The sequence below is a fragment of the Setaria viridis genome, chromosome 7, assembly GCF_005286985.2.
Source record: "Setaria viridis chromosome 7, Setaria_viridis_v4.0, whole genome shotgun sequence".
NCBI lineage: Eukaryota > Viridiplantae > Streptophyta > Magnoliopsida > Poales > Poaceae > Setaria > Setaria viridis.
Genome location: NC_048269.2, coordinates 25923618 through 26059087, shown reverse-complemented (window position 1 = coordinate 26059087; position 135470 = coordinate 25923618). Strand labels below are relative to the sequence as shown.

The 135470-nt window shown below is 46.5% G+C and overlaps 19 protein-coding genes, 2 non-coding genes and 1 pseudogene across 31 annotated transcripts; 10 read left to right on the top strand and 12 right to left on the bottom strand.

The window, feature by feature from the left end:
* Window positions 1-4252: 4252 nt before the first annotated feature.
* LOC117864261 (serine racemase) lies at window positions 4253-8024 on the top strand. Of its 3 annotated transcripts, none has more exons than XM_034748295.2 (8): window positions 4253-4411; window positions 4604-4796; window positions 4933-5019; window positions 5109-5339; window positions 6375-6448; window positions 6534-6720; window positions 7288-7584; window positions 7889-8024. In XM_034748295.2, the coding sequence occupies exons 2-7, from the start codon at window positions 4609-4611 to the stop codon at window positions 7535-7537; spliced, it is 1017 nt and encodes a 338-aa protein (XP_034604186.1). In that variant the 5' UTR covers window positions 4253-4411; window positions 4604-4608; the 3' UTR covers window positions 7538-7584; window positions 7889-8024. The 3 variants fall into 3 exon arrangements, with proteins under 3 accessions (XP_034604186.1, XP_072151069.1, XP_034604185.1); XM_072294968.1 differs by lacking the exon at window positions 7889-8024 and adding an exon at window positions 7690-7730; XM_034748294.2 differs by lacking the exon at window positions 7889-8024 and having other exon boundaries at window positions 7288-7707.
* Window positions 7970-12510, top strand: LOC117864801 (actin-depolymerizing factor 6). Of its 2 annotated transcripts, XM_072294970.1 has the most exons (7): window positions 7970-8387; window positions 8917-9055; window positions 9162-9253; window positions 9929-10022; window positions 10508-10594; window positions 11662-11929; window positions 12029-12510. In XM_072294970.1, the coding sequence occupies exons 1-7, from the start codon at window positions 8115-8117 to the stop codon at window positions 12177-12179; spliced, it is 1104 nt and encodes a 367-aa protein (XP_072151071.1). In that variant the 5' UTR covers window positions 7970-8114; the 3' UTR covers window positions 12180-12510. The 2 variants fall into 2 exon arrangements, with proteins under 2 accessions (XP_072151071.1, XP_072151070.1); XM_072294969.1 differs by lacking the exons at window positions 7970-8387; window positions 8917-9055; window positions 9162-9253; window positions 9929-10022; window positions 10508-10594 and adding an exon at window positions 11086-11481 and having other exon boundaries at window positions 11664-11929.
* Window positions 12511-15248: 2738 nt separating this feature from the next.
* Window positions 15249-36802, top strand: LOC117862873 (BEACH domain-containing protein C2). Of its 2 annotated transcripts, none has more exons than XM_072295131.1 (31): window positions 15249-17252; window positions 17583-18367; window positions 19605-20309; window positions 20731-20865; window positions 21513-21617; window positions 21737-21850; window positions 21956-22032; window positions 22226-22307; window positions 23054-23386; window positions 24072-24694; window positions 25123-25207; window positions 26980-27174; window positions 28635-29186; window positions 29263-29406; window positions 29591-30091; window positions 30527-30675; window positions 30881-30950; window positions 31030-31113; window positions 31199-31255; window positions 31323-31391; window positions 31470-31556; window positions 31628-31744; window positions 32191-32340; window positions 32449-32533; window positions 32610-32730; window positions 33113-33209; window positions 33294-33407; window positions 34254-34620; window positions 35132-35928; window positions 36005-36127; window positions 36313-36802. In XM_072295131.1, the coding sequence occupies exons 1-31, from the start codon at window positions 15560-15562 to the stop codon at window positions 36376-36378; spliced, it is 8682 nt and encodes a 2893-aa protein (XP_072151232.1). In that variant the 5' UTR covers window positions 15249-15559; the 3' UTR covers window positions 36379-36802. The 2 variants fall into 2 exon arrangements, with proteins under 2 accessions (XP_072151232.1, XP_034602305.1); XM_034746414.2 differs by having other exon boundaries at window positions 24069-24694.
* Window positions 36803-37277: 475 nt separating this feature from the next.
* LOC117862875 (U4/U6 small nuclear ribonucleoprotein Prp31 homolog) lies at window positions 37278-42797 on the bottom strand. 6 transcript variants are annotated; one of them, XM_034746417.2, is made up of 10 exons: window positions 42330-42797; window positions 41880-42191; window positions 40729-40816; window positions 40549-40611; window positions 40301-40438; window positions 39061-39953; window positions 38897-38967; window positions 38683-38785; window positions 37950-38025; window positions 37278-37616 (listed from the first exon to the last, which is right to left on the bottom strand). In XM_034746417.2, exons 3-10 carry the CDS (start codon window positions 40729-40731, stop codon window positions 37506-37508), a joined length of 1458 nt encoding a protein of 485 aa, XP_034602308.1. In that variant the 5' UTR covers window positions 40732-40816; window positions 41880-42191; window positions 42330-42797; the 3' UTR covers window positions 37278-37505. The 6 variants fall into 6 exon arrangements, with proteins under 6 accessions (XP_034602308.1, XP_034602312.1, XP_034602309.1 ...); XM_034746421.2 differs by lacking the exon at window positions 41880-42191 and adding an exon at window positions 41481-41576 and having other exon boundaries at window positions 42607-42797; XM_034746418.2 differs by lacking the exon at window positions 41880-42191.
* A 2976-nt stretch (window positions 42798-45773) lies between these two features.
* LOC117864193 (putative glycerol-3-phosphate transporter 1) lies at window positions 45774-49903 on the top strand. Its single transcript, XM_034748215.2, has 3 exons — window positions 45774-45933; window positions 47000-48082; window positions 48932-49903. The coding sequence occupies exons 2-3, from the start codon at window positions 47095-47097 to the stop codon at window positions 49498-49500; spliced, it is 1557 nt and encodes a 518-aa protein (XP_034604106.1). The 5' UTR covers window positions 45774-45933; window positions 47000-47094; the 3' UTR covers window positions 49501-49903.
* A 573-nt stretch (window positions 49904-50476) lies between these two features.
* LOC117866043 (U2 spliceosomal RNA) lies at window positions 50477-50675 on the bottom strand. Its single transcript, XR_004642741.1, has one exon. It is a non-coding gene; the product is annotated as a U2 spliceosomal RNA (small nuclear RNA).
* An 8316-nt stretch (window positions 50676-58991) lies between these two features.
* On the bottom strand, window positions 58992-59125 carry LOC117866018 (small nucleolar RNA Z247). Its single transcript, XR_004642718.1, has one exon. It is a non-coding gene; the product is annotated as a small nucleolar RNA Z247 (small nucleolar RNA).
* Window positions 59126-63547: 4422 nt separating this feature from the next.
* Window positions 63548-64499, bottom strand: LOC117862745 (14 kDa proline-rich protein DC2.15). Its single transcript, XM_034746251.1, has one exon. The coding sequence runs from the start codon at window positions 64374-64376 to the stop codon at window positions 63981-63983; it is 396 nt and encodes a 131-aa protein (XP_034602142.1). The 5' UTR covers window positions 64377-64499; the 3' UTR covers window positions 63548-63980.
* Window positions 64500-69078: 4579 nt separating this feature from the next.
* On the bottom strand, window positions 69079-69840 carry LOC117865052 (14 kDa proline-rich protein DC2.15). The gene has a single exon (XM_034749129.2). The coding sequence runs from the start codon at window positions 69744-69746 to the stop codon at window positions 69357-69359; it is 390 nt and encodes a 129-aa protein (XP_034605020.1). The 5' UTR covers window positions 69747-69840; the 3' UTR covers window positions 69079-69356.
* Window positions 69841-77574: 7734 nt separating this feature from the next.
* On the bottom strand, window positions 77575-78133 carry LOC117862930 (14 kDa proline-rich protein DC2.15). The gene has a single exon (XM_034746480.2). The coding sequence runs from the start codon at window positions 78131-78133 to the stop codon at window positions 77768-77770; it is 366 nt and encodes a 121-aa protein (XP_034602371.1). The 3' UTR covers window positions 77575-77767.
* Window positions 78134-79536: 1403 nt separating this feature from the next.
* On the bottom strand, window positions 79537-80345 carry LOC117862927 (14 kDa proline-rich protein DC2.15-like; annotated as a pseudogene).
* A 1110-nt stretch (window positions 80346-81455) lies between these two features.
* Window positions 81456-82180, bottom strand: LOC117862929 (cortical cell-delineating protein-like). Its single transcript, XM_034746478.2, has one exon. The coding sequence runs from the start codon at window positions 82073-82075 to the stop codon at window positions 81692-81694; it is 384 nt and encodes a 127-aa protein (XP_034602369.1). The 5' UTR covers window positions 82076-82180; the 3' UTR covers window positions 81456-81691.
* An 8727-nt stretch (window positions 82181-90907) lies between these two features.
* LOC117862925 (uncharacterized) lies at window positions 90908-91951 on the bottom strand. The gene is made up of 2 exons (XM_072295074.1): window positions 91640-91951; window positions 90908-91558 (listed from the first exon to the last, which is right to left on the bottom strand). Exons 1-2 carry the CDS (start codon window positions 91670-91672, stop codon window positions 90962-90964), a joined length of 630 nt encoding a protein of 209 aa, XP_072151175.1. The 5' UTR covers window positions 91673-91951; the 3' UTR covers window positions 90908-90961.
* Window positions 91952-94588: 2637 nt separating this feature from the next.
* On the bottom strand, window positions 94589-95288 carry LOC117862928 (14 kDa proline-rich protein DC2.15). The gene has a single exon (XM_034746477.2). The coding sequence runs from the start codon at window positions 95173-95175 to the stop codon at window positions 94780-94782; it is 396 nt and encodes a 131-aa protein (XP_034602368.1). The 5' UTR covers window positions 95176-95288; the 3' UTR covers window positions 94589-94779.
* Window positions 95289-97014: 1726 nt separating this feature from the next.
* LOC117864525 (uncharacterized) lies at window positions 97015-97885 on the top strand. Its single transcript, XM_034748661.2, has one exon. The coding sequence runs from the start codon at window positions 97015-97017 to the stop codon at window positions 97789-97791; it is 777 nt and encodes a 258-aa protein (XP_034604552.1). The 3' UTR covers window positions 97792-97885.
* Window positions 97886-98145: 260 nt separating this feature from the next.
* LOC117864526 (vesicle-associated protein 1-3) lies at window positions 98146-101060 on the bottom strand. Its single transcript, XM_034748662.2, has 8 exons — window positions 99822-101060; window positions 99670-99740; window positions 99502-99583; window positions 99304-99419; window positions 99063-99224; window positions 98891-98938; window positions 98577-98651; window positions 98146-98426 (listed from the first exon to the last, which is right to left on the bottom strand). Exons 1-8 carry the CDS (start codon window positions 99868-99870, stop codon window positions 98313-98315), a joined length of 717 nt encoding a protein of 238 aa, XP_034604553.1. The 5' UTR covers window positions 99871-101060; the 3' UTR covers window positions 98146-98312.
* A 127-nt stretch (window positions 101061-101187) lies between these two features.
* LOC117864523 (putative glucuronosyltransferase PGSIP8) lies at window positions 101188-105913 on the top strand. The gene is made up of 5 exons (XM_034748660.2): window positions 101188-101833; window positions 103514-103769; window positions 104126-104327; window positions 104406-104553; window positions 105003-105913. Exons 1-5 carry the CDS (start codon window positions 101571-101573, stop codon window positions 105538-105540), a joined length of 1407 nt encoding a protein of 468 aa, XP_034604551.1. The 5' UTR covers window positions 101188-101570; the 3' UTR covers window positions 105541-105913.
* Window positions 105914-111539: 5626 nt separating this feature from the next.
* Window positions 111540-113793, top strand: LOC117865839 (probable pectinesterase 68). Its single transcript, XM_034750080.2, has 4 exons — window positions 111540-112091; window positions 112185-112374; window positions 112801-113246; window positions 113354-113793. Exons 1-4 carry the CDS (start codon window positions 111835-111837, stop codon window positions 113505-113507), a joined length of 1047 nt encoding a protein of 348 aa, XP_034605971.1. The 5' UTR covers window positions 111540-111834; the 3' UTR covers window positions 113508-113793.
* Window positions 113794-116573: 2780 nt separating this feature from the next.
* On the top strand, window positions 116574-119589 carry LOC117862832 (acyl-acyl carrier protein thioesterase TE3, chloroplastic). Of its 2 annotated transcripts, none has more exons than XM_034746356.2 (5): window positions 116574-117751; window positions 118144-118247; window positions 118501-118610; window positions 118751-118774; window positions 119052-119589. In XM_034746356.2, the coding sequence occupies exons 1-5, from the start codon at window positions 117552-117554 to the stop codon at window positions 119208-119210; spliced, it is 597 nt and encodes a 198-aa protein (XP_034602247.1). In that variant the 5' UTR covers window positions 116574-117551; the 3' UTR covers window positions 119211-119589. The 2 variants fall into 2 exon arrangements, with proteins under 2 accessions (XP_034602247.1, XP_034602246.1); XM_034746355.2 differs by having other exon boundaries at window positions 116959-117751; window positions 118751-118846.
* Window positions 119590-121312: 1723 nt separating this feature from the next.
* LOC117864800 (acyl-acyl carrier protein thioesterase TE3, chloroplastic) lies at window positions 121313-122562 on the top strand. The gene is made up of 4 exons (XM_034748892.2): window positions 121313-121608; window positions 121720-121820; window positions 121930-122039; window positions 122149-122562. The coding sequence occupies exons 1-4, from the start codon at window positions 121313-121315 to the stop codon at window positions 122359-122361; spliced, it is 720 nt and encodes a 239-aa protein (XP_034604783.1). The 3' UTR covers window positions 122362-122562.
* A 2606-nt stretch (window positions 122563-125168) lies between these two features.
* Window positions 125169-126810, top strand: LOC117862555 (acyl-acyl carrier protein thioesterase TE3, chloroplastic-like). Its single transcript, XM_072295332.1, has 4 exons — window positions 125169-125565; window positions 125707-125816; window positions 125942-126037; window positions 126398-126810. The coding sequence occupies exons 1-4, from the start codon at window positions 125169-125171 to the stop codon at window positions 126512-126514; spliced, it is 720 nt and encodes a 239-aa protein (XP_072151433.1). The 3' UTR covers window positions 126515-126810.
* Window positions 126811-126887: 77 nt separating this feature from the next.
* On the bottom strand, window positions 126888-129760 carry LOC117862554 (protein TRIGALACTOSYLDIACYLGLYCEROL 1, chloroplastic). The gene is made up of 2 exons (XM_034746047.2): window positions 128537-129760; window positions 126888-127271 (listed from the first exon to the last, which is right to left on the bottom strand). The coding sequence occupies exon 1, from the start codon at window positions 129678-129680 to the stop codon at window positions 128658-128660; it is 1023 nt and encodes a 340-aa protein (XP_034601938.1). The 5' UTR covers window positions 129681-129760; the 3' UTR covers window positions 126888-127271; window positions 128537-128657.
* Window positions 129761-135470: the final 5710 nt, after the last annotated feature.

The following is a 135470-nucleotide window of genomic DNA, read 5'->3' as shown; positions in this document are numbered from 1 at the left end:
TCGATTTTAAGTTAAATTAGCTGGAAACTAACGAATCAAATGGAACTGAGCAGAGGAGCGGCCAGAGTTGGCAAAAGAAAAACGGAGTCAAATCAAATTTGGTTAAACAAAACCAGGTGCCGGTTCTACCTGGACAGCTAGTAATCTATTGGGGGGAACGCAGAAACGTGCCCCGATGGGGAGACGAAATCGTTACCGTTGTTTGGAGAAAGAACCATCTCGAATTCTCACTTAAAACCCGTCCAAATTCAAATGCGGCCAGACTCAAAGAGGTCGGTGTCACAAAGTCAAATCCAGATGACTAATCTGACCAGGATTGCCTGGTAAACTTAGCATTGTTTTCACGTCGCGGTGTCATCAGTGCTCGGATAAATAACCTGGCAATCAATCGAGCTTACGCCTGCATCGCCAACAGCTGGGACTGCGTGGTTGCTTCAGGGGTAGGTTGCTTTCCGAGTTTTAACCGACGCCGAGCTCAATCTTCCAAATACGAGACAGCGTGTGCAGCAGAACATCGAGATCAGTTAGTTGATCTCGAGAAGGAATCGCGATCGGCAGGTGGTAGTTGAACGGTGAGGTGTGCCAGTGCAGAATGGGAGCATGCCATGCCAACATATATGCCATACGCCAAACGTTTCTGAAAGCTCTTTTCGGCAGGTAGACCTTGCTACCACGATCACGTCAGGTGGCACGAAGACGAAGTGATCGCGGGGGGAAAGGAATGAATTGGGAGAGAGAAACTAATCTTTTTTGCCAGGCATTCGAACACACTGTCTGGCTGCTGATTTCCACTGTCGCACTCCATTCGAGCATCAGCAAACAATAAAAATTGTCAATTTGAGTGATCCAGCACCTGTGGTTACGTCTGTACGTGGATGGAACCCCCTCAGTTGCTGGAACCTATCCTTCAAGGCTTCAACCACCTCATGCATTTAAATTTATTCTCCGCAGTTGGTGTTTAATTAATTACTCTGTCTGATCTCATTTTCATACTGCCGGCTGCCGTGTGGAACGCTGACCTACTGAAGGTAACCTGCAATCCATGGATGGCGTATCGCCTGACGCGAACATTTCCGGAAACACGGCGAGGATGCCGATCGAGCCGACCTGGTTCACTGGACCACGAGTTGACGACCCCATTAGAAAACATATCCCACTTCCCAAGACCCAAAAGCATTTCCTCCACTCCTTGTTTTGTTCTACGAGTATATCTGAACCGGCCGTAGGCCAATTGTATTTCGATGGATTACAATTGCAAGCAACCTCGGTGGGTGCTACCTGCTTGGGTCTCGGTGACGTTCCCTTGAAGAAGACTTGCATCTACGTGTGGGAAAACATATACGCAAGGTGCGTGGCATCTTGCTTGGGAGCACGCGTACATCAGTCAGACATCACGTACTCGTACAAATACATGGATCGTGTCTCGCAAAAAAACAACAACATGGATCGGGGAGGACACGGACTCAGGAACGTAAGATGGTAGGGATGGCTGATGCGTGGGTAGGGTAGTTTCGCCGTCGTTATCCGAACAAAGTGAGGGGCACAAATGGGAGATGGCTACTCGGCCAGTGCGGCACCGGTGGCAAGGGTGGAGATATCTAGACCTGGGATTGAATTGACATCCGTGATCCAATCACTAGGGGTTGTTTGGTTTCGAGGGGATTAAAATTTAACCCTGTCACGTTTAGATACTAATTAGGAATATTAAATATAGTCTAATTACAAAATTAATTATAGATGGAGTCTAATTTATGAGACGAATCTATTAAGCCTAATTAGTCCATAATTTGACAATGTGGTGCTACAGTAACCATTTGCTAATGATGGATTAATTAGGTTTAATAGGTTCGTCTCGTGAATTAGCGTAAATGTTCTGCAATTAGTTTTATAATTAGACCATGTTTAGTCCTCCAAGTATCCTAAATTTTAGTCCTGTTATCAAGCCCCGCCTGATTATCCACTGAAGTTCAATATATATACATATAACGCTCCTATCCTGTGTAACCCTATTACAAGCTGCTGCCATCCAATCCTGTCCAATACTCCAATCCAACACCGCTGAAGTCCATATGCATCCAATCAATCCAACGAATCGTACCGTGCTCCCGCCGCAGTCCACCTTCCTATACACGGTCGCCCGTCCTATGCAATCCGATGCGCCTGCCAAAGCATGCTGCTGGGCCGGCTAGCTTGGTTCTGCTGTATGCCCCGGCCCAAACAAGCAGCTGTTCATGTATTCGTGTATTTCTAAAACATTAAAAGATATTTCTGATATAAAAAGGTGTTCTTCATTGAAAAGCAAACCAGTTTAGCGATAGTTCACTACAAAATACCTGATGGTATATTTCTCCACAATACAAGTAAAACAAAAATTAATAACGGCCGGGCCCCTCTCGGCTCTCGGAGAGACGGAGGCCGACGGTGACCGGTGAGGCCGTGACCGCCGCTGCCAGTGCCGGTATGCCACTGCTGTGTCTTGCTGCCAACAACCTGATCGGTGCCCGTGCATGCTCCTATAGTCCTATACGTTCCCTTTTCCCTTTTTCCCTCCCTCTATCCGCCGATCTCAGCGAAGTAACATTTTTAGAGAACTGCTCCAGTACGTACTCCTTTTTTAAGAAAAGAGCACACATCTTAAAGCAAATTACCAATTAATTAGCCATATTTTCTTAAATTATTTGCCACATGGATCCCGAATGGGCACAGCCCTCCCAAGCCCAGTCCGTTCCCGGTCCATGTCGCTCCAGATCCGAACTATTCGGTGCCGTTTAATTCACGTGAGGTCTGCGTGAAGGCCACCGAGCGGACTGCGGACGGCGGTGGCGCTCGAAAACAGCGGCAGCGGCACTTCACACGGCCAGCGGTTCCTGCCACCCACTTCGCCGGTGGCTATGCCCACGTGAGGAGGTGCATGGCCTCTTTCTCTTCAGGGACGTCCACCACCGGCTGTTGCTTGTGTTGGTGGTCGGCGAGGACGGTGCCGAGCGTCCATGGCACTTTTTGACTGGAAAACGTGGTAAAGTCTTGGCCAGAAGGTTTTACCTGTGAACGCTTTTTACTATCGCCATTCACCAGCCTCTCCACTCCAGGGAGGAGTATTTGCTATTTTTGCTCGTATGTTTTCAGCTTTGATCACGATGCTCCAAGTGAATTGACTCAAGATGCGTGCTGCACTACTGCTTCAAGATTTCTACTAGATCATAATTTAATTTTGTCTAAAAAGAGGATAATTAGGGAGGTGCTATTTGTTTCCGGCAACCAATTCTAACGGCTCAATGTAATCTCATGATGGCAGATGCCTGTTTGCATGCATCTCGATTTTCTTACCATGCACGTCGATGAGGGTGAATGGGTGATGTGCTTACTGCCTTGGAAACGAGTGATCACTGTTGATCCTCCGTTGACACAAGAACCACTTTCTAGACAATGAAGTTACAACTTACAAGGAAGCCTAAACTTATTTATATTACGATTGGTAACCAGTGCGGATCAAGGGTTCAACAGCTTGATCAACTTATATCTCTAAAAAATGAAAAAAAGATGAATCAATGTTCTTCTCTTAACCATAATTCAGAACCCATGGCAAGCAACACTCGTTGTGGCATCAACGACGCGGTGGCCATCCTCACAGTCACCGCCTACCAACACGGGGAGCTGCCGGCGGCGGACATCGGCCATCAGGAAGAAGCGACTGACCTCCTTACATGAACTAAACGGTACCCGCGGACCTCCTCCCACGAGTGTTGCTGCCGGTGAAAGAGGATGCATGGCAGGAACGGCTTGTCTCCATGGAACGCTACCACCTCGATCGGTCCGCTCGGTGGTGCCGGCGTGCCGTCACTGTAATCTTCTAGCGCCGCTAGCTGCTGCCATCCGCACGGCGGTTCTCACGGGAATTGAACGACCCCGAACAAAGTGATCCGGAGAGGCGGAGAGTGATGGATATGGGAATGACTTGGGCTGGGCTCGCAAGGGCTGGGCCCATTCGGGACCCAGGTGAGAAATAATTAAGAAAATGACTAATACATTTGTAGATTTGCTTTAAGATGTGTGCTCTTTTCTAAAAGAGGAGTATCGGAGCAGGCTCAGCGGAGAGTCACAGACTACAGTCACTGAAAACATGCGACTCTGAGAAACACAGCAAGCTGGTTCTGATGGGCCGTGGGAGGTCGAGTGAGTTGAGAGCTTGAGCCTGTGATGGACCGTTTCTTTTGCGTGGGCTTCACATGGGCTTAGTCACCGGCCTCCTCCTACCTACAGTACACACTACTGAAGCAGCGAAGCAGGAAGCACACCGGGAGTTCTTTCTTCTCTTGCAGTCGCCGTCCTCGTCCTCCCCTCATCTTGGCGAGTAGCGGCGACCTGGAGTGGAGAGATTCATCCGGACCTCGATTGGTTCCTTCTGCTGTTGGTAAGGAAACCCTGCTTTCCTCGGATTCATTGTTCTAGGAGCCAATTTGTAAGGAACTTTTCTTTGCTGCGACTAATCAAATCCCGAATCCTTCTGCTCGGACGGATGGTCCAATCCGCCCAGTTTGCTGCGTGGTGGACTATCAATTTCTGTTCGTTTTCCAAGAGAACTGATGTGGTTTCAACTTACTAGGCTCGATGGGAAGCAGGGACGACAGTAGCGACATCACAAGAGGCCAGGGTTATGCTGCTGACATCGATTCCATCAGGGAGGCGCAGGCCCGCATTGCGCCGTACGTGCACAGGACGCCCGTTCTGTCCTCGACATCGATCGATGCCATTGCGGGGAAGCAGCTGTTCTTCAAGTGCGAGTGCTTCCAGAAGGCGTGAGTAGGAATAGGATTACTATCCGATGTGTTATTCGGTTATAGAAATGCTTTGTATTTGGTACTGCACTGATTTTCTTTTAACAAATGGTGCTGTAACGGTTGTTTGTGTGGGAAAACATATTGTGCTGTGCAGTGGCGCATTCAAGATCCGAGGTGCTTCGAATTCGATATTTGCGCTTGATGATGAGCAGGCATCAAAGGGTGTGGTGACGCATAGCAGGTTTGGTGCTAGCTTCAATGTTTTGTTTGCAAATTTTTTCAGACATCTGAAGAACAGAAAGTTATTGATACGATGTTTTTTTTCCGCAGCGGGAACCATGCTGCCGCCGTGGCTTTGGCCGCAAAGCTGCGTGGCATACCTGCACACATTGTCATACCAAAGAATGCACCAGCATGCAAGGTTGACAACGTTAAGCGGTATGGTGGTCATATCATCTGGAGTGATGTCAGCATTGAATCAAGAGAATCTGTTTGTAAAAGAGTCCAGGAGGAGACTGGTGCTGTTCTTATTCATCCCTTCAATAATAAGTACACTATCAGGTGTGTTTTGGGCTTTGGCCATGAAATGATTTTCTGGTTTAGTTCTTCTATTATGTGGGGAGAAGTGGAAAGAAGCACCCTCGAAGAGCCCAGTACAGCAAGGCATTGTATACTGCATTCAGGAATAATGAATTGCTCCCGAACAGGAGTCTATTGATTCTCTCCCATTTGGTTGCATCATAGGGGCAATGTGGAAATTATGTCCATTTCCAAAGACTTGATCTGCTTCTGATATATAATTTATTTAGATATATGCAAGAATCAAAAGAAGTCAGTTTAGGATTGGAACACTAGAATTGTTTTGATGTGCAAGAAGTCAGTTAGCTATTTGGAACCGGAGGTATGGAGAAATGTTTTTGGTTCATGGTCACTACGCTTTGCAAAGTGATGCACTCAAATGGCTAGATTCTTAGCAATTTTAAGAAGGTCGGAGCGTGTAGGTTTAGCAGTCTGTTCGAACACCTTTGTCTTTCTAGATTACCATATCCTAATATAATGATGAGAACCATGGATGTCCATGTATGGAGAATTTTTATCAGATGCTTACTTCAGTATTGAACTATTGATAGGTTCTCCTTCTAGTGAAATAATTCTATTGAAATAATTGCGAAAACAGTTGGAGTTACTTGATACTAACCTCGGCACGTAATGAACTTATCACACCAACCCACTTTTTTTTTATTTTGCTTGTTGGGTTATTTGGTTTAAGTGAATATGAACCCATTTTTATTTATAGACAAAAAGGAGGACCCTGCTTGTACAGAAGATTACAGATTCCAAAAGAAATGTGGATTAGGAAACGAAGGAACTTAAACATTAGCTTAAGTGTGCACCCGGACACAAAAGGAAGAAAAATGAAATGAAATGAAATGCTACTTAACATCGAAGACGGTCTAGCTGTAAATTATTAACCAAATGACACTAACTGCTGCTATCATTTGAACCATTTTTGGATCTGCTAACTTTCTCAGGTTTTGTTTTTGTGCATTGTCAACATGTGCTCTTACTGTGTGAAAAATTGTGATGATTTTCCAGTGGTCAGGGTACAGTATCTCTTGAACTTTTGGAGCAAGTTCCTGAAATCGACACAATAATTGTTCCCATTAGTGGTATGTACGACATTAACTTTTTCACAATGTTAATAATACTATTTTCATTTTTAACACTAGCATAATTTTTTTGGCTGAACTGCAGGTGGTGGTTTAATTTCTGGCGTGACCCTTGCTGCAAAGGCCATAAACCCTTCCATACGTATTCTGGCAGCAGAGCCAAAAGGTGCTGATGATTCTGCCCAATCCAAGGCTGCTGGAAGGATCATCACATTGCCTTCCACAAACACCATTGCTGATGGACTACGAGCTTTTCTTGGCGACTTGACATGGTATAGCAATTTGCACTGAACATACATGCATCATCGTTTTCACTTGTTTGTTGATGGTTCTTTGAGCCTTTTCTACAACACTCATCCTTTATCTTGAGTTCTTGACATGTATGCTTGGACGGATCCAGAAAATAATGTTATTGGTGTCACTTATATGGGAATATGAGGTCATAACTTATTCATTTGTAATTTTATTGACTAATTATACTTAGAATTCACTTAGGGTTAGCAAGAGCTCATTGCTGTCAAGTGACAACAATGACATGCTGGATCCACCCTGTGCTTGATCCGCTCATGAAAATGTCGGATAATATGTTTTTGCTAGAAGGTGTTATGAATTAATGTCCTGAAATGGTTTGCAACGCTGCCAATACTCAATGTTATGCAGTTATGTTGGAACCTACTATGGCCGTATTGGTTAGAAGTTAGAACTTCCAGTTATGCTGTGAGTTAATGATGCTGACAGTAAAAGGAGCATAACCACAAATATCTGAAACATACTGCAGAGCACCTATATGCTCAGCATTCTATCTTGTTTTATGGGTACTTCTGATCTCTATATTTTAGGCCTGTGGTGCGTGACTTGGTGGATGATGTCATCGTTGTGGATGACAATGCCATTGTGGACGCTATGAAAATGTGCTACGAGATCCTGAAGGTGGCTGTTGAACCCAGTGGTGCAATTGGCCTTGCCGCGGTTATGTCTGACGAGTTCAAGCAAAGCTCTGCTTGGCATGAGAGCAGCAAGATAGGGATCATCGTCTCTGGAGGTAATGTCGACCTCGGTGTTCTTTGGGAATCGCTGTACAAACGATGATTGGAGTTGGACCGATGAAAATTGTACCTGAATTTCAAATGCACTAGGTGAGACATTGTAACTTTTACATTGTTTCAAAGTAGAATACTTTCTTGTCAGTTGAGTTACTTGTACAAAACATTATGCGGTACAATTTAATATCTGTTTGTCAGCGAGAAGACAATGTGAAAGCCTGAAAGACTGTTTGGGTGACCGAATGACCGATGATTTGATTCCAGACTTAGTTCAGTCCAGCAGGCCTTCAAGGCAACAGTTTTAGCCTCAATTTTCTTCAAATCGATCCCCAGGTTCAAACGTGTTTAACGAAATTGATAAACAACTAAACAAGTTCGACTGACTTCCATTTGGCAGGAGCGAGAAATCGGACCGGCTTGGCAAGCAAGAGCTGCCTCGCGTAGTGAGGAATCCGTCGTTCCAGCATAAAAACACGAATCTTAAAGCACCCCTTCCACCGAAAGAGAACCCCTTCCCGACCTCCTCCTCACACCCTTCTCCCCTTCCCCTCCCACCGCCGCCGCCGCGGAAGACACCGGCCATAGCAAGCATACAAGCGCGAGAGAGGCTGCCGTAGCCACAGATGGCGAACAAGCGGCAGCGAGAGGCGCGGAAGCGCTTCCGGGAGGCGAATCCGGACCTCTTCCCTCCGCAGCCTGCCCCTTCTGCCGACGGCTCCAAAAAGAAGAGCAAGAAGAAGAGCATGTTCAAAAAGGTCAAGAAAGGCGGCACGGGGAGGTCGAAGCACCCGATGCGGGTTCCCGGGATGCGGCCCGGGGAGTGCTGCTTCATCTGCAAATCCACCGACCACGTCGCCAAGGCCTGTCCCGAGAAGGCCCTCTGGGACAAGAACAAGGTACGAACTCACTAGTGCCTATGATGTATTCGGTACCTTGTGAGGCCGCTTTGCTTAGCCGTAATTTCAAAGTGCCAAAGATGCCATAGACGCTGAATAATTTAGCCGGTCTAGAGTCATATAAGTGATGCTGCCTTTCTTTAAGGTTGCTCAATTTCCTGTAGCATGCCGTTGCTTGATTAGGTATTCATCGGGCAAGGAGTGCCACTGTAGTACTGTACAGCTACTGATACTATCCCTGCTTGCCAGATTCAAACTCATGACATAACTCTTTGAACAAAAATGTGCTGTTTGTTTGTTTGTTTGTTTGTTTTCGGAAGACCAAACATGTCCTGCTTTGATCAATGGTTATATGATGGACTAGCAGCTCTCCTCTGTCAAATGCTCTTGTTAATGAGTTATACTCAGAGTTAATTAGTTGTTTTTGTTTATGTACTTTTTTGTCAATTGGTTTATGTTTGATTTCTACTTTTGCAATGATTCATTTTCGCCTTCTTTTGACTATGTAATAATACTATGTTCGTTTTAGATTTGCTTGCACTGCAGGGAGCGTGGCCATAGTCTGAAGAACTGTCCTGAGAAAAGTGAGGGGAATTTAAAGAAATTTTGCTATAACTGTGGTGAATCTGGACATTCTCTTTCCAAGTGCCCCAAGCCAATTGAAAATGGTAATAATCATACATCCATCTTACACATCTTCTAGTACTGTATACCTGCCAGCATTGTTATCATTACCTATATGGTTTCACTCATTTAACACAACTCCATATAAAGGAGGTACAAAGTTTGCAAGCTGCTTTGTCTGCAAACAGCAAGGGCATTTGAGCAAGGATTGTCCTGAAAACAAGCATGGCATTTATCCAAAGGTATTTCACCATACTCCCTTATACCTTCTCAAATCTCTTGGTATGCAAATGCAAGATAGTGAAATAAGAACATGTACATTTTTTTTAACTAGAATCTATTGGAAACAAAGATGCCATGCCTGACAGAAAATGCTTTTATCATTTTGTGCCAGTTAGGTTTTTGTGATCTCCTCTACGCTTTAGGTGATTAGAAAGTTTTTTCCTTCTTATTTTGGATAATGACACACCATGCAAACAAATGGATAGGCAAACCTTTAAATATATGGCAAACAATTGACAAGTTGCTAATTTTGGGGGCTTTAGATTTTCCTAGGAAATTGATCCTATAAGCCTCTTCTTCTAAAACCAGTAATTCAACTTGAACTTATCTATACATTCAGCTATGAAGGTTGTCCTTCTTCAGAATCTGGAGATACCAAACTGCTTGTATCAACTCTTGATGGAATATTTAATTTCCTCTAGCTAGCTCCCAAGTCTATCCTCCTGGGGTCCTGGTGATCCTGCACAACCCTATCTAATGAAAACAATGTTTTGGGGCATCAATCTGCTTTTATGTCAAAACTTTCTTCTATTGCTTTTAGTACTGCTGAGACTGCTTACTTGTGTTCTTTCTTCTTTGTTTTGTTAAGATTATGGCTTCCTTGCATTTAAATCTAAACTCCATATCTTTGTTAGGGTGGTTGTTGTAAGATATGCGGTGAAGTTACACACTTGGCCAAGCATTGTCCAAATAAAGGGAAACAAGATTTGATGTCCTCCAGAGATTATGGTAAGCAGACCATGGGTATCAACTTCCTTAACATACCATTGCAACATCATGGTTTAGACATTTTCTCAAAATTTGGAGCACTGGCCAGCATGTGTGGAAAGTTCTTGTGACTGATCTATATAGTCGACGTACCTTTAGTTATTATCCAGTCTCCACAGTAACCAGCAAGGTGTTTCTGCAGGATGCATACACCATATTCTTGCCTAGTGTTTTTACTTTTTAGCATGAATCTACAGTTATTTTATTCGTAATGTCAAAGATAAAGGAAAAAATATGGATATATAGGCTGCATCATGTAACTATTAAGGATGGGTGAAATGTTGTTTTTCCCTTGACAATGTCTGGATTTGCATATGCCAATGTCTAAGATAAATTCTAATATACTATAGTTTGAGATGGTCAGTAATATGATGCATGAACCTATGTTGTAGTTGTCCAGTACAGGAATATCTATTTACTGTTGCATTTGGCCTGCTTATTTTCAGATGTCAACATGGAAGAACACTATCAGGAAGGCCCTGTCGGTCACCATGGTGGAGATGACCTTGAGGACGACTTCATTGAAGAAGAAGAACCGAAACCCACCAAATCAAAGAAGGCAAAGCAACCAGGTTCAAAATCGGCTGGAAATGATGAGAAGAACGCCAACACAAAGGCAAAAGCTAAACAGTCTCCAAAAGTTGTAAAATTCTTTGGCTAAAGAATGGAAATTTTGTAGCTTACGATAGAGAAGATCCTTCTAGACTTTTTGTATTGTGCGGTCGTGGTCGTGTAACTTACAATGAGAATTTTTCTGCCAACCACGTGCAGTTTGAAACTTATCAGTTTGGTACCTCCGATTGTCCACTGTGCTCTTCTAGTTGGTTCTGATGGCATGTGCTTATTCGAAACTGGCAGAACGATTATACTCTGTGGATTCGGTTAGTTTTCGCATCCATTCGGGTCCAGCTTTTCTTTTACATATATTTTTTTTGCCTCGATTGCTTGTAGAACAGAAGATACTTATGTGCCAATTGTGCTTTCTGTCGAGTATTCAGACGCTACAGCCTACAGATGGTGTTCCGGGTTCCAGGTTGTCTAGCTGTCAGCCTGTCACAGCTAGTTCATGGTTAGTGTTCCTCATGTTGCGCTCGCTAGCCAACCGGAGAGGAAAGGCCGGCCGCGACCTGTCGAAGCGGAGGACCGATGGGTGGTGGTGGCGCGCATGCCGGACGCGCGCACCGCGCACGAAGGAGGGGACGTGCTTGGTCAAGCACGCCCCCCTCCTCCGAACGTGGCGGCATGGCGCCGCGGCACGCACAGCACAGATCCCCGCCTCCTATATTTGGCCTCCTCCTCCCTGTCACACAGGCCTTGAGAATCTTGCGTCCGTCGGCGCCATCGCCATCGCGCACCGCCTCCTCGCCACCGCACCGTCGTCGAGCCCGGCTGTGGAAACGAGACAAACCCGTCGACCATGGTGAGCGATCGAGCACCCACCTGATGTTCTTCTCATTGCAGATCAATGTCTCGATTTCGATTGATTAATTTCTTATTGGACGAGGTAATGCCAGTGGTGCAAGATTTGTTCTGTAATAACCGTACGTGTTTGGTCTTGTGTTGTTATCGCAAAACCAAAAAAAAACTTGATGATGCACAAAGGCGAACTCGGCCTCGGGGATGGCCGTGAGCGACGAGTGCAAGCTCAAGTTCCAGGACCTCAAGTCCAAGCGGAGCTTCCGGTTCATCACGTTCAAGATCGACGAGCAGACGCAGCAGGTGGTGGTGGACAGGCTGGGGCAGCCGGGCGACACCTACGATGACTTCACCGCCTCCATGCCCGACAGCGAGTGCCGCTACGCCGTCTTCGACTTCGACTTCACCACCGACGAGAACTGCCAGAAGAGCAAGATCTTCTTCATCTCCTGGTACGTGATCCCAATCGGTTGCTGATAATTTCATCTCATTATTATATATAACAACGCCGCCGGAACGCTGGTGAATCCATGGAGATCCGCATGCCGCAGGTCTCCGGACACGTCGAGGGTGAGGAGCAAGATGCTGTACGCGAGCTCCAAGGACCGGTTCAAGCGGGAGCTGGACGGCATCCAGGTGGAGCTGCAGGCCACCGACCCCAGCGAGATGAGCATGGACATCGTCAAGGCGCGAGCCCTCTGAACTCTGAAGAGAAGCCGCGCCGCCGCTCGCGCGCGCAGCACGCATGCCCCCGGATCGGCACACGTCGACCGGTGTCCTGCATGTACCCGTGTGCCGTTTTTATGCACCACCGGTGGTGTGCCAGTGTTCTGTTACTCCGTGTAAACTACTCTAGATCATTTTTCCTTCTCCGTTCAAGATTTTAGACGGCATGTCGAGATAATCCTTCAATTCCTGCTGTTGCTGCCGAGGGTACATGTATGTCTACAGCTGCTATGTGGGTCAGACTCCGTATAGGCTGTGCCATTTCGAAGAGAACTAATGCAAGATGAGATTTTGGTTGCCCCCTCTCTTTCCGATGCCTTTTGGTTGATGCAATTGATGATAGGGTTTAACGGGTAATCGCTTTAGTTTTTTTACCAAACACTCCTATGCACACTCTATCCGTATAGTATGAGCACCTTCGTGTCTAGGACACCAGATCCGAGATAATAGATTCTTTTGATTTGGCGCGGGAATCAGCTATCTGTGTTTTGGCTGCGGTCGCCGTGAAACTTGAACGGATCAATTTATATTTACCAAATCAACCTTCTATCTCACTTTAAATTACTGCTCTCTCATAGTTTGAGTCTCCAACTGATATGACAATATTGAAAAAAAATTTGATGTGGCGCGACTTATTTGAGCAATTGTCAGAGGTCAGGTTTTTACCGATGAATCATTGGCGTAACGGGAATTGCAAAGACGCAAAGGCATGTGCATATTGCTTCTAATATGTTGTTTTATGCAATGCTAATAGGATATTTGAAAGAGAAAAGAGCGAGGCGAGAGAAAATGATCATTGTTTCACAAAACAATTGTACCCTCAACTAAACCTTAGGATTATGAGACAACTCTACTACCATTGCACGAGTTTTTATTGCTATACAACACAAAATATTCCTTTTTCACTTGCACAAATTAAAGAATCGTAGAGTTACTACGAGACAACCCAGAACACAGCACACTATGCAAGTTGTCTATTAAGTCGTATAATCTTTATACGTGTCAATGTATGATATTGCCCTATTAGATGGTATCATTGTAACTAACACTTTTGCACTTCTAAAACATTAGAGTTTTTAAAAAAAAATAAAGAACACTATGAAAAGAACATAGAGTAAACTCCTTTGCCTTGCCACTTGAGAGCTCGCGGGGTTGTTTGGATACGAGGTACTAAACTTTAGGAGAGTCACATCGGATGTTCGGACGCTAATTAGGAGGACTAAACATGAGCTAATTATAAAACTAACTGCAAAACCCCTATACAAATTCACGAGATGAATCTATTAAGCCTAATTAATCCATCATTAGCAAATGGTTACTGTAACACCACATTGTCAAATCATGGACTAATTAGGCTTAATAGATTCGTCTCGCGAATTAGACTCCATCTGTGCAATTAGTTTTATAATTAGACTATATTTAATACTCCTAATTAGTATCAAAATGTACGATGTGACAGGTACTAAAGTTTTGGAGGATATATCCAAACACCCCCTTAAACAAATACTTGTTACTACCGAGACTCCAAGAGCATCCAAGTCAATTTGGCATCGTTTCCTATGTCCATATGCGACTTTGAATGCTCCTCGGAGTAATATACAAATGCAGAAATGAGGAAACGATTCCTCGCAGAGCAATATAGTACACAAAAAAAGTGCTGCATATACGCAGCAAAACTTAGTCTAGTTTGTCCTTTTTTATTTTACTGCCACCACCGCCATGAGTTTAAAAATTCTTTAAATTGCTGCGATGTCCAATCCCCTGCCCCTATAATTTTTTACGATTCTTTTGCGCAAAATTTCACCGGTAAAAACGGGAGATCGCCTCAGTCGTTGGTTGAGTGGTTCACGGCGTCACCAGTAAAATCGGGAGTACATTGTATGCTGTGATTTTCCTTCCCTCCTAATGGATCGAGAGCCCCGGGAGAGTAAACAGATCACACCCAAACTTTAACTTGAAGAAACTGTGCTGCTTTCACATGAGCGCGGTGGAAGCCTTTTTCTTGATCTTTTGAGCTGTGGCAGTCTGGCAGATCGGTCAGGTAAAGCTGCTGCCCGTGTATTCTTTTGCATTGTACGGTTATTGTCGGTCGATTAGTGTTTGGACGTAGATATTGAGTTTTAGAATTTGGAGCTGATCGAGCTGCTTCCTAAGATTCCAAAACCTAATTTAGTAGTCATCCAAACAACAGAATTGGAATTGTGGTCCATTTTCATACCATGGCTAATTTGGTATTGAACCCAATTCAATACCACACCCTCCAATATCTATATCCAAACGCACCTTAAGAAATTCCCGACCTGATCGCATGTTAGTTGTTACAGTACTATTTAGTCATGGACAGATCATGCTTACAGCGTCAGGTTGTGCCGTTCGCAGATCACGATCAATCTGCATCGACTAATATCGGATGTGCTTTCCCTTTCCCTCGTAGCCTTTTCATTGGATGACCGGGTCCCTGCATTTATCACTGCTACTCCATCACTCCACAGTCCATTGAAGCCTGGTCCTTGGACCAAACGACGCTTTTGAAATCTTCCTGTACATGTTGATTGGACTTTCACTTTTCTCCTTCTGGATTTGCCGTAACATCTAAGCATTCATCGAAGATAAACACAAGCTGTAACGAGGTTAGTACGAATGTGGAGTGTACAAGTTGATGAGACAAAACTTGTGCGCTGAATTAGGGAATCTCTGATCTTCTTTAGACGTGGGCTAATAAGCTATGGGCTATGCACGCAGCTACGGCACACGCACTTTGTGTATGGGCGTGCACGCGCCGCTGCTCGAAAAAACCCGTGCATTGTTGTAGCTTGTGCCTCGTGGTACGTCCAACTTCCAGCTGCCTAGTCCTGAAAAAGGCCAGCTGCTTAGTCACTGCCAGGTGGCGCCAGCTCCGGATCTCGCCGTGTCGTTCCCTCTACGGGCGCTCAAACCCGCCCGCCGCACCAGTACCGAGGTGCACGGGCGAGAACGCAACGAGAGCCCGCGACCCCGTGAACCCAACGTACCCACCGCCGCGCCACGTCTTCTCCCCTCCTGACCTCCTCCCTCCCTCCCCCCCTCGGTCAAGTTCATCATCCGGGTTCCCGTCCGCCTCTCGGATCTCGCCGTGCACAGCCGCTAATCCCCCACCCACCTCCTCTCACGCATTTGCACCCAACACCCCGCGGATCTCCCCAGATCCACGCACGGCCATTTTCCGCCTCGATTCCGCGTCCCTCCAGTCTGAGAGTCTCCGCCGCGCGTAATCGCCCCGCCCGCCCGCTGTTTCACTTCCGTTGACCGATTCCCGCCCGCATTTCCGCCCCCGGGGCTTTGCTCGGATTTGGGTTTGATGGAGTAAAGCCCTAGCAATGGCGGAGGACGCACGCGAGGTGTCCGATTCCTCCTCCCCGCCGGCGCCGGCGCCACCGACGCCGCGGCCGGAGGAGGGCTCCGAGGAGGAGCAGTTCGAGGCCGTGGCGCTCGGGGACGAGGCGGGCGTCGAGGAGGAGGAGCCCGCGTTGGTTCCGGGGATGGGTGCCAGCACGCCGGCCACGCCCGTGACGCCCTACGAGCCGTCCCCGCGGCCGAGGAGGCCGCCGCGGCCGCCGGGAGCGCCGGCCGACGCGCCGCCGGAGGTGGTGCGGGCGGTGGAGGCCGCGATCGCGGGCGGGCCGGACCTCCTCCGCGAGGTGGCCTCCCAGGAGCAGGGCGAGCTGGCGCACTCCGTCATCGACGTGCTGCTCGGCACCATGGGCGGCGCGGACGAGGCAGGCGACTCCACCGGCACTGGCGCGCCCCCGAGCGTCATGTCCAACGCGCGCGCCGCCGTTGTCGCCGCCAAGCTCCTGCCTTGTCTCCCCTGCGACGACGAGCCGTCTCCACGCACCCGTATGGTCGCGGGTCTGCACGCCGCGCTCCGCGCCTGCACTCGCAACCGTGCCATGTGCTCTTCTGCTGGCCTCCTGGCTGCCCTCCTCGAGTCTGCAGAGAAGCTGTTCGTTGAAATGGATCCGGGTAGTAGCTGGGACGGGGCTGCACTTCTTCAGTGCATTGAGGTGTTGGGTGGACACTCGCTCAGTGTGAAGGACCTGCATTCCTGGCTTGGTTTGGTAAGGAAGGCACTTGGAACGAGCTGGGCCACACCAATGACACTGGCGCTTGAGAAGGCCATGGGGAGCGAGGAAGCAAGAGGTCCTGCTGTGACATTTGAGTTTGATGGGGAGAGCTCTGGTCTGCTTGGCCCTGGCGATAGCAGGTGGCCCTTCTTAAATGGATACGGGTTCGCCACTTGGATCTATATAGAATCATTCTCGGATACGCTTAGCACAGCAACAGCTGCAGCGGCCATTGCTGCTGCTGCCGCGGCAACATCGGGAAAATCATCAGCAATGTCAGCTGCTGCGGCAGCTAGTGCCCTTGCAGGAGAAGGAACAACACACATGCCCCGGCTTTTCAGCTTTCTCTCTTCAGATAATCAGGGTGTAGAGGCATACTTTCATGGCCAGTTCTTAGTGGTGGAGAGTGTTGGCGGGAGGGGTAAGAAAGCTTCTTTGCACTTTACTTATGCGTTCAAGCCTCAGTGTTGGTATTTTGTTGGGTTGGAGCACACAAATAAGCATGGTTTGCTTGGGAAGGGTGAAAGTGAATTGAGGCTGTATGTTGATGGTAGCCTGTATGAGAGCCGTCCTTTTGAGTTCCCACGTATCTCGAAGCCACTTGCATTTTGCTGCATTGGGACAAATCCACCTCCAACTATCGCAGGCCTGCAGAGGCGCCGGCGGCAATGCCCATTGTTTGCTGAAATGGGGCCTATCTACATCTTCAAGGAACCAATTGGGCCAGACAGAATGAGGCGCCTAGCGTTCCGAGGAGGAGATACACTGCCCAGTTTTGGAAATGGCGCAGGCTTGCCATGGAAGGCAACTAATGACCATGTTAAGAGTATGGCAGAAGAAAGCTTTGCACTTAACAATGAGTTGGCAGGAGGCTTGCATCTTCTTTACCATCCTAGTCTTCTCACTGGGCGGTTTTGCCCAGATGCCTCACCTTCTGGCTCATCAGGTTTTATCTTCCCCCACCCCTTCCCTCTATACTTAGCATTGACTGTACTCATTTTCATGCACCTGCACTAGCACTACCATATATTTGAATCCATTAATTTTCGCAAATCCCCATTGCAATTGTTTTAAAGGAGAGAACAGATACTGAAAGTCACTAAATCATTTAATAGGATTGCCCTTCTGTTGAATCATGCATACCATTTTCGTTTTGCAAAGCCATTGAAGTAAGGCATACTGTATTTCTTGTTGCTCCGGCTATTTTTGATGCTATCGGGTCATGCTCTGTCGTACTCATACATATGGTTAACTAGTATCTTCTTTTGATTTTTAGGTACTCAACGAAGGCCTGCAGAGGTTCTTGGATTGGTTCATGTTTCATCTCGTGTGCGGCCTGCAGAATCTTTATGGGCCTTGGCTTATGGGGGCCCCATGGCTTTACTTCCACTAACCATAAGCAATGTGCAGATGGACAGCCTTGAGCCTATACCTGGTGACTTGTCATTGTCGCTTGCCACTGTTTCCCTTTCTGCTCCAGTTTTCAGGATAATTTCCCTAGCTATTCAACACCCTGGAAATAATGAAGAATTATGCTGGACATTTGCACCAGAGCTTTTGTCACGTGTTTTACATTATCTGTTGCAAGCTCTTTCGAAGGTGGAAAGTGGAGAAGAGGCACTGACTGATGAGGAGCTTGTTGCTGCAGTTGTATCTTTGTGCCAGTCTCAAAGAAATAATCATGAGCTTAAAGTTCAGCTTTTCAGCAGTTTACTGTTGGACCTGAAGCTGTGGAGTTCATGCAACTATGGTTTACAAAAGAAGCTTCTCTCCTCTCTTGCAGATATGGTATTTACCGAATCTGCTTGCATGCGAGATGCAAAAGCGATGCAAATGCTTCTTGATGGTTGCAGAAGGTGTTACTGGGCAATTCAGGAACCAGATTCAATTGATAACTTTGCATTTACTGGAACAAAGAGATCATTGGGTGAAGTGAATGCTCTAGTTGATGAACTTTTAGTTGTTGTTGAACTGCTGCTAGGAGCAGCGTCTTCAACAGCAGCCTCAGATGATGTCCGCTGTTTGATTGGATTTATTGTCGACTGCCCACAGCCTAATCAGGTACTTGGGACTTCGCATTACTAGACAAACTTTGTCAAATTCCACCAGTGCTTCTGTCTTTTGTTTCTGTCGAGACATGAATAATTTGAATGGAAGATGCATAGATCTTCCATGTCTTATGTTGCGAGCCTAACATATGTTATATCAAAGATGTTTTTGAATCAGTTAAGCACAACCAATCGGTGCATATACATTAGTAATTATAAAGTTATCTCAGAGCCCTGATGCTCGTTTTTCCCTACAGCATTAGAAGTAGGTAAATTGTTCATGAACTTTACTTCCATGGTTTCAAAAAGTGCTAGGCAATAGGCAGGTGGTCAGGTCCTGCCTAGCCCCTAGATGTGCCTAGGTGTTGCCTGGGCAAGGCTAGGTGTTTGTACTTTTTATAGTATAGACTAATCCTATGTTAGATAAGAGGAAATTTGGTACATTAATACAGAATTTGACATTATCATGCATTCATGAGTTATGTGACCATAGTTTGTCATTCTCTGTCTCTCTGTGTCCCACTTGCAAGCACTGATCAAGTCCTAAACCGCTCGAGGTGAAAAGACACCTTGACAAAATGCCTAGGTGGTAGGCGTGGCAGTTCTGCTCTGCCTAGTGCCTAGGCGTCGCCGCGTCCTTTTTAAACAGAGCTTACTTCATAGGATAAATACTACGCAGGAAGAGAATGATGCCTTGACTAAATGGCGATAGAACTCTAGGAGGGGGCAGCAGGGCGCTGGGGTTGAGGAATGGGGAGTTGGGGACAATTGACTTTATTGCCAATGCAAAAAATTTCCCAAATTGTGGTGGTGGCTTCTTAGTAGTGTGCCGCTTCTGCATCTGTCCGAGCCTACGCCCTTGACGTGTTATATTAACCATGGCAATAGCAGCAACAACAAAGCCTATAATCCCAAGGAAGTTTGGGTTGTCTATTTTGTCTCATTAGTAATAGCTGTTTTATGTTGGCTTGCCAAGCTTATGACAAGCTTCCTCCTTTACTGGGCTACGGACTGGGTATATTGAGATAACACAAACTGATTTATTTAACCATGACAAATTTGTCAATACGAGTTACCTGTTTGCTCTTGAAGGTTGTCTACAAATCTTTTGCTCTTAGTATTTACTTTATAAATGCTGTTTGCCTTGACTTAATGAAAGTCAGAATGAAGTATGTGCAGGAACTCCTTATCTAGCCAGCTTTATGGTGAACTAGTAATAAGTTGGTTCTTAATTATGTGCTTATTGGCAGGTTGCAAGGGTGTTGCACCTCGTCTATAGGTTGATTGTGCAGCCTAACATCTCTAGGGCCAACATGTTTTCTCAATCCTTCATCTCTAGTGGTGGTGTGGAAGCACTTCTTGTTCTGTTACAACGGGAAGCTAAAGCTGGTAATAAAAATATTTTGGATGATTCTGGTGCCAATTTAAGTGAAAATGATGTGCACAGGGATCGAAGTTCCAGCAGAAAAGTTGAAAGCGCTGACACAAGATGTCAGGTTGATGAAACTCAATCAACTGAACATCATGAAACAATTTTTCATGAAGAAGCCGATGAACATGAAGCCTCAAATGCAAATGATATGCTAGAGTCAAATATTGGAAGTAGAGTGCCTGGTTCTGAGAATGGGCTCTTGAAAAATCTGGGTGGTATTAGCTTCTCAATTACTTCTGATAATGTCCGGAATAATGTTTACAATGTTGACAAAGGTGATGGCATTGTTGTGGGCATTATTCACATTCTCGGTGCTCTAGTTGCATCAGGCCATCTTAAATTTGATTCTGATGCTGCTACTCCAAATATACCTGGTGGTAGTCAGAACGCCCTTAATGAAGAAGGAAATCCTGTGTCAGAAGATAGAGTATCGTTGTTACTTTTTGCATTTCAGAAAGTATTCCAAGCAGCCCCAAGGAGGCTTATGACTGCAAATGTCTATATGGCTTTGATTTCTGCTGCGGTATGGTTTTTTTTCTGATTGGGACATAATTGGATGTGTTTCTTTACCCTAACCAATTGGCTCCATGTGATTAATTGAAGTTTATTGCGCTTGGTTTCCTTTCTCTACTTTCAACCTGCTTGCAAAGTACAATAAACCCTTTTTTGAACATAGAGGTCCCTACTAAAAATGATGCTTCAAGTAAAAATGAGAGAACTTTAAAAAGGATCTATTGATTTATTCTTCAATGGTCATGAAAATAAAAATGGGCAAGAATGCTAAATTGACTCTACCTAAATGAGGGGCTGGGACCATAAGAATTTTCATTTGGTTTTTGTTATATGCGTTTTGATACTTTTGCTCACTTGGTTTGTAGTGGCGTACAAAGACACCACAAATTTTCAAGTTTAATGATATTGGCCTTCCTCACAATTTAATGCAGATTAATGTTTCATCAGCTGATGAAAGTCTTAATCTTTATGATTCTGGTCACCGTTTCGAACATATCCAATTTTTACTGGTCCTACTCCGCTCACTTCCATATGCATCTAGGGCATTCCAAGCTCGTGCTATACAGGTGTGTTTTCATTGACTTGCAGTAAATCATTACATAATTTGTATTATCATGGCAAATTTACTTTTTTATTGGGAAAGTAGAGGGCCCTTAGCCCTTACTGAAAGAAATATATTATTATAATACAGTATAAGTTATGTAAAGAAGACCTGCATAATCCTAAGGTCATGACCACAAGCCCATAAGTACTCGACTCTTTAACAAAGTAAAGCTACTTTGTTATTCTATTTCTATATGCTGTGTGTAGTTTTGCTTTTTATCTTTGTGATATATCTTGTTTTTGACTGACAGATAGAGAAAGCTACCGTTATCAAAATTATGCTGTATGTTAGTCAGTTTCATTTGCATTCTTAAACTATCGCAGTCTAAATCTTGGAATCTTTGGATCACCTATCAAATCCATAATCCCAGCTGCCCTGCATGTCAGTAAAAGTTAGCCAAATCAGATGGACTCTAGTATGATGTCTGTGCCACTTGCATAGGGTATTATTAGGTTTAAGGGCTCCTGCACGTTTATTTCCATTTATACTGCGCTATATGGTTATATGCTCTTTGTCCTTCACAAACTGAGTTATATCCTTTTGATTTATCAAATTTTTAGATCTTGCTGAATTTCTTATGATGTCAAAATTCTTTCTATATCATTTCAGGATCTTCTGTTTTTGGCTTGCAGTCATCCTGACAATAGAACCACAATGACCTCAATTGCAGAGTGGCCAGAATGGATTTTGGAGGTTTTGATTTCTAATCATGAGGTGAGTGTCACAGGCCTTTTATCATATTTTTCTAATGAGAATTGTGTTCAGGTGAAACAAAACATAAACTGCAATTTGTCATTTTCTTTTATTTTTAATTTGAAAATTTATAATTATAGAAGGGCACTAAGAAAAATGCTGATGGTGTAAGCATTGGTGAGATTGAAGACCTCATACATAATTTCCTGATCATCATGCTGGAGCATTCAATGCGACAAAAAGATGGGTGGAAGGCAAGATAATTTTTTAGGCAGAACATCCTCAATAACATACATGGTCAAATGCATTGATTTTTTTCAATAAGACCTTGTTTTGTCGTTGTCCATGCAACTATTTAGGACGTGGAGGCAACAATTCATTGTGCAGAGTGGCTCTCAATGGTCGGAGGATCTAGCACTGGAGACCAAAGGATCAGGTAGCCCCTTTGCACTTAACTTGGGGTAACTTGTTCAAGAAATAATTCAAGAACTTTATTCTAAGATTTCTGCACCCAAAAGCCTAGGATTTAAACATCAAATGACAACACCATTTATTTTCTCTGCACTGTCTTTTCGGTTACTGAGATTGTTTGCCTTGCATTTTTATGACAACCTTCTATTCTTTTTAAGGCGTGAAGAATCATTACCTATTTTCAAAAGGAGATTACTGGGTGATCTGCTTGATTTTTCTGCCAGGGAGCTTCAAGTTCAGGTAAGTCTCCTGTTCTCGACTTGATCTGCCTGCTGAGCATGGATCTTTTCTTTACATGATATGAACAGTGGTATTTTAAGTCTTTTGCTGTTGCTACTTTCTGTAGTTAGTTTTCCCCTTTGTGGTGTGTTGAACTGCTGATTTTTTAGTCTCTATTCTTCTAAAGAAGTGTTTGTTTTATCCTTCTCTGGTTTAAATTAGGTACAAAGGCTATATAGATTATCGTTAAGGGTAATTTTTATATGATTGAAATACTAGAGTTCAGTGGCGGAGCCCCTGGTATGGCTAGGTCGGGCGGCTGCCATACCTCAAAATTTTCAGGTCCTTCTCCATCCTAGCTTGGTTCTGTGTTTTCATTGCACCTCCACCTTTAATCAGGGCACGGAGCTTCAATCGCCCAGCTGCGCCACACCTCATTTTTAATCCATCCTCCGCCACTCGTAGAGTTGGTAGCTTTGACTATGTTCCCTACTCCCTTCGCACAAGAATATAACAGGTTGGCACATAGATGCAATAGCACTGTTATGTAACAACATTTTTTCTGTGTTATTTTTCACGAATACTGATGCCTTACTACATTTTCTAATTATAACTTTTTGATTCTGGACGAAAATTGTAATATTGTTATTGCGATCCTGGATGGCTATTATATCATCTTGATGCATGTTGTTGCAATGTGATAGTTTTTACCTGAGTTCTGTGGCTATTGTTTTGTAATGTCTTTCTTCTGCTTGTATGTCCAACAGACTGAAGTAATTGCAGCGGCTGCAGCTGGTGTTGCAGCTGAGGGTTTGTCTCCTGAAGAAGCAAAAGCTCAAGCTGAGAATGCTGCTCATCTCTCAGTAGCGCTAGCGGAGAATGCAATAGTCATTCTGATGCTTGTGGAAGATCATCTGAGGTCACAAGGTCAACATTTTTGCACATCTCTTGCAGGTGATAGCATTGTATCTTCCACTTCAGTGGCTTCATTGGCTGCCAGTCGGTCAAATTCTTTGGGCACAGCTGGTAAAGAACCTGCGGCTGCTGGAGCCTCCAGACGGTCATCCTTGTCCAGCGATGCTGGTGGCCTTCCGCTAGATGTATGTAATACGCGATGACTATATGTAATTGCATTCTATCAGTTATTCGCATTATTTTGATGAAGTAATTATTTAGCTGTCATAACCACGCTTCAATTTTTAGCAGTTATACTTGTACATTGCATTTGCATGTTTGTGTTTGAGAGAACATTTTACTATTTTCTTCTGTTGCTAAAAGTCATTGCAAAAGATGCCACCCTGTCATGATTTCCATTCTTGTACCATGTTCCTGGCTTACTATTACCAAATTTTCATAATTGTTATCTTGGTAATCATGCCTGAAAATTTCAGTAGAGCTGTTATTTACCTAGCTGCATAGGCCACCTGGTCCTGCTAGTTCATTGTATGAGGTGACAACAAGCTATTGACATGATAAATGCTTGATAGGGTTGGAGTTGCTGTTTGATTAACAGTGCTAATCCATACCTGCCACTTCCTTGAAGAGATTCTGCAATAAAGTTCTAAATAAATATGTGTCTGATATATCTCTAAATGGAAATGTGCTATTGGATGATCTAATTGCTGGATTTAATTAAAGCTTTAACTGTACATATCTTGCTGTCTAGTGAAAATTTAAAATAATTACTTGTTGACTGTACCTTCATGGCTTATATAGTATTGCCAACAGATAGTTAAGTTTGATCTTATGAATGCTGTCTTCATTTGTCTGCTGTGATTGAAGCAGTTGCTTACTTCTATGGCTGATGCAAATGGACAAATCTCTGCTGCCGTGATGGAACGTCTTACAGCAGCAACAGCAGCTGAGCCTTATGAATCTGTCAAGCATGCATTTGTGTCTTATGGGAGCTGCATAGCAGATCTTGGAGAAAGTTGGAAGTACAGAAGCCGTTTGTGGTATGGTGTCGGCATTCCACCCAAATCTGATATATTTGGCGGTGGTGGAAGTGGTTGGGAATCCTGGAAATCTGTTCTAGAGAAGGACTCAAATGGGATTTGGATTGAATTTCCACTTGTAAAGAAATCAGTTGCCGTGCTGCAGGCACTTCTGTTAGATGAATCTGGACTTGGTGGTGGTCTTGGTATTGGAGGGGGATCTGGCCCTGGTATGGGGGTTATGACTGCCCTCTATCAGTTGCTAGACAGTGACCAACCATTTCTTTGCATGCTCAGAATGGTTCTTGTTTCGATGAGGGAGGATGACAAAGGTGAAGGTGATGCTTTTATGAAAGACAATAACATAAAGGATGTAGTATCAGAAGGAATGGGCCACCAGGCTGGAAGCATGATGCCATTTGATGGCAACAGTTATTCATCTCCAAGAAAGCCTCGGTCTGCACTTCTTTGGAGGTAACTCCATCGTTTAGCAACATCAGATTCCCTAGCTGTGCTAAACTGCTAATGGTTTCTCAAAAAATGTGTTAATGATCTTTGTTAGGAGTTGAACATTAGTTATAATTTAGTAGATAATCAGAATTTCAATGGTAGAAAGTTTCTTTGATATAATGTGTTGAAGTATAAGTGAATTGCACACCTTTCCCCATCAGCTTAGGCCTTTGGATGCAACTGATCAGGGCCAGAGGTTTCCATCTTAGTTGCGCAATTTACTAAAAGATCCATTTGCCTGCTCCTATTCCACGTCTGAGGCAACTTAGGCTTTCGGGTGCAATTGTTCGGTGCATGCAGCTCAATATATTATATGATTACATCTAGGTGGTCTTTCAGTCTATTATGGCTGGTCATTCTGTTAATTCTTATTTCATGGGTTGTGACTGCAGTGTGCTTGGCCCCATCCTCAATATGCCAATTACAGAGTCTAAGCGACAGAGAGTGTTGGTTGCTTCCTCTATTCTCTATTCAGAGGTGAGTTTCTTTTGCATTATTGAACAAAGCATGTAGTCTGTCTCATAATGAATTAGAAGCCAGCCCCCTTAGGCCCTGTTTGTATACGCTTTTCTGGAACTCGCTTATTTGATAAGCCTGCTGTCTGGAGAATCTGCTGTCTGAATAAGCTGGGTGTTTGGCAATCCTGATTATTTTGTGTCGATTGTCTGTCCTGACTGGTAAAATGACCTGAATGCCCCTTAGGCTGATAATAGCTCATTTTTGTTGTGAATATGAGAAGATAATAATTCTAATGTCTCTGGAGTTTGTTAAATAGAAATTGCATTACGATAATATGAAATTCATATGATGGATCGGTCTAGTACGGAAACATCCGTCGGCGTCGCCTTGGAGGAGCTCGGTGTGACTGATGCGGAAGGATCCGGCGGCGGCGGAGGGCTGACGCGAGGCGGGCGGAGGGCAGGGAGGCGGGCAAGAAGGACGGGATCTGGGCAGGGCGGCGGGCGGATGGTAGTGAGGCGGGCGGATGGCATATGGAGCCGGCGGCGGGCGGAGCGTGGGGAGCGGCGGATGGGATCTGGGTGGGGAGCCGGCGGCGGACGGAGCTGGTGGCGAGCGGCGGGCGGCGGACGGAGCCGGCGGTGGCGCAGGGGTCGGAGGGCAGGGTGTCAGTGGAGTGGAGGGGTATCGGGGAAAAATCTGTCCGCTTGCGCGAGAAGCGCCCCCGAGGCCGCGTAGTGCAAAAGCAGAGCGCTAGTTCTATTCTCGATTGTGGGCTAAGCGGCTTGGGAAATAAGCGGAAATTAAGCAGGGTGGACGGAGCCGGCGGTGGGTGGCGGACGGGGCCGGCGGCGGGCGTGGTGGCGCGGGGGTCGGAGGGCAGGGTGTCGGTGGAGCGGAGGGGTATCGGGGAAAAATCTGTCCGCATGCGCGAGAAGCGCCCCCGAGGCCGTGTAGTGCAAAAGCGGAGCGCTAGTTCTATTCTCAATTGTGGGCTAAGCGGCTTGGGAAATAAGCGGAAATTAAGCAGGGCGGTTGGGTGGGCTTATGGCTTATTTCCACCGATAAGCGGGAAATAAGCGGAAACAAACAGGCCCGTAGTCGACTGACACACTGAACATAGCCATCTGCCTTTTTCGAACATTTTTCTTCATGTAAGTGCTACAGTGTTTCTTATGGAATCCATGTTTTGCTGGACCTACAGATAGTAGTTTCCTAGTTTATTTAGATTGCTATCCAAGGTCCTAGTCTGTTTCACATCTTCCTAACAAAGGTGGCCTTAGTCTTGTTCAGAAATCAGTCAATCAAGAATCAATCTTGTAAATGGCTTAGCCTACCAAACTCGGCTATGTTCAGAGCCTCTTTTCAATGGGAGAAGCCCGTAGATTAGAGGGTGATCATCCCTTACCTCAATGTCTAATCTGTCATTGATATGGCAACATTATGTGCTGAAATGTTTGATTTGTTTACTTTTCAATGTTCACAATACTTTTGAAGACAAGAATTCTCTTGCTGGATAAAACTTGAAGTTATTCTTGACCTGTCATAATTTTGTTGATTCTTTTATGCTATACATATAAATGATTTTGAACAATATCCTGTCTTTGCTCATCCAAATACTATTATCGTTATTGAATCAGTGAGAACATAGTAAATAACTGGGCATACCATATTCATCTTTTAGGCTTCTAATTTTCTGTTCATCATATTTTTAGTAAATGCTATTTCTAGGGAACACAAAGTTATTATTGTTGTTCATAAGAGTTTTCACTATCTTACACTTGATGCAGGTATGGCATGCTATTGGCAGGGACAGGAAACCCCTAAGGAAACAATACATTGAGCTGATTTTACCACCATTTGTAGCCATCCTTAGAAGATGGCGGCCTCTTTTGGCTGGTATTCATGAGCTTACTTCTTCAGATGGACAAAATCCACTTATTGCTGATGATCGTGCTTTGGCAGCAGATGCATTACCTATTGAGGTACTGGCTACTTCTCCCTGGAATCCATTCATAACTTGAGATAATTTTATTGCTGAATTGTATTGATAACATACTGATACTACTCTACTACGAAAAATCAAGAAGGCAATTTTGGTGTGCTTATTTTAGTCATATTTTATCTTTAAACAAGGAAATGCTGCAAATCAGAAAAATATTTATCTTTTGCTATACAGTTATTGAAGATAGTGGTTCGATTGGTTCTGATCACCTGTAACTAATGAGAGGCTGAGGCTGGTAGATTTAACTCAATCCTGCACTCCCTGTGCTTTTCTGCTTGATGTTTTAGGAGTGAAAAGTGTTCTATATGGTGTAGGATTTATAGGAAATACATGGCTACATCTTAGTGCTGAACACCTCATTTAGGGCCTGTTTGGAATGCATGCATGGATCCCAAAGAGAACAGTTAATTTGTATTAGAAAAAAATTCCTGCATTGCAAATTGAAACCTTACTTAATGCTACATTTTACAAGATTAAATCTCTTTGTTCATTGCTCGAAAGCTTAAAGAGGGTGGTTTGAGGGACATTCGAATTTGATATAGTTGCACATGACACAAAGATTAGTTGGGGGTATATGGTCATCTTGTGCTTTTTAAGTCTGCACAAGTAATCAAGTATAAAACATCAATAAGAATGGAGGGAGCATGATTTTTTGGCCATGTTCACCTAATCTGGTAATTTGAACATTGTTGTGAAACCAGAAGCTGATTGTTATTTGTTTGTTGCAAGTCACAACTTCTTATCTTTGTTCTAGTCTGTTAGTGATCATGCATTTTTTGCTTCTTATTGGACGGTTATTAAACATCATATTTGCTGTTGTGGACATTGACATTTAACCTGATCTCTTTGTCCAAATATTCAAGACGAACATTGGGCCATTTAACATGACAATCCTTCTGAAGAACTTTTAGAACAAAATGGTTACTGATCTTATTTTTTGAAAAGATTAATTACTAAATACATTATGTTTTGATGGAGTATCTCCATGCTTGACTAGAGCCCTAATGCTTGCTAGTGAGGTGTTGCAGTTCTGGAGTTTGGTTGGAGCTAGAGGTATTTCCTGCCTCTTTGCCCTTGAGCCAGAATAGGGTGGTATTTTGGTTGAGGTCATTTTTTTTCTTATTCACAGGCAATACTCCCTCCGTTCCAAAATGTAGGTCGTTTTGGCTTTTCTAGATACATAGATGTTACTATGCACCTCCTAAGTATAGGATTATGTCTAGATACATAACTGGGTGTTGTAACTTGTATCCCCCCCCCCCCCCCCCCCCCCCCCCCCCACACACACACACCCCTATATTAACATAATGATACGCAGTTCTCCTGTTCTCCTGCATGTTCAAGAAAAAAAATACAACATGTTATCATGTCTTCTCCTCCAGAGAATACCAGAATAACCCCATTGATTGGAATTTTTTGTTTCGTTTCTTTTGAGCTCAGGCTGCTCTTTTGATGGTGTCACCTGGTTGGGCTGCTGCTTTTGCGTCACCACCAGTTGCGATGGCATTGGCCATGATGGCTGCCGGTGCCTCAGGGACAGAAACAAGAACACCTCCTAGGAATACCGTGAATAGGCGTGACACATCATTGCCGGAGCGCAAAGCAGCATCAAAACTACAGACTTTCTCAAGTTTCCAGAAGCCTATCGAAACAGCAGCTAACAAGCCTGGGTCCACCCCAAAGGACAAAGCAGCAGCAAAAGCTGCTGCATTGGCAGCTGCTCGTGACCTTGAGCGAACTGCTAAGATTGGTTCAAGAAGGGGTCTTAGTGCTGTAGCAATGGCAACATCAGGACAACGGAGGAGTTCAGGTGATATCGAGCGTGCAAAGAGGTGGAATACATCAGAAGCTATGAGTGCTGCTTGGATGGAGTGCCTGCAATCAGCTGATTCCAAATCAGTTGCTGGAAGAGATTTTTCAGCCCTTTCATACAAATATGTCGCTGTTCTTGTATCTTGTTTGGCCTTAGCACGAAACTTACAACGAGTTGAGGTAAATCCACTTCGAACACTCATTGTTTGTTAATTATATACTTTTCTACATGCCACATAAACTTAGGGAAATGCAGATGGAGAGGCAAACACTAGTTGATGTGTTAAATCGGCATCGTGCATCAACTGGACTTCGAGCATGGCGGCATCTTCTTCATTGCCTAACAGAGATGGGTAGACTATATGGACCTTTTGGAGAACCTCTGTGCACTCCTGTTCGTGTATGTACCGATAATAATTTTTTATCTCTGTTTTTCTGTTCATCTTCATCTTCATGAGAATAGAACAATTTGTTGACTAGTACAATCTGAACTAGGCGAGATGCTCTGTAATTTGCTCTACTTATGAGAACCCATGTGATGTTTTTCTGGGTATATTTAATATTTATTTTCACTACTCTGGCAGGTTTTCTGGAAATTAGATTTTACCGAAAGCTCTTCAAGGATGAGAAGATTTATGAAAAGAAACTACAAGGGATCTGACCATTTAGGCGCAGCTGCTGATTATGAGGACCGGAAGCTTCTTAGTACTGCTGCGCAGTCAAATGAATGCAACTCTGAGGATGCTAACTCTTCACTAGCAAACACACTTCCATCATCTGCTTCTGTAATTATGGCTGATGCCATGTCGATGGATGAAAGAAATGCGGAAAATGAGCAGTTAGAAACTGACACTACTCACAGCAGTGTTGATGATGATCAGCTTCAGCATTCTTCAGCAGCTGATAAACAATCAGTAAAAGGATCAGTAGGTTCAAGAAGTTCTGATATTTGTGCTGATCGGAATTTGGTTAGATCTACAGTTCTTGCACCCAGTTATGTGCCGAGCGAAGCGGATGAGAGAATTATTGTTGAACTCCCATCCTTGATGGTGCGGCCATTGAAAGTTGTCCGAGGAACCTTCCAAGTAAGTTATTACTTAGTCGTGAAGTTCTACTTGTGCCACGGGCAGTTCTTGAAAGTTCACAGCTCATAATATTTGTCATGCATTGACTTATAGGCATGTTTGCCATTAGTGTGTTCTCGTAAGAATTCATAATGTCAAGAATACTTATCATTTTTGCAGCAATGGCTTAAAATGCTTTGTATTTATTTGATTTGTGTATTCTATGAAATTATCTATGCTACTTATCATGATATATATTATATTCTAGTCTTCGGGTTGTGCAAAATTTGTAGTCTTTATATTGTCTGATTTGTGATTTGCTTCGTCATATAAAGCCTTGTTTTGGAACGTTTTGTTTTATATTTTTTACTAATGGTTGATTATTCTACTTTTCATCAATTTCCACTTTACTAGCTGCTAATGGATATCATTTTCCCTCCTGTAATTTGTTCCCAGGTAACTTCAAAGAGGATTAACTTTATAATTGATGAGCGTTCAAGTGACAATAATATTGATGATGCTGCATCTACTAGTGGCCAATGTGATCAACAAGATAAAGATCGAAGCTGGTTGATCTCATCGCTTCATCAGATATACAGCAGACGGTAAAAGTTACTTTCTGAGCAGGTGCTATTGTTATATATTGTTTTTCGCTCTACCATTCGATGCCTCTATCCAGTTCTGTTGGAAAAAAATGTTTTTCTTTTGGGATGAATAAACTGCACTCTGCGTATGTCACATGTTAACTTACTGTGTAGTTTATCTTTTCTGTGGTGCACTCATTTTGCGAGTCAAAATTACTTGTTGCAGATACTTACTACGTCGAAGCGCTTTGGAACTATTCATGGTAGATAGGTCGAATTTCTTTTTTGACTTCGGGGTACATCCTTAACAAAACACTACTTTGTAATTTTAATTCCTTACCTGTCGCATCTTAATCTCATGTCTACTTGATGTAGGATATTGATGCACGTAAAAATGCTTATCGGGCCATTGTTCACACAAAACCTCCCAACTTGAATGACATCTTTCTAGCTACCCAGGTTTGTGCTCGGAGCATTTTAACCTAATATCTATCATTATCAGTACGCAACAATAGTCAGTCATGTGTTCCTTTTTTTATTTCAGAGAGCTGAGCAGATTCTTAAAAGAACTCAGTTGATGGAGCGCTGGGCTAATTGGGAGGTACACAAACATTGTCCTATGCATATTCTTTGGTAGGTTTGATGTCTAACAATGTTCATTTGTTCAGATTAGCAACTTTGAGTACTTGATGGAACTGAACACACTGGCTGGGCGCAGTTACAATGACATTACTCAGGTCAGTATCCTACACAATATGTATTTCTGGTTGAATCTGGTGATTTCTCTTCCTAATTTTGTTTATCTGCTTTTGCAGTACCCTGTTTTTCCCTGGATAGTAGCAGATTACAAATCCGGAGTGTTGAACCTGGATGATCCTTCGACGTATCGGGATCTTTCAAAGGTTGTCCTGTACCTATTTGTTGCTCCTGTCTTTTGCTAATCACTAACCATAGCTGGTATTATTTGATGCAGCCAATTGGAGCATTAAACCCTGAACGTCTAAAGAAGTTCCAAGAACGGTACTCTACATTCGAGGATCCAATCATCCCAAAGTTTCATTACGGCTCACACTACTCCAGTGCTGGCACGGTATATCTTTGTAATAAAGATGAATCCAATGTTTACTTAGAATATTGGCTATGCAAGTATGCATTATGCTGTGTGGAAGTACTTTGGAAAATAATTTGTCCAGAGAAATCTTCCCGTGCCTGATGAATTTGTAATAAGCAGACTGTAAAATAATTCTAAGTTATCACACAAGGGTCTACAGGTTATATGTGTGCATGGTTTTGCTTGCATCAGTCAAAACTTTGTGTGTGTCTTATATAACCGTGACTTCACCCTTTGTATAACCTTGGTTTTGTCGCAATCCACTTTTCTTGATTTTGTTCTAATACTTAGAAAACACAGTCTGTCGCCATTTCTCACTTGATTCCTGTGGCCTGCAATTTTAATATTTGATTATTGTCCAATGCATACTTGGTTGTCGCAATGTTTGATTTGTGTACTGACTGGACTACTATTGTCCCTTGCAGGTCCTGTATTACCTTTTTAGGGTGGAGCCTTTTACGACACTGTCTATACAACTGCAAGGCGGAAAATTTGACCATGCTGATCGCATGTTTTCTGATCTTTCTGGTACATGGGATAGTGTTCTCGAAGACATGAGTGATGTAAAAGAGCTTGTAAGTCTAACGACAAATGTCTGCAGTAGTTTCCATGGATGTTTACTGGTTCGTGCTCAAATCAAGTCTAGATTGTAGCAATCTGATTATCTGATGGTATTTATCTAGGTACCTGAGATGTTTTACCTCCCTGAGGTATTTACCAACGTAAATGGTATCGACTTTGGCACAACTCAACTTGGAGGAAAGCTAGGTAACTGCATTATAACTTATGTCAGCTATGCAGCAGAATACAGAAAAACTTTATGCAATTCCTGGTACCATTGCAGATTCTGTAGAATTGCCTCCCTGGGCTGAGAACCACGTGGATTTTGTCCATAAACACCGGAAGGCTCTTGAGAGTGAACATGTCTCTGCTCATTTGCATGAGTGGATTGATCTAATATTTGGGTACGCTATGTTATTCTTGTTTTGCCACTTTCTTGTGTGCTCAGCGATACCCTAACTATGCCCTTTCATGTACAATAATATGTTAAGTTGGGTAGATTATTTACAAGTATAATGACTGCATTGGCAATTTTGTCTCTTTGTCAGCATCTTTTCGCCCATCAATAGGCTTGGCTGCTTTTACATCTCTTGGCTCCTAATTTAGATAAATGATCTGGACGGATTATTCTGGCTTTTAGCAATTGGTTGCTTTCATATTTCTTGCCTCCATTAATAAGATATCAGGCATCCTTTTAATTAGCTATCCTGAGCAACCAGTTCTTATGTTCTCTTCACTTACAGTTACACACATCACCTTATCATTGCTGACGACTCCCTTTTGCAGATACAAACAGAGGGGCAAAGAAGCGGTAATGGCCAATAATGTATTCTTCTACATCACATATGAGGGAACTGTTGACATTGACAAAATTACAGACCCAGTAAGTAACAGGGCGCATGAGTTAGTGTACGTGCCTTATAGTAGCTTGTGTCTAGCTATTCATGTTTTACCGGAAACTCTTTAGGTGGAACGGAGAGCTACACAAGATCAAATAGCTTACTTTGGACAAACACCATCTCAACTGCTCACTGTTCCTCACATGAAGAGGAAGCCATTGGCAGAGGTCTTGCAACTACAGGTAATTTTATAATTAGCTTGTCCTAAATGCCACATATTTAAAAACAGAGGGAGTGCTAGTTTTACTGAGTTAAAGTATTTTTTTTTATTGTGTAGAATGTTGTTAGTTATGTTAGGGTTATAGGCTGACTGCTGGTGGAACTTGTATGTCAATGGCAATAAAGTATCTATCTAAAAAAACAAAGAAATTCCAGGATTTAGCCTATGGCACCCAAATTTACTTCAGGTACGGTATGAAATTTTTGTTGCTGGGAACCCACCAGCAGACCATTATACTGACTCCATTGGAAGAGTGTTAATGCACAATTTGACCAGTGAAGCTGGTTTCCTCATGTGAATTATTTACATCATTGGGATTAGTCTTGTATGCCAATGCCTTAGTTGATAGTTGGACTGGTATGCACAAAGAACTGAGACTTAACCACACTTAAGGTAATCCATCAAAGAATAGCAAGGATGGAAACCCAAAATACTTTGGATGTATTGGGTTGGCAAACCAGGGCTGGAACTGGTCTTCATTTACTGGAACCCGAATTTTGAGTTGGTGAGGTCTCACCTAGGTGGTACAGATGTACAGTGATTGATTTCTTGAACACATAAATCAAGCCATCTAGGTAACTTCTAAAGATATATTTCCCTTAGGACTTATTGTCCATTATCTCTATTTTCCTTTGTCATTCTTCATGATAGACAGCTTCGGGCAGCTCCTGTGCTGCATAAGTAACCACTAAATATGATATAGTACTTATTAAGTGTTCTTGTACTGCCATACTTCATATTCATAGTATTATAGGTTATGTGGCTCACTAATATTTGGCATAGCTTGACCCTTTAATTTACTGTGCAGACAATATTTCGGAATCCAAATGAACTTAAATCCTATGTGCTTCCACATCCAGATCGCTGCAATGTTCCTGCCAGTGCTATGCTTGTATCAAACGACTCTATTGTAGTTGTAGATGTAAATGCTCCAGCAGCTCGTGTGGCACTTCACCATTGGCAGCCTAATACTCCAGATGGTCAAGGGACACCTTTCCTTTTCCATCATGGTCGAAATGCTGCAAATTCAACCGGTGGCGCACTCATGCGTATTTTCAAAGTATCTGCTGGTTCTGCAGAAGATTATGAGTTCCCAAGGGCTATAGCATTCGCCGCTTCTGCAATCCGCAGTTCAGCAGTTGTTGCTGTCACATGTGACAAAGAGATAATTACTGGTGATTATTTCTTTTTGCTTCTTATTATCTTTATAGATTCTTTTTTTAATATATACTTGGTATCACACCACATGTGATGATCTACTTCGTTCTTGCTTCGCTTATCTCATTTTACTCTTGTGATAGCCCTACTTTGCGGCCATCACCAACCGCCTCAGCGCGCTATTGTACTTCTGGAATTGATAGAAAGCATTGCAGTGTTATGCCGTAATATTCCAAATGCAAACTAAGTCTACAAAAGAAACATTCCAGGGTGAACAATGGGTCTCAGTGCTAATTTGGTTTTCTATATCTTATTATATTGCAACTCTCCTTCTACATAAATTGCAATGTAGGGTTTTCTGTTGATAATTTTAGGCTGGCAGTCCACAGCCTCATTGTGCTTTGGCTAGATAACTTGCTCTGCACTTGTGTGTTTTCTTGATGATGGAGTGTGATATGGTAGTCCATTATTTTGTCATGTTTCCATAAATCTGCTTATAATTCTAAATACTGTTTTGCTCAATAATAGGTGGGCATATTGATGGTTCGTTGAAGTTGGTATCTCCAGATGGAGCGAAGACAATTGAAACTGCTTCTGGACATCTTGCTCCAGTGACATGCCTTGCGCTGTCCCCTGATAGCAACTACCTTGTGACAGGGTCTAGAGATACCACAGTTATACTCTGGAGGGTTCATCGGACAGGTTCCTCCCATAAGAAAAATGCTCCAGAACCTCCACCGACTACGCCAACGACACCGCGTAGTCCTCTATCGAGCAATACTAGCAGTGTGAGCAACCCCTCAGAAACAAAGAGACGTCGCATCGAAGGTCCTATGCATATAATGAGAGGACATCTTGGGGAAGTAACCTGCTGTTCTGTTAGTCCTGACCTGGGACTTGTTGCTTCCTCATCAAACACATCAGGTGTTCTTCTACATTCATTGCGCACAGGCCGGCTGATAAGGAGGCTTGATGTCTGTGAGGCACATGCAATATGCTTATCTTCTCAGGGAATCATTTTGGTTTGGAATGAATCAAAGAAAACATTATCTACCTTCACTGTCAATGGACTCCCTATTGCTACCTCAATTCTGACACCTTTCTCTGGACAAGTTAGTTGCATTGAGATTTCTACAGATGGACATTTTGCTTTAATCGGAACATCTTCGTTCAACAATAACAAATGCAATGAGATTACTGAAAGTGGCGATCATGAGCTTGGACCCAGTGGCAAGGATGATGTATCAAAAGATTCAGAACAGTCTGAAACTGAGCAGTCTGTTCATGTGCCTTCAGCATGCTTTGTTGATCTGCATAGACTTAAGGTTGACATTAATAGCTTGGATTAACCTTGGTTGTTGTCCTTTTGTACAATCCTCACTAGAAATGTTTTCCTGGCAGGTTTTTCATACACTGAAGCTGGCAAAGGGTCAGGACATCACAGCAATTGCTCTGAACAAAGAGAACACAAATCTTCTAGTTTCTACTGCTGATAAGCAGCTAATAGTCTTCACTGATCCAGCTGTAAGTATCCCCAATTCCTAATTAACGATACATTATGCTTGACCAAATCCATGTAATCACTTTCCATGACAACTGAATATTTAAATTTTTTTGCTGTTACAAATATTTTAATACAATTGGTAACATTGCCAGTTGCATAGAAATCCACTTTAACTTGCTTCCTGATAGAGTTGGTAATGTTGCAGTTGAGCTTGAAGGTAGTGGATCAGATGCTACGTCTTGGTTGGGAAGGTGATGGGCTGCTTCAGTAAGAACTGATTTCAGTAGATCATTGCCTGCTTCAAGATTTATAGTCTATTAGTTATCATAGGCAGTAGTAAAAGTAATGAAAGGGAAGGCGTGGGACACGCCATTTGTACAAAATTGAGGATTAGAATGTTTGTGCAAAGGCTAGGTCATATATTTTGTATCCAACAGGTCATTTAGATAAGGAAGAAACCAACGGACTTGTTAGAGAAGTAGGCTGTAAAAATCTTAAATGATTTTGTAGAATGGGTGAATAGTAATTCTACACAGTTTTGCTACGCATTCTTTGGTTGTTCTGTCGTACAGTGCTTGTCTGCAGTTTGCCAGTGTCCTGTAATACTTTGTATATGTGAAATTTTGAACCTGTTATGACTTGGCAGCAGCCATTAACGAGTGTTGAAATGGTGGATCGAAGTGTTTCATTTCTAACATGGTGTATCTTATGAACCTGCAATGCCACTCATATAGCATTTGCCTTTGTATCACAAGTGGTTGGAATTTTGTAGGGCTCGTTCATATATTTGATTGTTTATATATTTGAGAGTTCTGGTTGGATTTCATCTCCGCTTCAACTGACCGGACGGTGGAACGTCCTCTCTTGTTTGACGATACATGATAAACGTCGTTTGTTCTCCTTTACCGTACTGAGCTATGACAACTTCAAATTCTAGCTAGCGTTACCTCAATCGAGTGTACAGTAGAAATCGTGAGATGAAAGATCGTTCATTAGGTCGTTTTGGCTTCGGCTTCGAATTGTAGGTCGTTTTCGCTTTTCTAGGTTCATAGATATTTGTAAGTATTTAGACATACACTATATTTATATCTAGATGCATACAAGTAACAATGAACCTAAAAAAATACAAATAACAATGAACCTAAAAAAGTCAGAGGGAGTAACATCGTATATCTCCAACTCATCATGCGACGGGTAGAACTGTGTATTGAAAAGGTGCCTGAAGCATCAGTAAGAACTGTGTATTGCTGTCCCAAAATCTCTGGAATTTGCTTCAATTGGAAAACAAGACTGGGAACATTACATGCTGAATTTTTGTATTTTTCAACAACGCATCCCAAGGATTTCAACAAGTGCAGTGCAAATGAGATACGATGGTTGCAAGGGAGAAATCAGCTTCTACTGGGTCCTTCTGATCTTCGAAAATGTGCCAGTCTCAGAAAAGTAGGTACTTTGAGTTCCACCTCCAAGCGGGTTCCCTTGGGCCTGTGGATTTGACAACTCTATTCCCTGTACAAGGGAAAATTAAAATCAGAGGGGGAATAATGGCAGGGATTTTATGTGCTTAATCTTCAAAGTTTCTTTTTTAAAAAAGTGAGCTCCCAAATCTGGAAGATGTTAGATGCATAAGATCCTAGTGTGCGCCTAGCAGTAAACATCAGTACAAGGTGCTCTAACACAACCATTGTAACTATAGGTCCATTAGAGACAAGGAACTGAACATAGGAGCTATCCAGCAGGTAGCGAAGATGGAACATGAAAATCGTTTCATTGCCCTTTTCATTGCCCCAAAACATATGAGTCAAACAGACCCAAAACACAACTCAAGAAACAAGATCTCACCTGAACTGGTGTAAATGCCAAACTAGATGTCAATCCTGAAGTTGCACCGCTGCTACCATAGCTCTTCTCCTTGAATCTGATATCAGAAGGCAATATACAATCAAATTGAGTTTGCAGCACAGGATATTGTGAAAGAAGTAAAGCATTTCAAATGCAAGCAGATATTATGCGGTAAAGTAACACATGTAGATACAAAATTATGTACTAATAGAATAATTGTTGGCCAAAGGCTTTTCCTAATGAAACAAAATACACCTTGTCAGTTCAAACAGGAGTAGTAGTCCCTAATGGAATGGTGCTTGTTACACAGAATGCATGCAGTGTCCAACTTCCTAGGATTTGTGTAAACAGACACTTGACAATGAGGATAGGATGGGGCAATGCATTGAAGCATCAAGAAAGCCTTGTGAATCAGAAAGAAAACTATACCAAGTAGAAATCTACAAAAGTTATACTTCTTATTGTGTGCCTTTATACCATTTTTTAGGAAAATACAGTAGGGAGGCCCCTCACACACCTTCATATCTTACAATGGAGGATACCAAAATCCAGTGTTTTTTGTAAATTTTCTCCATATGGGCTCTTAACAGAAAATCAGAAAATCCAGTGTTTTAGAATTAGATACCATCTCATGTAGGTGTTGTAGAGAAGTGACATGTTTATTGCTACAATACAATACTATAAATTAAGAAAATAAAAAATGGATGCAAATATCATAAGAAAGGTAACATACTTTTTCGCCACTTTAGCAGCAAGCTTGCTTTGTCCAGCTGAAACACGCAGCTTGCCACTTCCTGCCTGTCCGAGCATGCCATAACCTTCCCCCAAGCCATCACCTGTTATAACAGCAAAATGGGATGTCAAACAGGTAGCGGTGCTCCAGTGTAAGGAATGCTGAGACTATATAATACAGTGACATAAATACCATTGTGTAAATGCTAACTAACCTAATGAGCTCTCCTCTGGAATCCCGAATTGCATCCGGTTGGCAAGCTTCATCATATCAGTTTGCGCATATCTGCACAATTAAGTTTCACATATGAGAAAGAAACAATTAATTATATTAAAAGGTATGCACGCTATTTCCACATGGAAGCTTAGAACAGTTTACCTTTCTTTCATTTTTCGAAGCCGACGACCTCCTCTCTTCTTTTTAGGCTCAGAGTCAGGAACAGGAAGTGGCTTTGGAAGCTTTGCAGGAGGCGGTTCTTGCCACTTCTCGATCTTCTTACGAATTTCTTCTAACAAGTTCCGCCCAGCTTTTCCAGTTGGATCACCTCTAATTGAATCAATTCTTGCCGCTAGAGTTGACTTCGCAGCAATAAGCCTGCACGCCCTAGTCCTCAGAGCTGGAGGTGTGCTCTGAAATACTTCAGTTTGTTCAAGATAGCCAACACGAAACTGAGATGTGGCAGTAGAAAATCCAGCAAGATTTTTCCTCTTTGCACCAAGTAACTGAACATTACAAGCAGGCATTTTTGCAAGCGCTCCCAGACCACCAGCGGTACCCATCAGTTTCGAGGCAACAGCACTACCAACAATAGCAGAAAGGTTTGGTGCAATGTAACCCATTCTGCTCTCTACAAAATCAAGCACTTTCTTCTTTGCAGTATCGAGGGTAAGGGCTCTGTCACATGCTTCAACAGTTTTTTCCAAATTCTCCTCGGAAAGAGGCTTCCCACTTGTTGTTGATGCTGTCACTGAGACAACCATTATAATTGCAGAAGGTAAAAGCCCTTCCAGATCTACAAGTGTTAAGTCCATCTCATTTCCAATCTTTTTGACAACACGGGCATAATCAATCGGATGATGAACGAGGGACTCCAGTTCAGGAAATTTCAACCTATACTTGTCACGTATGAAATTATGGATTATGATGATTTCATTCTCAATATCTACGGACAAAGCATTGCAATCAACAATTAGCTGGTACTCTGGATCCTCCTCCAGGATGGAACCTTGATTGGAGAAGTCAGTGCCTTTCTGAAGTGCATCTTCAACTTTCTACAGATAAAAAATGAAGATGTCTAATGTCACACAGTGGGATAATAAGGTTCCTACCGCATACATACTCAGACATTGTGGGATAATATTATATTTTTGTGTACAAACCATTGCACCATTAACCAAAGCTATTTATTAATACTCCAGACACATGCATAAATGCTTGGACATGATACATGTTAAACAAGTATGCTCTGGTGTTACATTGTGCAGCCAAATATATCGTCCATTTTTCATCCAATCAAACTAATGCAGTATTTATGTTTGCATGCAAATAAATCACAAGCAAGATATACATAAAAGAGAAAGGCATGCTCGAGAAATTGGGGGTGACTTTGCTTACATACTTGCATTATGTCATTATAGCGTTGTGTCTTCTGCAACTTTGAGACGCTATCTAGATCATCATAATTAAGAGACTCAAGGTCAGGCATATCATCATCACCATCCTCCTCCATACCAGCTGCCTCAGCATTGTCTTCTTCCTGAAAGATTTTTACAATAGGTCAGCAAAACCTCTAAAATACACAATTGAAAATTCAGTTACATCAAATACAAATCAATTTGTATTCGAGAAAAATAGAAATCAACTTACAGGATAGCCTTCATTGTCTGACAGTTCATCAAGATCCGCTAGAAAAGAATCGGCAAGGCTTGCCTGTGAAGTGGCACCATATATGAGATAAATAAAATTAATGACAATAATATAGAAGTTTGGAATTAAAAAGGCATGAATATTACAGAAGATGCTCAACAGGAGATCAAATGAACTCACCATGATCCTGGGGTAAGTATTTCTAGCAGCAGCAAGAGCTCACGTAGCCTTTCGCCCTTCTTTATTGATTGAATTGGAGCAGCTCAACCTAATTTGTAAATAGCAGGTTAAGGAGTGTCGGGTATTGTAGTGAGGTACAATGCTACTAAAGTAGAAAGTACAGTATTATGAACATGGGCTAAGGCTAGAACAAACAATAATTGCAGGTGAATTCTAATATATACAGCAATTTAATCCAAACTTCAAACTAAAGCTTATCAAAACCCTCTGCTTCTGCTTTTAATAAAGTTGAGGGCAAAAGGCTAGCCCTAATTATGGCAAACCTTTACTGAGGACATCCAAAAGCAGACTAAACATGGCCCTGTTTGTTTCCACTTCTCTGGATCTCGCTTATCTGGGCAGCAGGCTTATCTCATAAGCTGCTGTCTGGAGAATCTGATGTCTAAATATAAGCTGGGTGAGTGTTAAAATGACCTAAATGCCCCTGAGGCTGAGCATAGCTCATTTTTGTTCTGAATACGAGGAGTCAATAATTCTAATATACTTTGTGTTTGCTAAATAGAAATTATATTACAATACTACCAAATGCATATTAATATAAAGATAACAAATTAACCAAAGAATAGATCGGTCTAATCCGAAACATCGGTGATGGGTACAAGGGCAGCTAGGCTATATCTGACAAGGGCAGGCACAAGGACTATCATGGAACATTACATTTCTGTAGATGATCAACAATGTATATGACGTACAAGTTCATGGTATGTGTACTATCTCTGGTTACTAGGTTTGGTTGATTCATTCCAATGGGATGATCTGATGAGTTTGGCATGCCGCAGCTACTTCATCTACATGTACAATGCAAAAAAATCACACAACAACTTCAGAGTATGGTCATATATCACCAAATCACGAGCATACAAATTGAGAAATCAAATTGACTTTTGTGATACACCAAAATTCAAAACAAAACTAGGTTCCCGATTCTTGTTTGTGTACGTATTCTTTAGTATCCATACTCTGATTTAGCATAGTATCATAGTAAACAATAATCTCATCATAGTAGACTACGTGGAGGAGCGGTATCCTCAGCGGCTGCCAAAAGAAAACAAGTATGAATGAATCACAATTAGAGGGCCACACCACATGACCTTGAAGCGAGGAGAGATGTGAAAACAGTGGGGCCATCAGACGCGTCCTCCTACTCCTCCTGTGGCATTGGCAATGGACAGTCGCAGAAGCCCTGTGGGGATGGATGGGAGCCGGCGGCCGGGATCTGGGCAGAGGGATGGCGGGGAGGCGGCGGACGGGCGGCCGCAGAGGGAGGCGCGGGTGGCGGCTTCTGCAGGAGGGAGGCGCGGGGTCGGAGGGGTATCTGGGGGAAAATTGGCCCGCTTGCGCAGAGACCTTGGGAATCAAATCCAATTGTATCTACTGAGATTGAACTTGCCGTTGAGAAGAACCTAACAGAATCATGGATGAATTGATTACATCATTAGGGCAGCGCGCAGCAAACAAATCGGCAAGTCGATGGTGGGAGAGATTTACGAATTTGGTTAAATCATTAAGGTTCATCGTAGGAGTCGACGCGGTCTCCTTACCCAGGTGGAGCCCTAAATCGGCTCCGCGAGTGAGGGGCGACCGGAACAGCGCGGACGGAGCGGCGCGGGAGAGCCTGGTGGGCTCCAGCTGCTCCGACGAGACTTGGCCACCGGCGAGCTTGCGGGCGGCGCGGTCCCGAGCGACGGCGGCAAGCGATCGAGGAAGAGGATGCACGGATTGGGGTTCGATGCGAACGGGTGCGGCCGCCCCACGAAACGAACTTCCATTCACGGACTGGAATGGAACGGCCAAGCAAGCTAGGGTTTGCTTACTTACCAACAGCAGGAGAAATCGATCCCGGATTTCCGCTCCATGCGTGACACCTCCCCGCAAGAGAAGGTGCTCGATGGAAGGACGCGGCGACTCCCGTGTCGCCGGCGGCGAGGGAGGTCGGCGTCGGGAACGATGCTACACGCACCGGTGCTGAGGAAAAAAAAATGCGACAAGTGAAAAGAAAAAACAATATTAAGGCGACGAAATTTAGATTTCGGAAGAAAATCAGAGCAGGCCCGTCCGCATACTGGGTTGGACCGGTCTTCCAGCCGGGCCTCGAAAAGCCAGGCAGAGCCCAACGAACAAGGCTGGGCTAAATCGTAGTACGACTACAGCCCACTCCAGCCATTGGAATGCCGGAGTATTTGTTTTTTGGGTTAAAAAAATTGATTGTATTTCAGACGGAACAACGACTCGACTTTGTAAAAAGTCTCTAACTCACTCACGTTCAGTGTTTCGATTCGAAACGCCTCCTCGTCGTCCTCGAACAGCTATCCGGTGACCCATGTGTCCTGCGGCCATGTACGTGTTCATTTGTTTCAATTATTAGACTCGGAAAAAAGTTCCTGCGTTGATCGCACGGAATTTGCACGTTGGGTCCGCGCAACTCGTCGGTCACGGTCACGGCGCCGAGAAAAAGAAGAAAGCAGCGCAACGCAAGCCCCTCTCGCCTTCCTGCCAAGCCACCACCCGCCCCGCCCTCTCCCGCCGAAAAGCCGAGACCGCGACGTCGCCGGCCGCGCCCGCCACGAGCCCCGGGATTCGCCGATCGAGCCGCGCCTCTCCGTCGTCCCCCAGCCAAGAGAAACGGATACGCGCGAGCGCAGCCTCGCGGATAAAGCCGCGCCCGGCCCCGTCACGACGCGACGCCCTCGTCCGCCGCGCGCTCTCGTCCAAGAGTTGGCTCCGGCCGGCCCCCCACCGGCCCGTCCGCGCGCCGGCCGGTCGCTCTCCACGCCGGGGCTCGTCAACGAAACCTGCGCCCACGAAACGCCTGGAAAACTTGTGGCAGCGGAGGGGCCGGCACCCGGCCTCCACGAGTGACGAGCCGCGACCAGGCGTCCGCGCCGCCGGGCTGATACGGCCGCGGGGAGGGAGAGGCGACGGGAGCACACGTCTCCGCGCCGCGCGCATGATCCGACCGGATTATTAGCGGCCGGTCGCGCGTAAACACAGGGCGTCGCGTCGTCGCCGCCTGATTGCTGCGCCGTGTCACCTCACACGCTGCCTCTGCCGCCGTCAGGCGTCAGGTCAATCCGCGGCGGATAACATGCATGATCGATCGATCGATCGATCGGTCGATGGTTGATTGCAACGACGCGGAGGTGGCCGGCCGCGGAATATTCGGAAGCGGTGGCTTAGGAAGTCGTGCCGATAACAGGCCGTCACGTTTTTCCCTTTTGGATAACCTTATCGATTTCCTTTCAAAAAAACCTTGTCCAACTCCTTATCTTATCCCAGCATGCGTTCCACAAGGCTTTTTTTTTTGTTAAATAAGCTGCCTCTTTTATTTGAGGTGGTAGGAGCAAATAGGGTTAGCAGCTGTACTTGTACATAAATAAACCGTTATATCCTTTTCATTATGCGAATAATCGACCGACAAATTAGAGTCGTCTGTTGCTACTACCTCCGGCCTGTCCGTTCATAAATAGGCGAGGAGCTGTTCTTCCTCCTCTGTTTGCCCATTTTACTATTCTCTCCCAAAAACAATGGCGTTCTGCCGGGGCCCCTCTAGACGACGGACCAAGGTAACCTCTCTTCTCTGCTCATCTCATGTCACCGAATTCTCTCTTCGTCTCAACGGTCACCGCCTCTCATGTGCAGGCGCACCGTCACGGCTTTGGCGCATCAACTGTTGAGCTCCTATCCACATCGACCATGCAGAGATGATCCTCGGCAAGGTTCGTTTCCAATGTCTTTTTTCCTACATTTACCATATTCCCAGCTAACATGTGAATGAAATTTTACCACCTGAGTTCGTTCGAGCTAGATCTTTGCGGCCTATGTCATCAGGACATCAGCCAACAGAGACGTCGAAGTTGGTATGGTAGCTGCGATTTGGCCCTAGAATAATAAACGGCACACATGCGCATCGGCAATGGCACCGTGTTCGCGAGGGCCCTACAGCTGTGGGGCTCAAGCAGAAGATCCGGTTAGGAGGCGTTTAGCTCTGGGAATATCCGTCCCCAGGAGAATATCCGCTGGCTATATTCCTTCCACCATCTATTCTCAGCTTTCACCTGGCCGCCAGCAAAATCTGGCAAGCTAGGTGCGTGGGATCACCAGCCGGTGCGACTAAGGAACAACAGCCATCTTTGCTTGAGTTACCAGTAGCTCAAAGTTCATCTAGAATAGGACCAGTTTTAGATGAAAAAGAAGAAAAAAAGAATAGGACCGGTTTCTGTAGTAATGTAGTGCAGGTTGCTAGTTGTTGCCTGTTGAGACAGCACCCGTGACAGAAACTAGCCATTCTTGTACCTTTGTTTACTGCAAGTTTGGAGGGACAGTGGTGGTGATGCCGTGATAGTAATTAGAGCTGTTTATTTGACCAATATAATGCAGTATGAAACCAACGTAATACTATATGTTTATATGTAGATGTAAAACCAACATAGCATGGTTTTTTAAGGCCTAACGTGTTTTGTACTTTGACCTATGCTGGTAAAAAATATGGAAAATTCGATTTTTCTGAAACGAATACACACTGTATTTTCGTGCGGAGGGAGCACAGGTTTGACACATGGAGCACAGAATACTGACCCATTAATCACTTAGCTTTTGCCCGTTAACTTCATTTGATTTTCATTCCGTGGTTCTTCCAAGTTCCAATGAGTATGTCTTAGAAACCCCGAAACTGAAAGGATAAAAGAATCAATAAACGTATTTGGGATATTTGTGCATAGAACTACTCCTAATACGTAGTTAGTACCTCTAAGCCCATTATAAAAATTGACAATAGGTGAAAGAATCTCAGGCCCAGCACAAGAGGGCCATTCTTTTTTTTTAAAAAAAAAAGACACAAGATGACCATAGTAGAATAAACAATCTTGCTGCAGAAGAGGATCGTGGGTGTGACCTCACCGGGGACTGACCTGAACCAGAGGTAAAGCCCCGGTTCACCACGGCCAGGCAAAAGGCTCCTGAGAACTTTTTTTCCCCCTATAAGACCCGCAACTCCTTGGAAGACACGGCCGAGGTGCCCCGGGAAGCTGCCCTCCGCACCCCACACGCGCCTCCCTCACGGCTCCGCGCGGCCAGGAACAGCTGCTGTTCCCTGGGTAAACTTCAACGACAGCGGCGGCCGGCGCCTTCTTCTCTCCTAGCTCGAAGGTGGGGTTGCAATCTTTCTATCCCATGTTCTTGCTGCTCCGTTCCTTCATCTGCCTCTCAAGAAGCACGCTTTCAGTTACCTGATGGATGAGCGCTGACGGATCGCTGGCTCTCTTTCCCTTGCGAGTTGGCGGCGACCTGATTTGATTTCTGTTGCTTTTGCGTTTGGGGTTTCTTGGCTGTTTTGGCAAGGTTGGTTTTGGTTGTGTAATATACTTCGTGCTGCTCTATCAGTATTTCTGCTTAAGCCGCGTCTTTCAAGGTTGGTTGTATTGCGTTCGGTACCTTCCCTCCCGCCGTTGATCATTTACCTCCCTCAAGTGTTGAGAGCTGGGATCAAGCTATGTTTGAATGGATTGTGCTTGCCTTTCCTGCTTATTTAGCTTATACCACTAGCTATTCGTTTATTCCATTGCGGAAAGTGTGCTCCTTTCTCGTCGATTTTGATGATTGATCGTGCAGAGGATCGGTGCCTTAGGCTGCTATACTAGCAAGCCTGATCAAATCGTCGTTTTGCTTTGACGTTCATGTAGATTTTTGACTTGAATTGTGTCCCCCTGTTATTGAGATCTTTTCCCCCAATTTGCATTAAATTTCTGATGTCTATCACGAGAGTTTTGTACTATCAAGTTACTGCAGATAAGTATTTCGATGTACCACGCAAGGATTGTTTCATATACTTATCTGATGGGGATTGGGGAGTGTTTGATAGTATTAATTGATTATGACTTCCCTGTGCAATTAGGTGTATTCTTTTCGAGACTCTGTGAAAGCTTGATTTTGGGTGTATGCTTATGCTGATGTCAAGGTCTCAAGGACAGTTCAATTAATTGAATTGATAATTTAGAACTGTTCTGCAATAATAATTTGGAACTCATTGTTGTTGTCTTAGCATCCTCCACTAATAATCATACTAAAACACAAGTATTTATTCTGTCATTTGGTTACAAAATGATAACCTTCTTATTTTCCTTATTCTTGTGGGATTATTACTTTGTATTACAAACCAAATTGTCAACTCTTATGGTACATGGTTCTGATGTCAATCTCTATTAACCTTTTTCAGGCAACAACTTCACCAGTAAGGCAATAGCATAATATCGGCTGCCCTTCTTCCTGGTGTGAGCTATCTTTGCAGAAAAACCAATTCAATTTCATTTCATGGACTCCTCAAGTCATCAGAAAGGCAAAATGTGTAACAAAAAACCTCTGGGAATTCAACTTTTTGAGTGTGCCCGGGGGAGTCCTATCTCCTTCAGATCATGTCAGGCACTTGTATTAGTACTGACGTTCTTATCATATGCCAGCTACCATGCCACTAGAAAAACTACAAGTATTGTTAAGAGTGTTCTTGATCCTAAGACAAACCTTGGCATATTGCACTGGCCCAGTCATCTCTATCTTCAAAATTTGAAAGGCGCTGAGAACAATAGGACTCTCTCTAGTGGTTGGGCTCCATTCAACGCTGAAGATGGCACCGCGTTGCTCGGCGAGATTGACCTGGCTTTTCTTGGTGTATATGCAATCGGCATGTTCTTTGCTGGCCATTTGGGCGACCGGGTGGATCTGAGGATCCTGCTGACTATCGGAATGATAGGAACCGGATTGTTCACTGCTGCTTTCGGAGCGGGCTACTGGTTCAATATACACAACTTCTACTACTTTCTGGGCATGCAGATGATGGCTGGCCTGTTTCAGTCATCTGGATGGCCTTCAGTAGTTGCAGTGGTTGGCAATTGGTTTGGGAAGAGCAAGAGGGGGCTGATACTGGGAATTTGGAATGCTCACACATCTGTAGGAAACATATCTGGCTCTCTGATTGCTGCTGCAATGTTGAAGTATGGATGGTGTTGGTCCTTTGCTGTGCCTGGTATCATGATCGCACTAGTCGGGCTCACGGTGTTTCTGTTCTTGCCTGTTAGTCCTGATGTGATTGGAATTCAAGAGGATTTCCACTTGAAGGACTCCGAAAAGACTGGCATGGACACCCCTTTGTTGGAACGGCGCTCGCAAGCAAAAGAAAAGGCAGTTGGATTTATTGAGGCATGGAGAATTCCTGGTGTAGCTCCTTTCGCTCTCTGCCTTTTCTTCTGCAAGCTTGTGGCCTATACGTTCCTGTATTGGCTTCCCTTTTATATCAGCCACACAGGTTCGTCGAGTTATATTTTTGCAGTTACCACTTACCACATGGTTTTCTTTTTTGACTTCTACCAAATGAACCCTTTTTGAACTATGATGATCAGAAAGCATTATTTTGTGTCTGAAGATACGAACCTTAATATATGATGTCACTTAGGACGAGGGCTTGAGATATTTCATAGGCTCCAGTCAGACTAGCAATTGAAAAATTATAAGCTCTTTGTGATGCGCAAATCAAACTTTCCAACCCTTTTGTATTTGTTGGCAAGCAATCAGCAGAACTGAAGCTGACGTTTCTACAACCACTGGAAGTTAAGGCATTCTCATAATATTAATTAACTACGATACACCATTGACTTGTCCAAAGTTAGTTTATCTTAAACTGGAGCATAACATTCCAGTTGGACAAGATTCCACTGGAACGCACTCGGCAACATGCATGGTGCTCTTTGACCTGTTAGTAGAGAAATACAAATGAATTATTCTTACTCTGCTTATCCCTCAGGCATGTTGCTGGTTTCTTACTCTGCTTAACGTAGTTGAGTTAAACAAACCATTAAAAAAAGGACACATGATGTGAATGTTATTGTCTAGTATTGTTGATATTGCTATCTGAATATTTGAATTCTTTAGTATCTTGTTTTTTTACACGCGATAATGAATGGGGGATAGAAGAATTTGTTGGCTAGTTTCACAAGCTAACTAATAATCCTGATTTAATTCAGTATAATGACATTGACGTGTTGATGAAAATCTAGCAGCTTTACTGCAGAAAAATGCAGGTTCTTAATAGAACTAGAGCTCATTGTTAGCACTGAAATATTTTTTACTGACACCACCAATGTGTTTTGTTTTTCAGCCATTGGAGGCCAATACTTGTCAAACTCCTCGGCCGGGGTGTTATCGACTCTGTTCGACGTTGGTGGCGTTGTCGGCGGCATCCTCGCCGGCCACATCTCCGACCGCCTGGACGCCCGGGCGCTGACGGCGGCGAGCTTCACCTTCTCCGCGATACCGGCACTCTTCTTCTACCGCATCTACGGCAGCATCTCGCTGACGTGGAACATCGCCCTGATGTTCATCACGGGGATGCTGGTGAACGGGCCCTACGCGCTGATCACGACGGCCGTCTCGGCCGACCTCGGCACGCACAGCTCCCTGAACGGCAACTCCCGGGCGCTGGCCACCGTGACGGCGATCATCGACGGCACGGGCTCCATCGGCGCGGCGGTGGGCCCGCTGCTGACGGGGTACATCTCCGCCAGGAGCTGGAGCGCCGTGTTCACGATGCTGATGGCGTCGGCGCTCGTCGCCGGGCTGCTGCTGACGAGGCTCGTCGTGGCGGAGGTGGTCGCCAAGATGGAGCCCCGGAGGACGCCCGACCCGGCTGCTAGCGACCTGCCCGTGTCCTCCATGGATGAACCTTAGGCTGTGGAGTGGGAGACGGCTGGGCTTATTCTTCGTGGAGAACTGGAATGGCGGCGGCGGGAGAGCAGATCACCTCTGGGTTGAGGAGAACTGTGGCATACTGGCATCTGGCACCTGGTAGTGTCGTGGTTGTTGTGCGTCATGGTATATGTGTATGGAATGCGTGGTTGTGGTTGCCGACGAGGATGAAATGTGGTCCAGACCTGGTAGTTTGCATCTCTAAGCTTTTGTTGGAGCTGCACTGAACATCCACCAGCCATAGTCACCCGAGTCTTCCTATTAGCAAATGCAACTCCGGAAATGAGTGCGGAAGGTTCATCCACAACCACAAGCAGAACATATGAGTTTTAGCTGCAAAATGATTGGGACATCCTTGAAATGTGATCCTTGAGTTGAGATCGTACTTGTTCAGTTTTCGTCTGCAAATACTTGGATCGGAGAGGCCAACGAACAGCCTTGCGTTTTAGCCGGGCATCGGATGCGATTAACCGCCGATCGATCTCGCTTCGTGCGCGATCCTATCTCCGCGTGGGCTATAAGATGGCTAGATGGGCCAGGCCCAGCTCATGGCACGGCCCTAAAAAGCAGAGCCATCACGATCCGGCCTGATGCAAATAGTGCTCGTGATGGGTATTTACTGTACAAATAATTTTTGACAGAAGCAAGTTGACGTTAATTTGCTGAGTCATTAGGTCAGGACATTTCCTTGTCATTTGTGTCAATAATTATTCGAGGTTGGCATTAGTTCTGAGGTTATTACGTTTCAGATCTTTGTTACTACTAGCTGGTGTGGTTCAGAAAAGGGCCCATGGGCCTACGTGCAACTTGTCTTGAATTTCAAATGAGATACCAAAATTAAGACTCATGCCATTCTGAACTAGGATTTTAGGCCACACCAAAAATTATTGACATATAATTGGAATTTAGGACATCATCAAATTCAAAATTCCATTAAAAATTTGAACTTCTGTTTTGGTTGGGGTGCGCCAAGTCCAAGCAACAGTACAATGCTATGGCGACGCTTGAGAGCCCAAGTAGCAAGCTACCATGCCAGGCACTCCCCCTTTAAAAAATAAATTTAATATCATTGTGAGGATGAGGCCTCACATATCAGATATTAAACTGATAAGAACAGATACTACACTTGATCTTAGCCAAAAGGCCGAGAAAGGTATGAGTTGCCTGGGTACATTACCCGACCTTTTGCATCCTCCTCCATCGACTTATATTATCACGCCGGGCGATGTGGTACTAATGACAGGATCTGGAGCTAACGCGATGCGAGTTCGCTGTGCAGAACCGAGGCGCGCTGTCCCGTTGGGCTCCGTGTTTCAAGCCTGTCTTCTTCGGCCTATGAAGCGGTCCAATACCGGAGAGCCCGAATGGAGGCCCAATATCAGGAGAAGAAAGAAGCAGCGTCGAAAGAAGCACGGAAGCGTACGTATAGTAGTGGGAAGTGGCACGCCGTGGGGGCAACGGAGGCGGGGATCGGTGGCGCGCGGTTGGGTACGACGGCCGGCCGCGCGCGCGCGACGGCGCGAGACACGCGCGCTCGTGCGGCACCTTTCCCCGACATCTCCTCACCCCCAAAAGGCCCGCCACGCACGCCCTCCAATTCCCATGGCAGCCGACGCAAATCCCCGCGCAAAATCGCTGGGGTTCCCCGCGGCGCGGCCCGAAACAGTGGCCTCGGCGGGCGCGCGCATGGCTGCGTGGCGAGCTGGTAACGGAAAACAACGGATTGCTAGCGCACCACCTGTAATAATTCGGACGCACATTCTTAACGAAGTTTAATAAGCATGGGCGCATGGTGATGGATCGGGACGTTCATGTGTGGCTGAAGCGGCGTCTGCATCTGCGTGCTTCGGTACTCGCCTTGCGCGCGCGCATCTGCATCGTTATTCCGGGCCGTTTCACACTTTCGTTTCAGTGTGCCGCGTTCGTACCACAAGTCCACAATTGCATGCCGTTGAAGTTGAACTGCTTCGCGCTCTCTAGCTGTTTCTTCAAAGTTTAAACCGAGCCAAACGGTGCTGGGCTGAGAGTGTCTGGAAGAAGGGTTCACTAATTCACATATCCGCACTCAACACACCATCTTTGACAGAAGCTCTCAAACGTACTAACATTGTAAGTGATTCTTTTTCCCCCCTGGAATAGCATAGTTTACTCTTTCAGCAGGTCAAAGTGAACAGCCTTTCCAGAGTACCATTAACAGGCCTGGACCGCTGGAGCTTACCCATCCTGAACCTTTAGGGCACTAATCCAGATTTAAGCAGGGAGTAGTTAATCATAACATGTCCATTGTTGGGGCATGCACAAGCTAAGCCAAATCTTCTTGGCGTTCTCACAATCCAAAGGGGATAGTACAGAGACAAAGACAAACATTGCTACTAGCTGTGTGCCATAGAGAACTTGGGGGCAAACAACCAACAGCTTTTAAGAACCATCGGGCTTCACCCATGCACCTTCGTGCACTTGTATATATTCCCAAGGGCAGCTCACCGAGTCCGAGTGGCCCTCCACACGCGCGCGCGCACTCCTCGGCTAGCTGCTTGCACGGCCATCTAGATGATCTCCTGGCTCCCTCATGTCTCCCTTCATATCCACTTCTCCCTGCTTCTTCTCGCACTAGTGCATGCATAGCTTGCCTCGCCATGCCTAGCTTAAGCTCTCCTTTTGCGCCCAAGGGGCGGCTGATGACGTCGAAGCACGCCGCCGCCGCCTTTCTCCTTATCCTCCTCTCCATCGTTCTCTTCGCGAGCCCATGCGAGGCACGAGGTCTTCGTGTCCATGGCAAGCGCCGCAGCTCCAGCAAGTCGTCACATCTACCAGCAGGCAAGGTTGGTATATGGCTGCTGATGAGGAAATGGCTTGTCTTGGTCCGTTATACTCTGGTCGCAATGATCTTAGCAAGTTTCATCTTGGCTGCATATTCTAATTCATTTCGTTTAATTTCTCCTCTGCAGAATGTGGCAGCAACAAGCTTGAAGGCTGATGGTTGGGGGACAAGGGAGACGCAAGCAAGATCAACGGTCCACACTGCTATGGATGATGACATGATGGCTCAGCCGGATGCGAAGGCGAAGGTGGGAGTGGCAATGGCATCATCAACATCAGCAGCAGGCACCGTTGGAGTGACACCTGTCGTCAGAGCGCTTTCTCAACGGGAGGACACCGGCTTTCATCTGGATTATGCCGGCCCAAGGACACATACTCCTTCGCACAACTAATGTGATCAGAGCAGATCATTACATAACCTAGCTACTCTAGATCCTATCCTAATGTTCTTTTCATATCGAAGGTGACCTATGTACATGAGTTCTCCAGCCCTAACTCTTATTAAGCCAAGATCCTACACATTGCCTGTGCTACCCTGATTGCATGGGCTGCCAATAATCCTAGTTGGCGTAGAGCATGGTTCGCTTTAATTTGGTATGTTGTTGGTAGAGTACTCTGGCTACACTGCTAGAAATTTTGTTGGGTCAAGATGAAACAGATCAGACATGTATACATGCATATTAGCATATATGTGCTTCCCCCTGTGATATAACTATGTATATGTTCTTCTAGCTAGATCCTGTATATGATCAAAGTCATTCTTGCCCATTTCTTTGTTTATGTGTCCTTGAGCTTGAACGTCAGAACGTGCACATATATAGCGCATATTTAATTTCTATGTTACCATGTTAACTAAATGTCAGAATCAATACATTTTAGTGTATCTTATCATTTAATAGCAGTATTAACATACCTTTGTCTAGTCCTATATATCACACCGATACATAGAATCAGTTCATTTTCCATGATTGCAGTAAAAGGGGTGTTAGGGATTAGGACTATGTGCTATTTTAGTTTTTTTTTTTAGAGTTCCAGGGCAAGAAACCCCGGTCCATATGAATTGCAACAGGACCTCAAATGGTCAACATTTTAGTACAGACTTTGAGACCTGGGTCTCTCCATGGTTCAAGTTACTACAGAAGTTTCGCCCAAGGCTAAAAGAACTGTGCTGTTTGAGTATTTCACACAAAGACAAGGGTTTCAAAATAATTGGGGTTTTAGCCGCTTAAAAGACAAGATTTGGGGTTGTAGGTACTCCATCCAGGTGTGTACTCATGATGCTCAACGCCCCCAGATGGCCTTGCATATAGTATGTGCCAATCGGACCGTGTAGTAGTTTGACCACACATGAATATATCAATTTCTCCTGCCGTGCTGTATTATTCGCAATTAGGCGCGCCGTATAGTCTCTTCAGCGTACTGAATACTCATCATACACATCACAATGTACTCAAGTATAGGTGTATACTCTGATAGAGTACGTGCTCATAAATGATGACAGTTATCAGTTACACATCGATTCTCACCTCTCTCGTTTCTCAACTCACCCACATGGAGCTGTGGTGTATCTTGGGAGCAAGCTTGTTCGAGATCAACCGCCTCAATTAATCCTCCTCGACTCGAGCCGCGATCTCAGATACTCTAGATCGTGGCGTGCACGCCGCGATGTTGCTCGAGTAGCAATTAATACTGGCCGGTGTGTAGGTATGGTATACTCTCGCATGAAATGCACATCAGCGTCACAGATGGATCAAAGTCAGGCTCGGCCGCTCAGCAAGGAAAAAGAATGCATCGCAACAAGTTGCATGCATGATTTCCGCTGTGATGTTCTGATGTGCCGAATTCATACCTGTGACTGGGAGTGCTGCGGTTTGCTGTTGAGATCTTGCCCGGCAGGTTTCAGTGGCATGCAGCGAGCAGTGGCCAAGTGCAGATAGTGCTGCGAGCCCCTCACCATCGATCCTAGTTAATTAGTCTATGACATAACCCTCGCTTCAAGTGAAAACAACAGTGTCTGCACGCGTCCAGCTTGTCCAATTCCGCTCGGACGGAGTCCCGGCCACGGTCAGGACTAGAGGAGTCCTGAAATCAACAGTTGCAAAGCATGCTGCATCAAGTTCCCAAGCTTGTACGTACTGCAATTCAGTTTGACATCATTAGAGCCAAGCAACAATGATCAGATCACCAAATTAACAGTGTGGTACATAAAGAGAAGCTCGATGGGCGGGCGGGATGGGGTTATATTTTTCTTTGCAAGGGACGTTTTGTACTAACCGTTGACCCGACAAGAGTACAGAGATAAACTTAATTCGGTTTCTGCAACTTGTCTCTAGTACCTGGTTGCAAACACGAGGTGTGATCCATGTGCGTTGGAGCGAAACCTCAGCTTGCTGTGACAGTCTTCTCAATGTTCCCGAGAATGTCCCCCCAACCTCAGATCCCAGCAAAACCTCCCGTGCGGTCCGTTGATCGGGGATCCAGGGGCGCGTCATGGGTGAGGTGTGCCGTGTGCCGGAGCCTCCCTGCTGCCAAAGTCTTGCCGGATCCTCACCTGTCATGGGGTCTGAACTCTGAAGAATTGCGAAGTCGGCACTCAGATCCTGTATTGACAAAAGCGTTCGCTGAATAACGTACTGGCTGCGTTGCCCTTTCTGCTGTGTCGGACTGTGAAATCTCAGAGGTGCTAAGGAAGGTGGAAACGCCTAACCTTATCTTGGGTTGTTGGCGTATGCGTGTTAATATTGTGCACAAAATAGCCTCATATGTGGTGTACGTATATAGGCCGGTAGAATCAGGAGATCTAAACTACAACAACTTACAGATAGATATCAAATAGAGCTAGTAGATCTTCTGATCTCTACACACCTTGGTTTGTTACAAACTTGATACACACGCATACAACCATATCTAAAAGACATTGTTTAACACTCCTCCTCAATGTAACCTTTCATCCTTGCCAAGTTCAGATTGTTCTTGAACATCTCCAAATGTCTCACAGTCAGCGGTTTAGTAAACCCATCTGCCAATTGATCCCTCGAACAAAATGATAGCCCACTTCTATATGTTTGGTCCTAGCATGAAACACAGGATTTTGAGACAAATACTTTGCCCCAATATTATCACACCACAACTTTGCAACAAGTAATGTTTGAACCCACATAATTTCAGCAGTTGCATTTGCTAAAGCCTTGTACTCAGCCTCTGTACTTGACCTTGATACTATTGCTTGTTTTCGAGCACTCCACGATACAAGATTAGGGCCAAGAAATACTGCAAAACCTCTAGTTGATCGCCTATAATCAATACTACCAGCCCAATCTACATCAGAGAAACCACTAATAAGCAAAGAATTTGACTTGCAAATCTTGAGCCCCATATTAGTTGTATGTTTCAAGTACCTCAAAATTCTTTTGACTGCTACCCAATGTTTTGTTGTAGGTGCATGTAAGAACGGCCACACTTTGTTTACTGAAAAAGAGATGTCAGGTCTGGTTGGAGTCAAGTACTGTAAAGCTCCTACTACACTTCTGTATTGTGTAGAGTCATTCAGCCCAAGTGAAGACCCTTCATGAACCGACAGCTTCTCACTTGTGGACGGGGGTGTAGCAACACGTTTACATGAGGTCATCCCAACACGATGCAAGATATCATTAGCATATTTTTCTTGTATCAGTACTATCCCATCATGAACTTTGCTCACCTCTATCCCATAATGTATATCACCTAGATCCTTTAATGCAAATTCCTTATTAAGATCCTGTGGGAGCATGGCTATTGCTTCTGAGTTGAGCTTGCCACAATAATATCATCCGCATAAACGAGCAAAAATATAGTGATTGACCCTTTATTATAGAAGAACAAGGAAGTATCTGCTTTTGAAGACTTAAAATCAAGCTCTGTACTTAACCTGGAATACCAAGCCCTGGGAGCCTTCTTCGGACCATAAAGAGCCTTGTCTAGCTTGCACATATACTGAGGTTTGGACTTATCCTCGTACCCAGGTGATTGCTTCATATATACTTCTTCTTCTAAATAACCATGTAAGAAGGCATTTTGCACATCTAATTGATGAAGACACCAACCTCTAAAGGCAGCAATTGATAAAAAAAACTCAAATAGTAGCAGATTTAACAACAGGGCTAAAAGTATTTTCATAGTCTATACCATATCTTTGCTTGAATCCTTTCGCAACTAGACACACTTTATACCTATCAAGAGTGCCGTCCGATTTTATTTGATCCACTTGCAATCTATGACGTTACATCCTTTCTGTGGAGGAACCAAGTGCCATATTTTATTTTTAATCAAAGCCTCATATTCTATATCCATTGCATTTTTTCAGTTTTTATCATGCAAAGCTTCTGTTAAATCATGTGGTTCTCCTAAAGATGTAAAGCAACCATACTTAACTGTGCTATTAGTGTATACCTTCTCCTTGCGAATGCCACTTTGAAGTCATGTTCTTGGTCGTATCAATGTTGCATCCCCAGTTGTGCTTGTATTTGCATCAGAAACTCCAGCAGTAACTCTAGTCACCGCAGGATTGGATGCAGACCCAGGCGTAGTAGAGGATCCGACCACACCTGGAGCAGAAGATCATGCGACAGTCAATGGTCCCCTCTCGCCCACAGCAGACCCCATGCGCGTGGCGCCGGGCGATTGGTGTGGAGGAGACCTTGCAGGGAGCGGCGCCTTGTCTGTCGATGTGGAAGGTGCAGGTTTATCAGGCGCATGGCTTGCACGCGGAGGTAGATTCCCGTGCGAACTCGAAGGAGGATTGCCTGATGGAGATTGTCTCGGGATCAGCATCGGATCTCCTCTGGTTTCTGTGCAGCCGGTGTTGTTTGCAACACCATGATTTGCTGCTATTTTTTGCCTGTTTTCAACAGAACTTTCAGTAGCATGTGTAGATAAATTGTTAGGCAGTATATCAGGAGAATTAGACAAAGAACCATCTACATGTTCCGAACAACCTGTACTCGAGTTTGGATTAAGAAGAGATACAAGAAGAAGGGAGATTTCAGAGCGTAAGCAAGCCCCTGCATTCGGATGTAACTTTGAAAATGAAAATACTTGTTCATCAAAAGTAACATCTCTGGATATATAGATTTGTCCATATGAGACATCTAGACATTTAAATCCCTTGTGATTTGATTGTATCCTAAGAACACACATTGCTTAGAGCAAAAATCAAGCTTGTGTTTGTTACAGGGCCGAAGATTTGGCCAACATGCACACCCGAAAATGCAAAAGAGGAGTAATCTGGTTTTTGTTTGAAGAGGAGCTCTAAGGGTGTAGAGTATTGGATAATTTTGCTTGGAATTTGGTTAATGAGATGCACGGCTGCAAGAAAGGCTTCGTCCCAGAATTTCAGAGGTATGGATGCATGAGAGAGCAAAGCTAGGCTGACTTCTACAATATGGCGATGTTTGCATTCTACAGACCCATTTTGCTGATGGGCATGGGACATGAAACGTGGTGAGTAATGTCAATTTTATCAAAAAAGGAGTGCAACCTTTGATATTCACCACCACAATCAGTTTGTACTGTGATTATTTTCTTATCAAACAATCTTTGAACTTGAGATTTAAACTTGAGAAGATTTAAACTTGAGGTTTTGAAACTCATGAAATTTTTGAAAAATCTCAGATTTAAACTTGAGAAGATAGATCCAGGTATATTTGATATAATCATCGATGAAACTGACATAATAATATTTACCTCCAACAGAATTTGGTCCAGGACCCCATACATCTGAATAAATGAGTTCCAAAGGATGACTAAAAAAACTCGATGATCTAGAATAAGGAAACTGATGACTCTTTGCTCTTTGGCAAGCATCACAAACACACTGACTCACAAACTCAAGTGAATGAGGAAGATTATTTTTATTGATAACTCTAGTGACTATAGGATAAGATGGATGGCCTAAACGGCTATGCCATTGCTCAAAAGATGGCTTTACTGCTCCAAAAGCTTGCTTGATTGGCTGATTCGAAGGAAGGGGTAGAGACCCTTGCGGCATGGCCCTCTAAGAAGTGTGCTCCTTGTGACCTGATCCTTGATTAAGAAATAATTAGGGTGAAATTCTAAAAAGGCTGAATTATCTCTAGCAAGACGATGAAGATTCTTTGAAGCTTTAGGTACATGCAACACATTTTTAAGATGCAAATTACGAGTAGGTGTTGGAATAGTAGTATGACCAATGTATCTAATCTCCGTACCTGTGCCACTGGCCGTGTGGATCTTCTCCTGTCCTTGATATCTCTCACGTGTAGGAAGCTTCTTTAGATCACTTGTGACATGATCCGTAGCTCCCGTATCGGTGTACCAATTTGTGTCAATGTTGTAGGTGTGGTATGCCGCTGCAACAAGCTTTGGATTGGGCACATAGTTCTCATCGAACCGATGCTAGCACTTTGAAGCCTCATGCCCCTTCTTGTAGTAGACTTGGCACAAGGGGCATGAGTCTCCAGAGTTGTTGTTGAAGCCATGATGATTGTTGGGGCCACGCTGTTGCTGATGGTTCCCGCGGTCACGGTTGCCATTGCCTTGTCCACGAGGTGGACCACACCCATGACCTCCTCCTCGTCCTCCACGGTTTGCCGAGTTCATAGAAGAACTCGACCCACCTTGCTGCAGTTCGAGCCTTGTTTCAAAGCTCAAAAGTTGTGAGTAAAATTCAGGAAGAGTAATGGGTTCTACCCTAGTTACAAGAGCCGGAAACTACAGGATTGTATTTTGGATCTAAAACAATGTGCACAATTAGTTCCTCATCATCTAATGGCTTTCCTGCAGCAGCCATGTCATCACCTATGGCTTTCATCTTCATGAAGTATTCGGAGATCGTCATGGACTCCTTCTTGGTTGTGTGAGGACGAGACGAACGTTGATTACTCGTGCGCGAGTCTGTGATGCGAACGATTCTTGGATGGTCTTCTATGCTTCAGTTGCTATCTTGGCGGTGGCGACTTGCACCATGGTGTCCTTGGACAAGGACGAGAACACAAAACCTAGGACTTGTTGGTCCCGAGCAAACCATTCTTCGTATGCTGGATTGGTGACTTGCACTGTCTTGTCGCCTTGCTTCTCGTCCACCTCGGCTGCAGGGGCGATGTACTTCCCGTTGATGTGCCCTTCAAGCCTCGCACCACGTATGGCAGCGAGGATCAGCGCTACCCACATGGCATGATTCTGCCTGATGAGCTTCTTCGAGACCTGAACGCCGGAGAGGGGATTGGAGGTGGAAGAACTAGACGCCATAGATGGAATCTAGATTGTGATGGCTTTGATGACCATGTGAAATCTCAGAGGTGCTATGGAAGGCGGAAGCGCCTCACCCTATCTTGGGTTGTTGGCATATGCGTGTTAATATTGTGCACGAAATAGCCTCATGTGTGGCTTACATATATAGGCCGATAGAGCCAGCTAGAGACTTACAGATAGATATCAAATAGAGCTAGTAGATCTCCCGGCCTTTTCACATCTTGTTTTGTTACAAACTTGATACACACGTGTACAACTATATCTAAGGGGGTGTTTGGATACCCCCTGCTAAAGTTTAGCACCTATCACATTGGATGTTTGGATGCTAATTAGGTGTATTAAACATAGGTAAATTATAAAACTAATTGCACATATGGAGTCTAATTCGCGAGATAAATCTAATAGATTGGTTTTATAATTAATTTTATAATTAGTTTTATAATTAGCTTATATTTAATCCTCCTAATTAGCATCTGAATATCCAATATGATAGTGCTAAAGTTTAGCATTTAAGTATCAAACACACGTTGTTTAACACAGACGACGCTGCGCCGGCGGAGATGGTCACGGCGGCCGGCGGGGCTCGTGTCGCGTTTGGACAACATGCGGAGGGAGGGCGCGCGGCGAAGAAAGCGGGGGGAACGGCCGGTCGATCGGATCTACCGTGCCCACTGCCCAGCGTCGTTGGCCGCCCACGCCTTCTCGTGCCGCGGCCGGCGGTTTGGTCTGGGGGATCGGAATTGCGAGACCGGGGACCGACGACCGAGAGAGGGACGTGCGTGCCGCTGCCTGTCGCGTAACGTGCGCACCCGGCCGGGTTCCACGGTGTTAACTAGCCAGGCCATGGGCTTCTCGCAGCCCACGTATTGTGTTGGTCTCGGACTCCTCGCTTTTACTGGACCGAGGTAAACCCTGGCTGGGCTAGCCGTTGTTATCAAGATCTGCTGAATTCGGGCTTTAAACGATCACAACCATGGGCTGAAATCTTTTTTTTTTTGTTTTATACTTCAAGGGGCTCACGCTAAGTCCATTTCCTTGCTCAGGACAAAGGAATCAGTTTACATCTCCAATTATCAGTTTATCACGCACATGCCATACAGCATGGCTCAAAATGAGTAAAAGCACTTAGGGATCAACAAGAGTAGAATTACAACTAGCAGTTCAGGTGGCCCTCAAAAAACAGGTCATCTCCTCCCTCTCCCTGGTCCTCCGTCTCCCCAGGCATGAGATTATCCGGTGCATCCTTCGTCAAGATGCCGCAGCCACCAGGGCGGATTCTCAAGATCATGGATCCATCCCCTGCCAGTCACCCCAGCATTCCTGTCATGCCTGGCTGCCAGCACCACCAACCTTGATGCCCGTAGGGTCGTAAAGCTCCAAGCCTCCAAGTGTCTGGTAGGATACAATGTCGTCGGCCCCAGCGGTCATGGGCACCATTCCATGCGGCCTTTGGTAGAGCTCCGGCTCCTCCCAAAATGGCTTTAGCTCCGCCTTCTTTGATGGAGTAGCTTCTCTAGTGGAATTGAAGCCGTTTTGCAAAACGTTTGGTAAAATGACTTCTCAATAGCAATATGGGTAATTTTATGATCACTTAATGCTTGGAGAGGGAGGAGAAGCCGGTGAAACCGTTCTCCTCCTCTCTAGTGTAAGCCATTTTGTAGCTTTTTCTGACTTCGACAGTGGAGCCGCTTTAAAATTATTTCTTTGGTGGAGAAAGTATTGGTGGAGAAAAAATACTTTGGTAAGCGCATGGGCGTAACCTCTACTTTCTTCCTAATCTAACGTCGAGAATCATTCACGCGTTTCCATGCGTACGATATGTCACATCTTTCTTTCTCCACTGTCCGGCGGCGGTCAGGAACCATGCCGGCGGGCACGAACCATGCAGCAATGCAGGTGCAGGGCCAGCCGGCCAGGCGCAGCAATCTGCTGTTTGCCATGGCGTCCCTACTCTCTACTGGCTACTGCAACGAACGCGATCACCGCAGGATGGACCGATGGGGGCTAACGGATGTCGTGTCGACACGGGCCTCACGGGCTTGGTGTGCCGTGCCTATCCAGTCACGCGCCAGCGTTGGGGCCGGGCACACCACCAAGCTGGTGCAGCTGTGGCAGTGGCGCAGTGCAAGCTACGCTATCCCGGCTTGGACAGTTGGACTGGCGGCTGGTAATCCGGAATTAACATACCACCACGTAGTGCAATCAGCTGCAATGTCTGGGCCCGCCGGATCTCTCTGTCGTTGATGTACTCGTGGGCCATCCATAGTCACGGGCTGTGCAATTCTACATTTCCACTATGGGGATGGGCAAGTGTGGTCTTTCTTTAAAACAAAATTGATGTTAAAACTGCTAATATATCTATAGAAGATCATATAAATTTCAGCAAGGTGTTCTCTTTTTAAATTTTGTGTGTGCCAAGCTTTGCGTTAACTTCCTTGTTCAGAAGCAATATAAATGTAGATTGCACAACTCTTCTTCCATCTTCAACATCTCAAGATTTCTCTCCTTCCTACCTGTTGTTACTCATGGCCGACAATCTCACCTGCCATGCTTGTTTGCTCTCTATGGTGACTTTCCCATTGTCCTGCCCACCTTCATTGTCTTCGCATCTCTGCATTGTCGGTCCATTGTCGCCAACCACCACTACATTACCCAATAGTCCATCATCTTCCACAGCTAGCGGTGATGAGGCGTCGTCCCCTTCCCGCACTGCACACCACCGCCGCTATCCGCTATCGACCTTCCCTCTATATCATTGCACTTCATGAGGTAAAAAAAACACTTACCCAACCTTGAAAATCCTAAAGGTAGCTTCGTAGGAGATTCACTTGACAGTTGTTAGAGTTAAAGACAAGAGCTTTTTTACAGTACACAATACTACTACTTAGTATAATATAGTATATAAGATCTAACTGTTAACTATTATGGATAATTTAGTAATTATTTCATTATAAAAAGTAATATTTCAAATGGAATGATCTTTTAAACTTTATGCTAGTGTCAAAAATGAAATTATAGTGATGCCATTTAGGTTTTTTTACCATGATACCCTTTACTAATCATGTATACTACCCATACTACAAGTGAAGGTTTCAGCAGTATACAATTAATCTTGACCGTTTTATGTTTTTATACTAGTCCTTTTCGAACACTAGTATAGCCTAGTATTGTGCACCGTAAAAAAGCTCTAGAGACAAAGCTCCGTGCATGAATTGTATTGTCACTCAATTGGCCCCAAAAAATTTATGTTCTAGATCCTTCCAAATTACTTGAGCAACATTTAGCTTTTCCAAAGAAAAAGAGAGGTTGTTAGGCCATGGGCTCAATTAATCATGACTTCATGAGAAAATACCAACCTTGTGTGTATTAGGCTATCCCGGCCTCTAGTGAGGCTTTCTTCTAGATCTATATTGACAATACGCGCTTCATCTTCGATGAGTCTAGGTTTAGTTTTTATCAAAGATCGGCTATAGAGGGATGGGATCGACCTTGGAGACATGACCCTATGTGGTTGTTTACCACCTCAATCATATCATGGATGTGTGGAATAGGTGCGCCTATCTAGTGCTTTGCAAGCATACCTTCAATGTGTCGTGGTACGAGATTCTTGCTGTGGAAGATCTGGCCACTATGGGGTAGAATAGAACGGTAACAAGAAATCATCAGAGGCGAGATAGAAGACAGTGGTGAAAGCATCGGGGTGGTAACGCTAATATGGTGCTGTGCACAAGTGTGGTTAATTAAGGCGTCTTATTAAAAGGGAGAGAAAAACGGAGTGGGCTAGGTGCATGCTAGGGTTGACTTTGTCTATCTAACATATGGATGCTAAGTTAGTTGTTTGACAGGGATCCAAGGGTTAAAAAACTTGATGTTTGGGAAGAAAAAAAAATCACATGATATAATACGATCTGACAGAGTTGCACCAGGAATGAAAAAAAGATCATGAGAGAGTAACAAAATGGCTTTATTTATTCTCCCTCCAAAAGAGAAGGGAACAATTAACAAATGGAATAAGTATTACAAGTAGTACTTCAAGTGCTTGATTTTACATACACGATATATATAAATAATTCCCAACAGATTACATGATTCACAAATATAAAAAACTAGAAGCAACACTCCCCTTGTTCAGCTCAAGCTAGGAGATGCATGCCTCTTATGAACAAATGCAAAAACGAGAAAGGAATTTCGTCAAGAGAGACACAATACACACACAAACTGACAAGCATTTGGCCGAAACGGTTCTAGGTTGCAGAACCGAAGTTGCACAAATGAGACACAGAAGAGAGTTCACACCAAACAGTGTGTGCCATGCAGGTGCGTGCTTACGCTACGGACGCGAGAGGCTACGACCCACGAGCGTGTAGCCGCGGAGTTTACGCGCAGGTGTAACCTTTGGGCACGCACTTGCCACAGTAGTTGATGAGGGCGCTGAGCTTGATAGGGATGTCGATGACGGCGCCGAGCACGTTGGCCTTGATGGCCGTGCAGAGGCAGACGGCGGCCTCGAAGTCGGCGAGGCCGCCGATGAGGCTGCAGCACGGCTCGGCGGGCACCTTACCGACCTCGCCTTTGACGAGGCCGTCCACGTTGGCGCACACGCCGAACTTGAGCGCGTTCACCGGGCACTTGCCGCTGGATGGGGGTGGGGAAGAAGGGGGCGGCGGCGGCGGCACGACCGGGGGCGTCGGGGTCGGGCAGCTGCCGCAGGCGTTGGCCACCGTGAATAGGAGGAGGTTGAGGGCCAAGAAGAGGACGGCCTTGGATGCCATGGCTTACGCGCGCCTTAATTAGGTTGTAAGCTCCGTTGATCAGTAGCACGTAGACAAGAACTGGGCAGCAGCAAGCGACTGCTAGTGCTAGCTAGTGAGATGGGATGGTTTAGGGAGAAGAGCATATTGGTATTTATATATAAAATCAGAACCCAGACACATTTTTGACGTGAGTTTTTTTGAGCGATGCTACCTGAGGAGTAGGTTGGGTTTTCCTTGAATCACACGGGCACAGTGTTTATTCACCGACAAGCTTTCAGTAGGGATGACGCAACTATTTTTTATACACAGAGTTACTCCTTTTTTTTTACAGTCCGTGAAGAGGTATCAAGAGGTAAAAACTACTCCTCCTTTCCAAAATAAGTGTCGTTTTAGCATTCAAATTTTTCACGCAAAGAGTGTACTTTTAGCTTCATCCAATTAAAACAACATTCACAACAATAGAAAAGAATATATGGATAAGCATGTAGAACCAATCAAATAGCTAAGTGATGCTATTTTTCCAGTTCCAATGCATGCACATTTATTCAACATCTAGAAAACTAAACAGACAACATGACTTTCAATAACAACCAATACGAGTAATTAGGGGCAATATGGTCATTTGTTATGCCTACTATATTGTGTCTAAAATTTTCTAAAAGGGCATGGTTTGCGGAGCGGAGGGAGTCATTATTACCTTAAATTAGTACCTCAAGTAATAAGGTCATTCTCAATGTAAAGTTTTATGTTTATATTTCTAAGAGTGCCACGTAAGCAAAAGTGCATTTAGTTTGTAGATGAAATATCTCATACAATACATTATTTCATCTTCTGTTATTTCTAAGGTTACATGCAAGATACAAGCATTTTGGAAACCTTGTACACATGGTTTCATCCTCATGAAACCACTTTCTTCTCTCACCTTATAAATAAGGTGTCATATCATCAATTGCCTACATGGCATCTTATTTATTATCCATGACACTCCTGTCGAGAATGGCATAGATTTGTACTTCCGATATTATTTATTTTTTCTTTGAGACCAAATCTTAAGGATTTTTAATCTAAAAAAGTCAGAGGGTTTCTCTGAAAGGTCTATGAGGTTTAAGTAAAAAGTACGTGGAAATTAGACCACCACTCAAAAAGCGCCCAGTTCCTGGCCCACTAATCCAAGGCAACAACAAATACAGTTGGGCCATCCCTCCTCAAATTGCTAGCCCAAAGGATAATGAATGCTCCGATCCATTCCGTTTGTAAGTTGCATGCTGTATGCATCTCTCTTACAATACTTGGCTCTCACGCCTGTCGTTGTGTTAGGTTCTAGGCAGTAGGCACACACAGTACTGGAGAATGTTCCATAGCTCATAAGTGTTTGAGATGGAGCACAAAAATAAGATAAACAAAGTGATACTTGTATCATCGATATATACTCGAAAAAGATATATTTCCAACAAAATTTGATGGCTTCTTCCGTCACTAATTAGTTTTGCAATTTCCTCGCCGAATGTGACAATATATGCATACCCCAACAGTACTTCATTGTAGATTGTACTGGGCTGGGCAAAGCGGATAGCTGCACATGCACAGGCAGCACAGCTATCTCTTACCTCTAGAATACGTAGTACAAACGATCGACATGCAGTGCAGGCAGACAGGCAGTGAACCACGCTGTGTAATCATCCGTGCATGACTAAACTCTAATTGCGGTTGGCATTTCTGACCACTCGGTCTTTTCCCTCGCTTCAAGAGTCAGGACGGTCGGCAGAGAGAGAGAACCCCATGTGGAGGTGCCGAGGTGGTGGCCGAGGGGGGTACGGTGCTTAAGCTGGCGGGAATGTCGTGGTAAGCAAAAGCTGAGAGGATGGTTTGGAAGCTACTTCCTCCGTCCCTCCGTCCCGCAAAGAGTGTCTATTTAGATTCTAAAATTTGTCCTACAAAGAGTGTTCTTTTACCTCATAGTAAACATCATCTAATTAAAGCAACACTTACACTAATAAAGAAAACATAACATCATCTAATTAAAGCAACACTTACATCAATAAAGAAAAATATATGGAGAAACACATAGAGCCAATCAAATGATCGATTAACGTTATTTCTCTGGTTCCAATGCACATGCATTTATTCAGAATTCAAAAAACTAAAATCACCAATTAACATTAGTTATTAGAGGCAACATAGACATTTCTTATTACTACTAATGTGTCTGAAATTTTCTAAATGTACACTTTTCGTGGGATGGAGGGAGTAGCCCTGATCGTGGGGGCCGACGCGTCGCCATCATCTCGCTCTCCCCTGGCTGGGGCACACATCAACGTCGCCGCCCAGCTGGATCGTATCGTCGCTCCTCTCGCTGCTCACCGCACCACGGCAGCAGCGAGAGCGCTGGCGCTCGATCGCGGTGGGGGCGCGCGCGCGCGCTCGGCTGGCGAGGTCACGGGCCGCACAGCGCGATCGAGCGAATGAACAAACCAGCGTGCGCCAGATCGAGGAGGGTCTAGCTGTTGCGGGCTTGCGGCAGTTGCGCATATACCACAGTGATCTCGTGAAGATCCGGCCGGCTGGTTTGGCTCATGTTGCCGTGGGGCTCGTTCCAGACTTCCAGTCCAACTCGACTGACTGCTGTGACTGCATGCGAGGCAGTAAATACAAAACCAACGGCGAGAATGCTCCGCAGGCGTTCTCGTCCCCCCGGGCCCGGCGCGCAACCTCAACCGCGGCATCCGATACGCTCCCAATCTAGGCGATCAGAAGCCATTGGATTCGGCAGTTGACGCGTCCCAGTCCCGTCAGGGTTACCTACCGACCTACAGCTCCCAGCTGGTCCTGGTTGGCACTCCTTTTGTTCTCATGTTCTGCACCGTGCTCTACTCGAACTGCTACTACGAGAACCGGTGTACGCGCGCGCGCCAGTACACCACACCACGCGTACGTACGAGATCTGAAATATCTGGCCTGATTGGAGCCTCCGGCGTCGCATGCGGCGTCGTTGGTTTCTCCGGCCGTGTCCAGACCGGCGGTCACGGGCCGCTGGACGTACGTACGCAGCGCAACCACCGAGATGGGTTGGTATGGCATACGGTGTACTGATGTACTCCACGCGTGGGGTTCATGATCGGCAGCGATTCGCAAGTAGAAGAACGTGTTTCGACAGGTCAACAATTACCCTGGGAACAGAACAAAGACCAGATCTGGATCTAGCTAGCTGCTAGCCTCCTCCATTATCCGATCGGGGCGGCTAAGAGCAAATACATTGCCACACCTTATTAGTCTCAAAGGTCGTACCTCATGCAGTGTCACGTAGGATTTTTGCTAATGTGGAGGAGAGAGAGTGAGGAGAGAGAAGAAGATCGTTGTTTCGCGAAACAACCGCCTCATAGGTTTGATTTTAGGACTATCGGACGACTACTCTACCATTGTACGAGTTGTGGTTGCCATGCAACTCATAATATTTTTTTTCTATGCATAAATTAAGGAAATAAAATTACTATGAGACAATTTAAAAAAATAACCTATTGTACATATTATTTGTTAAGTCGTCTCAAGATTACGTGTTAATGTATGAAATCGCCTATTAGACCACACAAATCTGAACCGGTCTTATCGCGTCTTCGTCAAAACAGCGGGCGAGTGCGGAGTCGCAGGGACGGAATGATCGGCCATGCAACCCGCCTGCGATCTGCTGGCAACCGATACGTGATTCTGCTTGGTGCCTATGCTGCGCCTGGGAGTTTCAGAGTTCAGTGCTACATCAGCTTCTCCGATCCCTTGCTTAGCTGCCTCTTACGACCAAGGCATTTATTCGATGATCAGTCAACCGATAGTTGCAGATAGGAGTTTGGATGAACTTCGGGCTCCCGAGGGCCGAGGCCGGAGCTTCATGAAACCAAAACGATCGATTCAGACAGTTGATCGGCGGATCTAACTCGAACATGCCACCACATTACAGTATCTGTTAACGTGAATGAAACTAATAGCAAGGCAATCGAAGCTTGAGCCTGACTGATGTCATGGATGGGCGCAGCAACCTGGGAGTGATCCTTGGCCGCAAAGTGAATTTTCCACACCAACGAGAGAGGCGATTATCATGAGGCTGTATGGAAGAGCTGGGACGAAGCGAAACTGCATGCCTGATGGCAGTTGCCTCTGCAATCTCTGGTTCAGTGATCCTAGCGACCCCTCGCCTGCATGTAGCTAGGAAATTAACGCTGTGGTCTCTGTCAGTGATCACCAAACCAATACCCATGCGATTTGATTCTGCAGAAATGGCTGCATTAACATTCACCTATAAGGCTATAATCCATTCATCTAGAGTTGGAGCCCCATATTTTAGGCTTTGAAGGGTGATCACACCAATTGGATGGAGTCGTCAGTCTTTGGGTGCATACAAATGCAGCCTGCCAATTCAATTACAAGAGCAGCACCGCGCGCGGCGCCACAAAGTCACGAAGACCATCTCCACAATCCAACACAGGCCTCAACCCAACTCCGATACCACAGGCCCATCGTTCGTACCACGCGCGTTCGCCCATGTGCTCTCTGTAGGCCGCAGGCCCAGAAAAATAGAGAACCGCGTGCTACCGGCAAAAAGGTCAGGCCGCCAAGGACCTTGCTCGGATCAGTGTCACGTTCAGTTAGGCCTTTTCAGACTTCAGAATGCAGTTCAGAGAGTACAGGTCTTTTGTACTCCGTCAATAGAACGGTACAATCAGGAAAATAGTGAAGCACTGAACAGACAAACTTTATTCATGCGTTCTGAATACAAAACCAATAAATCCAGACCCAGGCATGTACTGGTGCAGGAAAAGAAATAAGCAACAAATTAAAGCAAAGGTGATCAAACGAGGCGTACGCATTTGCCACTGCATGCATGGAAGCACGTCCAGTCAGTCATGCATGCAGACCAGCTAGCTCGTACTCAAACCAAATAAACCTGAATTCAAACGTCAAGACATCCGATCCGCATACATCGCGATTCTCGAGCACGCGGTAGAATGCTTAGAGGCACTTGAACCCGGTGGGCACGGTCTTGCCGCAGTGGTTGAGGATGAGGCTGACGTCGATTGGCAGGTTGAGGTTGATGCCGAGGATGTTGCCCTTGATGGCGGTGCAGAGGCACACGGCGGCCTGGAGGTCGACGAGACCTTCCAGCAGCGGGCAGCAGGGCTCGGTGGGCGGCACGCCGATCTTGGCCTTGATGAGGCCCAGCACGTTGGCGCACACGCCAAGCTTCAGCGCGTCGCGGGGGCACTTGCCGAACGAGGCCGGCGTTGGGGTAGGCGTCGACGGGGTCGACGGCGTTGGGCAGCTGCCACCGCAGGCGCTGGCCATGGCGAACACGGCCAGGTTGACGGCGAGGAACAGTGCGATCGAGGCCTTGCCTGCCATTTTTGCTACACGGAAAGTAATTACTGGAACACAGGCGCACAAAGCAGAAACAAAATTAACTTGATCGCTAAGTGCCTGTGATGGTTTATGGTGTCCCCCGCTCGCTGCATTTATAGGAGGAAGAGTGGTGCAATGCTGATTAGTTGGTGGTTTGCTAACGGTTCCCGTGACCATGAATGCATGTGACTGTGATGAGATGGGTGATCTGGATTTGTTTCAGATATAATGCCGGACAGTACTAGCGATCAACATTGCTGCATTGGTTGATGCCTGTTGACGTTTGTTCTCGCTCCATGGTGGATCATAGTTTAGTTTAGTAACTTGGCATATGGGCTGGCTGTTTTGTACCTTGTAACATGCGCAAATGCCAAGGAAATGGTTTTAAGAATGTTGTGTTGATCAGCAGTGGCGGACCTAGCATTAGAATATAGGGGGTTTCTTCTTCCTTCACTTTCTTCTCCCTTCTTTCTCCTTTGGGAGAGGTAGGGGGGCTTGAGCCCCCTTGCACCACCCGGATCCACCCTTGTTGATCACGGAGGACAATAGAGGTATGAGACGAAAGACACCCGAACTATATTGCTCGATACTTATTAAAGAAAATCATGCATGACTTTTCTGTTTAATATATTTGGTCATGTAAGTTCAGAGCTCCTCGAGCTTAGCGGTTCATTCTGGGTAACAAAGCTAAGTTTTGCAAGGTAGGTGTCCTTAAGTTTTGCACTAAAAGGAACATGACACCTATCTTTTGAGTTGGTTTTGTGAAATGATCATGTAGGCTTGATGCTGGAACAACATTGTATGTTGTTAAGTTGTTGCCTTGCCAATTACGCTTAGCTAAGTTATTTTTTTCGTCAACGCCCCCTCCCCCCTCATAAATACTACAAAAAATTAACCTTTCGGGTATCCATAAATATTTGTTTGGACATGCACATGCATCATGGCTAGAGAACTGTCCAGTAGGCTGTAAGGTTTAGAACATTGTATTAGCAACACGTGGACATAGATTGTTTCGTACTGCTAATTTATTGCCTAAGAGATCTCTATGCCACGAAAATATTGGTGGGTTACGAGCACTATATCAGCAATACGTGGTCTATGCCACCAAATATTGGTGGGTTACGAGCTTAAACTTCTGCTATAGTACGTTGTTTGTGTCAAGCTATGTTATATAGATAAGGATAGTACTGATCCAGAGTTACATTATCCAGCTGTCGACCATACATCTATGAGCCTACCGGGAAGCTTGGATAGTCCTACAATACCGGACTGTACACGAAGACGTATCAGACACAAAGACTAGGTGCAGGACGTCGTAGTCTACGTGGCGGATAAGAACTAGTCAAGGATTAGGAAACTACTCGTAGCAATTTAGAGTAGGACTCGCTAGTCAAAACCAACTAGTACTCTTGTACAGCAACCAACCTGTAACCCTGCCCCCGCCAATGGGCAATATAAGGCGAGGCAAGGCCCCTCTCCAAACATCTGATCAATCAATATAATCCAACCAACACACAGGACGTAGGGTATTACGCAGCATAAGCAGCCCGAACTTGTCTAAATCGTGTGTTCGAGTTCACTTTCAAGTTCCTGGTCTTCGACAAGCCCCACCACAAAACACTACCTCGGGTACCCCCTCGGTAGATTGCTGGGTCTAAGCACCAACAGTTGACGCGTCAGGTAGAGGTGATCGTCGAGATCATTAACCGAGCTTTGAAGGACCTCATCATCAAGATCAATCTACTCAACAAGAAGCAAGTCACCGAGTTGGAGTTCCGAGCAGACAAATCTACGTCGAGACAGAATTGACGCGCTCCGTGTTCCAATCGAAGACTGAGTCGGTTTCCACCGCAGGCTGCTGCATACGGCTCGTCGATCAAGTCACACGAAGATTGAGGCAAATAATCAAGTCGCCGACGACTACTTCGACTACTCATCTCAACTAGAAAAGTAGTTGAGGATGGTCTACTTCAACTACTCGTCTCGACTAGAAAACTAGTCGAGGGCGGGTTCCATACAATCAATAACTAGTCGGAATCGACTCCGACTAGTCGGCTTCATCAACAATCGACAACCTGGACATCAGTAATCACGCTCTCTTTTTGTCACAATGCCGACTACTTATTTTAAATGTCTTCTCTTAGTGGTTGCCGATATCCTTAAATAGAACACGCCTTAATCCGTGATAGCTTTGAATCTTCTGTCATGCCTAAACGGTAGGGCACGAGACAAAGATCTCCGTAGCAGCAGCGCCAATACGCGTACAAGAGACAAAGATCTCACACACGTAATGGCAATGGCTAAACAGGGACTGAGAGCCTAAACGTAATAGGCTAACTACTCGGGAGAAATATGGCCGAAATAAGAGTATCACACACAACATCTACATTATATTCATTACTGAATAAATTTCAGTAGTTCCAAATTCTACAAATATGCTACATAATGTATGCATGTCTTTTTTCAGGTCAAGTTGCGGTGACGACTCTCCAGGACGCTTAGTGTATCTATAATGGCTCCGCTAGCTCCCAGGCTCGGAGGTTAAGCGCCAATTACTACTCGAAATATCTCCAGTAGCTCAGCTAGCTTCCAAGCTTAGGGGCTAAAGCGCCAATTACTACTTGGTATACCTCCAGTAGCTCCGCTAGCTCTCAAACTCGGGGGCTAAGCGCCAATAACTACTCGACGTGGCTCCTATGGCTCACCTGGCGTATAAGCTCGGGGGCTGGATGCGGCAAAATTACTCGGATGATGACTTGTATGAAGACTAAAGACCCTCGGATTGATTAATTAATCATTCCAAGGCTCGGGGGCTGATAAGCTACACCCAACAAGCTGATTTTTTTCAAGATGAAAGAAGAAGATTTAAGATTTTATTGACCCTCAGCCTGATTCTTCGATTCAATCTAAGGCTCAGGGGCTACTCCATATAGAGTGCGACTTCCGCCACCCTCCATATCACATTCCAAAGATAAAGATTACAAAATCAAGACAATAAAGAGCTTGAGCACACCATAGCCTCATGGCAGCTTTGAGGAACTTTGAAGATTCAGCTAGACAAAGTACTCGAAGAGCATCTGAAAAGTACTCAAGGCTGCTGCATTTGACTATGAAGCGCTCGGGGGCATGTCAGGATAGATCCCCAGTAACCGCAAGGAAGGAAGAAGACGGAATCCTACTAGGACTTATACCATGTAATTCTACTAAGGCTCCTCCTTGTAACTGATTAGTAATCCTGCCCCCAGAGTATATAAAGGAGGGCAGGGGTACCTAGATCGACAGCTCAAAACCATCATCAATAGCCAACAATCAGGCTACACAACACTCAAGCACACGGTGCAATATACAACAACCTAAACATGACGTAGGGTATTACGCTAATCTGGCAGCTCGAACATGTATAAATCCGTGTCTTGTGTCCTCGATTTTACCTTCGAGTTCCAGGTTCGATGATTTCCCACCAACCAATCTACTACCTTAGGATACCCTTCGATAATTTGCCAGGTATAAAACACTGACACCAGCTACTTTTGTCTTTCCAAAATCTGATTTGTGTCCCATTTTAAGTGTGAAGGTTCCAAAACAAAGGAACTCTTTTTTTACCTTCATCAGACTAGCCCAAAAATGAGAATCCCCATTTCTCCACTGGACCTGTGATAGAAGTTTTGAATTGAGATACTTATTGTGCAAAATCTGTTGCCAACCTTCATCAGTTGTGAGCAGCCTAAAGAGTCACTTGCTAAGCAACGCAGTGTTCGTGATATCTAAATCATGAATTCCTAGCCCCCCTTGAGTTTTTGGTTGACACAAAATACTCATTAGGCGAGATAGTATTTTCTTTTTTGATCATCTATTTGCCAAAAAAAAATGTAGACTAAAAATAGTCCAATTTATTTAGAGGTTTTGCCAAATGGGCTGTTACTTTGCTGAATTCACATCTACCGAAGTTCCTTTGGAATGAGAGTGAGGGTAACCATAAATATCATTTGGTTAACTGGAAAACTGTCAGCATGTGCAAGGAGTATGTAGGAGTCCACAGTCCAAACAGAACTGGAATGACAATGTTACCTTGTCCCTGTTTCTCTGCCGCGAGGTACCTGAATGTTCTAGCTAGTTCAAACAACTAAATCGCAGTCCAGACTCCAGAGTAACCTTTACAAGAATTTTATGTTTCCACATAAATTTGTATGGGAACTCACATTCTGTTGCTTCAGAGCTTTATAAAATGATGAATCCATGGTAGCGATCACACTTTCTGAGCAACTAAATCAACTAATCATCAAATTACCAGCGTGGGACAAGCTTCCAAATCCTGCAGATTCTCACCTGAATATTGGAATTAGTGCTATACCAAGCATCACTTTGTGCATATGTCCAGTAAGCACCGATTGAAGGGGGTCAGGAGCTAGAAACTGAGAACCAGTTGCTGTAATTGTAGCTTGATATATATGTCGACAACTGAATTTGATTCCTGATGTATTTTCGCCACAACAGAAGAAGCTTGCAATCTGCAAGCAGGGTTTCATTTACTGAATTCCTAGTGTGGTTAGTATTCAAGCACACGAATCCATCAGCTGCAGAAGCACATAAATCAGCCCTGTATTTCATGGTGAACAAAATCGGTGGTGTGTGTGTGTGTCTATATATATATATATATGAAATCCAAAGGGTGTGACCCCGGTGATGGTGGTCAAGGTTTGGTTGATTTACGTTATCATCTGGAGCAGTCTTAATGAATTTGGCAGGCTACCAAACAAGCAGACAATAGAGAGAGCCATGAAGCTAGCCAAAGCCCATTGATACAGTTGATGTTTACTGTTTATCACAAACTAACTGGTATTCTTCCTAGGTGAGCTACCAGTGTGTGTTAGTATAGAGCCATAAAAATTCATTGTAAGGTGCATAATTATATTTTCTCTAGATTACTTAGGCCTTGTTTAGTTGCCAAAGTTTGGAGGTGCCAAATTACTGTTACAGCATTGTAGCACACTGTAGCGTTTCGTTTGTATTTGTGAATTATTGTCCAAACATTGACTAATTAGGCTCAAAAGATTCGTCTCGCAAAGTACAACAAAACTGTGCAATTAGTTTTTAATTTTGTCTACATTTAGTACTCCATGCATGTACCGCAAGTTTGATGTGATGGAGAATCTTCTTTTTGCATAGTGCCAAAGTTGGGAGTTTGGGGTGAACTAAACAAGGGCTTAACATCGCAACCTTCATTGGAGATTCTCTATGGTCACAGTTGGATCAGGAATCATGCCATGCAGTTTTGCCAGAATGACTCCTGTCAAGTTGCAAAATGAAAAGTCTAGGACAATTAGCTTCCTGAGCAAGATTGCTTAAAGCAGCAGGGATTGGGCCAAAGAAGATAATCCCTACCCAAGGAAAGGAAATAAAGCTTACTCAGCTTGCCTCTTATAAATTGTTTTGGACATGCCAATAACTTAATTCGAGGTCATGTTGAAGAGGGATGCAGGTACTAGGCTAAACAAGAAGATTGACTTCAAGGTTCAGAAATCAAGCACTGGCAACGAGCCAATGCGATCTGGTATAGGGCCTGATTGATAGTCTATACTGTTGCCAATGTTTAATTTGGAGGAGTAAAAAAACTCGTGTCATTTTGAGCCGCTAACCTGAGACTTACATAGAGTAGGCTGTGCAGATTTTGTAGTTCTAGTATGATGGTGGACCAGAAAGATTGTTAAACTAAGCAGTAGTGTTCGTTTGTTTGAGGCCTCGTGAGGCAGGGATGCTACCAGACACTCCTTCGCCGTTACATCAAGGAATTTGATTACGGACCCATCTTCATATGTCATGAGGAATTGAACCCGCGAGGTTGGTCTTGGCGAGCACTGAGGTGAAACAGAGGCTGCTAAGCCTGCTATACCGAGATGCGGAGCAAGCAATCCATGGAGGTGAAGGTGAACACCTGCCAGCTCTGTGTCAGGCTGTCAGATCCATGCCACCATGTCTTCGCAGTGATGAATTAGCAATAACAGGGAACTAATTACTTTCCGGGAATGACATGAGGCCCTTGAAAGCCAGCAGGGAAGTGAGACACTCGATGCTCCTTGCGGGCAAAGCGTCGAGCACCATGAGCGCCGCTTGGTGCCGGCACGAGCCAGCTCACATACAAACCGGCGAGAGGCACTCATGGGTAAAGTTAGCGGAGGGACGGGTACCTGTAATGCGCGAACCTAGCAGGGAGGCGGCAGTGGCCGGCCGGAGCCGAGCGAGCAGAGTACTCTGCCACTCTGGCGAGGATGCGGTAGAAGGCTAGAAGCTGCCTAGACGTCGCGCGCAGCCACCGAGCGGCGGCGCGAGAGGGAATCCGGCGGCGAAGGCTAGGCGCGTGGATTCTACGGAGGGCGAGCGCAGCAAGCATGGCAAGCGGGGCTAGCGGACGTCGGCAGTGGCCTCGCCGCGGTTGTCTTTGTCGCCGGCGGGGAATATTTACGTGTGGCCCCAAATTTTTATAAATACCCCCCTGGATTGGATCGCAATTAATAATCGCGATCCAAATTATTTACAGATGCACTCCTGGTTTCGGCCGGGCCCTGCTCTCGCCGCCCCGCCCGTCCGCCGTCGGCCGCGGCCGCCACCATTCCGGTGGGAATCACGAAGACCAATCCTAGATCTTTCTCCTGCAGCACTCAGGCGAGCGGTCCGAGCAGCCGCAGCAAGCATGGAGGCTCGATGTTGTTGTTCCCTGATGACCGGCGGGGCGGCGGCTGATTTGCCGAAACAGCCATGAGAAGGTGCGAGAGATGAGTCAGAGAGGCCGCGCGTAACCGCGATTTCTTCCGTGAAGATGCGAAATCGATGCTGCACCTGTTTCTTTTCTTGCTTTGACAGCCATTGCCGCATAGTGTGCGTAGTGCAGACTAAAAGATGCAGAGATAACTGACGTTTTACTACGCTATAATCCAGCTACTAATTCAGATGATGTATGATTTTGTTTGATTTCACCACAGCATCAGCACCATGTTGATGTCAACCTGACTAATTGCACAGAGCAGAGCAACACCTGATAAGGTTCCAAAATACACCCTCAGATTACTCTTACTGAAGGTGAGATGATATAACGTACAATAATATTGGTCAGCTTGCCTCAAATACACCTTCAGATTACTCTTACTGGAAATGTACATCAATAATAAAACTGAGTACGTAATAACAGTAGACATGATGAGTGTGTATGCAGGCGACATGCCACCATGTCTTTGCACTGATGATGTACGAGCAGTGAACCTGCTACTGGCACTTGAAAGCCAGTAATTCTTTCAAATCACCAGTTATGTAATATTGTTTGCGCATGAATTTTTTATGGCATTCAAACCCCCATAACCTCACCCTTTGCATGAAGGCCTCCTTATAACCTCACTATCACCTATTGCTAATGATAATGTATATATTTTTACCTTTGATCCTTTTTATTGAAGAATAAACAATATTTTGAGCATCTAAATGACTTAAAAAAAGTTATCAACTATAAACTGTAATTTCGTTGAGAGCTGAACAATCAGATAAATTTTCTCTCCATTTGTAAATTTGTTTGAAATTATAAGAATTATCAAATACAAATTGTACAATCAATACTTGCTATCATTGTCGGAAATTTTCAGTTGATCTATTATTATCATTCGTGTTAAAATCTAACAATGATGTGTTATCACAGTTGGTTTTAAATGAATCGACGGTGATAATATGCAGGTGTTTGGTGTTTCTGTAGTATTTCTCAGTATGCTCACTCCGTACACGCTCTATAACACAAATGAGAAATATCTATAGCTCGAAAGCAGCACAGGAAAAATAGCAAAGAAAATTTATTCATACAAGCGAATTGCCAGACAATACAAATGAATAATCCAAGGAATTCAGGGACACGTCCACGCAGGGACTTGGCACATCAGGAAAAACGGAAAAGCGAAAGCTGATCAAACCGGCATGCACGCGAATAATAAGCAAAAGAATGTTGGCATATGCATATGCTCGGCTCATGCCAGACACATTGCAAATGCTTAGAGGCACTTGAATCCGGTGGGCACGGTCTTGCCGCAGTGGTTGAGGATGAGGCTGACGTCAATTGGCAGGTTGAGGTTGATGCCGAGGATGTTGCCCTTGATGGCGGTGCAGAGGCACACGGCGGCCTCGAGGTCGACGAGACCTTCCAGCAGCGGGCAGCAGGGCTCGGTGGGTGGCACACCGACCTTGGCCTTGATGAGGCCCAGCACGTTGGCGCACACACCCAGCTTCAGCGCGTCGCGGGGGCACTTGCCGAACGACGCCGGCGTCGAAGTGGGGCAGTGGCCGCCGCAGGCGCTGGCCATGGCGAACACGACCATGTTGACGGCGAGGAACAGCGCGATCGAGGCCTTGCCTGCCATTGCTACGCAGTAGCAGCTGCTTGGCCACAAGCACGAAGCAGAGTGATTAAGCTGGTGTGGCTTAATGACTCGAATGCTAAGCGCCTGTGATGGTCTAGGATGTTGCTTGAGCGTTATTGGAGCGTTATACACTAAATTATTGGAGCAGTGGTGATGTATATCATGCGAGGTTGGACGTCGATGTCCAAGCTGCTTGAAGTTCTAACAGTGCAAAACGAAGGTATCAAAGTTTTTTTACTACAAAATATGTGATATTTCCCAACAGCCTTTTTGAGTGGCCAACAGTTTGTGCTTTTTATAGTTTTTTTCTCAAGCGGTCAACAAATTTTCTATTAAAAATGTTCTGTGTATAGAATGAAAATGTTAATTTGAACCCAAATAAATAGAGAATTTGAGGTGGTCACATGATAACATCAATGTACAGAAAGAAGATGACCACCTCAAGCAGTCAAGCCGCTGGATGATGCAAAGACCTTTAATTTCGTCTATTGGACATTGTCTGTGTTGGAAACAGTAATGGCTCAATGTAGTGTATTGATCTCCATGTCTTGAGGGGTTACATATGTAGCCAACCATGGCTAATGAGAATACATAAATGATGAATGAAATAGTCACTAGGAGACCGAAGTGATATAATTTAACACCCAACCTTGTTATCTATTTAATGTTTTCCACACGGTTAAGAGTGTCTACTTTTTACGTTCAGACTGGATCGAAACTTACTGAAAACAGATGTAAGCAGTTCGGTGAAGATCTCGGTGTACTGCGACATGGTACAGCGATGTGAAGGACATGAAGATCACCGTGGCTACATGTGCATGCTCTGGAACAAAGTGAAGATCGATTTCGATACGCTTAATGCGATAATGCAGCATATAAGATTACTTGAGAGATAAACAATAATTATGTGGTAAACGAGTTTCGTCACGATTGAGGAGGGTGTGGAACTCCTGAATAAGATGTCATCGCAACCAAGAAGCCTCTGCCACACATTAGCAATATCTTTGTACTCGTCATAAGCACTTAGGATAATACTCGGAGGATTTATTTGTGCCGGCTCCAATGAACCGGCACACATAAAGCAATAGGGATGTGATTTTTTTATTTCACTAAATAGCAGTATACATGTAGTCAATACTTCAAAGGGCAGACCTGGCATAGTGGTAGAGACTCTCCCGTTTTGGGCTGTGGTCTTGGTTTTGGATCAGCCTTTTGTAGAATTTTAAAGGAATTTTGCAAGGATAAGATTGTATATAGGATTCCCTTCCCTAGATCCCATGTTGTGTTTGAGGTTTCAACATTGGGTACGCCCGTTTTTTTCATGTAGTCATTTAACTTTTCTCCCATGCATGATAATCCTATTTTATTTGTGCGATGGCGGTTACAAACAATATATATAGAAGTAAATACAAAAGCTAGATCTTCAACGTACTACACATATAACACAAAATAATTCGGAAAATAAATTTTATTCATACAGACCGTTTGCAGATGTAAATAAATAATCCAAATACTTCAGAGGGACATGCCAGAATAAAACAAATGCAAATACGTGCTGTCGTGCTTTGTCTCTCCACAATGCATGCAAGCTTTCGAAAGCTATAGTAAACCAAACATCGAACGGGATTACGGGATAAAAAAGGAATGATCTTCTGGCGGGCTGCCACACACACGATTCACGATGGATGCATCTGCATCTTCTAGCTTAGAGGCACTTGAAGCCGGTGGGCACGGTCTTGCCGCAGTGGTTGAGAATGAGGCTGAGGTCGACGGGCAGGTTGAGGTTGATGCCGAGGATGTTGCCCTTGATGGCGGTGCAGAGGCACACGGCGGCCTCGAGGTCGACGAGCCCCTCCAGCAGCGGGCAGCAGGGCTCCGCGGGCGGCACACCCACCTTGGCCTTGATGAGGCCGAGCACGTTGGCGCACACGCCCAGCTTCAGCGCGTCGCGGGGGCACTTGCCGAACGAGGCCGGCGTCGGGGTAGGCGTCGACGGGGTCGACGGCGTGGGGCAGTTGCCACCGCAGGCGCTGGCCGCTGGCCATGGCGAACACGACCAGGTTGACGGCGAGGAACAGAGCGATCGAGGCCTTTCCTGCCATTTTGCTAAGGCCAGAAATTACTGGAGCACACGAACAAAGCAGAAACAACTCGGTTAATTATTGCTAAGTGCCTGTGTGATGGTTTGTGGCCTCGCCCTGGTGTGACTTTATAGGAGGAAGGCAGGAGGGTGCAATGCTTACTAGTTGTTGGTGTGTTATAACGTTCCCGTGAGCACGTATGCATGTGCAGGTGATTAGATGGGTGATCTGGATTTGATTCACAATATTTGGGTGGTAGCCCGGATGTTGTCGAACAGTACTGCAAGTGCCAGGAATTTCCAAGATTGCTACATTGATTGATGCATGTTGACGTTTGTTCTCGCTTGACGATCATACTATCATAGTATACTTTAGCAACTTGGCATACAGGAATATTCAAGAACTTGGCATATTGGTTGGTTGCTCTGAACCTTGTAACTTGCGCAAATGTCAAGGAATGGGTTTACAACTACTGTACTGAATTATTGATCAAAAAAATTAGATCCAACCTAGGAGGAACTAGGCAGTTTTTCATTAAGAAGGAGACTCGAATGTGGGTGGTTAGGATGCACGATCATACCTCCCACCCTAACTAGGCTCACTTCCTACTAAATTATTAATCACGAAGGACGCTCAATTACTTGTTGTGCTTAATGGATGAAACCATAGTTTTTAATCTGTATTCCACTTATGTGAAGGGGTTTCGCTCCAATGCCACAATTTTTGAATCTCATCAGAATCTCCAAGGTTGTAATGTCAAGATAGAACTACCTCAACGTGTTGTCAAAGTTGATTTAAGCGAATTGCTCATTTAATTGGGTGTTCGGCCGCCCATTTACTTCAATATTGCTCTCATACACTGTCTAAGTTGATGAGATAAGTGTTCCATGGGTATTATGCCCATTTGATTCAATTGCTAGGAGTTATGTGTTTATTAATATTACATTGGAAAATAAGAGTAAATAAACCAATTGTGAATCATTTGTGCACTTTGTTATGATGGAAAAGATGAGTGCAACACACGCCCTCGAACGAAAAGAGGAATTCACTTATATTTGCAAATAAATGTTAATTATTTCATTAAAAATTGGTTGGATATTGCAGCAAGTTTTTTCAACAAAACTGAAAGTGTTAAACACTTTCCTAAGTAGCGAACTTCAGGCGATAGAGTTTCCCATAACAAAGGTGTGCAAAGGAGATTGCTGCAGCTGCAATGCAGCCAGATAAAAAAACTCACAAGATTAAAGAAATTAACTTTATTCATATAACGAGTGGATTGCCGAATACAACATAATAACCCAAATGATTAGTCCATGTAAGAACTAGCACAGGAAACACCAAAAGGCGGAAGCTGGTCAGACCGGTTACATTCGCACGTAGCAACCGATAAGACTGCACTAAAACAAATGGAGGATAAGCAAAAGAATGTTGGCATGATCGGCTCATGCATGCCAGGTAAATGCATCGACAGGTTAGCTTAGAGGCACTTGAATCCGGTGGGCACGGTCTTGCCGCAGTGGTTGAGGATGAGGCTGACGTCAATTGGCAGGTTGAGGTTGATGCCGAGGATATTGCCCTTGATGGCGGTGCAGAGGCACACGGCGGCCTCGAGGTCGACCAGACCCTCCAGCAGCGGGCAGCAGGGCTCGGTGGGTGGCACGCCGACCTTGGCCTTGATCAGGCCGAGCACGTTGGCGCACACGCCCAGCTTCAGCGCGTCGCGGGGGCACCTGCCGAACGAGGCCGGCGTCGGCGTCGGGGTCGACGGCGGCGGGGGGCAGGGGACACCGCCGGCACTGGCCACGGCTAGCACGACTAGGTTGACGGCCAGGAAGAGCGCGATCGAGGCCTTGCCTGCCATTGCTGCACTGCAACAGTTGCTTGACCACAAGCACGGAGCAGAGTGATTAAGCTGGGCCTGCTTAATAACTCGATTGCTAGGCGCCTGTGATGGTTTGCGGTGGTGCTGGAGTGTTGCATTTATAGGAGAAAGATGGACGCAATGCCGATTAGTTTATGGTGTGCTAGCATTCCCGTGAACACGCAGGCATGTGCGGGAGATGAGACGGGTGATCTGGATTTGATTCACAAATGTTTTGGGATGGTGCTCCAGGAATAAGGTTCCACTGTAGAACAGCACTACTGGCCGAGATTGCTGCATTGGCGATGCGTGTTGGCGTTTGTTCTCGCTTGATGGTTGGTCGTAGTTTAATTAGCAACTTGGCATAGGTGCTAGCTGCTTTTGTACCTCAAGACATGCTCCAATCCCGAATACACAACAGACGTCTCACGCGAAGTTGGTAAATTTACATAAATTAAAGGTACAGCGTCACATAGTCTTTTGCAACCCGAGTTCAACACATAGTCTTTTACAAGCAGAGTTCAAATACGCACAGCGGAACAGAGTTCGAATACAAACTAAAGTTCAACAACATAAAGCGATGTTCGAATACAAACTAAAGTTCAACAACATAAAGCGATAAACAACGACGAGGAGTAGCAGGCATCGCATCAAGCCCACTGATGGAAACCCCACGGAGTATCACACTTCACGGAAAAGGTGGCACCCCACTCAACAATCCACCCCTCAAGTGGCTGCTCCTGCTTCTACGACTGCAAGTCATGGATTTGCTCCTTAGGCTCCTTTAACTTAGCCTCCTTTAACTTAGCAATCTTTATCTTAGCCTCCTTTAACTTCTCCTTGAGGTGCTCAATGTACTGAGCCTTGTCACTCAACTTCTGGTTAAGTTCCTGAATCTGCTCATTCTTCCTATCGATTTGGATACGGCAATCCCGTGCCCTGTCAAAAAACAGCCTATTCTGAGCTTCCCGACGCTCGAAGAGGTTGAACAGAGCAATATTATAGCTGATGGTACTGGCCAAGAGGGCGCCTACTGGTGTAGTGGCGTCCAAGTCCATAATGCGTGCCGCCCATTGGGGATCAGACTGATACCTAATGGGAAAGAATGCTGCTGGTGTACCCACGATCTCCTCTGGGTGCTTCTCACAAAACTTGGTGAGAGCTTCAAACGCAGCAATCTCCCATGTGTCTGTCAGCTTATGGCCATGAGCCACGACCCTCCAAGGTGCCCATCCTGGGTGCGCGGGGGTGGAGGGGATGTCGAGGACAACCTCACAACAGTGGAACCCCAGCTCAATGTACTCCCGCCCGACGTAATCCGGGGGCTCAACGTAGCCAAACTCCTGAAGCGTATCCCACAACAGCGAGGGAAACCCACCCCGGTGGAGGCAAGTGGAGCGGGCCCAACCGTCGGCACCAACCTGAACGTGCGCTGGAGTGGCCATCTGCGATAAGAGGAATATCTTCTGCGTGAGGGCAAATTTTAGTGAAAGTTTAACAAATTTTGTAACGAGAGAGAGTAAATATAGAGGTGATACTAGGAAAAACCCAAAAGAACCCAATGAGTTGATACGATATGATGCGTGCATAATATGTGTCCTTACAAAAATCAGGTACATCGGTTTACTTATTCCAATAGGCCAGCATTTGATTAGTATGTTAAATACTTGATCAAGGTGCTAAAATCTGCACACTATCATCATTATCTCGTCCGATCTCCATTTTTATGATGTGATCCATAACAATTACTCATCCATCCTAAATTGTAAGTCATTCCAAGAATATTGGAGAGTCAAAGTATCTCAAGTTTGATCAAATTTATATGATAATATAATAACATTTATGACGTCATCTAAGTACCATTAGATTCTTCATCAATTATATTTTCATAGTATACCTATTTGATGTCATAAATCTCTATAATTTTGGTCAAACTTGAAATACTTTTAACTCTCCAAGATTCTTGGAATGACTTACAATTTGGGATGGAGGGAGTACTTTTACCACAAGTATCAAATGGTCCTAAATCACACGTGCCAGTAAATCGCTCAACTTCTACCTCATCCTAGTTAAGGATGGCTTCTAGCGACCTACACATACTAGTATTCATTCATAAGAGAAATTAAGGAATCATAGGCCACCTACTCTAAAATGAACCAAATTTCCATTTCTGAGAATTCAAGCTTACGCACCTCCGTGATAGTCCCAGGAAGATTATCACGTGCGAATCCCTATTTCAGATAGTACAAATCCATACCAACATAGAAATATAAAATAGCAACAGTGACAATATCATAAATGTCGAGTACATCACTTTGGCACATGTCGGTACAAGTCCATCAAGACTGAATCATGAAAGGTAAAACATCTACGCAGCGGAAACATGTAGCGTGGCGAACAACATCCCCAAAGGCGACTTGAGCGAGGAACCATCCTAAGTCTTCCCATCCGTCATTGGCGAAGTTGTAGTCGAGCTCCGACCCTAAAAAGCCACCATCTACCCAAGAAGCGGACAGGCCATGTCAACTCCCAGAAGCAACAAGCCAAGGAAACAGGGGAAATAATAATATATGCATGAATCAACCTATATATGGCCGTAGAAGTATATGTAGCAGCAGCATTCAAGGAAGCATAAAGCAATACCATCTCCAAGGTCAACACCTCACATCAAGGAAGTCGTCACAAATCACCAGATTCTTTGCCCAAGTATCCGGAACCCAGACATACTCCCTCCCCTCACATCTCAACGACAAATGTCGGCCTATCTAAAAAAGGGAAGGTAGAAGATTAAACAAAGTCTGATCAGAAGTAGCGGTAGTCAACAGCACTGTCCATAACCAGTAGACATGAACTATAGCTATATACACTCTGCAAAGGTTGTACATCCATCCGAATAGTAGCGATCCGTCCAAACCCCACCTAACAACCAGAGTCCTAGCAAGTGGATAGTACTCTCTTGTTTCCTCGAGTCTGGAACCGTCCTCGATAGCATGGAACCATCCTCAACAGCATGGCACGTCTCCCTAGTTGAGGACCTCGAAGCTGTGAAACCTACCCACGCCAAAGTGCAGTTTGATCAAAGCAGGTCAACACCTTGAACTCCTTACATTGATCCTCCAATCCGCCTACAGGCTGAGTACTGTCTCTCAGACCAAACCCCGCTTGTAACAAGACAAACGGTATGTAAAAAATAGATACTGCGACTAGTGGTAAACTAACTTGGTCCTTAGAGGCCGAGAGCGAGCACTCAACTCCACAAAGTATGTGCCGAAGCATCTGCAACGTACAAGTACGCCACCTGCTCCTCAGTGTCCAACAAGGTACCCATCACAGGCAAAGGGGTGGAAAGAGTCCAGAATACTCTCCCCTAGCAAGGTACTCCTCAGTACCAACGGCAGCTCGCTCCAGCCAAAACACGTCAAGGAATCACACTCACCCAAAACACACGCGAGAGTGCACAAGAAATCCCATTATCAAAACCATGACATATGTCCATCCATAACTCAAAAGCATGTATATGGATCTAGTAAATGGATCTAGTAAGATGAACTAGCTAGGGCTCTGTAGCTAGCCCACAAGTAGGTAACAAGGAAAAACAAAATAAACAATTATCAAAGTATGGCTAAAACTAGACTATGCAATCAATCATCAAGCATCATAAATAAAGCACTAGCAACTAAGCATGTATAGAATCTATATGATTGGAAGTAACGTGACACTTGCCCGTAGATGTTAGGATCAGTCTTCCGTGTCGTAGCTCGGGTCTGAACAGAACGGATCCCGTGCACCACGCTCGTGTCTCCGAGCATGCGGCGTGGGCTGATTGGCTAAGGCACGGTGAGCGGCAGCGGCACGACGTCGCGGCGAAGGGCGGCAGTGACATCGCGGCGAGCACACGGCGATATGCAAGCGACGCGGGCCGGCGCAAAGGCTACGGCGTAGGCGGGCTGCACGTGCGTGGTCACGGGGTAACCCCCGCCCGCGACACGACCGGCCACACACGCGGTGTCCTGGGATCCTAGGCTGTGGCAAGGGCACGGCGGCTGCACTTGCATGGAACGGTGGCACGAAGGCCGAACTGGCGGTAAAGGTGGCGGCTCAACAGCCGAACAGAGGTGCCGAGGGGAGAGGGAGAGAGAGAAAGGGTGACGACACTCACAGTGAGACGGAGGAGAAGAGGGATGTGGAGAAGAGGGATGTCGGCGTGGTGAAGGCTCGTGAAACGGCGGCGGCTCCCTTGATGACGGTGGCGGCAACTCTTCCTCCTCGAGCGGCGACGAGGCGAATCCGGCTCCTCTTTCCCAGCCTGGCGCGACCTCCTCCTCTTCCTCTCTTCTTCTCCCCTTCTCTTCTTCTTCTCCTCCTCCTTCCTCCCCTTTACCTTCATCCCCTTTTCTCAACTGCCGGCAACAGCTCATGGAGACCCCAGATGGATGGGCAAGGCCTCTCGGCCGGGGGTATTTATAGCCCCTGGCTGAGGCTAAGGTTGCGGCACGGGGCACAAACACGCGCGGCCGTTCATCCTCAGCGTCCGGAAGCTACAGGGGCACGACAGGGATTTCCTCCTCGCGGAAGGCTCCGGAAGGTCACGGGCGCGCGGAGCAGAGCAGCCGGGAAAGACATAGGGAGGCGGCGAGAGGTGGGAGGTAAAGCTAACGGGTGGGAGGAAGAGAGTGGGGGGTAGTGCGGTGGTTGGCAAGCCGGTTGGGCCGTTTAGGGAGCCGGCTTGTTGGGCTGTTCGCGGGAGGGAAGGAGATGGGTTAGCGGGCCAGCCAGTTGGTTGCGGGCTGGCCCGATGGGTTAGTTTAGGTTTGGTTTTTGTTTTTATTTATATTTAGTTTGGATTTTGAATTAGATTCAAAATTCAAACACACTCATTTTTGAAATCCAACAAAATTCCAAAAAGAGCCAAATCAAACTAGCACACATGTTTTGAAATTAAATTGAGATTTAATTTATTAGGGAATTTCTAGATGAGAGTGGAATTTGTCTTCCATTTTTTAAATGAGCACACAATTCAATCAAAAGTTTTAAAATTTTGAAATTTCACTCAATTTAATATTTCAAAATTTTGGAATATTACGCACTCATACTAGTGTTCATTCATAAGAGAAATTAGGGAATATGCATCGAGGTTTCCATAATTCCATTCAATCCATATGAACTTAATGCACAATACTTAAATGAACGAAACATTGCATAATGAAAATAAGGGTCATGCTTCTATGCTTGCCTTGTCTTGAGCGGGGTTAGTAGCTTCTTCGCCTTTAGCTTGATCAACCTGCACCTCCTCCTGCACTGGCTCCTGGGTGTACTCCTGATCTTGCAGTGTCAGTAAAGAGTGCAAAACATGAACGCATACTTTTAAAACAACATCAAGTTTAAGCTGAGCTAGTGATGACATAATGTTGCTATCAACGTAAATTTCTTAACAGTGTCGTCGTTTACCAAGTACTAAATAAATTGAACTACACAAAGAGACATGGGCTGTAATCTAAACAGTCACATTTCTGCATAGAAAGAACTAGTTTACTACTAACAAGAGCATGGTTAAATCAATTAACTGCAACCAGCAAGCAATGGCTACAACTTACAAGTGCCTTCTGTGCATCAAGTTAAGTTTGTGAAATAAAACATTTTCATAACATCAACAAATTATGCACAACATATGCAATGAAAAATATAGTGAGAGCAAAAAATAAATGTTCAGGAAGGTTAATTTCTTTTCTGGAAGTGATTAACTCAGATATAGTAAAACACACTGGAAAAAAGCGGCGAGTGAAGCGGCGGCGAACACGGGAAAAAAGCGCGCTCATGAGGTCTCACCAGTAGTCGATCCGGGCGGTTCTTTGGGGCTGGAGTACCCGGGAAGGTGGTCGACGGCGAGGCGGTGGTGGCGGCGCGGGCGGCTTGGAAAACCGAGAAATCCCGGCGGTGTGGTGCTCGGCTGGGGCTTGGATTTGCTCGGGGAGTTGGAGGGGAATGCGTTAAAGTTATGTGCGCGGGCGATTTGGAATCCGTGGTGCGGGCGCTGTGGATTTTGCCGGCGGCGTTCGGTGGTTTGGGTGGACCTGGCACAGCACGAGCGAGAGCGAGAGGAAGAGGAAGAGCGCGGCCGGGGTGGGGGTGGCTTTAAGCCGAGGGCAGGCGGTGCGGGACGCCTGCCGGCGCGAGGTCCTCCGCGCATTGGCTCGGCAGGGCGGTGGGTGGGCGACGGCGGACGCGTGGCGCGCGGAAACTGACGATGGTCAGCCGAGCCACGCTGATTCAGTTGGCCCGACGCCAATGTTTCCCCCTCCCTTTGACCGGCTAGAACTTCCTCAACTCGTGCATAACTCGCCCATCCATAATATACAAAAGTTGTTTCCCAACAATAATCCTACAAGTTTTAATAAAACGTTTTTTGAAAAGCTGGTCAGATTAAGAGATTTGTCGCACCAAAGTTTGGCGAAAACACGAGTTTTGCTCCAAATTTCAGAGATATCCCACCCGAGTTTTTGCAAAATTTAGGCTGGAATTCGAGGATCCATATGTTGATGAATGAGTTCGAACTTACCGTGCATGTCAATTTCAAATACAGTTCTAGAAAGAATTTAAGTGAAGTGTTTGTATGAAAACTTGAGAAAATCTAGTGTGTATGTGGTGGTTTCAGGCTGTTTCTCAGACTCGGGTCCACTGTTTTCAGACCTTGTTCAAAAGTTAAGAGAATTTGTAGTTCACGAAAACAAAACCGCAAAAGTGTGCAAGCGAGAATTCGCTGCAGTCGATAAAAACTGTGGCTCAGAGAAAATAGAAAAGAAATATTAAGGGCCTGTTTGGTAGGGCTGTGGCTGTGGCTGAAACGGCTGCGGCTGTGGCTGCTCTGGTGAAACAGCTTCTCTGGTGAAGCTGAAGCCATTCTGAAAAGTGTTTGGCAAAACGGCTTCTCCTGTGTTTTTTGGAATGGCTTTGATAAATCAAATGTCATAGATGCCCTTAACTATATGGATTTTTTTAATAGATGAAAATAGATACTCACGGTTCATAAATAGATTAGTACTAGCGAATGCTAAGCTGATGTCGCATCCAGGTTAGAAATATTTGAATTCAGCTGATATTTGCATATTTGACCGTGAGTACGGGGATCGAGTTTCTTTCGGACCGAACTGGAGCTGATGTACTCATGGTTCAGTTTCTAACCTCAAAAAGGAATTGAATATTTGAATCACAGAAACATAAAAGCTGAATATTTGAAACAAGATTTTTTAATTTTTCTTTTCCTTAATGTGATCCACGCCCTTCCATTCAACCATATAAGCTAAAAGCTAATAATAGCTATGATCCTTACATAGCATGCAACCATATAAGCTAACTGACATACTCAAGATGATCTAGAAAGGAAGATTGCTCTAGCAAGATCATCTCGGAATTTATCCATGGTCCGATCATCTGTTTCCATGTTGGATGTATCTCCAGCATCTTGAGAGACATAGTGCTTCCTATATCTTGAAGGTATAGTGGGCATATAATCGGGATTCCGATCGCATTTGCGGAAATCCTTATCTTGTGTGTGGTTTTCACGAATGAAGTTGTGAAGACACATGGTTGCGGCAACTATCATCATTTGCTTCTCCATTGGGTAACTCGGCATCTTGAGAAGGATTCTCCACTTCATTTTCCACACACCAAAAGAGCGCTCTACCACATTGCGAATACTTGAATGCAAATGGTTAAAATGTTCTTGCTCACCATTTGGAGCAGGACCTCTCCTCCAATCTGGCACATGATACCTTTCACCCTTGTATGGTGCCAAGTATCCAGGTCTATTTGGGTACCCGGCATCAACCATATAATACTTTCCTAAATACACATGTAAAAAAATGAAGGTTGTGAGCCACGTGCATTCATGTATAGACATGAGAAAAGATAAGGTACGTGATCCGACATACCTAGAGGGGGGTGTGGAAAGGTAGAGTGATCATGTCGAAATGCATGGAAGAGAACATTAGTATCATGCATAGACCCGGGCTGACCAATAGACGCATAAGTGAACCTCATATCGAAATCAACAATACCAAGAACATTTTGTGTCGCTTTGCCACTTCGACCAATGTACCTAATCTGGTCCTCAGGACGTGGTGTCGCTGAAATGTGAGTGCCATCCAAAGCTCCAATGCAATCTTTAAAGTGTGGCATCATCCTACGATCATTACTAATCATAGGATGTGTAGTAGAGAAATTAGGGTCAATTGGCTTTATGTAGTCTGCACTCATAGCCACCATACATATCAATACCTCCTCAAATTTTCTACTAATTGTTTCTGCAGAGTGCTTGAATATACCATGTACACTACTGGTAGAAGTACCATGCCCACACACAAGTAGGAAAATAGCCAATGATTCCATAGAACTCATATGAAGAGATGATTTTAGTCCATAGTTACCCACTAACAGATCATGCAACTTGTAAAATAGAGATGCATTCATTCGGAATTGCTTATGACTTTCACCTGGAGTGTTCAGCTTCTCCATTGTCCAACCGAATCCACTTTGAGCCGGAATTCTAACATCATTCTTGTCATGGTAAGTCATGAAGTACTTGCAAGAAATAAGAGCAGTGGCAAATTGACAATTTTGAGTAGACCGCAACAATCCTAGAGTGTTTTTAACCCATTCATCATGATCAGACATCTCATCATCAGAAGATTCAGATCTGTTCATGATATAAATAACACTCATGAATTGCAAAGTAGAATATAGATTCAAAGTAGCATACATAAGATTCAAAGTAACAACACTCAAACTACTTAGGCATATATAGAATATAGATTCAAAGTAGCATACATAAGCATACATATTTCAGAGTAGCATAGAAATAGAAATAGAATCCAATCCAAAGGATACAAACTACTTAGGCACATCATTTCTAGTCATCCATTCATACTTCCTCTTCAGCCAATCAAACCTCTCCTCAGGTGTATCCAAAGTCATAAACATCTCTCGTTCAGCCCTCTTGGTAAAAACTAGAGATGCAACAAAATGTTCATTCGTCGAGGGAAGAGCCCCACAATTCTTGACCAAAGCCATGACATCCTGGATGGAACAACCAGATGTATCCTCCCTCCTTGCAATAGATTCACAAGATGCAGTTGTCCTCTCATTCATCTCCACAATCTTGCCAATTTGTTCCTGAAACCAATGCCCTATACTTGTCTTGGGTTTCTTTCCCTTGATGTTACTAGCCCCTCGACCTCTCTTTGAACCATGCACACTCCTAGGTGTCACCTCCTCCGGCTCACTGTCCGAATCCACTTTGTCTGCTTCATCTTCATCATCAATAGGAATTGGAGAGCTTTCACGAGACAAGTTTGCTGAAGAAGGTGCTATACCACTAGAAGCGGACCAATGTTCATCACCAGTATTTCTGAGGTCTTCAAACATAATGCTTAGCTGTTCTTCATTTTGTAGTCCTTTCAGCTTGAATCTGGTAGAGCCCTTTATATCCTGAAATGCAATAGTTAGATATTAATATTTTTACATATTGTAAAATGAAAAATTTGAAACAACTGCAACTTGTCTACTTACTTTTGCTGTTTTCTTCCACCATGCCTCTGACATTACAATATTCTTCCCAGTTTCATCCCATCCAATCCCAGTCTCCTTATTTTTCAACTGCTTCCAAATACCATAATCTTGCTTTGACTTATCCCATTTATTCTTGAATTGCTTTCTAGTGTACTCAATCCCAGTCCTCTCTTTAAACCTTGCTATCACATTCTTGTACCCGGTCTTACTCAAATGAGTACTTGATCTATTTCCTTTTAAAACTTCATCAGCAAAAATCTCACAAACTATCCTATTGTTCTCATCACACCAATCAGCCAAGCTGTTGCCAATAAAAAACAGTAGCAGTGGTGCCCATTTATAGTTAGCAGGAACAGTAGGATATATTCAGAAACTATATATGGCAGTAATTTATATTCAGGATCAGCACAAAATAAAAAACAGTAGCAGTGGTGCCCATTTATAGTTCTGGAACTATCCTAGCACTGAAACAGTAGCACTTGCCCTGCTTGCATCAATATCCTAGCACAAAATGCTGGTAAACCAGTATACTAGTTCTGTTAGCACAAAATGCTGGTAAACAGTAGCACTAATAGAACTAACAGGAATAAATGGTAAAACAAAATGCTCAATGATTCAAGTCTATCTGACACCTCTCCAATTCTCAGAATGCCTGAATTCTCAGGTGCTAAGCTAATATATTGCAGAATTCTCAGTCATGACATCATTTGCAGAATTCAAAAACACACAGGCCTGACATTCTCTAAAGCTATAACAGCGTAATTTTCTTTCTAATCGAAAGTAGCAAATCTGTCCCAGACTTACTATTACTCTATTATCATATATGTGTGTTTAAAGAGAATGAATCAAGCATGACAGACAAGTCTACCAGAGGACAACTAAGGATCGCATTATACAAAGCTCACAGTGACCATGAGCCGGTGGATGCGGTCGTTGTGCAAGAGCAGCTCTGCCTGCATGAAACGAAGCTGAACGCGCGTACGATTTTTGGAATGCTATACACCGGTTACTGTTATCCTCCTGCTTCTATACTCATGGTGTAATTGTGGTTGCCAGGCATACAGCTGGTCTGTGTGCTGCCATCACCAGCAGAACCAGCAGGGGCCATGTGGCACCCCCTAGAACAGGCAAAGATTCATACTAACATACACATACACATACTGAAACCTAAATCCAAACAAAACCAGTTGAATTTAACTACTGGGGGTACTACTCCAACGCCTGTGCCTACTATGACTGTGTCTGAATTCTGAACCTATGAGTACAGATAAAAAATTTATCACTTGGATTGAAAAATAATGAAGAGACAAATGTGAACATTTTTAGCCTAACACAATAGAGCTTTCCAGTACCGAAATGTGCTGCTACTGCAAAATAAATTGGAAATACGGAAATGGTGCATTCTTGAGCAGAACGCCATAGGGGTCATTCAGAGCTCATCCCCTACTGAAATATGGAAATGTCTCACTGGCATGATGGGAGTAGAAGATCAGATTCAAGAGAATCGATGCATCAACTGTTCCTGATACTAACACAAAATGGAATGCTGGAACCTAACGTCATCACCTAATTAGTCATTTCATACATCAAAACAGCAGAGAAGTCATGAAACTGAACATTGAGAAGGCGCATTCCCCTACTTCTGCTTCAGACTAGTAAATTGGCACCATCAGTCATATACTAGTCTTCAGGTAACAGTACAAGCAGTAGCTCCTGTTGCTATCACTGAACTAGAATGCAAGAGCAATCAGATGAAGCAAACAAAACGGCATCAAAATAAGCAAAGCAGGTCACAAGGTCCATTCATCACGTGTTAGACAAAAAATCTTCAGATGCAGGAGCAGTATCACCATTGAAAACAAGGAAATCACTTTAATTGGATCATATGTTCTTACCTTGGATCAGTGAGGTCGACGTCCACAGATGCAGGAGCAGTAGCTGTCCTAGCCGCCGGTGGTGGCCTAGGTGCGCGGGTACCTCGCCGGCGAGTTGAGGAGCTCCGAACTAGACCAGAGGTGACCCGAACCGGCAGCCGCTCGTCATTGCCTCCAACCTCCTGTGAAGCTGTCTCCTGTGAAGCGAGTTGAGGATCGGCACGGAGCCAATCCGGCCCTAGAGCCGCCGCCGCTGCTCCGGCCCACCACTCCGGCCATCCTCCGGGCATGCCTGTGCTTGCAGGCATGGCGGCGTTGGGGATGCCGGAGGCCTGTGAAGCTGATGGCCCCGCGCTGGGGATGCCGGGCCATGCGCCGGGGATGCCGGGCCACGCGCCGGCAGCCAGGCCCGCCGCGGCTGGGATGGCCGGTTGCTGCGCCGGTGGCTGGCCCGCCGCGGTTGCTGCGCCTCCAGGCCATGCGCCCGCCACCATGCCGGGAGGCACTCCCGCGGCGGCCAGGAGAGCACCTAGGGGACCCGTCGACGGGCCTCCCGGCCACACGAACGGGGCGCCGCCAGCCCCTCCGTCGGACACATACGGCGCGCCGTTGGCCCCTCCGCTTGGCGCATCCTGGAGCCCACCACCGGATCTACCCCTTTCGACCGCCGGATCCAAGTTTCCCGCCGCCGGAGCCGCATCCATGCCGGCCGCCGCCACCAGACCAGACCGGCGGCTGCCCCTCCGCTACCAGAAGGAGAACGGTTCACGACCTGAGAAAGAACGGTTCGCGAGAGGAAGGAAAAGGAGGCGGTGGCAATTCGATGTAATTTCAGCGAAGTTGAAGGGTAATTTGGTAACATGGGGGGCGCGGATGGAGGGGAAGCCGCGGGGAGCTGGTTTTTTGGGCTTCTCCTCCCCAGTGCAAATTGGAAAACGGCTTCACGGGTGCTTCGCGAGAGAAGTCGTTTTTTGGAAGGGCGTTTGGTACGGCTTCTCCAGAAGCCGCTCGAGAAGCCGTCCAATAAGCCCTACTAAACAGGCCCTAACTGTATTCATACAAGCAGCTTGCCGGATACAAATAAGAGAATAGTAATCCAAATTGTTCGAGGACACGTCCACACAGAGGACGAGCAACTTAAACAGGAAACACCGAAAAGCAAAAGCTGGTCAAACCGGCTACACGCGTATGACAAGCAAATCAAAGAACACGTCGGCATGCTCGGCTTGCTCATGCCATGCCGGAGACGAACGCGACGATCAGCGCTTAGAGGCACTTGAACCCGGTGGGCACGGTCTTGCCGCAGTGGTTGAGGATGAGGCTGACGTCAATTGGCAGGTTGAGGTTGATGCCGAGGATGTTGCCCTTGATGGCGGTGCAGAGGCACACGGCGGCCTCGAGGTTGACGAGACCTTCCAGCAGCGGGCAGCAGGGCTCGGTGGGTGGCACACCGACCTTGGCCTTGATGAGGCCCAGCACGTTGGCGCACACACCCAGCTTCAGCGCGTCGCGGGGGCACTTGCCGAACGATGCCGGCGTCGGGGTCGGCGTCGACGGGGTGGACGGCGTCGAAGGGGGGCAGTGACCGCCGCAGGCGCTGGCCATGGCGAACACGACCATGTTGACGGCCAGGAACAGCGCGACCGAGGCCTTGCCTGCCATTTCTGCACAGTGATAACAGTACCCCTGACCACAAGCACAGAGGAGGGTGAGCTTCAAGAGGAGCTCTTGATCGATTGCTCGGTTGCTGAGTGCTTGTGATGGTTCGAGACGGTGTTCGAGGGCGCTATTTATAGGAGAAAACGGTGCAGCGATGCTGTGATCAATCAGTGAGCGTGCATGTGAGGTTGATGAGCAGGCCATGGATTGGTTTGTTGAGAAGTTGAGGTGGCACACAGGATATACATGTTCAGAAACTCGGGAGTGGCAGAAGTGAACAAGATTGCTGCAGTGGTGGACGCATGTTTTAAGTTTGTTCTTGCCTGAATGTGTTAATGGTACTCTATTGGGCGATCTTGGCGTTTAGGAGGATCGATGTCTATACCTGGTAACATGCGCAAATGCCAAGATGCTGGTTTAAGAATGTTGTGATGGCGATCGATTGTTCACGATCAGGGGGATGAAAGCTAGCGCGGAATCATATGACGACGCAAGCGGCGAGGACAAGCTTCAAGCTTGCATTGCTCGTTGTTTCCAAGCAACTTACCACTCTATGCTTCTCTTGCTTTTCAGTGTGTGGTTGCATAATAGAGGGAGCGGAAATGGACGATGGAAAAGAGATGCTATTTTTTCAGCCAACTAAAAACAGCATATCGTTTGTAGTCGACGGCCTTTCTTCAACCTTCAGACAGCCAGCGATACGTTACTCCTTTTTTTTCCCCGCTATTTCTTTGGTCCTGCACGGAGGCTTTCACACCTCTTCACCCTCGTCCTCATCTCCGATGGCCCTCTTACTTGTGGATCTATTGCTGTCACCGCTAACCGGACATTCTTTGCCTCCATAGCTGCCGGAGCCATCCACCTGGTTCAGTCTACTGAACCGACCTGCCTCCCCAAGATCTTCCTCTCACTACAACATTTTGTCGAATGTTTTACAAATGGTTCGAGTGTTTGTAATTTATTTTGGACAATCCTTGAGAGTGAAAACAGATTAGCAACCAAGGATCTGGAACCAACTTTTTCCAACGAAAAAAACTGTAGTTCACTTACTAAATAACTAGCCAAAATGGCTTAATTAGATTTAAAAACCCTTGGCCATTTGAATCTAAAGAAGAGCAATAAACATCGTGCATTAAAAAACAATCAGGACATATGAAAATTTCCAGTAGTAGCGTAGTGCGGCATTCATGCACGTTAACCCACGCCTGTGAACTCCAACGTCGAGTGGAATTTCTGAAAAAATTTCACCCTTGAGATACAGAGATAGTCACTTGAAATGGAAAGGAGAAAGAAAAGGAAAGCTGGATGTTTGGGCCTAGTTTATTTAGGTTGGGCGGGACCATTACGACTACTTGAGCCCATATTAAGGCCCATTTATCAAACTTCTTATTGGGAAATTTTCCCTGGGCTGAAATCACCGGGATGGACACCGGCCCGTGAACAAAAAAGAAAAAAAAGGGGGGAAAATTAATGCATCGTTCCACGAAACATTCACACCGGATCTCGCGCTCTTGATGCCTCAGAGTTGCAGTTACTTCCCATCCAGAGATGTGTGCAACCGTGCCCTCTCGCCACTTCACAAGGCACGAAGCGATCATATGGAATCAAACAAACCCTGCACACGCACCCGTGCCGTTACCCAAGCGCGCGCGCGCGCGCGCGTTCAGACGAAGCGTCGCCCCCACTCCTCAAAACCTCACGCGCGGCCGCTCAAAGCCACAAAGAAACCGCCCGCTGCCGCACACGAGTACGCGATCCCGGCGTCGCCACGCCTCTCCCGGTACGCGCACCACACCGGCAGAGCCAACGACGACGCGCTCAGAAACCGGCAGCCCGCGCCCCATGGAGATGCCGCCGGCGGCGCAGGGACGACGCGCGAGCACCGTGGTGGAGCGGAAGCTCGACGAGCTCTGCGCCTGCCTCGACGACGCGCTGTCGTCCAGGCAGCGGGGCCCCGGCGCGGAGGCGCGGCTCGCCGCGGAGATCAAGGCGAAGACCGACTTCCTCCGGTCGCTCCTGGCCGCCGAGGCGGAGTGCCACGGCGGCGCGCGCCCGGAGCACCTGGCCGAGGCCGAGGCGCGCTTCGCCGTCCTCGAGGCCACGTTCGACCAGTGGGCGCGGCGCGCCGTGGCTGCACCTGAACCAGAGGAGAAGGAGGTGGGCGAGCCTGAGGAGGAAGCGGATTACTCCGAATCCTCGGGGTCCACGTGCTCGTGCACCGATTCTTGCCAGGAGGCGGCGCCCGGCGACGCCGTTGAAGCGCGCAAGGAGGTGACGGCCGATGGCATTGCCATTGCCGGCAAGGGCCATGACGCCGAGCGCGAGGACGCCGGAACACGCGGCGAGGCGGCGTCCGATGCCGTCGCCGCCAGGAAGCGCGAGGCCATGGGAACGCGCGACTACGCGACGCCAAAGGGTGGCGTTGGCAAGAAGCGTGACGCCGACCTGGAGGCCCTGGCGGAAACAGGGAGGAGGACCGTCGTCCAGCGGCGTTGGTGGAGGCGCGGCGCTGCTTGGTGCGGTGCCGCCGGCGTGGTCGCGCTCGTCGCCGTCGGCGTGGCGGTGGAGCTGGCCGCGGTGGCCCATCACAATGTAAACGTCTACGTTGTGCCGACGTAGGATGGTGCTAGTCTACTAGATCATGGAAGCTTTACAATGCGTCAATGCCGTTGTTCTCTAGCGTCCTGGTAATTTGCGACAAAACTTGCTCTGATGGGCTAGCCGGATTGTAGTCACATTTCTGCTTGGTTCGTATCGATACTGACTACTGAGCTATGGTTCTGCTCCAGCGGACAATTTCAGTACAGCAGTTTGTTTTAGGTTTCACCTGACGTATTGACACTCTGTATTTCATCAGTCTGCGTCATAATGTCTTAGAACAAGTCAACAGGGCCCAGTCCCCTGTTGCAAATTTGAACCATGTCTTTGCTAGTCTGGAAATCATACTAGGGAATTCTGTACTATGGCCTATCATTAACAGTGATATATGGTTCTCCATATCTATTAAATTCTCAGGAAATCCTGAGAACCCTTTCTGAATACTGCTTGTTATAGGGAGTGAAGCTACGGAGAATGCAATATCAAGTCTGTGGCGGTGTTGGTAGAAATGCAGATCCTTCCTTTTTACAACTGGTATTTGGCTAGACCTTGATTTCGTTCATCAGGTGCCCAATGAACATAGATGACATGAAGACGAACACTACAAACATCAGTGAGAATCCCTGTTGAGATGACCTTGTCTCCCCAAGCAGTTCCTGAAACAAATAATGAATTTAAATGTTCAAATATTGGACAGTAAAATAGATATCTAAACAATCCTTCAAAACATTTTCAGAACGTAGGGAAGATGTTATGTTGCACAGCATTCAGAAGTTATCAAGCGGCGTGTAAAGAGACGATCTTACCATATCTTGCTGAAGCTTCTGATGTTTATCTACATATTCTCTCTCTTGAACCAGCTCCGATATTACAGAGGTACCCTGACCAGCCAAAATAAGGAAAAGAGGGTGAACTAATTGCTATGCCGAATTGTTGCTCTCACTCACTGTACTCTATTACAGTGAATAGTACTTGATTAATTCACAAAACAATGAGAAGGTGTAAAAATTCTTATTAATATCCAATCTGACAATGACATGGCACTGGTTCCTCAAAAAATAACAGAGAGAGAAATGACACGGTAACAAAATGAGTAATGTTATACTGAGCATAGAGTTACCTCAGGACAAGAGGGTTCTGCAGCAGAAGCACCTATACATCTATGTTCCTAAAATTGAAACAAAAAATTTTCCTTAATTACAATGCTTTTTCATGTTGTGGCATCTTGAGTACTTTTCTTGAAATAGCCATCAGGTCAAAACTCAAAAGGCAATGTTAATTGTATTACTTACAGCATCAAATGTAGATGAGGTTTTCACTCCACAGACCACCTCTGACCGAGGGGATGAATCCTCTTCCTCTTCTTCCTCCGGAACTGGTGAGGGAGGATTAGCAGCAATATACACCACGCGCAACTTGAACTCCTCAATTACCCTACCTGGTGCTTTAGTGAACTACACATCACAAACGGCAATATTGATGACAGGCACTAGAGGAATTGAAACAATGAACTCTAGTGCTGCAAGTATGTACCAATTGAGGCCCAAAGTCTTTAATCGTCGCCCTATCCTTCACCACAACGCTCTGCACGAGGAACTTATCCTTGCACTGGTGATCTAAGAGCATCTCCATAGGTGCTTGCATAATCACTACACCAACAACAGCACTTCAATGACAATTTGAAGCAAATAAACCAATCGACCAACTGAGCGCACACTGTTCAAACAGAACCTGTTACATTGCACGAGCCCCGCGGAAGCACTATGCCGCAGCTGTGCCTGACTGAGTACTTCCTCGGGTTCGTTGTTTTCACCTACGGATCGGAACATCCAAACCAATCATTCTCCATCCCAGTGCGTTGTAGTAGCATCACAGAACAGTAAGGGCAGGGAATTTCACCTTGAAGGCCACGAACTGGTCGGTCCTGTTCGTCAGCTGCATGCAGCAAGACCGCTGCTTCTTCATCTCATCTTCTCACGTCAACAGAAAGTAAGACGAGAACAATCAGCCCAGAAAAGCATCAGCAAGCGACTGGTTCTTGAAGAACTTACAGGGGATCTTGAGCTCGGAAGGGTAGACCCGAAGCAGCTTACTGCTCATGGCGCCGAACGAAGAACAGGAAAGGAACAGTGGCAGCAAAAAGATTCGATCTTCTCCTCTTTTTCCTTGGCAAGAACACTGAACACCAGTGAGCTGGAGGACGCGAGAAGTGGTTGGTGTGGTTCCTGGGTCTGGAAGCAAAGTACACGGTAGCACGAAAAAAGTGCAGTGATGATGATCTGGATTCGGTGGAGGTGCAGCTCGGGGAACGGAGGAATAATATGATACGGATTAGGACTTTGGAGTGGGGTTTAGGAACTAGTTTAGGAATCTATCTAGCTGGTGCTCGATCGGTTCTGATGGGCTGGGTTTGGGATTAGCTGGATGTGACCTTTTCGTTTTGGGGGTTCTCCTTTCATGAATTCTTTGTGGTATGGTGCATTTCCAAGGTGATATTTTCAATAGTTTGCTCTGTAGCTGCAGCCTGCAACTATTTTTTCGGCTTCGTCCTTTCTTTAATAAAGCCCATCAGGTAGTGGTTGTGCAATCAATTACGGCTGAGATATCAGCTTCAAAGCTTTTTCATCGAATCCAACTTCTTTTAGAAGTATGCTTTGATCCAGACTGGACCAACATAAAAGGAGGCTTGTAAAAGAAATGCAACTGATCTTTCAGGCTTCAAGATGTACAAAAGGATCTGAAATTCATGTGTGTATCGTGTCTCTAAAAGCTCAAATGGAGAATTGCAGAAGATGAACATGAACCTGCCCTAGGAGGAACTCACAACCCTCGCCAACTTGCAATTTTGCGGAAACAGGTGCTGCAGTGCCCACGCCTCAAGGAGATGATCCACGCTGGCACCGCCGTGGAGGGTGCAAGATACGGGAGCCAGGGCAAGACGGAGACGCCGGAGGGCATGACGCGGGATCGACACAGGCCCCGGAGGAAGAGGAAACCTTTCGAGAGGCGGCCGCCGGAGCCGGGAGTGGAGCCATCGACCGTGTGGTGGGGTCGCATCCGGCGACATCATCCATCGTTGGTTCCGTTTCGTATCGTGATTTTGATTCGTTGATCATCCAACTGGTCCGGGCCCATGGAGTTACGGATCTCTCAATTCTCTCGATGCCAGCAGCAGCAGCCCATGTAGATAGGGATTTCAGCCCAAACTAACTCTGCGATCAGAAAACCGGCTTGACGGCCCATCCACCCAGTATATAAATGGGCTGTCTGTGCATTCGCTGGACAGGCCCAGCCCAGCCGCCCAATCATTAGTCCCACCGTGATTACACAAATCCAGCTGGGGCTACACGTGACCCACAATTATTAGCAGAACCACCAGGCTACGCCGCGTAATTATACGGTGAGGCAGGTGCTGTGCTGAGGTGCTCAACTCGAGTTCAGCTCTGTCAGTCACGGTCAGGCCCGCCCGTCTGATCGAGGAAGCGCGGCGCTCCCCCCCGGGTCTCGCGTCTCTTCTACTGCTCCCTCCACTTCCACTCCGCCTTTCCCATTCCCGTTGAGGCGAGCGAGACAGATCAAAAAGAGAGCGAGGAAAAAAAATTCCACCGCTCCCGAGGCACGTCGCCGGCGAGCGGTTGACACATCCGGCGGCTCCGCCGAGGCGACGACCGTGCTGCGGCCGCCCGCGGATGCTCCCGGGACCGGCGCGGCAAGGGCCCGGCGGTCCACGCTCGTAGCCAGATCTGAGGAAGGTGGTGCGGGGAAGTGGGAGGCGGGATTTACTCAGCTCCCTGGCGGGGATGGGGTGGTCCGTGGGGCTGTGGTGGCTCGTGGCGGCTGCGGTGGCGGTGGTGGTGGGGGCGGAAGGGGAGGTCGCGGTGGGGGTGGCGGCCCCGCCGAGGCGGCACGCGTACGCGGCGATGATGTACATGGGCACGCCCCGAGACTACGAGTTCTACGTGGCGACGCGCGTCATGATGCGGTCCCTGGGGAGGCTAAGCGCCAGCGCCGACCGCGTCGTGATCGCGTCCCTCGACGTCCCGCCGCGCTGGGTCCAGGCGCTGTAAGCTCTCCCCCACCTCTCCTCTCGTCTCGCTCTCTGCGTCCGCGCCTCTGTGCTCCCGGGTGGCGCTTGCTTGGATCGCTGGGCGTTTGGTAACGGACGCTCCCGCGGTTGTTTGAAGTTCCGATCAGTTTGGGATGCTTTTTTTGAAGTGGTCACGGTTTTACTTGATGCCTGTTTAATTCATTGAAGCAAATTTCGTGGCTATTTTCATGCTCTGTTTGGTCAAATTTACGCCCGAACCAGATTTTGGTCCTTCTGGCTGGCTGGCTCAAACCCCTTCGTTGCTATTCGACGCGAATTAATGGTTATTTCGGTAGGTTAACGTTGCAGAGTAGTATGTATAGATTGTCTCCTTCCTTGTTCGGTTCAAATTTGATTTCATTCGTTGTGTTTCCTTAAACATCAGGTGTTCCCTGTATTTTAGGCGATTCCTTTCTGTTCCTGGATCAAGCTAGGCTGCTCTGTCTTTCCGTACTTATCTGAACTTCTCTGACGTGCCGAACCTTATTACTGTTCCATCCTGTACTATGTGTGAATGGGCGAGATGACTGTGTTCATGCTCTGGCTGCATCTTTGGAAATGGCCGCTTAATTCAACTGTTTTTGAGTGCGAAGGCTCCCTTTCACGTTGACTTACTTGTATTAAGGCTAGAAGTTTTGTTGCGGGGAGTACCAGGATGTGAGATATTTGTTGACAGCTTACGACATTTAAGCTGCGAATTTCCAGTCCTGTTCTGCAAATCGCACTTATTTCAACTGCTTTATTCTACAAGACGATATTTGCGCTGGACTACTGACTTGGCCTATCTAAAATATTAGGTGAACAGTTGTGATATTTGACCTGATAATTTCCACTACCTTACGTTCTACTTAGTAGTTAACTGATTGGGACTGCATGAGCCTATAACAATTTTTCAGTTGGACTAACATGTAAAAGATGCCGTACTGTCCAAATGGCCACATGTGGTTGTCGACAGGAGCTGATTTGTCTGTGTTATAGCTCTGTCGGTGCTTGGCAAGTGTAGCTTCAGGGGATGCTTGTTTTTAGAAATTTGTCTGGCTTCTTTGTATCTTAGTGGTCCAACAGTTCATCCCTGTTCCTTAGAATATCAAATCTTGAATTGCTTACTAGTATATTGAGAATTTTTCAATTGGGAACTTGAAAGAATGGATCATTAATTGCACATAATAAATGGTTACACTCTACTGCTCTACCTTATTAGAAAAAGACATGAGTACTGGTTGAGGTCGCTGCCCTTGTGGGCATCAAGAAATAGCACTATAGCAGTACTGTATGTTGTTGTTGGCATTAAAAAGGTGCAAAAAATCATGAATGGACAGTAGTGGTTGTATAGAATGAAACAAAAGACCACATAATTTATCTCTGTGAAGCTGCAAATACCAATGTTGAGACCAATCTATCCTGTGGCACTGTTCTTTGAAAACCATGCATGAAGCAACTCCTTTCTTTTCTGATGAGATGCTTTTTGATGGGTGTTGCTACAATTTACATATATTTTGAAGCATTGAACATACATTTACAGCTGCCAGATATATTTCAGATCTGCGAAGTATGTCTTCTTTTTGCAAAATTGGACCTGTTTGCTTCAGTAAATTGTACTTTTTTATATCAGGTTTGCCTCTGTTAGTAATATGTGCATTGAAACTGTTTCTTTAGGAAAGATGATGGTGTGAAGGTGGTCTCTGTCGAGAATTTGAAGAATCCCTATGAGAAACAAGAAAATTTCAACATGCGATTCAAGTTGACTTTAAACAAGCTGTATGCATGGAGCTTAGTTTCGTATGAGCGAGTTGTTATGCTTGACTCTGACAACATTTTCCTCCAGAATACGGATGAGTTATTTCAGTGTGGTCAGTTTTGTGCTGTCTTCATCAATCCATGTATCTTCCATACAGGCCTCTTTGTACTTCAGGTAGGGCTACTTACTTTGCAGGCATTCCATGTTTCTGCAAAAGTTTTAAATTCTTGCAAATCAGAAAATAGGTTATTTCTGTCTTTGGCGTGGTTATAAACAAACCTACATCGCATCTAGTATCATTCTTTGATGTTCATTGAATCATTGCTTCATAATGGAAATCTAGCTGTGTGATAATTGATTCTTTGCTTAGTATTGAATTTTTTTTCAGTTGGTTCAGTACTTAAGGAGTTCGATGCAGTTTATTTTGCCTGAATACTTATTAGCAATTCTCAGGAATTTGGTTCATTTTTATTACATTTGAATTTGATGTCCTCAGCAACACTTCTTTTTCAACTTCATTTTGTTTCCAGCCTTCAATGGATGTTTTTAAGAATATGCTACATGAGCTAGCTGTTGGACGTGAAAACCCAGATGGTGCAGACCAAGGCTTCCTTGCTAGTTATTTCCCGGACTTGCTTGATCAGCCAATGTTCCATCCACCAGCTAATGGTACCAAACTTGAGGGTACTTATCGCCTCCCTCTAGGCTACCAGATGGATGCATCTTACTACTGTGAGTAAGAGTAACAGTATGATTATTCCACATTCACATCCATTTTGCTGGTTTATACTAACAGATTACACCTTTCAGATCTGAAGCTTCGCTGGAGTATTCCATGTGGGCCAAACAGTGTGATTACATTTCCAAGTGCTCCATGGTTTAAGCCATGGTATTGGTGGTCTTGGCCTGTTTTACCTTTGGGGCTCTCTTGGCATGAACAACGTCGTGAAAACCTAGGGTGAGTAGTTTCTTTAGCTTTTCCATTTTCTACTGCTTATTTCATCTGCATGCTCAAATAACCTTAGCACCATCCTACAGAACCAGATAAGGATGCCATGATGGATGATGTTGTCATTCATGTTATTATATCCTGATGTGGTTGGTGACATGTCGTGAAGAAATCTTTAGGATAAAGATGAATGGGGAAAAAACATTACCATGGCTTTTGTCTTTTAGGATAAAGTTGCATACGGCAAAGCAATCGTCATGTTCTTTTCTATCTTTGTTAATAGAATGTTCCACAAAGTAGGGGGTTTCCATAATTAAGGATAAAGTATAATATAACTGCATTAAGTAGGGGTTGTGGGGGGTCATGCTGGTTGAGGATGCTAACTTTTACATTCTGTAACACTGAACATATGTTTTTGTTCTGTTTTTTTGATGACATGGTAATGTGATGCAAAACAGGTACTCGTCGGAGATACCAGTGGCATTAATTCAGGCTGTACTGTACGTTGGAGTCATAGCAGTGACTCGACTGGCACGCCCTAGCTTGTCCAAGATGTGCTACAACAGAAGAATGGAGAAAAGCACTATGTTCTTGCTCTCCCTGCTCAGAGTAGTGGCAGCATGGTCCATACTCGCAGCTTACACCATTCCCTTCTTCATCATCCCAAGAACTGTGCATCCGCTGCTTGGATGGCCTCTGTACCTGCTCGGTTCTTTCTCACTTTCTTCCATTGTGATCAACATATTCCTCCTCCACCCACTCTCCGTCCTCACGACGTGGTTCGGGATCATTGGCACTCTCTTGGTGATGTCTTTCCCATGGTATCTAAACGGTGTCGTCAGGGCCTTAGCGGTGTTTGTGTACGCATTCTGCTGCGCGCCCTTGATCTGGGCATCTTTGGTCAAGACAATGAGCTCGTTACAGGTCCTGGTCGAGAGGGATGCCTTCAGGCTCGGAGAACCTAACCAAAACGCTGAGTTCACGAAGCTCTACTGAGGTGGACAGGGCAGATACAATGGTTGATGACTTCAGTTGTGGTTCGGTTTGAACAGCTAATCCCCATTCACGTTGGCATTCTGATGGCCAATTTAGTTGTACAACTAAGAACTGCAGCCTCTGGGAGCTAGAGTTGTTGTACCTTTTGGAAACCTCTGGGACCCATGATTGTTGTTGTCTTAGACATGTAGGTGATATACAGGGGGAGGAGGGGGGTCGAATTGGTGAGGAACTGCAGAGGAACTGACAGGTTGCAAATTTTGGTTATTAGAATTACTGTTCCTCTGAAAAGCCAACACATTTTTGGCTTTGCTGTAAGTGATACGATCAGTTCCATAACCGTTCACCAATGAAGAAAAGGGTTGAAAGATCAGACACTGGCACACTGCTGTTGGAAACGCTGCTCTCTGTTTGGTTTTTTACTGTGGTATAATTGTGTTGATATAACGCTGTTTTTCTTTTCCTTGAACTTTGGAGAGTTCGAATGACGACATTCTGCTGCATGTGTGAACCTTCCATTTACCAAGATGAGGCGTTGTCTGGGAGTCGAATACGTACACCACATCACATGACCTGGGCAAACCTGTCTGTCTGACAGGTCACGGGGTGGCGACGCTGCAAACTACAAAGCAAAGCTTTTGCAAGTATGGCTGCACAGCATTCGATCACCTGAGCTTAGCTTCATCTTGACAAGAACGTTAGATGTGACAAATGTTGTTGCTGTCAGGCTAATAAATAAGCGGTTATCTCCTGTCCGCAAGTTACTTCAATCCAATCCCCAACCGCGCACCTCATTGACGTCCAGCGCCCGCGCCCCCGCCCGCCCCCCCCCCCCCCCCCCCCCCCCCCCCCCCCAACACACACACACACGTGCTCTGCACTTGCACTTCTAGGCTATGTGCAACTGTTAGTCTGTTACCACGATGTTGCATTGCATCATCACCTGCGACACTGCATGTGTTTCGTGCACAACTAGAGAGAGGCTGCAGCGTTTTCAAATGGCATTTTCTGCGAATAGGATTTTCATTTCAGTGTACTAGAGGGCCTGGAGTAGTGTATCGATCGACCAAAAGCGAGGCCAACAGCATGTAATAAAGTGGTCCTCGTCCTCCCCTCCTACAACCTTGTCTCCATCGGGGAGCTCCGATTCCTCTAGTCCGATGTGTCATTCTCGCCACCCGACAGTTCCCAACGTTTAAAATCCTCCAGGCTAGGGCCACGCAACGCGACGCTCTGCTACCGTCCAGAATCCGCGCGCGAGCTGTCATCACGTCACTGTAGTAGGCCACGCCGCGGCGGCGCAGCGCCCGCCCGTTCGCACGGGATGGGACGAGACGATCAGACGACAACCGCCGCGCGCGCCGTGCGCCCGTGCTCGCCCGGCTGGCTTGCCGCGCCCGCCTTGCCGGCCGGGCGGGCTCCCGAACGCGGCCGCCCTGCCAAGTGACCGTTGCGCTTGCCTAGCTGCCCCGCGCGGTGCCGCCGGTGCATGCCGCCCGCGCCTGGCGGCCTCTTGCAGTCTTGCTGGAGTGCACCGTCACAACCCTCGCAGCCGCCCAAACAAGCAAACAGCATCCATCGAGAAGCGGTACGGGTGTCGCGTCCTCTTGCGAGGATTTCCGGCCCTTCTGCGGCCTGATCTCGGCTGCATCTGGTGCGTGTGTAACGTTATTCTTGGAACGTAGCTGAAAGAGGTGCCACGCACAGTACAAGCTGGCAAGCTGCTAGCTAGTCCGGAACAATGCAGCAGCGCGTTAACCAGTGGTAAGGCACGCAGTAGATGGAGCAGCTTCACGAACGTAGCACGCTACAGATGAATATTCACCGATCCAAGGTCTGCATTGCACTGTAAAAAGCAGGATGCATGGATCCAACCCGAAAAGGCGAGGTTTACTACTGCTGTCAGTGCATGCACACTGCAGCATGCAGATACCCGTTTTTTTTTTTGACACAGCACCATGCATATGTGGTCCCTCATCAGATCAGCAGACAAACTGGGAAGTATACCCGACGACGCAGACCAGACGTGATTAGGAGCGAACGAGGACCCAAAAGAGAACAAAGATGAACGATGGAAAGGTTAGCCTTTTAATACTACCCCCGAACTACTCTCATCTCATCTACAAACAATCATCAGCTACTACAAAGAGAATGAAGCACGGACAGAAATTAAAAGCGCCTTGACTTTGCTATTTGCGGCCGGGTTCCGGTGGGGGTACACCGTCATCATGCCGATGCCGGCCGGCCACGGCCACAGGCCACAGGTCACAGCGCACGCCGGACGCCGCGCCCCGCGCGCGGCTCCCAAGGCAAGAGGGGCCTTTTTTGGGCCGCCGTGCTCTCGCCGTCTCGCTCGCGCCCGCGGCGTGCGTTCGGGCATGCCCGCATGCATGTGCGCGCGGTGCCATTTATGCGTGGGCACGGCGGCCGGCCGGCACGCGCGCGCGTACGTTAACCCTTGGATCATTGCTGTTGTTTAAGGTTCTCCGCGGATCAATTAGTTTATTAGTCTGATCACTCCGGTTCCAGTGCGCCCTGCGGCTCTTGTAGTATGCCGTGGGCGCGACCCAGCGACCGTGTATGTGACGAAGGGAGGGTTCGTACGGTTCTATCTCGTGCCTTGCGGTGGCATTTCTCGGGCCTCTACTGTGACGAAATCGGCGGCACGCTGCAGTCGTTTTTGTTCCATCCGCGGCGTGCTGGCAGGGCTCTCGCACGCTCTCTGCGCAGCTGCAAGCATTCTGTCCGTGTACGCTCGTGTCCCCATCCGATCTACCCTTTCCCGAAGGGCCCCGCGCCCACCTTCATCGATGAGGGCACCCGTAGTGGATGTCGATAGACTCTCTATAAGCCTCCACGTAGGAAAGAGAAAAGAGGAGAGAGAAGAAAGTGTCGCTAGATGTGGCAAGAGCTGCTAGCACGCGCCTCTGTGCTGAGCGGGCCCCACCACGTGTTTATCCTTTCTTCTTTCTTCGCATCCTCTGCCTCACGGTCGAAGAGCGGCCGGTGAGCGCAAGGCGCGGCTGGCGCGGCCAGAGAGCACAGGTTGGAGCGGCCAGTGAGCGCAGCTCGCTTGACTCGTCGCAGGGACCAGGGAGGGGCGCGGCTGCCACGGGATCCGTCGGGAGGCATCTCGGTCGTGGCACCATGGGCACGGGGGTGGGAGGGGATGCCAATGTAGGTGACGTCGCAGGCAGCGGCCAGCGAGCGGGGTGCAGACGCAGCTGGAGGGGTGGGAAGGGCCGCCGGTGCGGCCGTACGGGGGTCGCAGGTAGCGGATGCGGCTGAGGGGTGGGGTGAGCTCGCTGCGGACGGACTCCGCGAGAGCTAGGGCGGGCAGGCAGTGGTGACCCGTGGAGCCTCGCGGGCTCCGCTGGCAGTCGTGGCTTGACGAAGCCGCAGGTGCTCGGACGCCGCGGCGCACAGGTCGGCTGCAACATCGTCAAGCTCGGCATCCTCGCCTCATCGCCAGGCCAAGCACCACGAGCCCCGCATGCCTCGCTGTTGGCCGCCGCGCAGCCGAGCTTCCCGGGCTATGCCGTTGGCAGCTGCTTCGACGAGCCATGGGCGCGCGGACGGCATCACTGACGAGCCCCAGTGTGTGCGGAGGTAGGGCATCAGGCCGTCATCACGAGTCCCACCACGGCGGCGCGGGGAGGCAGCTATGGTCGGCGAGGACGGCATGTGGGCAAGGAGGCAAGCCGCGGGTGGGCCTAGGTGCCTGGTAGAGGGGCCAGCACGGAGGGGGTGGCGGGAGCTGGTGCGTGTCCAGGCCCCGCTGGTCGGGAGCTGCGGCTAGTGGAGGTGGCCGTCCGTGCGGCCATGAACATAGAGTGCAGTGAGAGATGTGATTAAAAAATCTTAAATTGTGGGGTTCATAAAATTTTAGAAAAGTAGGTATGAAAACTGATTCATCGGATATCTCATCTTTAACTCATCTTTGCTGCTCTCAGTAGGCGCGTACCAAGTTTCCTCTCTGCATCTCTGTAACCATTGCGGTGCCCTGAGGACCATCGTCCAGGGATTTGGTAAAGTTTTTTTTTTTCCCGAAAACGGGATATAACATATATTAAAGGATAAAAGGGAGCACAGTACATCCCATTCTTACAGAAAAGACCCTGAGTAACCCTGAAATTACAACAAGGTCCCTACTATTTATCTTCTTTCTCAGAACGAGCTGCGGGCTCCTTCCAACTGTTCGCCGGATTGCACACTCAAGCATCGATCCACCAATCTTCCCGATCCAAATCGAAGGACGGACTCCAAACGTTGGATAACTGCAAGAGATTCTCGGTAAAAGAGCATCAGTCGTCGGTCCCCTCGATCCAGCATCATCTCCGCTTTCCTCGACGATGGATGAGGTCCATCGAAGCCAAGATGCTCCAGCGCACAACTCCGACATAAGCAGAACCAGATCCAGCAACCCATGAATCCACTCCACCAGGCCACCAGTGATAGCAGCCAGCAGATGGAAAAAGAGCCGCAAAAGATTCACCATGTCCTCCTTCAGTCGACCGAAATCGAACGGAAGCAGCGACGGGAACCTTTCGGCAAAACCAAAAGAGAGGTAAACTAGCATCCCACAAACTTCACCGATGAAGACGACTGGCTCATCTTCGAGGTCGGAGAAGAAGATTATTCGCCCTCGGAGCAGCTCCGCCGCCGCTCCCGGCAACCCTATCTCCACCATCGCCGGCGACGGGGAGGAAACCCTAGGCATAGATTCTAAACTATCTACCCTATATACACCCGCGCGTCGATTCCCCGGTTCTTCTCCCTCTCCGGCGCCAGACCGGCCGCCGGAGAGGAAGGGAACCGGCGAAATCGCCGTCGGGAACCCTGTTCGCCTCCGGATCGCCCCTTTCCGCTTGACGATACTGTAGCAAGGGGATAAGTCTCGTCAGGGATTTGGTAAAGTTGATATGCCGCACTCGTGTCCTCACGCGCTGCGCGGTTTCTACGTTTGCACTACGGCTGTGCGCTTGGCTTGTTGCTTTGAGGTATACAGGTTAACAGTTACACGGAGAGAGTATCCAGTGTGTGTTCTTCCCACCACTTTATTACATGCCCCCACGAACGAAAACTACATCTAAAAGTTTGTGGAAATTCTAACAAAAAAATATAGATAAACAGATCGTGCAATCGTTTAATACAAAATTTAAGCTTGAGCAAAAAATATGTATAAGGAGAGAAAACGAGAGAGAGGATAAATCAATATATTAATTGGTGCGGGTGCAATCGTTTGTGCGTGATCTGACAAGCTCAGTTATCTTCTCTCTCTCTGTGTGTCAAATAATTATATGCTCGACGTGCAAGGATGTACCGACCAACACATGTTCAGTGCAGGAACAGCAGTAAAAATGCAAGGATCGAAGAAGCTCCTGCCATTAGAGTAAGGTGACAAGTAACAAACACACATAAAAAAAAAATTAGTAGACCCGAGTACAACAAAAGCTAAGGTACAACGACGCTGTGTGAGCGGCTGGAACATCTAATTAGGCCCTGCAAATACTGCTGGACACTAATAAAAGAACTGTAAATAATCTCACTCGCCTATATATGTTAGATATGTTAGGTGCATTCTAGTATTAGTTAGTTAATTAACCTAGCAGGTGAAACTTAGGTGGTGTGCTCAAAATGTAACGTAAATGTAACGAATCTCATTACATATGTTTGGTTGTGGCTATAATCGAATTCCTTATACCTAAATCATATCTATACAAGCTTGTAACCTCTTCTCCCTCACCGTAATAAGATACAACACCAACATCGTAATCTAATTACGTTACCAGAATGCAATCAGAGGGCAATCACCCATTCCGCGTACCAAATATACTGTAATCTGATTCCTTTACATTTACGCTACTTTAGAACGAACCAAACACTATCTCAAAGAAAAGCATCCGTTGGCATCCGACCAAGCCAAGAAGTTCCAAATCACACCTACCTACCGGCTGCAAGGTATAGCTAGCGAATGGAGCGTTCCCGTCTCTGGCCTCCATTATTCCCGTTGGCTCCTCGCCTCTCTCCCACCTCTATATATTCCGCACCCTCTCGCTCGTGTTCGTGTAGCTCTTGCTTCGCTCTCACCATATGTTGTGCATGTGAAGAGAGAGATATAGAGGGTGAGACCGTGAGAGCAAGCTAGCTAGAGAGAGTCACAAGACACAAGCTAAGCGCAGACACACTGCACACGCACACACCAAAGTACCTTGTCACTCTCGCACGGGCATTGCCAACACGAATCAGCTAGCGTTTAGGTCGTCGTCTTAGTCTCTCGAGCGAGGCAGCAGCATGGATCGCGTCGTCCTCTTGCTGGTATTGTTAGCCACGCTCGCGGGCATCCTGCCGCCGTCGGCGTGCCAGGCGGCGACCAAGTGCGAGTACCCGAGGCCCTCCGGCCACGGGTACAAGCACCCGGTGGGCGTGCGGAAGGTCGTCGTGGACGCGGGCGGCGCCGGCGACTTCACCTCCATCCAGCAGGCCGTCGACTCCGTGCCGGTGAACAACAATGTGCGCGTCATCATGCAGATCAACGCCGGCACCTACATGTAAAGCCAGACACTCCCATATAGCTCATCTAGCTTTCTGAGCTTATTTGCTGTATATGCTGACTGGCTTAAGTTCGACCATGAACAATGCAGAGAGAAGGTGCTGGTGCCGGCGTCGAAGCCGTACATCACGTTCCACGGCGCCGGGCGCGACGTGACGGTGGTGCAGTGGCACGACCGGGCCAGCGACCCCGGCCCCGACGGGCAGCCGCTCCGCACCTACAACACCGCCTCCGTAACCATCCTCTCTAACTATTTCACCGCTAAGAACATCAGCTTCAAGGTGAGCACCCGTTTGCCCAGTGGTCCATGAGAACGTCGATCGTACGCGAGGTCACAAGGCGCACAGGGAAAAAGAGATGCGCGTGCAGCCACAGGGGAAAGGGGCACGGTGTGCAGGAGCAGACAAAGTGACAGCACCTCCAGAGTCACAAGTCTGGGCTTGTAAACGCTGCTGCCGTCTCTGTGAATCCTTGCTACCTTTCCTTCTGAAATTTTGAATCCGTATAATGTTTTCACTACAAGATGTTACTGTCTTGTATTTGTTGAGTTTTACTTGGAGCAGCAGGCTTCAGAGAGGATTGGCTTCTTTACAGCTTCGGTGGCTCGCTGCCTGGACGAGCAACAAATTTTGGTAGATTTCAGTTAACAATGAATAGGTGCATGCAACTAACTGGGCGTGTTGCGCTCTTTTGTTTGGCTTTGGCAGAACACAGCTCCGGCACCAATGCCCGGCACGCAGGGTGGGCAGGCGGTGGCTTTCCGCATCTCCGGCGACAAGGCCTTCTTCTTCGGGTGCGGGTTCTACGGCGCGCAGGACACGCTGTGCGACGACGCCGGGCGGCACTACTTCCGCGACTGCTACATCGAGGGCTCCATCGACTTCGTCTTCGGCAACGCCCGCTCCCTGTACAAGGACTGCGAGCTGCGGTCGACGGCGGAGCGGTACGGGTCGGTGGCGGCGCACGGGCGGCACGACCCCTGCGAGCGCACCGGCTTCGCCTTCGTCAACTGCCGGGTCACCGGCACGGGGAGGCTCTACGTCGGCCGCGCCATGGGCCAGTACTCGCGCATAGTCTACGCCTACACCTACTTCGACAGCGTCATCGCGCCCGGCGGATGGGACGACTGGGACCATGCCAGCAACAAGAGCATGTAAGCAATTGTTAACGTTCAGCTTCATTCCATCGTACTGCGATTCCCCGGCCGGTCGGGTAATAACCTGTACGATTGCTAACGAACTCCTCACCGGCGGCGTGCAGGACGGCGTTCTTCGGGATGTACAGGAACTGGGGCCCCGGCGTCGACGCCGTGCACGGCGTCCCGTGGGCGCGGGAGCTCGACTACTTCGCCGCCCGCCCCTTCCTCGGCAAGAGCTTCGTCAACGGATACCACTGGCTCACGCCTGATGTCTGAGCAGACGCTCGACAGAGCCGCCACGGATGTGTTACAGGCCGCTACAGATCTGTTGCAGCAAACCAGATTCATTAATACGTACAGCACAAAACACAGAATAGTAGAACACCATTCTGTAAGCTTCTACTTCATGCATATAGCGATGCAGCAGCAAGTATAGATATCGAGATTCGTTTAGTCGTTTCCAAAGTGAAGTACGATTCTGTACAAGATTTATAGAGTTTCGAAAACATTGTTACAGTATGTACCAAATGTAACTATGGGGACGGTTGGTTCCCTTTGCTTATTTTTAGCACGTGTCACATCGAATGTTTAGATACTAATTAGGAGTATTAAACGTAGACTATTTACAAAACCTATTAGATAAGTGGAGGCTAAATGGCGAGACGAATCTATTAAGCCTAATTAATCCATCATTAGCAAATGTTTACTTAGCAACACATTATCAAATCATGGACTAATTAGGCTTAATAGATTCGTCCCGCTGTTTAGCCTCCGGGTTTTGTAAATAGTCTATGTTTAATACTTCTAATTAGTATCTAAACATTTGATGTGACGGGTGCTAAAAATAAGCAAGAGTAACCAAACCAGGCGTATATATAGTGAGCACTGAGCAGTAAGTTCATTCGTTATCCGTTTGTATATGAGATCTTATCTATGCAAGTCAGTACTGTTTTATATATTCTATTTAATTTGCAAGTCATGTTTGAAAACTAAGCAGTGAGATCTTATCTATGTCTTGAATCTACAACACGGCTCGACGTCGCCTCCCGCTCGGGCGACACGTGCAGCGACCCGAAAAACCAGCTGCCATCACTGCTCCCTCACCTCGCCACCGCCGAAACCCGCGCGGCCCCTAGGAAGGTGGTGGCGGGGTGTTTTTGCCCTGTACTGGTTGCGTCCACTTGGATTTGGCGTGGGAGACACCGCGACGCGGCCATGGTGCGAGTAGGGCGGCAAGGTCACGCCGGCACGGCGGTGTTGACCGGATCTATGGGGCTGCGATGGTGGCGCGGCGCCACAGAGCGAGGAAGCGACCCGGCGGCTGTGGGTTTGGCGAGCAAGCGGTTGGGCCGGCGAAGGAAGCCTCGGCTTCGAGCAGCCGTGCGTTCGGAGCGGCGCACGGAGGCCGCGCCACGGCCGCGGTGGAGGCCTGGCGTGTGCGAGTGGGAGCTGCACCTAGAGCGGTGCGAGGAGGCCGCGCTATGGCTGGTGTCGACCGGATCGGCGACCGCGCGGTGAAGGCTCGGTGCATGCGAGCGGTGGTGCCCTGTGCAGGGCAAGCAGCAGCTTGGCGCTGGGCAGGGCGGCCGTGTGATAACGGCACCCGGAGCTGCACGACGACGGCCATGGCGTCCGCGTGTGAGGTCGCGTGGCGGTGTGGTGGCGGTGGTGGTTCGGCGATAGGCGCAACTTTAGCCAGGCGTGGGTTGAGGCTCCGCGCAGCGGTGGCCAACGTGGGGCGGGGAGACGAGGCCGTGAGGCGGCGGCCTGCACGGTGCGAGGAGGTCGCATAGTGGCGGCGTTAGGGGCGGGGCGAGGGCGGTGACGACCGCGCACGGCAGTTGCCGTGTGTGCGTCATCGATGCAGTGATGTGCAGCCGAAGATGGTTTACGCGCGATGGGAGGAGGCACGGCGGTGGCAGCGCTCCTTGGAGGGCTTCCATGGTTGTCGTCCAGGGAGTGCCGAGTTGTGTACGTCTAGTGGGTAGGGATGGGATGCTCCGAGCGAAAGCCTTGTTCGGCGTTCTTGCTGGTGGCGATGGTGTCGTTATCCCCGTTGGGGGCCTCATCTTGAGCTCCATCCCTGCTGCAGGGGATTCTCTAGGTGAAAATCCTGTCCAAATTCTGGACGAGCGACGGTGACACCACTGGCATCGTCTCCTCGTTGGAGGTGTCGTCTCTAGAGACCTAACTCGGCTTATGGCATGGCTGGTGACGCGATGATCATGGGAGGCTGCAGCCGGTGGCGGAGGTCCCGTCGGGACAGGCTTGCGGCGCGGCAAGGCGGCATGGTGCAGGATGGCAAGCTTGATGGGGGTTGCTAAACTCACGAGGAGTCGATTGCAGTTGTGGTGGCGGCCAGGGGTTGTCACATTTTTGTCGGGTTGGCTGCTTGCAGCGGACTGCGGCGACTAGTGTTGCTTGGCAACTGTAAGTGTGGCATGGGACTGCGTCGAAGGATTACGCTTGCAGCAACAACATCGTGGGACGACTTGGCTTGCAGCGGACTGTAGCGGGTTGCTCAGCTTTGCTGGGCTACTCTGGTGCAGTACATCATCAAAAGGCTACGCAAGCGACTACTTTAGCTTGCTGACACGGCGGCGAAGGCTGTGTGCGCGGGTGGAGCAACGAGGCGAAGTCAACGTGCGGTGGCGGCGGCTTGGCTGTTTGATGGAGACCTTGGGAAGTAGGGCAACATTGCTCACCATCCCGATGGCGATAAAAGAAATGGATCCGTGACATGAAGTGATGTGGCGGGCGTGGTAAGGCCCCCGCACGTGGTGTTTCTTCAAGGCGACGAGAGAGGTGGAGTCCAACGGCGGATGTGGCAAGGTCCCCGCGCGTTTGTGTTATCATGGTGGCGACTGCGAGGCAGCCCGCGAGCGCTTCGGGTGAAGTGTGATGTTGCAGCGGTACTACGGCGAAGGGTCCCGCATGGCGGTGGCTTTCTCGGTGCGGTGCGGTCTGTTTCTCTTGGTTCCTTGTCAATGCGGGGTAACGCACAGGCTTCAGCGACTATATGAGAGTAAGAATGTTGGTAGTTGTCGCGATTAGGCTTCGGTTCGGCTGCCGTTGTCAAGTGGAGTGGTGCGGTCGCGTTGATGTCCAATACAACCAGTTGGTTTTGGCGACTTCAAGTTGAGTTGAGTGGTTCCCGCCCCAATCCAGTTTTTTTCTTTTCTTTTCCTGCCTGTAACCTCCCAAGGTCGTAATTTTGTATTTTTTCTATTATATAGATAGAAACTCGCACTATTAGTTAAAAAAAACTGTTTCATGCGTCTGGACTAACGGAGAGTGCTTTGGCGCGGCCATCACAGTATGCAACAGCTTGGTCCCTAGAGCATCCCAGGAAACATCACTCCAGGGAAGTCAGCTTTATTGCAGGTTCAAATCATGGAATCGACTCAAAGGATGCATGATATGTGTGGCTATTCTAATTCTGGACCTAACGCTTTCGATTTTGCCAATCAATTCCGCCTGCAATCGTAGCATACAGTATAGAGAGTTCCGCTGACCGTGCATCCATGGACCGGAGCTCGCGGCGTGAAAGTCTGTCCGTGCATCCATGGCCGGCCGCCGCCTCCTCGTTAGAGTGTGCGGATGGTTTTTGGGCGGAGCCTGGATGGCGGGGCGTCGGGCGGAGGCGGCCCCGAGCACGGACATGAGCGCGGCTGCGCGGGGTTCGGCGGACTCGGATAAGGCCATCGCCGGCTGCGTGCCGGCGTTCAACGTTTTTTCAAAAAGCACCCTAGACCGGAAAACTTTACACAAAACCCCCTAGTACACCAAGACCCCGACTCCGCCATGACCGCCGAAGGTCTCCCCTCCCCGCGCGGCTCCGGCGACCCGCCACGCAGCCTCGCCGTTGCGTGAGGAGCTCCACTCCTCTTCCTCCTCCGGATCTCCCTCCCCGCTGTCCCGCCGAATCTATCTTGCCTCGTCCGCCTCCCCCCGCCATCGCCATCGTCAGGGGCCGGGCGGCGGCCTCGCGGGGCGCCGGGTGGCCGCGGTTTGGCGCCGCTGTTCAGGGCAGCATTAAGCTCCTGGTGCTTCCGGAAGAGCCCGATCGGTGCCGTGGTGCTAACGAACGGGGCGCTGCCTCGGGAGTCCCAGGCTCCCGGCGCGTCGTGGGGTTTCCCGCGGGCGGGAGGAGGAGACAGATGGAACGGCAGCGTTTGGCAAAATCAAGACGAGTTGGTTGGTTGGGTGGCACCGTGGCAGGCTGGCTGCCTCCAGCACTACTAGTACCTTTGGCCAAGCTGGCAAGCGGCCGCGCCGCACCAGCCCACTCCCCGCCCGCCCGCCCGCCCGCCGGCCGCAATGCAGCAGCCGTTCGCGCGCCTCGTGCCCATCGCCCGCCCCACGCTCCCGCCGATCCACGCCGGAGCCGCCGGCCCGAGCTATCCACCCGTCCACCGGGCCGCGGCGCTTCGCCGCGCGCCGCTCACCGCGGCCGGTCGGCGCGCGTACCGCCCCCTCGCCGTCTCCGCCCAATCCGCTAGTCCCACCGCCGGCTTGAGGTATATCTAAAGCTCTCGTACTTAGTTTATTCATGGGATGTGAAATAGATTTTGCCAAATTGCGGTCAGAAGGAAGAAGAGTGAAATTGTGGGCACGCTGCTGTTGTTTTGGAACATAGCTACCTGGGAAGGAGGATCTACTAATTTTTGCCGATGCTGTAGTATAAGAGTGCGCAAATTCATTTCGGAATTTAGTGATCTGTGCATGTTGGTCGCTACCTTTGCCATTCTGTGTTATCTTTAGCTGGAAGCTTTGACCGTGATTCCTTGAGGAACATTCGTAATGTGGAATTGTGGATGATAATTTAATTCCTGTAAGATATATTGTTCGTTCAAACTGAACTTCAGATGCACATGGATGCAGAACTGTTGTTAATCCTTTTGATTTTCAGGCAAGACCATGATTTTTTCGAAGTGGAGATGAAGGTGCGCGATTATGAACTTGACCAATATGGTGTTGTTAACAATGCAGTCTATGCTAGCTACTGCCAACATGGTGAGTTCCATCCATAGCAGAAACTCAGGAGTCAAAATAACCGGTAGTTTACGCTAGTACTATTGGTCAGTATACACAAGGATCTAGATAGCATCTAAAAAATCCACACTCCATATCCTGTTATCATGGTTTGTTCTTGTAAAACTATTTCTAGTTCCATATCCTGTTATCATGGTCTGTTCTTGTAAAACCAATTTTAGTTTAGGTAGCATATTCAGTCTTATATCCTGTTCTATGCCTTGAACTTGAGCAGGTCGTCATGAGCTGCTTGAGAGTGTAGGCATCAGTGCAGATGCAGTGGCACGCGGCGGCGAGTCACTGGCCCTCTCTGAGCTGCACCTCAAGTACTTCGCTCCTTTGAGGGTAACTTTCCCAAGCTGTGCAGAAAACGAAAATTCAAGAATTTGATGAAATTCTGTGAGCTGGAAAGCTTGGATTATGCATATCACCACATGGCAGTTTCTCTTAGTTATGATGCCTCCTTATCTTCTTTGGACTACCAGAGTGGTGACAAGTTTGTCGTTAAGGTGAGGCTTGCGAGCATCAAAGGTATACGGATGATATTTGAGCACATCATTGAGAAGCTGCCTAATCATGAGGTGTGTCACAGTTACATGTTCAGAACAGATAGAATAAGAAACTCTGCATTTCAAGCACTTCTGCAAAAAAATTATTATGTAGCCACAACCTGGGTGGGATTGTGTCACCAGTCACCACATACAAATTGCATATTATTTATACAAACCATTCTATACAGATAAAGATGCATATATTAAAATTCCCACTCCCTGTTTCTCTTTGCAGCAAATTCTGGAGGCAAAGGCAACAGCTGTTTGTTTGAACAAAGACTACCGTCCTTCCCGCATACCTCCTGAACTATTGTCCAAGCTGCAGATCTACTCATCAAAGGACAGTGAAGGGTCAAGTGAGAATGCAAACAATCGCAATAACAGTTGCAACTAATTTTGGAGGCAAAGATAAGGGCTGTTTGCTGAACAATAGACTACCACCCTATCTCGAGAACTGTTATCCAAGCTGCAGCTTTTTTCATCCAAGGGACAGCAGACCAGTGATTGCGTTAATAATCATAATAACCGTTGCAGCTGATTGTGGAGGCAATGATTTCAACATTTTGTTTGAAAAAAATACTACCGTCCTGCCCATGTATCTCCAGAACTATATCCAAGCTGCAGCTCTTCTCATTCAAGGACAGCATATTAGCAGAGGCTGGTAGTAACAGTAGAGCTACAGTCCGTCTGCATTGTGATTTTGTATGTGTGTAATTGTTGGTCTGATACATTTGATTTGCAATGTATATTTTTAGCAAAGAAAGTTCGTTTAACACTGGATGATGCAGCAGTACCATGAGCTTCAGGACACATACATCTATTAAGAATAGGAAATACGCAGTGCCCATGGCTCAGATGTGAGAATAGATTGCATAAAACTGTCAGCGCCAAAGCGATATTTAAGAACCTCCCATACAAATTGCCTTAAAAAAAGTCCAAGTTTACTCCCCCTCAAGCATGGCTTCAGCAGGGCACATGCAAATCACAGGAAGTGGTGTTGGAACCGGGCAAAACAAATGAACTGCATGCTTCTGCTTGTTTCATACCCCTACTACAAAACAGTTCTTCCGTCTTTTGAGTTTTGACACGGAGATGATCAAAGCAAAGGACTGCCTCTTGGTATGAAATAATGATTATAGTAATCCAAAGAAAGATAGTTTCTGCCAGACGCTATAAATAGGACTAGACTTCAAGAAAGAAAGAAAGTGTACGACAGTAGTCTACACACCAGTTAATTTCTGCGTGCTTGAGTTTTGACGTAGATGTCAACCATTTTACTTACACGGTGTTTCTGAAAGTAAATTAACAGTTAGCAACAATGTGATTGCATTTTGAGAGACAAAGGTGTGGAATTTGCATTTTCCATTTCTGAAGTAGTAAAGTGTGTTCACCATGATTGATAGTTAACATGCTGGTGCTCCTTTGGTTATTTCGGTTGCATTTCCAGCAACTTTTAAAGGACGTACGAACCAACCGTCTGCTGTTCGTCATTTGTGAGGCGTCCCCGCAATAAAAATTCAACACCATGGGACACGACTGACTAGTTTAATCCGAACCCTTTCGTCGTCGTTCCCTATTAGTCATGAGTACTCCTAAGTAATAATCAAGACACGAGGCTTCTACACGTTATGTTAGGCCTTCATCCTGCATGACTCGGCGGACCCACTTCAAGGTGTCCCCACCCGTCATCCACTTCCAGGATACCTCTCGGCAACGGCAGAACCGAGCAAACCCATCGACGGTCAAGGCCACGCGCCTCCAACTTGACCTCGATTCACACACGCCTCCTCAAGCTCATCAAGCTCAAGCTCAAGGTACTTGAACAGTCTGAAGCCCAACTCCACGAGAAGTACAATCCAGTGGTCATGGGCTCCAGTAGTCAGCACGGTAGCCCAAACTCGCAGCTGGTCCTTGTTGGATTAGTTAGACTAGACCAAGCTCATCATACCTCAATTAGTTATGTTTTCACAGTGAAATCTGTTCATCGGGCTCTAAGTATTAGACTTAGAATGATGGCTCACATTTTCTTAATTTATTTTAGTAAGAAAAACAATGATATTTTTAGTGGTAGGAAATATGTTCGCCGATAACGAAACATGTGAGACGATTTTGTCAATTTAACATCTACGGCTCAGTTTTTCTCATACATTGTGCGTGTGTGGATTTACAGAATGAGCAAACTTTATGTGCATATAAAGCATTTTCATCCATATTATGTTTTAAGAAATAGAGCAGATGAAATGGCAAAGCCCAATGGCGGCTCGCCCACACACAGGATTGGAAACTTTTCGGAGTAAAACCCCACGACGAGGACAGTTGAATAGCCGGCGATTTTCGGGCCATGCTGCTTTGATTCTCCGTCAGACCGTCACCTATATAAGACGCCACGCCTTGGCATAATGGCATCAACGATCAGTGCGATATATCTAACGCTGGCCACTAGATATCCAGAGTTCAGAAACGAACCTGCCACCACAGTTCGCTCGCCGATCGCCAATGCAGCAGCAGATGGCCGGCCTCGTTCGTCAGGTCACCGGGCTCTCCCTTCGGCCGCGCCCTGCCGACGTGAGCTCCGGCATCCATGGCCAGCACCGCGTGGTGGCGCGCACCGGCCGGGCGCGTACCGGCAGGGTCGTCGTCGCGGTGGCGCACGTGGCTGCGCGGCCCAAGTACTGCCGGCTCCGGGGAGCGGCTGCCATCGCCGTCCCCGAGACCAGCCGCCAGCTGCTCGACCAACAAGAAGTTCGCCCCAGCAACGACACCGCATCGAACCCGCTTATTACCACCATCAGGTCCTCTTCGATCCCTTTGCTAATTTGTTTCCAGGAAACCACCATGCCCCCTAGGCCCTAGCTGAATGATAATCCTGATGAGATGTCTGCGTGGTACGAGAACACATGCAGGAAGGACAAGTTCTTCGAGATCGAGATGAAGGTCCGCGACGACGAGCTCGACGAGTACGGCGTCGTCAACAACGCCATCTACGCCAGCTACCTCCACAGTGGTAAGCCATCGTTCATTCTCCTACACTTTTTTTTGAAGAACTTCATTAGACACGCATATGTATCTGCGAGTATATCTATCAATTCTCTGAGCCGTCGTTATGTTGCCAGGTCGTGACGTGGTGCTCGAGCAGCTGGGCATCAGCGTGGACTACTGGACATCCACGGGCAACGCCATGGCTCTCTCTGAGCTGAACCTCAAGTACTTCGCGCCTCTCAGGGTACACGCCTGCCTTCAATCGTTCGCTATGAACGCATGCATGGAAAATTCCTCGTGAAAGGAAAATAATCCCGCAGATTTTACTTATATTTATATACTTGCATCGTCAGAGTGGTGACAGGTTCGTCGTCAAGGTGAAGCCCGTGCAGATCAAAGGCGTGCGGATGATCGTCGAGCACATGATCGAGACCCTGCCGGATCGTAAGCTCGTATTGGAAGGCAGAGCGACCGTTGTTTGCCTCAACAAAGACTTCCGTCCAACTCGGGTGTTCCCGGAGCTGTCAGCGAGGGCAATGGAGGTCTTCTCTTGCAAAGTTGCTTAAAAGGTTAACTGAGGGTTGTAAGATTAAAAAAACAAACACGACGAAGACGGAAGCAATATTCTACAGACTGCTTTCACGATAGATCATTTTTCTTCGTTCTATGCTGTCATGGTGTATATGGTTCAATTCAATTTGTTTCGCCTAAATTTGTACCACCAGCAATGTACGAGATGGATATAAATAAAAGAGCCGAGAGATGCATTGTTTGTTCAAGTTACCCTCAACAATGCGAACACGAACTGGGATGCAAGCTTAGGTTCTTAGGTTCTTTAATCTGGAATCGGAACTTCCCTTCAGTTAACTTGTTGGTGTTGCATGCAAAACAGAACATAAAGTTTTTCATGCCTATTTTCTTGTAAAAGTAAAACAGGTCATTTTTTATTTTTGATATTGATATTTGCTATAGTTGTACAGAAAAAGCGAGAAACTATTCAAAGCAAAGTCAAAGTTCGTGAACATACTTAAGGCATTATGTTGTCAACGAACGGGTTAACACAGTCTAAGCTGGCTATAACGCCCATAATGTTTATCTTTGGTAATTCCCAGAGACTGCAGATTCTGTGGTACAAGTATTATTATCTCTGAAATTTATAAGGTCTCGTGGAAAGCTAATTAGAAGTGACTCTGTCATGACCGTGCAAATCAAGAGGTGAAAGGGGCAACAATAACGGTACAATCCACCACCCTCAAGAATGAAACATAGAGAATGTTGTACGTTCTAACTTCTAGCAAGCTTCCTCTTCTGCCGAGCAACCAGGACTGGAAAAGGAGACTCCCTGTTACCATCGGGATAAATTCGCTGTAGTCGATCGCTTGGATTCTTGTGGAGCACGCGCCGGAGTAGATTGCGCCATGGCTTTGGCCTGCGACGTGATCGATCTCCTGGGACGGTGTGGGTCGAGTCGAAGCTGTCCCGATCTGTTCCGACTAGATCGATCTAGACTGATCCCGTCGGGCAAACCCACTCTTCTCTTCTTCTTCTCTTGTTCACATCCAAATCAATATAATTATTTCCCACTCTTTATCCTTCCCAATCCCACCCATATCTAATGGATATTAATTTTGTATTATATATATATATATATATATCCAATTGATTAATCATACTCTCCCCATTTCTAATGGGTATATAATTTTTTTACCCATACCCTCCCCATTTGAAGTGGGTGTGCATTTAGGGAGAAAGTATGGATACCCGGTGACAGACATAGCATTGATGTTGGTTTATCTGACACGCATGACTATCCTACTGGTGTATCTTCCAGAGTTGCTAACGGAGTATGGCAGTTCTTCTCGTCCATGGATGCTAAAGTTCTTCTCATTTTGCAATTTTCCTCGCTACGGTGTGTTCACCGTGATAATTGACAGGTGTTGCAACTTGGCATGTTATTTAGGTCGATGCATAATTTCCTGTAAAATGAATCAGCGACCCACTTCAAGATGGCCCCACCCGCCATCAACTCCCAAGAATACCAAGGCGAACGACAACACCAACACTTTGCTATCTTTTTGAAACGAATCAAGTAGGAGAGTTACTTATTATATTGATAAAAGAGGTGTACACTGAGCAAACAATAAAGGTTAACAATGGAAGAACGACTACGACAACTACAACTAAAATGGACAACTCCACCGACAAATGGCTTCACTCGTAGTCACAGTATGAGACACAAGGTAATACCTAACAAAGAGATAAAGAAATCTCTACCAGCAGCTAAAAAAAAGCACGACCTTTAATTTCAAACAATTTCTTTAGCAGCCTTTGCCATTACCAAAGCCATCAACGGTCAAGGCCACGTGCCTCCAACTTGACTTCGATTCACAAGTGCCTTCTGAAAGCATCTCAAGCTCGTACTAGATGAGCAGTACAGTCGGAAACCCAACTCCGAGTACAATCCAGTGGGTCCTGGTCCTGCGCTCCGGTGCTCAGCTGTCGTAGTAGCGAAAACTTGATGCCGGCCCTGAGACTCGGTGTAGAGTTTCGTTACTCAGTTTCTAAGAACATCACGTAGCTTGACGAAGAAAACAACACTATACACGATACATAATTGAATTTTAATTGTTGTGCGGTGTTAAGATTCGAACCCTAGGTTCTCACCTGGGGTTACCCTCATTTTTTTTATGGTGTTGAGATTAAATACAACGCACCCTCCATTCCAAATTATAAGTTGTTTTGGTTTTTCTATACATAGATATTATTATACATCTAGACATAGGATATATCTAAACGCATAACAAAAATCTATGAATCTAAAAAACCAAAACAACCTATAATTTGGAACGGAGAGAGTACGAATTATCAATTATGTAGACACTTACAATTGTACCTACATTGAATACTAGCGTAGCGTGGAGATAAAATGAATTGCTCTTAGAAAGTTCTTGTAACTGTGTATGCTGGGTTTCATCTGCACATAAATTTCATTCATGTGAAGTCTAATTTGTCTCCTCGTTTCATACCGCATCAAAAAAAAAATTCGTGCATGCCATTTATCGAGATGAAAATCCAATCTCATGAAACTTGCAAATGGCCGAGCAAATGGCAGAGCAAGCCCGGTGGCTCGCCCACGCACACTATTAGAATTTTGGGAGTAAAACTCCACAGGCCACGGCGAGGAACATTTGAATAACCGGCAATTTCATTTCATGCCCATGCCTCGATTCTCCATGTACCACCTATAAAAAGCTGCCACGCATTTGCCATCAAAGGCATCAGAAGATTCAGCCACCAACGTATCCACAGTTCGGCTAAGAACGTAGTACGTGCCACTGCCACACCACCATTTATTCGCGCTCGCAAGATCGCAATGCAGCAAAAGATGGGCGGCCTCGTTCGTCAGGTCACCGGGCTCTCCCCTCGCCTGCGCCCTGCCGATGTGAGCTCCGTCACCCATGGTCAGCACAGCTGCGTGGTGGCGCGCAACGGCCGGGCGCGTCTTGGCAGGGTCGTCGTCACGGCGGCGCACGTGGCTACGGGGCCCAAGTACTGCCGGCTCCGGGGCGTGGTTGCCATCGCCGCCCCCGACGCCATCAGCCGCGAGCTGTTCGATCAGCGAGCTCGCCCCGGCAATAACACCGCGTCGAACCAGCTTACCACCATGAGGAAGGACAGGTTCTTCGAGATCGAGATGGAGGTCCGCGACGACGAGGTCGACGAGTACGGCGTCGTCAACAACGCCATCTACGCCAGCTACCTCCACAGTGGTCAGCCATCGTTTGATTAATTTATTCCAAGATGTAGCAGCTCTCGAAGATTATCCATTATATTATTCCTAGCTAGTAGACGCACGGCACGTATCTGCGAGTATCCATCAGTTCTTTGAGCCGTACGTATCACGGTATCAGGTCGTGACGGGATGCTTGAGCAGCTGGGCATCAGCGTGGACTACTGGACGTCCACGGGCAACGCCATGGCTCTTTCAGAGTTGAACCTCAAGTACTTCGCGCCTCTCACGGTACATGTCTACCTTGGTTCATTTGCTGTGAACGAATGCATGGCAAGTTATTCCTCGTGCAATAAGGAAGATCTCAAAGAATTTACTTACGTTTTAATAATTTATTACATGCGTTGCATCGTCAGAGTGGTGACAAGTTTACGGTCAAGGTGAAGCCTATTCAAATCAAAGGCGTACGAATTATTGTAGAGCATATGGTCGAGACTCTGCCACGTCGTAAAGTAACCCTCCGTTTCAAAATATAGGTTATTTAAATTTTATTCTAAATCAAAATTGTTCAAATTTAATTAAATTTATAAATATATATATATTAACATCTACATATAAACAAATATACTAACAATACATATTTCATGGCGAATTTAAAAAAAAATTAATTTGATGTTGTAGATGCTGGTGTATTCTTTTTTATAAACTTCTGGTCAAAGTAAAGAAAATTGACTTAGGACACATTTAAAGCATTGTAGTTTGGAACAAAGGGAGTACACGCAGGAACTAGAAGCGTGTTATATGTGTTAGGTTGTTAATGATCATAAGCATATCTATCTCACAAGTCACACCTTTGTTGCTACTCTTGGCAGCTCGTATTGGAAGGCAGAGCGACCGCTGTTTGCCTCAACAAAGATTTTAGGCCAACTCGAGTATTTCCAGAGCTGTCAGCAAGTTTGATGGAGGTCTTCTCTTGCAAAGTCGCCTAAAAGATTACGAGGATAATCATAGGGGGAATAACAGGAAATTATACTCACTGCTTTCGCATGTATCTTGTATGCTGTCAAGGTGTATATCAGTATATGGCTTGATATATACTTCGATTTGTTTCGCCAAATTTTGTGCCTACAATGCACGAGATACATGTAAAGAAATAAGAGAAGCGAGGGATGCACTGTTTAAGCTCTCTCTCTCAACAACGCGAACATCTCTTCAGTTGACTTGTTGCCTTGTTGGTGTTGCAAAACAGAACATAAGAGCATCCCCAGCCGGCTTTTCAGTTTTAGCCCCTGCTTCTCTGAACATGAGGCCTCTTATCTACTCTCTCCACCCGAAATTACTATTAGTTTTAACTTTTCTAGATACATAATTATATATCTAGATATATTATATATCTAGGTGCATGTAAAAAACTATGCACGTAGAAAAGCTAAAATAAATACTGTGACGGAGGGAGTAGATTCTAACTCATACTTCCCAACGCCCTCGGTGCAGGGCACCCCGCTCCCTTTTTCTGATGAACGCACACCGACACCCTGCTCCCTCTTCTCTCACTCCCTCTCCCTCCTGCCATGGCCGAACCTAGCTCCAGCACGACCCCCCCTACAAGCTCTCCCTCACTCCTAGGCAACGCCAAGGCACCGCGCACAATGACACTGGTGATGCGAGAAGTCCGGGGCAACGCACTAGCCTCAGCAGTTGGTGGGATAAATGAGGTAGGACTGTAGGAGCTCTCAGCAAGGTCTCCTGCATGAGGTAGGGAGTTGAATATGAGCTTCTTTGATACCTCTCTTCAGTTATTTTCTTGTAAAAGTAAATCAGGTTATGGTTCTTCATGTTTGGTATTTGCTATAGTTGTGCAGAGAAAGTGAGAAAGTATTCAAAGCAAAGTCAAAGTTCGTGAACGTACTTGAACTCTATTACGTTGTTCAACAACGGGATAACAGCGTACGCTTGGCTGTGCCCATAATGATTATCTTTTGTTAATTATCAGATACTAAAGATTCTTATTACAAACTCAAGTCACGAGATAATTTGCATACTTCAAGATGTATCTGTATCAAATCGTGGCGAGCTACCTAGAAGTAATTCTGCTGCGAATAAACGTTTACAGATTTTTTTTATTTTTATTTTTGCAAGGAAGAGTAGAGCCTACATAACTTGCACAACAAACAAATTTAGAACCACTCATGACGAAATTCTCATGTGAAATTTAACCAAATAAATGAAGGTGAAAGGTCCAAAGTCCAATTCACCATTCCAGAGAGAGGCAGAGACATGTCCTGATGATGCAATGGGCAACATTGAAATTTGGTTTACCAAGGATTACAGAAGTTGTCACAGCTTCGATAATAACAGCACCAATCACCTGAACCCCTGAAGCATCAAGGATACCAATACTGTGCACGCACAGCCGGGGAATTCCAGCATTTAGTCACCCTCAAGAATAAACCATCTAGGATGTTGAAAATCATCTACTGCTACCATTATTTTGCTGAGCAAACTCATGTCTCACACATCCATTAATCTGGCTATTCATATTGGAACCTTGAGGCTCTGATGTTTGTTTCGATAAACAAGGTACAATGTATTTTCCAGAGTTGCTAACAAACAATTTAAGGTCTTCTCATCCATGGATGCCTAATGCTAAGGAGGCAAGATTATCTACACTGCTAGGAAAGCAAGATGCATAATAGGGGCATATGTGCTTTCCAGGCATATATGTTGCACTTGGTCAAGAATATTATTAAACTGTTGTTTTCTGAAAAAAGTAGATCTCCCAAGCAGTCTGTATTTACATAATTACATTGCTGCACTAAGCAGATTGTAACCAGATTTTCTTTATACTTATATTAGCATGAGTTATACTGGTTCGACCAATAGTTTTGTGAATAAGTTACACATGAATCACTGGCAAATAATTGAGCAGCAATTTAGCACAACAAAGGTATAACAGAACACAGTAAATGACTTCTCGTGGATACCAGGGGGGAAAAATTGATGCATGTCACCTGAAGAGTGGCTGATGTTGCAATGTCCGCCTATTTGAATCCGCTGCACCATTCTTGTTAATGTACAAGACTATGCTATGCTCCTACAAAGCAAAAAAAATTCCTCTGCGGTGACCCTGCCTCAACCCATTGCATACTTGAGTGAATCACCAGCACCCTGGAAGAACAGGCATGACAGAGCAAAGTCCGCAACGAAGATCCCAACAAGAGAAACAACCACCGCAGATGTTGTAGACTCGCCAACGCCCTTGGCTCCTCCATGGGTTGTGACACCCCAGGCACAGCTCACCACCGCGATAATGGCACCAAACACTTGAGATTTCAGCAAGGAGCTGATCAAGTCCCATGGCCGCAGAGCTCTGCGCGCCGACTCCAAAATGATGCTGACGCTGACGCCAAAGACGGAGTCGGCCAGGAATGCCGAGGAGGCGAGGCCGAGCGCGAAGCTGATCAGTGTCAGCACCGGGAGGGCAAGCACGCAGGCAAGGACGCGTGGGACGACGAGGTAGTCGACGGGGTGGGCGCCGAGGACGCGGAGGGTGTCGGTCTGCTCGGACACCTGCATGGTGCCGAGCTCGGCGGCGAATGCGGAGCCGACGCGGCCGGCGGCGACGACGGCCGTGACGACGGGAGAGAGCTCGCGCGCGAGCGCGAGGGCGAGGACACCGCCGACAGATCGGTGGAGGCCGAGGCGCGTGAACTCGCGCACGAACTGGATGGTGAAGGCCATGCCCACGAAGGCGGCGGTGAGGAGCGCGACCCCCGCGCTCCCCGGCCCCACGCGGCGGAGCTGCGCCAGGAGGTTGCGGCGGTGGACGCGGCCCGTGAGGACGCGGTGGAAGACCTGGCCCGCGAGGAGCAGCGCCGAGAGCCCCCGCCAGATCGCGCGCGGCGGGGACCAATTCGCGAACAGGGAAGGCGGCGCCGCAGGCGCGGGCGAGGGGGCCAGAGGGGGCGGCGGCGGAGGGGAGTTGTTGCTGTTGCTGTTGCTGGCGGTGGTGGGCGTGAGGGAGAGGCGCGGAACGGGCAGGCGGCGGCGAGACTGGTGTAGGCGGAGGAAGACGGATTTGGGGCTGGATAGGTGGAGGAGCGGGTGCGTCGTGGCGGAGGTGGGGCGGAGGAGGAGCGCGGCGGCGGACGACATCGCGGCGGTGGTCGGAGATCGGCTCGGCGGTGGCTGAGTGGGGTGGGTGGGGAAAGAGATGGGGAATGGCGTGGTGGTGCGGACTGCGGAGGAGGGGGTTCTTGTCTCGTGGGCTTTTCGACCTCGAGAAAAGGCACTATGGCCCATGGGCTAAAAAAGATGTGCATGTTTGAAAATGTTCGTTCGATATTATGGGCTCAGAAGAGTTGGGTCGAGATGGTCGTCTTCTTCGCCGGTTTCTATGGGCATGGGCCATGTTCGGAAGCGTCCCTCAAATATCTCAATCCTATGCGTTGTTATTAAAAAACAATCGGAAACATGGGTTTCCATTAAACATTGGCTTCCCCTTAAAAAAACATTGGCTCGAGGTCTGTCACCGGAGACCAAATGGGTTACACATTCTGGTGCTTGGTCCATGAACACGTTTGAACCAGCAACACTCAACCCAACACCATAGGCAGCCAACACATACGGGCTTCTGTCCCAAACAGATGATTTGAGAATTGAGTGCTTCACCAAGGATGGATGCATCCGTCTCCACAGCAACATGAGTCTTCCCAGTACGTTGGACAGCTCTTTCGACACTACACGGCGCTGCTGTCGCTTCTGCATGCAGGGGGCTTGATAGCCATTGCAGGTTTCCAAATCCCAAAGCCGGCTCGTGCTTCAATTGTTCTGAACTTCTCATTTATGCTTGTGATAAAGCTCAGGCAACTCTGAACGTTCGAGTTCATCTGCATCTTAGAGATGTCTTTCTGTCACGAACTGTCTGACTGCACGTGTGTCTTGTGTTCCATCCTTGACGCGCAGCTTGGGCATTGCAGTTTGCACCTGTCTGCTTCCCTCCTGCCATTGCTTTTCCTCGCTTTTAATCCTAACAAACGATTTTGCATCAAAAAAAAAATCCTAACAAACGATTATTTGTCAAAAAAAATCCTAACAATTAACAAACGATGATCATTCAGAGCGCACCTGAAGCATTCAGGTACCGATGGTTAGTAATTGAAGGGAAGTGTGACTGAACCTCAAGCAATTGCAACCATGAGCGAATCCTGAATTCCTGACGAAAGGTGCTCATTCAGAGGGGAGCGAAAACATTCAGTACTCAACTATTGATGGCTAGCGGTTGCAATTGCAATTGCATCATCACCTGAAGCTTGCGTAGCATCAGGAGACGGGCCGTGCCGGCGGGGACGATGGAGATGGTGGGAAGCTGGCCGCCGCCGCGCCGTACCAGAGGGGGGCTAGCTCGGCCCTTCTACGACCTTGCGTTCCTGACAGCGCGTCCTCCTGGCTCCTGGACGAGCGGATCTTTCAGACCGGTATCCGGCGGTGGGAGGGAGACGAGGAGGGTTATCCCGCCGGTCATGGGGAGTGGACAGCCGGAGGAGAGTTGTCTCGGCGCGACTCGCCGCCGCCGTCGCCGGAAGGGAAGAGGGAGCGCGGTGGATCGCTGGCGTCAGTGGAAGCAAAGCAAAGCCAAAGCAGGTGTACAAAGGCATCCATGCTTCAGAATTCAGAGTGCTTATCCCTCTCTACTTAATGTCGTGTGTTTTCATGTGATTGTACGTAGATCTAGTTGGTGCCTCAACCTGATAGCTTGGGCTCTGGAAGTACACACCGTGTCTTCTCTACGACCTGAGCAGCTAGGTCGGTCACATCTAAGCTGGTGTACAACATGCGTTTATTTCTTTATGTGCCAGATGCCATTCTGGGTGGTGCTAAAAAACGGAGTTCGGAGTAAAAAGTTATGATAAAAATACGAAGAGTAGCGATATGGTGACCGGAAGGTCCGATGGTACTATCAGACTTTTATCATTCATCCGGTGCTTAAAAAGTGATTGAATGGTCTGAATTTTTTGAGAATCTTGTGTAGAATTTCATAAGCTTTCCAACAAGTACAATTTCATCAAAATCGGAGTTCGGAGTTGGAAGTTATAGCCGAAATACGAAGAGCATACGGTAGCACCACTTATTCCGATGCTAAAAAATGCATACCATCGGAATATCTGCTGTTGGAACGACGGCTCTTTGATACCTAAAGTGCACAAGTGATTATTCAAAGGCTTAGCACAAGCTTAGAAGAGTGATTAGTGCAAAGATAGGGCTGAAGAAGAGAGAGTGCAAGGTGTGCCTTCCTTGTGATCGGTTCAAGGAGTGAACCACCACTGTACAAATGTGTGCCGGCGCCTTGGAGGCTTGGTGGATCGCTAGCAAGTCTTCGACCCTCCGACTTGGTGTGGAGCGGCGTTGACGACCGTGTGTGGGGGACGTGGAGACCCCCTCCCTTCATGGATAAGCTCCTTAGTGGAATGACATTAAGGTGATCGGGAAACTTGACGTGAGCCTTAGTGGGCGAGCTTTCATGGCAAGTCAAGGGGTGTTCCGGAAGAGACTCGGTAACCGGGAAGTAATACTCTTTGTAAGTGCTTCAACAACGTGGACTAGTGGTGGCTTAGTGCCTACCGATACCACGGGATAAATCTTCGTGTTAAGAGTTTGCTTCCCCTCATCCTCACCTCTTACGTTTCCACATTTCATACTTGCAACTTGTATGCCTTTACTTTCTTAGTGTAGTATCTTGCTATGATTGGCTCTAGGTTGCAAAACTTGTTTTGGATGAGGGTTTCATAGTAGATCAACCATAATTGTACATCTTGATAGCATGATCGAGTTTAAGTTTGATGCAAAAGTAGTGGAAGCCATATGTTAAGGTTTTAAGTTGCCTAATTCACCTCCTCACCCTCTTAGGTTACGAGCACCGATTTCTTACAAAAGCATCATTCTTTTTTCTGTATGTCAAACACTATTTTGTGCCATGTTTCATCATTTGGAGGCCATTCTAGTCCAAGGAGTTGTCGGTAATAGAAGCATGACGTTGTGTCATGTGTGCTATGTCGTAAATTGCCGATATCTTTTTAGATTAAGGAAAGAGTTCAGGTGCCGATATCTACGTTTAACAGCATGTAGATCTCAGGTGCCCGGGCACGCAGGTGCCAAGCCGCCGCTTCCGCACTCCGCAGCCCTGCCCTGCCTAGCTACGAGCCGTCCACTTCGCGTACGGGCCGCAAGCACATGCAGCCGCGACCATAAGCTCGCGGGCGGCCGCCACCGAGATCTCACGGGCGTGACCGCGTGAGATCATCAGAGACGAGAAAACAAGGACTTCCCCTTGTCTCGCCTGCAGATCACTGCGTCCCCCGCATGATTCACCGCCTCTAATTGTCAGCAGCATTAGTGGTTAATGGTTAGCAGCCGGAGTTATAAAGACCTCGACGCGAATGGACTGCACTCAACAGCAGGCTTACCAAAAATTCGACACGCGAGTCCGTCCGTCTCTTTCACCACTGAAATCTCTCCGAAGTACTGTATGCTATTTCACTTTTGGCGTCAGTGAAAGCCAACCAAAGCAGGTGTGTACTGCATATCGCACTCGGAATTCAGAGAACCGCTCCTTGCTTTCATGCTTGTACCATTGTACGTAAGTTCAGCAGGTACACAACCCTCTTCCCTGTTCACACTTTGAAGAGTTTGTAACCCGGAACACTGGGCCGGTCTCACCTAGCTGGTGCACAGAAAAAGGATGGTCGGGGAACCGAGGCGGGTGAACGGAGTGGACTAGATGCACATGCGTCAGCTTCTTCACATGCCCCTCTTGATGCCAATTGCCAAGTACAGACACGCTGCAGTGAGATATGGCAAAGTACCAGTGCAGTAGTGCTCCAACATGGGGCTAGCAAAAGCTGGTCACCGAGTCAGTCCATGGCCTCATGTTGCAGGCTCGGGCGAAAGGGTGAACGGATGCTAATGGACAAGCAAAAACAAAACAAGCTGATTTTAAGGGGAATGATTCTCTCTGTCTTTCTCTCCCCCAGCTTCCTTTTTTCAGCTCTTCACGGAGATGCTTCCTGCCTCTGCACCCTGCAGCGCAGCGCTATGTTTGTTTACCCTGTGGTTTGTGGCAATGGTGCAGAGGCAAATCTCTTCTATTCATGTGAAGCTGTGAACCGAATGAGCAGATATATATGCTGTGCCATATTCCACCGTTTGGAGGCTTCTTTTATCCTCCTGCTGCCAAGAAGTTTTCACTGGCTACGTTACTCTTTTTTTTTTGCGGAAAAAAGGTTGTAACTTATATTAGAAGATAACTGAGTGCCCAGTACTGGTCACGTTACTTACTTAATTGTCTAATTTAGGTACGGCCCGTTTGATAGGGCTTATTTTAGTTTCAGATTCACCTATTTTGCGCAAAACGAGATACTATGGTGTGTAACCGTTTTGTAATCCAAGGCTAAAATGAACTGGAAGCCGAGTGAAGCTACTGTTTTTAGCTTCACCGACTTTAACTTTACCGATGAAGCTGTTTTGGGAGAAATCCTCCCAAACGGGTCTTCGTTTTACTAGCTTTAACTTGCTTCCATCAATATAGTCCATATTATGCGGCACTGTACCAAAAGAATGAAGAAACTTTCAGTGTACCGAGAAATCGAGATGCTGCAGAAACCAGGTTGCATTTGTTGTGGCCCTATATTTCTAAAAAAAAAGGGGGTAAGGTAACAGCCTCTTTACTGGCCAGGTTGCATTTGTTGTGGCCCTATATTTCTAAAAAAAAAGGGGGTAAGGTAACAGCCTCTTTACTGGTTGTCTGGTTCTGTAAAAAAAAAATTAAAATCTCCATCTTGTTTCTTCATGACATGCATATATATATCTACCACTTCCCCAAACCCAAAGTACCAGATGTAGGCTAGGTCCTAGGCCACAGCCTTACCGGTCAGTACCAGCTTGAAGAAAAGAGGCATCCATGCTTCTTTTTCTTCCATCTTTCACCAACCTGCAATTGGTTGAAAGCATCATCGCCCTATTGATGTTTTCTCCCTTTTGTGCCAGAATCTGCTACCTCCTAACACTAGACAGTACTCCTAATTATTTACCTCGGTAAAATACCACCCTTTACAATGTAGTTTTGGGAAGCATGCAGCTGCTTTGTTGACTTCAATTCAGTTGCAGTTGAATTGTTTCTTACTTCTTGCTGTTTTTTTTTAAAAAAAAAACCATACTTCTTACTGGTAAGAAGGAAAGCAAGTGAGCAGCAAGCATAGGGAGATCAGGAACAGCCAAGCGAAGGACAAAAGGGAAAAAAATGTTCCATTATTCTGATGCCATTATATGGAGCATATACATGATGCCTTACAAGCCAAGTTTCACTAGCCCCACAAATTGCCATTTACCTTGCACCCTTGTATTTTCTTTTCCACACAAAAGGTCCACAGCTGCAAATATTAATTCCTCCTTTTTCCCTTCAGGGTCTCTCTGACCGTGATGGGAATTAAAATTCGCCCCTGCTAGCTGATCATGAGGAAGGAGGATGCAGGAACCGCGCTGGCTGCAGAAGCAAGCAAGCATCCGATCCTACCACCACCCGGAGCGCGCCATCGAGCCCTACTAACAGTAGCCCCCCAACAGTCCAGAGAGCCTGCATCACCAACTAAACTCTCGTGACCGGCACACTGATGATGCCGTGGCAGCACGCGTAAAACGAACGAACAAGAAAGTACGCAGTGTTTATCAGAACAAGAAAGGTAATTTCAGTGATATTGTTGACATGACGTGTGCAAGCGTCTCTTGACAAATCGGCAGCGGTTTTGCTTTTCCGAGTGTGTTATGTATCGCTGCTATGACACTGAAATTCTGAAAGAGATCGAGCTTCAGAAACACTGGAAATGTCCAGGCAAACACTAAAAAAAAAGCGTCATTTCTGTGGTAAATAACTCAATCCTTGCTCGCTCGATC

What these genes read in the sequence shown, in the direction of transcription:
- LOC117864261 (XM_034748295.2), top strand. Translation starts at nt 4,609, where the DNA reads ATGGGAAGCAGGGACGACAGTAGCGACATCACAAGAGGCCAGGGTTAT. An exon ending in AATAATAAGTACACTATCAG is followed by an intron (nt 5,340 to 6,374) that starts GTGTGTTTTGGG and finishes ATGATTTTCCAG; the next exon opens with TGGTCAGGGTACAGTATCTC. An exon ending in TTTCTTGGCGACTTGACATG is followed by an intron (nt 6,721 to 7,287) that starts GTATAGCAATTT and finishes TCTATATTTTAG; the next exon opens with GCCTGTGGTGCGTGACTTGG.
- LOC117864801 (XM_072294970.1), top strand. Translation starts at nt 8,115, where the DNA reads ATGGCGAACAAGCGGCAGCGAGAGGCGCGGAAGCGCTTCCGGGAGGCG. An exon ending in CCCCAAGCCAATTGAAAATG is followed by an intron (nt 9,056 to 9,161) that starts GTAATAATCATA and finishes CTCCATATAAAG; the next exon opens with GAGGTACAAAGTTTGCAAGC. An exon ending in AGCATGGCATTTATCCAAAG is followed by an intron (nt 9,254 to 9,928) that starts GTATTTCACCAT and finishes TATCTTTGTTAG; the next exon opens with GGTGGTTGTTGTAAGATATG.
- LOC117862873 (XM_034746414.2), top strand. Translation starts at nt 15,560, where the DNA reads ATGGCGGAGGACGCACGCGAGGTGTCCGATTCCTCCTCCCCGCCGGCG. An exon ending in TCCAAGCTCGTGCTATACAG is followed by an intron (nt 20,866 to 21,512) that starts GTGTGTTTTCAT and finishes ATATCATTTCAG; the next exon opens with GATCTTCTGTTTTTGGCTTG. An exon ending in CCAGGGAGCTTCAAGTTCAG is followed by an intron (nt 22,308 to 23,053) that starts GTAAGTCTCCTG and finishes TATGTCCAACAG; the next exon opens with ACTGAAGTAATTGCAGCGGC.
- LOC117862875 (XM_034746417.2), bottom strand. An exon ending in CAGACAATGAAGGCTATCCT is followed by an intron (nt 40,439 to 40,548) that starts GTAAGTTGATTT and finishes AAAATCTTTCAG; the next exon opens with GAAGAAGACAATGCTGAGGC. An exon ending in TGGCATTTACACCAGTTCAG is followed by an intron (nt 37,617 to 37,949) that starts GTGAGATCTTGT and finishes TCCCTTGTACAG; the next exon opens with GGAATAGAGTTGTCAAATCC.
- LOC117864193 (XM_034748215.2), top strand. Translation starts at nt 47,095, where the DNA reads ATGGACTCCTCAAGTCATCAGAAAGGCAAAATGTGTAACAAAAAACCT. An exon ending in CTTTTATATCAGCCACACAG is followed by an intron (nt 48,083 to 48,931) that starts GTTCGTCGAGTT and finishes TTTGTTTTTCAG; the next exon opens with CCATTGGAGGCCAATACTTG.
- LOC117862745 (XM_034746251.1), bottom strand. Translation starts at nt 64,376, where the DNA reads ATGGCATCCAAGGCCGTCCTCTTCTTGGCCCTCAACCTCCTCCTATTC.
- LOC117865052 (XM_034749129.2), bottom strand. Translation starts at nt 69,746, where the DNA reads ATGGCAGGCAAGGCCTCGATCGCACTGTTCCTCGCCGTCAACCTGGCC.
- LOC117862930 (XM_034746480.2), bottom strand. Translation starts at nt 78,133, where the DNA reads ATGGCAGGCAAGGCCTCGATCGCGCTGTTCCTCGCCGTCAACATGGTC.
- LOC117862929 (XM_034746478.2), bottom strand. Translation starts at nt 82,075, where the DNA reads ATGGCAGGCAAGGCCTCGATCGCGCTCTTCCTGGCCGTCAACCTAGTC.
- LOC117862925 (XM_072295074.1), bottom strand. Translation starts at nt 91,672, where the DNA reads ATGTCAGAGGCATGGTGGAAGAAAACAGCAAAA. An exon ending in GGTGGAAGAAAACAGCAAAA is followed by an intron (nt 91,559 to 91,639) that starts GTAAGTAGACAA and finishes ATTGCATTTCAG; the next exon opens with GATATAAAGGGCTCTACCAG.
- LOC117862928 (XM_034746477.2), bottom strand. Translation starts at nt 95,175, where the DNA reads ATGGCAGGCAAGGCCTCGGTCGCGCTGTTCCTGGCCGTCAACATGGTC.
- LOC117864525 (XM_034748661.2), top strand. Translation starts at nt 97,015, where the DNA reads ATGGAGATGCCGCCGGCGGCGCAGGGACGACGCGCGAGCACCGTGGTG.
- LOC117864526 (XM_034748662.2), bottom strand. Translation starts at nt 99,870, where the DNA reads ATGAGCAGTAAGCTGCTTCGGGTCTACCCTTCCGAGCTCAAGATCCCC. An exon ending in TTCCGAGCTCAAGATCCCCT is followed by an intron (nt 99,741 to 99,821) that starts GTAAGTTCTTCA and finishes TGACGTGAGAAG; the next exon opens with ATGAGATGAAGAAGCAGCGG. An exon ending in AAGACTTTGGGCCTCAATTG is followed by an intron (nt 99,225 to 99,303) that starts GTACATACTTGC and finishes TGTGATGTGTAG; the next exon opens with TTCACTAAAGCACCAGGTAG.
- LOC117864523 (XM_034748660.2), top strand. Translation starts at nt 101,571, where the DNA reads ATGGGGTGGTCCGTGGGGCTGTGGTGGCTCGTGGCGGCTGCGGTGGCG. An exon ending in CAGGCCTCTTTGTACTTCAG is followed by an intron (nt 103,770 to 104,125) that starts GTAGGGCTACTT and finishes TTTTGTTTCCAG; the next exon opens with CCTTCAATGGATGTTTTTAA. An exon ending in CAACGTCGTGAAAACCTAGG is followed by an intron (nt 104,554 to 105,002) that starts GTGAGTAGTTTC and finishes GATGCAAAACAG; the next exon opens with GTACTCGTCGGAGATACCAG.
- LOC117865839 (XM_034750080.2), top strand. Translation starts at nt 111,835, where the DNA reads ATGGATCGCGTCGTCCTCTTGCTGGTATTGTTAGCCACGCTCGCGGGC. An exon ending in CTAAGAACATCAGCTTCAAG is followed by an intron (nt 112,375 to 112,800) that starts GTGAGCACCCGT and finishes TGGCTTTGGCAG; the next exon opens with AACACAGCTCCGGCACCAAT. An exon ending in CATGCCAGCAACAAGAGCAT is followed by an intron (nt 113,247 to 113,353) that starts GTAAGCAATTGT and finishes GGCGGCGTGCAG; the next exon opens with GACGGCGTTCTTCGGGATGT.
- LOC117862832 (XM_034746355.2), top strand. Translation starts at nt 117,552, where the DNA reads ATGCAGCAGCCGTTCGCGCGCCTCGTGCCCATCGCCCGCCCCACGCTC. An exon ending in AGTACTTCGCTCCTTTGAGG is followed by an intron (nt 118,611 to 118,750) that starts GTAACTTTCCCA and finishes TTGGACTACCAG; the next exon opens with AGTGGTGACAAGTTTGTCGT. An exon ending in AGAAGCTGCCTAATCATGAG is followed by an intron (nt 118,847 to 119,051) that starts GTGTGTCACAGT and finishes TTCTCTTTGCAG; the next exon opens with CAAATTCTGGAGGCAAAGGC.
- LOC117864800 (XM_034748892.2), top strand. Translation starts at nt 121,313, where the DNA reads ATGCAGCAGCAGATGGCCGGCCTCGTTCGTCAGGTCACCGGGCTCTCC. An exon ending in CCGCTTATTACCACCATCAG is followed by an intron (nt 121,609 to 121,719) that starts GTCCTCTTCGAT and finishes GAACACATGCAG; the next exon opens with GAAGGACAAGTTCTTCGAGA. An exon ending in AGTACTTCGCGCCTCTCAGG is followed by an intron (nt 122,040 to 122,148) that starts GTACACGCCTGC and finishes TTGCATCGTCAG; the next exon opens with AGTGGTGACAGGTTCGTCGT.
- LOC117862555 (XM_072295332.1), top strand. Translation starts at nt 125,169, where the DNA reads ATGCAGCAAAAGATGGGCGGCCTCGTTCGTCAGGTCACCGGGCTCTCC. An exon ending in CGCCAGCTACCTCCACAGTG is followed by an intron (nt 125,566 to 125,706) that starts GTCAGCCATCGT and finishes TCACGGTATCAG; the next exon opens with GTCGTGACGGGATGCTTGAG. An exon ending in AGACTCTGCCACGTCGTAAA is followed by an intron (nt 126,038 to 126,397) that starts GTAACCCTCCGT and finishes TACTCTTGGCAG; the next exon opens with CTCGTATTGGAAGGCAGAGC.
- LOC117862554 (XM_034746047.2), bottom strand. Translation starts at nt 129,680, where the DNA reads ATGTCGTCCGCCGCCGCGCTCCTCCTCCGCCCCACCTCCGCCACGACG.